General features: G+C 37.1%; 1 protein-coding gene across 5 annotated transcripts; it reads left to right on the forward strand.

The window, feature by feature from the left end:
• Nucleotides 1–30241: 30241 nt before the first annotated feature.
• Nucleotides 30242–121131, forward strand: ZFYVE16 (zinc finger FYVE-type containing 16). Of its 5 annotated transcripts, XM_058275410.2 has the most exons (20): nt 30855–30992; nt 34821–34948; nt 40955–41084; nt 68229–68337; nt 69117–71386; nt 72217–72313; nt 75040–75201; nt 88352–88494; nt 90445–90820; nt 92023–92145; nt 92845–93000; nt 93567–93791; nt 96785–96867; nt 97620–97724; nt 98086–98233; nt 99885–99965; nt 112902–113064; nt 113900–114005; nt 115438–115605; nt 119323–121131. In XM_058275410.2, exons 4-20 carry the CDS (start codon nt 68268–68270, stop codon nt 119482–119484), a joined length of 4638 nt encoding a protein of 1545 aa, XP_058131393.1. In that variant the 5' UTR covers nt 30855–30992; nt 34821–34948; nt 40955–41084; nt 68229–68267; the 3' UTR covers nt 119485–121131. The 5 variants fall into 5 exon arrangements, with proteins under 5 accessions (XP_058131399.1, XP_058131395.1, XP_058131392.1 ...); XM_058275409.2 differs by lacking the exon at nt 40955–41084 and having other exon boundaries at nt 30840–30992; XM_058275416.1 differs by lacking the exons at nt 30855–30992; nt 34821–34948; nt 40955–41084 and adding an exon at nt 30242–30721.
• The last annotated feature ends 765 nt before the right edge of the window (nt 121132–121896 follow it).

Below are 121896 nucleotides of genomic sequence, written 5' to 3' on the forward strand. Positions count from 1 at the left end.
CTCTTTGTCAAATATATGATATGAATATAGATTGTCAGGTGCAATTTTTTTGCTTGTGTTTTAATCAACAATATATTATAATTCATTTGTCATTCCTTATCACATGATAGTCAATATTAGAAGGAAGTGGCGACAGTGAATGCCAAGCAGCAAGGAGAAACCAATCTGGAATGCTAACTTTGTCACAGAAAATCCACGAAGTACAAATCTACTTGTAGATATATGAAAGTGTTATCTATGAAATTAGGCCAACTTCCTTCTGAAGACTTGCAACTACTAAAGATAAATTCTAGGGAAAAGGAAGAAGGCCAGGTAAGGCTTAATTTCTATTTCAAGTAAAATTGATTTTCTTTTTACTCATCTATGGAGAATTCCCACTTGAAATCCTGGCCTCAGCATTTCTTTGGTTCATACTTTCCTTTCTGGTTTTTTTGGACATGGTGCTTGAAAAATAATGTACAAACGTGTATGGGTGTGTGTGTGCACGTATGGGCATACATATGTTTGTGGGCAAATAAGGTGTTAGGATGCTTAGTGACAGGGTAATACTTTTGGGATTTAAAGCTTTCATCACTTGGAAACTGCTTCCATTATAGTCCCTGTTTTGTTTTGTTTTTTATTTTGTTTGTTTGTTTTTTGCTAAAGTGGCAGCATCTCTTAGGAAGCAGTTTCTTCCATTCAAAAAAGTTCAGTAATTAGGTAAAGCAATAACTGCTTTGGGTTTGTCTCTCTATTTTAGAGAATAAATGGAAGTACCTGTTCTTGATTAACTTCATTGTGGTGCTCAAGGGATACTGAAATATATGTTTAGTTTCATACGATAGAATTAATTCACTAATTAGATTTTGTTTCCTTGGCTCATGTGTACAGACAGTAGTTGGAATGATGTTTGAAGCAATACAGAATTGTTTACTTAGCCAAAACATAATCAGTTCCCTATATTTGCATTAATATTTCCTACATTCATCTATCTTTTATTTGGCCCAAAATTACTCTGTTAAGGATGTTATAAAAACCTATTTGTAAAACGGATAAAAAACCAAAAAATAAAAGCAAGAACCATAAAGCTTCTAGAAGAAATTGTAGGAAAATATTTTCAAGACCTGGTGGTAAGTAGTGGATTCTTTTTTTTTTTTTAGAGGCAAGGATCTTTTTTTTTTCTCTCCCCCACCCCACCCCACCCCACCCCACCCCACCCTACCCCAGTTATCTGTTCTCTGTGTTCATTTGCTGCATGTTCTTCTTTTTGTCCTTCTTTTTGTACACTTCTGTTGTTGTCAGCAGCACCGGGAATCTGTGTTTCTTTTTGCTGCGTCATCTTGCTGCATCAGCTCTCTGTGTGTGCGGTGCCATTCCTGGGCAGGCTGAGCTTTCTTTCATACTGGGTGGCTCTCCTTATGGGGTGCACTCCTTGCACGTGGGGCTCCCCTACACGGGGGACACCCCTGCGTGGCATGGCACTCCTTGCACACATCAGCACCGCGCATGGGCCAGCTTCACACGGGTCAAGGAGGCCCGAGGTTTGAACCCTGGACCTCCCATGTGGTAGGCGGACGCCCTATCCACTGGGCCAAGTCCACTTCCCAAGTAGTGTATTCTTAAAGGAGATAAGAGGAGGACTGAGAAGGACTACTGATGTTTAATGTACGTAGAAGTTTTAATTAGCTTTACTGTAAAAGTATAGAAATGTATAGAGTGGATGGTAACACAAAGTTAGTAACAGGTAGTTTATAAATGGGGATGTGGCTGAAAATGGTAGTCTAGTATGTAAATGCCAATTGACAGAATGTTAAAGAATAATCTAGGAACTGAATAGCACAGCAAATCAAGAGGTGGATGATAACTGTGGTTGGTGGTACAGATACAAGAGTGTTCTTTGTGAGCCAGAGCAAATGTACATCACTACTGCAAGGCGGTGGAAATGTGGAGAAGTATGGGAAAAATACAACTGGAGTGACGTAAGAACTGTGGGTAGCAGTAATAGTATAATATTCTTCTATCTATGCCAAAGATGTACTGTGTTGATAATTTGGCAGTATGGAAAATGTGTGCCAAATGTACACTATAGATGTAACAAATGTTCCACCACAGTGTGGTGTGCTGATAGAGGGGTGTTCTTTGGGAATTCTTCACATGTACATGGTTGTTTTATAAGTTTACAATTTATTTCATAAAAATATATTTAAAAATAATAGTAGGGTGGGTTGGGGGGAAAATACCCCAAATATAAGATAAGGACCATAGTTAGTAGTAAGATTTTTTTTTATCCCCACCTTCCCTGTGGTTTTTTGTTTGCTGTCTGCTCTCTGTGTCCATTTATTTGCTGGGCATTCTTCTGTGTCTGTATTTATTTTTATTTCCACCCCCACTTGTGACTTGCTTGCTGTCTGCTCTCTGTGTCCATTCACTGTGCACTCTTCTGTGTTTTTGCTTGTCTCCCTTTTTGTTGTGTCACCTTGCTGAGTCAGCTCTCCATGGCACTTGCAGGCCGGTGGCACTCCACGACACCTGGGCTGGTGGCTCTCCGCAGCGTGCGGGCGAGCCTGCCTTCACAAGGAGGCCCTGGCATGCGAACCCAGGGCCTCCCATATGGTAGATGGGAGCCCAACTGATTGACCCACAGCCGCTTCCCCCGTGGTAAGATTTTGCAATATTCTTTCATAATTTTTAACAAATGTCTTACGACAATGCAAGGTGCTGGTGGAGGGTTGATGTATGGGATCCCTGTATGACGTTATGCATGTTTCCTTTGTAAGTTCACAACTTTTATTATATACTTATTGTTTATGGATGTTCATATATAAATGATATAAAGATAATAATAATAGGGTGGGTTGGGGGAAAATACTTTGGTTAGTAGTAACATATTTTTTATTGTATTTTTCTGAAGATACGTAGATCACAAAAAATGTTACATTAAAAAATATAATAGGTTCCCATATACTCCCCCACATCCGCCCCACTCTTCCCACATCAACAACCTGTTTCATCATTGTGGCACATTCATTGCATTTGGTGAATACATTTTGAAACACTGCTGTACCACATGGATAACAGCTTACATTGCAGTTTACACTCCCCCCAGTACATTCAGTGTGTTATGGCAGAATATATAATATTCAGCATCTGTCCCTGCAATATCACTTAGGACCAAGTCCCGAAAATGCCCCCACATCACATCTCTTCTTCTCTCTCCCTGCCCTCAGCAACTACCGTGGCCACTTTCTCCACATTAATCCTTCAGTTTCTTCCATTACTAGTCTCAATATTTCTATAGTAGAATACCAATAAGTCCACTCTCATCCATATTTTATTCCTCCATCCTGAGGACCCTGGGATGGTGATATCCACTCCATCTCTGTATCCAGAGGGGGCTTAGACCTCACATGGTCGATGGATGTGATTCTCCTGCTTGGAGTTGTAGGTAATCTTGGTTCCTTGGTGTGGTGGTTGACCATCTTCATCTCCCTGTTAACTGACCTGGGTAAGTCCAACAAACCGGAAAGTAGGAGTTGCAACTCTGCTGAGGCTCAGGACCCAGCTGGCACATGGCTAGTCCAGAGATTCAAGTCTCCTGAGTATACACCAACCCCAGCATCAACTACAGGTTCAGTAAAAGTGACAGAAGAGGCATATGTAGAAACGTCACATCTGAGTCCAACTCCATCACACTCAGGAATACAAATTCCAAAGTTGGGCCCACTGACAAGGCAGGTTAGTAGTAATATTTTGACAATGCTCTTTAATCATTAGCTAAAAATGTTTAACAACAATGCAAGATATTGGTGGTAGGGTGAGTTATGAGAGTCTTGTAGGATGTCATATATGTTTGTTTTGTAAGTTCACAACTATTACTATACACTTATTGTTAATGTATGTTTGTGTTTGAGTGATATACGTCAATAAATTTTTTAAAATCTAAAAAAAAAAAGAAAAACCAAAAAACCTATTTGGGCTTCTTAAAATCACAAGGATGAGTAAACAGCAGTTAACATGGAGGTAAACATGGAGTGTATTAGAAAAGCAGAGTTGGGTGATGGAAAGAACTTGTAGAAGCAAGTGTGAAGTCAAGCCCCACCACCAGCTAGCTACATAATCTTGGGTAAGTGACTTCTCAGTGCCTCAGTGTCCTCCTCCAATATATAGGAAGTAAGTAATAACTACCTTGTGGGTTATTATGAGGATTAGAGAAAATATTTGTGCTGTGTCTTGCTTAGTATCCAGCACTTGACAGGGATCCACTAAAATGGAAACTGCTAGAGACATCAATCAGAAGTCAATGAGGCCTCCCAGCATTTACCAATGGCAAGAAACTGTTCTTGTTCCCACAGCCAGAGGGACAAAAGGAGAAGGTGATGTAAACAGAGCCAGGACCTAGGGAGCTTGTATGGAGATGGGAGCTTGGTGAAGCTTCAAGTCCTGCCTGAGAGACCACAGAACACAGAGAGGAGGGAGGAGAAATACAACGATGTGCCCTCCCTTCCTAACTTCCAATCTCTGGTCATTGCCTCCCCACTGGTCAATCCTCTTTAGAAACTGGTTGTCAAAGAGCCTGGGAAATGATTTATGCAAGGGTCAGCACCCTGCAGTACAGAACAGAGCAGGGGAAGGGCAGGAAATGGATCTGAGAACAAACCAACAAATGACCAGCACCGTGGCATTCACAATTATTTTCTGAGGAATTGCTTGCATGGACTGGGGCAAAATTGTAAGAAAGATAGTTTGTTCCTTTTTGTATTTTCCTTTCCTCCCCATTAGTGCCCTGCTTACCACGTGTTAATATAGGGCAGCTGAAGGGTAAGTAAGATCCAAAAACATGATTAGAGGGAAAGGAGTCTCAGACACCACCAATCAGAATAACAGCTCAGGCCCAGAGCAGAAAACTATGGCAGGGAAAAAAAGGGCAAGGAATGGCATACTCGTCTAACCAGATGAAATAGATTCTTCATTGACAAAGGATTAAAAAGCAGTATAAGTGAAACAATCTTCATTAGATTTTAAATGATGGTGGTTCATATCAGATGGTGAGAAATGTCCAGATTCTGGATATATTTTGAGCAGGGAGCCAACATGATTTATTGATTAAACAGATGTAAATATGAGGGGGAGGGAAGAGTAAAGGATGATGCCCAAGTTTATCTTGTGTGACTGAAAGGACAAAGCAGTCATTTATAGAGATGAGTCAATTGTGAGAATAGAAGGTTTGAGGAAGGTAGCAAGAGTTTTTTAAAACGTCTTGTCTTCAAAAGGTCCTTTTCAAAATTGTCTTGTTTTTTACATGATGCAGGAGGCACAGTACTGAAACCAGGGAAATTAATAAATATAAATCCACACATCTCCTTCTCTCTCTCCTTTGATATAAGAAAGCAAGCAACCAAGCTTTACCTATTACCCCTCTAAAGCTTCCACCCCCAAGACATTGGTAGATTACTCTCAGGGGAAATTGACTAACCCAGGAAAAAATTCCTTCAGATATTAACTATTAAGGATTTTCTAAATAAATACCTGGGTCTATGTTCACCCCAAAGTAATCCCTTCACATACATAAGCTCTACCCATGCACATAGTGCTTTCAGTCATATTTTTAATGCCACACACTATATATGAATGGACAGCCAAACAGCACCAGATTTAGCCTAGGCACAGTGTTAAGCCATTGGAGAGAGTGGAGGATGGAAAAGCACATTTGCTAATCATCCTCAGAATTCAAGAAAGAATGATTCTGAGTTTAACTATGACACCTGGTAAAGTTTCTTTCAAAAGCAGTGGGAACTAAAAAAGATATAAGACTTACAAAGACAAAATAGCAAAATGGCATAGGGAAGTACTGCATTATCAGCAGTTATTCTAAATGTAAATGGATTAAATTCTCCAGTCACTGGCAGAATGGATTAAAAAAAGCATGACCTAATTAAATGTTGGCTATAAGAGATTCACTTTAAGTTCAAAGACATAAGCAGGCTGAAAGTGATGAAAAAAAAATACTGTATACCACACAAGTAGTAACCAAAAGAGAGTTGGAGTAGCAACACTAATACGAAGGACAAAGAAGATCATTATATACTGATTAAGTGTCATAACAATTATAAATATATATGCACATAACGATTACAAATATATACGCACCAAACAGCAGAGACCCATTATATTTGAAGCAAATACTGGCAGATTGGGAGGGAGAAATAGACATCTATGTCTCATTTACAATTGGATCCATTTAACAACTTAGAATCTATGAACAGAATAACAAAGAGGGTACTGGAGGCCACAGATGCTAATGAGTAATGTAATAGTGAAATCACCTTCTTTTCAAATTAACAGCAGAATCACTTCTTTATACTCTACCGTCTCATGTAAACAATGCTAGGTTTTGTGGAGGAAAAGAAGTATCAAAAGCCATAGATGCTCAAAGGAGAATTCCCCAGAAAGAAATAGTATTGTTAATGTCTACGAAACCACAGATGAATTAATCTATCTAATTTACTTAGCGAGTATTGAATGTGAATGATCCTGGAGGGAATATTTAATGGTGAAAGAAAATAAAATCATGGCTTAAAATTTTAAAACTATTCCCATGAAATATAAAATAGCACTTTTTGGATAATTTTAGGCTTATAAGCTTACCAAGATTTTATGGCAATTTTATTTTCTTTTTTGCCTGCATTTCCTAAGCAAAATATTTTAAAAAGCATGGAAAATTACAATTAGAGAGCTCTTGGAACTTAAAAAAACCAGCTCTTATTCTTTGCAATTATGTTTTGCTAAATCTTCAACATAAAAAAAACAATTTTAATTTCCTTTAGTAGATATCAAGATGTGTAAATTAGTAATGACAATCGATTCACAATTTAATGTCTTCAACATGATAAAGGCGTATATCAAAAATCCACAGCTAACATCATACCCTATAGTGAAAGACTAAAAACTAAGATCAGGAACAAGACAAAGATGCTCACTGTTACCACTTCGGTGGAAGTTCAAGCCAGAGCAATTAGGCAAGAAAAAGAATAGGACTTCCAAACTGGAAAGGAAGCAGTAAAACTTTCCCTGTTTGCAGATCACATGATACTTATACAGAAAAAAATTCTGAAAATCCACAACAAAGTTCCTAGAGCTAATAAATTAATTCAGCAAAGTGGAGGGGCAGAAGATTAACTCTCAAAAATTAGTAGTGTTTCTATACACTACTAATGATCAAAAAGGAAGAAAAAATCAAGAAAAAAGTTCTGTTTACAATAGCAACTAAAAGAATCAAATATATAGGAATAAATATAAACAAAGAAGTAAAGGACTTGTACACAGAAAATCACAGGACATTGCTAAAAGAAATCAAAGAAGACCTAAATAAAGGGAAACACATTCTGTGTTCGTGGATTGGAAGACTAAATATTGTTAAGGTGTTAATTTTAATCAGAATGGTTTACAGATTTAACCATTCTCAATAAAAATTCCAAGAACCTTCTTTGCAGAAATGGAAAAGCCAATAATCAAATTTATACAGAAGGGATAAGGGATCCAAATATCCTAAAACATCTTGAAAAATGAAGAGTCAGAATCTAGAATACAGGTTACCAGGTAATACAGTGGGAGTAAAGAATAGGGAGTTACAGGATCTCTATTTGGGACAATGGAAAAATTTTGGCAATGTATGATGAGGATGGTAGCACAAGACTGTGAATGTACATAACAGCACTGAATTATGTATTTGAATGTGGTTGAAATGGGAAGTTTTATGTTGTATATATGGTACTAGAATAACAATTTTAAAAATTTATGGGACTACACAACACAGTGAACCGTAAGTTAAACTATGGTTCATACTTAATAGTACAATTATTAAAATGTCCTTTCATCAACTGTAACAAATGTATCACTCCAATGCAAGGTTTTAATAATAGAGTGATATATGGAAACCTGTGTTCAATGCATGATTTTTCTGTAAATCTACAAGTTCTCAAATTTAGAAAATCACAATTTAAAGCTGTTCTTTTATCATTGTCAAAAAAGATTAAATTAAATTTTAAAATACATCCAAATATTTGTCATGGCAGTATTCAAATTCTGAGAAGATAATTCTAAATATCCTATTAAATTTCTTAAGCCTTTAACCCTAATTCTAGTGGTTCTTACACATATATTTATTTATTTATAAGGGTATACTGTTTATTTTTAAATTATATAAAATATACATAACACAAGAGATCTCCTTAAAAGATTTTAGGTGGCCTATCCTAAAGGAGATATATATCTCTGTCCCTATCTCTATATTTCTACCATCTATCTCATATTTTTCTATTGATTATTGATTGCTATCTGTTCATATTCAATAAAATAGAAATAGATAATCAACCATAAAAGAAGGTAAAAAGGTATCATAAATACTGTGTATTTAGTATGGTTGGTCATTTGATTTGCCTCTGAGCAACCAGGACCCAAGCCAAAACATGACAAATTTCATAACTTCTATTATCAGAAAGGAAGAAACTTACCAATCCCTCAAAACATACATCATTCTTTCTGTCATTAAATTCTAATAGCAATTTCTGACAAAAGGCTCAAAGAGGCCACTGAGCAAACAAGAGGACTTCAGAAACAATTTAATAACTAAAACAACACCAATTTTATATGTTTTTTTCTTATAATGCTTTGATAAAAGCTGAGCATATGACATTAAAACTCATTTCGATATTGGTGATTTTGCAAAAGTCTAAATAATGCAGTTCAAATATGTAGCCTTCTCAGAATCTAATTTGATTCAAGGAAAAAACTTAGAATATATAGAAACACTATGGACAACTTTACTCTGAGAATATGGGTTCAACTATAGAAAATTGTAAAAATAAACTGTGAGGAGACCCTGGGAGGCTGATATTCTATGCTGTTGATATAGGTAGAGCCACAGACTTTGGAAAGCATTTGAAGTTCTCTTTGGGAGTGGGCAGGGTGAATGGAAGATTTTCCATGTCTCCATAGAAGTAGGTCATAGGGCTACATATCAGTAGGGAAAGCCAGGGATTTTCCTTAAGTGGTAGATTTATATATATTTGTACACAAATAATGTATATATTAATTTTCCTCAACAATATTTTAAGAGTCTCAATAAAAAGACATTAGCTTTAGTTTGTTTCTTAAATCCTCTATAATAGGTAGGGGATAGATCTGAGAGACAGCAGACACCTAATTATTTATATTGTTTGATAGTTCAAGGAATGAAAGACTGAACATTGTGATAATAAATAATAATTTATTTTCCTCTTAATATGGCTATTAATATGGCTCTTAATATGGCTTAATGGTTTACTGACAAGGCCATATTTCCTCATTTCTGTGCATTCCATTGGCTAAGCAAAGAGAAGTTAGTCACTTGCTTGCTCAGGCATTTAAAAAAGAGACGATAGTCTGAAACAGAATATAGCTTCAAATGCATGAGGAAATTTCTTCATTAAGAAATGGAATTTCTGAATGCTGTTTTATAGAATCCTGTTTATTCAATTTCCCCAAATTTTAATCCATGGGCTGCATTGGTATAATCCAGAATCCCTAAGTATGTCAAACTACTCAAGAACATTTAAAAATTGCCATTTTTTGCTATTAAGGGTTGGATATTTTTTTAAAAATCCAGTTTATGTCAGAATTGAGGAATGTTTATATCATGCCCTGGAGAAAAAGGCTGTGAATGATACTATGACTTGAGAAGTTGCCTGTTTTTTAGGTATTTCTAATTTTTAGGAATTAGCTTATATAATAAAACCTTATGGAAATGCATACTACAAAATACATGTTAGTATTGTGTACTGAAATATTTTACTTGCAAATTATATTTTTAAGTTATATAAAGTGTTTATTGATTAACATTCAAAAACTCTGGACATTAGTGGTATAGACAACATATAATGAAAATCAATTTAATAATTTAAATATTAAAAGAAATCTTATATTGGCTCAAGGAACAATGTGTTCCTTCAAGAAATTACAAAAACCTGCTCTTGAGTAAAAGCAATTGACTTATTTGTTTTGTTTTGTTGTTTTTTAGGAGATACTGGGGATTGAAGCCAGGACCTTGTACATGGGAAGCAGGCTCTCAATCACTAAGCTTTATGCTCCCCTGGCCAATTGATCTTTTTTTTTTTCAGGTAGACTTACTAATATTTGAAATGTATTTCTTTCATTACCCTTACCCTTTTTCTGTGTTCTAATTTGCTATGAACAATTTGGGAATAATAGTTAATTGTTTTTAACTTCAATCCCAAAATTATGATGGTGGGACTTTGCCATACCCTTCCCAAATCAAATCTATTACTCCTATAATTTTTATCATGAAAATTGGCACCACAATTCAGCTAGTTACTCAAGACAAAGGAGAACATCTGGGTTCATTCTTGTTCTTCACCTCATTCATTCTTTCATTCATTCATCAATATTTTTTGCATGCCCACTATGTTAGGCACCAAGCTATATCATAGAGTGAAATTGACACAGATCAATAAAACACAGTTTCTAAACTCAGAGTTCACATTCTAGTGGGATAATTCTTTATGAGAGACAAAAACACTCCATCTGTTCTAAAATCCAACTTCTCCTTATTTTTATTTGGCCAGTTATGCCCTTTATTTCCTAAACCTTTCCAACTTTTCTGCTTTACTGGATCTTACCCCTCAGCCTCTCAAAGTATAATTGTTTGTTTTTTTAATCTTTAAAATAAATTAAACCAAATTAAAATTAACTGAGTTCAGGTAACTAACTTAAACTAAATATCCGATCTAAGTAGATTCTGGAGATGATTATCTTTTACTCAGTGTTGTCACCTCCTATGGTAGGTGTCCTAACTTTTCCTACTGGTAGCATCTTCTAACTGGAGGCAAATCTTATAGCAGTTTCAGCTCTTAGTTCTACTGGGAGTAACCTCCAAATTTTTATAAATAATATGCTTATACACTATTTTTCATTCATCAAATGTGGACATCGTCTTTTGAATTTACAATGTGTTAGATGAGGATTTTGCTCACATACTGCTGGCACACACATGCCCACCCTACCCCATCCCTGCCAACTGGGGTATTTATTATTCTCAATTCTTCAAATGATGGGCCTCAACAACTTGAGACACACTTAAGCCTGCTTTTCTTGACATCTACTTTAAACAGTATGTTCTGCTTCCCATTTTGTGTGATGAGAACTGTGGCAGTGCAACCTTCCCTTCACCCATTTCCTTACTTATTATTAACTTTTCAACCCACCATATTCTAATCCTTTTCCTAGCATTTCTCTACCTTAGGTTACCTTTCTAGGTATCAATTCATTGGCACTTTCTAATCCTTTATAGTGTGTGGGTAAAAGCCTCAGCTCTAGTCAGACTGCTTGGCTTAGAATTCTGGATCTGTCACTAAATAACAATGTAACCATAGACAAGTTAGTTAATTGATCTGTGCCTCAGTTTTCTGATCTGTTAGGTGGGAATAATTAAATTGCTTACCTGATCGATGTGAGAAATGAGTTAATAAATGTAATACTTATAACGGATCTGGTATATAGAAAGCACCCGAGAAATGTTGGTTCTTATTATTACTGAGCTGTATTCAGAGCTTACTAGTTCCCATTAGTTATTGACTTTCCCCCTGATTATATTCCTAGTACTTGTACTTCGTTAGGTAAACTTGTCTCCACCCAAGACTTAGAAAATATGTAATAATTATTTAAGGTAAAACATAGTGGAGAAACAGGAAATTCATTCATTCATTCATTCAGCAAAGATTTACTGAGTGTTTACAATGCCAGGCCTGTTCTAGGTGCTGGGGAACCCATAGTGAACAAAACAGACCCCTAAAAATTCCTGCTGTCATGGAACTTACTTTCTAATAAAGAGATGACCACAAACAAGATAAATAGTGCTAGATAATGATAAGTGCTAAGGGAAAACAATGAATTGGAAAGAGCTATGAAGTGCCTGGGGTCAGTGATAATGTATTAAATTTTTCAGGAAAGTCTCACTGAGAAAGTGAAGAAGTTGGGGAAGAGCATTTCAGGCAGAGGGAAGAGCAAATGCAAAGGCACTGAGGTTGGAACAAGACCGATCTGTTGTAGAACAAGGAAATTGTCCTGGCTAGAGTAGATGAGCTGCAGAGAGAAGTGAGGGGTTGAGGTCAGAGAGAGGACGAGATCTAAGAAAGCAGATCCTGTGGCACCTTGTAAGTCATAGAAGGAGGGTTTGGGGATTGATTTGAGGCATATTTAGGGAAAACTTCATAGGCCTGTGGTGATAGTTTGTTGTGTGTGTGTGTGTGTGTGTGTGTTTTAGGCAGGTGGATAACAGTACGGGAAAAGGGGACATAGGGGACAACTCCCAAGTTTCTGGGTTGAGTAAATATGTATAGTTCATTAACGTAGTGAACACAGGAAGGAAAACCAGTTGGATGAGAAAGATAATGACTTAAAATTTAAATACGGTTATTTCTGTATTTCCTTTGTGGCTCCCTCAGTGCACAACATTATTAGGTTACATAAAACACACAAAAGTGTTAAGTCCATAAATGAAAGGGAATTCTTTAGTTCTATATGCCTACCTTTTAATTGAACTGGTAAGCTAATATTTACTGAATTCCTATTACATATCAGACACTGTGCTAAGTACTGTATGAGGTTCTTGTGAGAAATACAAGTAGAAATAATCAACAATCTGTCAGATTTAAGGATCTGCCATCTTGGACCATGAGGTGACCTTGGGAATGGAGACAGCAGGTATTACCACAAAAAACTAGAATGATCCAAAGTCTGTGCTGACTTCATGTAACAGAGTTCCATGGCAGCCTTAGATTGCTTGTAACTGGATGTTAATGCAAGAGAAAAAATAAACATGAGCTTTAGCCTCTGATATTTTGTAGTTTATTGATACCATTAGAGAAACCTAAACCTAACGAACATATAAAGGGCAGCAAGATGAAACCAGATTGTTATAGAAATGATGAACTATCGTTGAAATGAAAACAGATTGAGTCACTGAAGAAAATTTCATTTAGGAAAGAAAAATAAGGTTAATTTAAGACCAGGGATCCTGCCCAAGCATCTTTGGTATTGGAAAGGAACTGGGCAGGGAAGTGACTATAAATAAGGAGAAAAAGTCACAGAAGGAAACGTGGTTGCATATTATCCAGTCCTCTTGTGTATCACCAGTCAAATTGCAAAACCTCAATTTAAGAGGAAAAAGTAGGCAGATAATTCCTTTTACCTACTTAATGCATACCTTTTTACCCGTTTAGCCGTCAATAAATATAACTTAATTTGTGTTGTAAAAGTCTAAGAGTCCATATGATTTTGTTGTGTATTTTTAATTAAATGAAGAGTAAAATTATGTTAAGCAAATTATAAGGTGAACAGAAAAGATTCGCTTGGTTTATCACTATACTTTTTTGTTGAGCTGAAGCATTAAATCAGAGCTATTTTGTATAAAACATTCCCTTTTGAACTGACTACCAATTTAACACTCATCTCTCATAATATAGTACAGAATTCCCACTCTATTTAAATGGTGGGCTTTTTCGTGTTTGTGAAATTTTCTTTTTTTAAATTGAGAGATTGCCATTATAAAACCACATGTAGGGAACTGGATGTGACTCAAGAAATTGGGGTCCCGTCTACCATATAGGAGGCCCCAGGTTTGATTCCCAGGTCCTCCTGGTGAAGGCTGGCTGGCCCACCCTGTGGAGAGCTGGCAGCAGCAAGGGCAGACAGCAAGTGCAAACAAGGAGGGGGTTAAATAAAAAAACTGTAAAAACAAAACAAAACACATGTAATGGACATGACTTTTATTCCACAATGCCAGCATGCAATATATATCACAAAATTCCCTTATTTCTTAAATCAAATGTAGTCCGTTCAGAGGCTAGAGGGAAAATTCAACCAATAATTTTGGGCCTCCCTTCTCTCACTCAGGGGGTCTTGCAACAGTCTTGAGTTTCTGTAATGTCAAAATCAGGAGGTTGGGCCAGTTTGGTCTCTGTGGTTGTCATCTTTGCTCTTGTTCTGTTGACTCCAGGATGCTGCTGTAGAGCCCTGAGCCCTGCCTCTTCCCACTGACTTCCAGTACCATAGCCAAGTCCCCAAGATGATCACTGTGTGCCTGTAGAGCTTGGTGTCTGCCACCAGTGCTGAGTCCCTTGTCTTCTCCCCAGTTGAAGAAAGCTAAAATTCTCTTTCCCAATTTTTGGAAACATAATCTCTTTACCTGAGTAAAGGAAAAGGAAATGATAACCTCAGTTTATTTTTCCCTTAATTATGCACAATGTTGAACTTACGTAACTCAATAAGGATGTTACCCACTTCTTCTCACAAAATTTCATTGGTCAGGAAGCAGACTTAGCCCAGCGGTTAGGGCGTCTGTCTACCATATGGGAGGTCTGCGGTTCAAACCCCGGGCCTCCTTGACCCGTGTGGAGCTGGCCCATGCACAGTGCTGATGCACGCAAGGAGTGCCCTGCCACGCAGGGGTGTCCCCTGCATAGGGGTGTCCCCCATGTAGGGGAGCCCCCCACGCAAGGAGTGCACCCTGGAAGGAGAGCTGCCCAGTGCGAAAGAAAATGCAGCCTGCCCAGGAATGGCGTTGCCCACACGGAGAAATGACACAACAAGATGATGCAGCAAAAAGAAACACAGATTCCCATGCCACTGACAACAGAACAGAAGCGTATGAAGAAGACGCAGCAAATAGACACAGAGAACAGACAACCGGGGTGGGGGGGAAGGAGAGAGAAATAAATAAATAAATAAAATCTTAAAAAAAAAATTCATTAGTCAAGTGACTAAGAAGTAGAACAATTAATTTCACTTCTTGATTTGAATTTCAGTTCTCTTTCTGGCTTCTATTTAAGTGCTAACTGGTAGTGGAATTAGATCACCAACAGTTGGGGTTTCTCTCTCCAGATTTATTCCAAAAATGATAGTATTATTTCCATCCTAACAAATTTAGCTCTGGTGGGTTTCCTAGTATTATCTTTTAAACATAAAATTAGTGTGTCCTATCCATATGCTAATATAATGTTTGTATTTCCTAAATTTTTGTATGTGGATTCAGTTGTGACCATCTTTAGATACATAAAACCAACCAATGATTTTGAAAAAGTTTTCTTATTGAACCTGTTTTGTGGCTTAGTAGGAAAAAATTAGAAATCTAATTTCAGAATTATAACTAGATCCTAATCTGATTTAAATTTAATTATGATTCCACTATTTTAATATTTTTAGTAGCATGATTATGGAAATAGATGTGTTGTGTTTATTATAAAACTGAACATTTGGTTGAAGAATGGCAAAAATACTTAAATTTGTTAAAAACATCAAAAATATCTGAAGAACTGGCTTAATATCGTAAATATATATACACACATTTATATCTATATAAACAAATATTTAATACCGTGTGTATTACCCCTCCATTAGTCTCTTTTAGGGGATATAAGGGAACCAATGTATTATTCTAAAAACTTATTAGTAGACTCAAATATTTAACTTCCCTTTCAGGTATGAACTATACCTCAGAAAAACTAAATGGTTGTTGAGGGAAATTTTTTCTCTATAGAAGAATTCTAACCAATGAACCAAGAACAAATGATAGGATTAGAATGACACCATTTTGTAAACTTCAAATGAAAGAGGATCCAAGCAGCAAGTATCAGTGGTTGTTAACATTGCTGAAAGATAGCTAACAAGACATTATGTGTCTCCTGATGAAAGTACACCACCCTACTTCTGAAGATGGAAAATGGAAAAAAAAATGAACCTGTAATGAACAGCCTCTAGATCCAACTACAAGTTTACAGGAAACATAGGGGAGAAGCATGTTAAAAGATGCTATGAGAATGCAAAAAAATACAGATGTCAAAAATTCCATAAGCCAAAACCTAAAGGTCAAAATGAGTGAAATAAGAACTGTCTTTACAGTAATAATATTGAGTGTTAATGGATTAAACTTCCCAATTAAAAGACAAAGACAGGAGGAATGGATTTTTAAAAAATGAGCCATCTCTATGCTGTCTGCAAGAGACTCACCTTAGACCCAAGGATACCAATGATTGAAAGTGAAAGACTGGAAAAAGATATTCCACGCAGGTAGTAACAAAGCAAAACAAAATAAAACAAAACAGAAATCTGGAGTATATATACTTATATCAGATGAAAGAGACTTAAAGAGACACTAGTAATACACAATCTGAGGAGGAAATCGGCAAAAAAATTACATTTACAATAGCCACTAAAAGAATCAAATATTTAGAAATAAACTTAACCAAGTATGTAAAGCCCTTATATTCAGAAAACTACAATGCATTGTTAAAAAGAAATAAAAAAAGACCTAAATAATTGGAAGAACATTCCAGGCTCAATGATTGATAGACTAAATATCATTAAGATGTCAATTCTATCCAAATTGATACACAGATTCAATACAATCTCAATAAAAATTCCTGTAGCATTTTTTTTTTTTTAAAGATTTATTATTTATTTATTTAATTCCCCTCCCCTGGTTGTCTGTTTTCTGTGTCTTTTTGCTGAGTCTTGTTTCTTTGTCCGCTTCTGTTGTCATCAGCGGCACGGGAAGTGTGGGCGGCGCCATTCCTCAGCAGGCTGCACTTTCTTTCGCGCTGGGCGGCTCTCCCCACGGGCGCACTCCTTGCGCGTGGGGCTCCCCTTCGCAGGGGACACCCCGTGTGGCACAGCACTCCTTGCGCGCATCAGCACTGCGCATGGGCCAGCTCCACACGGGTCAAGGAGGCCCGGGGTTTGAACTGCGGGCCTCCCATGTGGTAGACGGACGCCCCAACCACTGGGCCAAAGTCAGTTTCCCTGTTTTTCTTTTTTTTAAAGATTTATTTTTTATTTATTTCTCTCCCCTTCCCTGCCATCCCCCACCCCCAGTTGTCTGCTCTCTGTGTCCATTCGCTGTGTGTTCTTCTGTATCCACTCATATTCTTGTCAGTGGCACCCAGAATCTGTGTCTCATTTTGTTGTGTCATCTTGCTGCGTCAGCTCTCTATGTGTGCAGCGCCATTCCTGGACAGGCTGCACTTTTTTTGTGCTGGGCGGCTCTCCTTACGGGGTGCACTCCTTGCAAGTAGGGCTCCCCCATGTGGGGGACACCCCTGAGTGGCATGGCATTCATTGCCCACATCAGCACTGTGTGTGGGCCAGCTCATCACACGGATCAGGAGGCCCTGGGTTTGAACCTTGGACTTCCCATGTGGTAGGCAGACACCCTATCCATTGGGCCAAATCCACTTCCCTCCTGCAGCACTTTTAAAATAAATTATCAAATTTATTTGGAAGGGTAAGGAGCCCTGAATAGCCAGAAACATCTTAAATAGGAAAAGCAAAGTTGGAGGACTCTCACTTCCAAACTATAAATCATTTTACTTAGATTCAGAGGTAAAAACAGAATGGCACTGGCATAAAGACAGACACATAGGGAAGCGGACTTGGCCCAACAGATAGGGCTTCTGCCTACCACATGGGAGGTCTTCAGTTCAAACTGTGGGCCTCCTTGACCCGTGTGGAGCTGGCCCATGTACAGTGCTGATGCATGCAAGGAGTGCCCTGCCACACAGCGGTGTCCCAAGCATAGGGGAGCCCCAAGCACAAGGAGTGCGCCCCATAAGGAGAGCCCCCCAGCGTGAAAGAAAGTGCAGCCTGCCCAAGAATGGCACCGCACACACAGAGAGCTGACACAACAAGATGATGCAACAAAAAAGAAACACAGATTCCTGGTGCCACTGATAAGGATGGAAGCGGTCACAGAAGAACATACAGCGAATGGACACAGAGAGCAGACAATGGGGGGGGCGGTTTGGGGGGGAAGGAGAGAGAAATAATAAAAAATAAATCTTAAAAAAATAAAGACACATAGACCAATGGAACCAAATTGATGGTTCAGAAACAGACCTTCACATCTATGGTAAAGTGATTTTGACAAGCCTGTCAAAAGAAAAGAAAGAAAGAGAACCCCTATCTCACACCTTATACAAAGATTAACTCAAAACAGATCAAAGACCTAAATATAAAAGCAAGAACCATAAAGCTTCTAGAAAAAAATGTAGGAAAACATCTTCAAGACCTGGTGATAGGTGGATTCTTAATGGAGATAAGAGGAGGGCTGAAATGGACTACTGATGCTTAATGTATGTAGAAGTCTTAATTTACTTTAAAAGTGCAGAAATATATAGAGTTGATGGTAACACATTATAGTGAGTAACACCTGGTTTATAAATAGGAATATGGCTGGAAAGGGTAGTCTAGGAATGTAAATGTCAATTGAAAGAAAGCTAGAGAATAATCTAGGGACTGAATAACAGGAATCCCAGAGGTGGTTGGGAATTGTGGTTAATGATACACATGCAAGAGTGTCCTTTGTGAGTTAGCGTAGATACATGTCACTATTGTAGGGTGGTGGGAATGTGGAGAAGCAGGGAAAAATACAACTGGAATGACCTATGGACTGTGATTAACAGCAATATGTAACAATCATTCATCTATGCCATATACTGTGTTGATAATGGGGGAATATGGAAAAGGTGTGCCCAATACCATCATCTAACTTTAATATAAACGTCCATCACATATGGACGTTCCTAATTTGTTTTTCCTTTACATGTGAATTACATTATGCCTACAATCATTATGATCTTCCAGATAAATATATTTTGTTGTAAATGTATACTCACCTCTACCACGTCTCAGAGTGATAGTGAACATTTTTCACTTTAAAATCTTTTGTTTTGGAAAACAAGATAGTTTATATTAAAGCTAGATGATTGTATTGGGCAAAAGGGAGTTTGTTACTTATAATTTAATTTTAAAGTGCTTATCTTTTAAAAATACATGTAGAAAAACTTAGAGATAAAATTATAAGTAAGATTTGCCTGAAAATAAATCAGATGAGTTGGTGGGGAGAGAAGTAGAGTGGGTAGGTGCATAGATAAAATAAGATCTGTGACCATGAGTTGTTGATTGTTGAAGTTGACAGATAGGCACATGGTTTATTACACTATTCACTCTACTTTCGTATGTGATGGACATTTTCCATAACAAAATATTTTAAAGTGAAAAATGTTCAATATCACTTTGAGATGTGGTAGAGGTGAGTATACATTTACAACAAAATATATTTATCTGGAAGATCATAATAATCGTAAGCATAGTGTAATTCACGTGTCAAGGAAAAACAAATTAGAAACAATGCTACTGTAGATTGTCTCATTGAGGCATTTTCTCAGTGCGTCATTCAGAATTACCACCCCCAAATCTCAGTGGCATAAAACAAAGTCTCAGTGTGTCTTCAGGATAGGCTAAGTTATGTTGCAATAAGAAATCACCCAAAAATCTCAGTGGCATACAATAAGGTTTATTTCTTTTTCTGGAGACTCTCTGTCCATTAGAATCCCTTGGGGATTCCGGCTAACGGCATGCCACAGTATCAAGTCTTGCCTATTTCTGTGCCAGAGGGAAAGATGGCTCTGGAGGGTCTCACATCAAACAGTAAAGAATCCAGCCTAGAAATTACACATCACCTCTGTTCAAATGTATTTGCCTGAATCTGTCACGTGCTCTATCCAACCACAATGCGACCAGGAAATACAACTTTATCAATGTCCAGAAGAGGAGAGAATGGAAAATATTTGGCACATGGTTCTAATGCCTTCCACACTCAGAAAGTCTGTGTAATGATATTGAAGTAGTGTCATACTCAAGTCTTGGGAATATGACTGTAACTTGTTCTAACCTGTATGACAGCAACCAAGACACAAGTACTACTCTTGGGTAACAGTTTGTTCATCCTTGTGGGTTGTCTCTTGTGACCCACAGTCATGCAATCCATTGCACAGAGAAATTGCATAATGAACGTTGGCTAGTCAGTCGACACAAATATGAATTCAGCAATACTTTTTTTTTGGGGGGTGGGGAGGTACCATGACTTCACATATGGGAAGCAGGCACTCACCCACTGAGCTACATCCGCTCTCTCAACAATACTTTTTAAAGATTATTTATTTATTTATTTATATTCCTTCCCTTTCCCTCCTCACCCCCTTGTTGTTTTTGCTGTCTGTGTTCTCTTCTCTTCTTATTTTCTATCCTCTAGGATTCACTGGGATTCAACCCTGAAGACCTCTGATGGGGAGAAAGGTTCCCTGTCAATTGCGCCACCTCAGTTCCTGGTCTCTGCTGTGCTTCACCTTGACTCTCCTTTTGTCTCTCATTCTGATGCGTCATCATCTTGCTGTATGACTCACTTGGGTGGGGCACTGGCTCATCATGTGGGCACCTGGGCAGGCACTTGTACAGGCACTGGCTCACCATGTGGGCACTTGCACAGGCACTGGCTTGTCGTGCGAGCATGCTTTCTCTTCTTTTTCACCAGGAGGGTCCAGGGATCAAACCCAGGTCTTCCTATATGGTAGGAGAAAGCTCTGTCACTTGAGCCACATCTGCTTCCCAACAATACTTTTTAAAAGAAAGTGTTCTCTTTTTCCTTCCTGGTTTATCAAAGTAATATGTTGGCTATTAAAATTTAAAAACTTGCAAGATAGACAAAAGTAGAAAGAAGGGGGAACCACTCATAATTTCACCATCCAAAGATAATCACAGTTATTATTTTAGTTGATTTCCTTCCTCACTTTTTTTCTATGCATTTTAAAAACAATTTAGTCATACCATTCAGTCATCTTTTGTTAACTTGTGAATGGTATGCATTTTGTGGTCCAACTGCTGCAAATTTTATTTGCAGGTTGACTTTCATTTGATACCTGTTTAGGTTTAGGCCTCCTACCTGGACCATTAGTCAGCATGTGCTCAAAAATACAAATAATTCAATACATGTTTGGGCAAAATAATAAGGAAAACAAACAGGCTTCTTCCCAAAATGCAAATGTTTTTTACATACAGATGAAACTGTACTTTGCATCATATTTATTTGTTTATGGGTACCTCCTCTGTACCATGCATTGTGCTAGGAGTCCTGAGGATTATAAGGACAATAATTCATGGTTTTTGCCTGGAAGAGATTCACAATCCACTATCATTCTTTTATTTACTAACCTAAATAGTTGAAAGATTGCTGGAAGTCAATAAATTTATAAGATCTTTGTGTAGATTTCTGGTCAATTAAATTTTCTGTGATTTCATGTGAAGAAATCTACACATCAAATGCACTATCAAAGAAAAAATGAAAAATAAATTGGCAAAATTTGAGTATCAGCTGACCTCTAAAGAGTCCAGTTCTTAATTAATTTGTTTCTATATTGAGGAAATCATCCCAATTTTAACATGTTTGACCAATTTACTACCTAGACTAACTAGTCATTTTTTTAAAATGAATGATTTGAGGTTCATGCCATATTGTTTAAATCAACATATAGGAAGATAAAGGGAGAAGAGGAAATAGGAGACTTGGGAAGCAAAGCTGAGTGACAGAACACATTTAGTCTGGGCAGATGTTTATATAAAAAGTGTAGTGGAACATCAGGAAAACTCCATATGGGTTCACGTGCTTGTGCCTGGAGGCACAAGATCCCTCCACAGGAGATCCAAGTGCAGGGAGTGGAGGGAGGAGGTCATTCCTGCCATTCCAGTTTTAGAAGCTCTATGTCAAAGAGGAGAGTGGCGTTTGGTGGGACGATACCCAGATGCTCAGGGGCACCAGCGGGTAGTCTGGATAGTCAATTTGCCCCTCTGACCCATGCTTATCTGGGCAACCCCTTCTTTCCAACCTCGGATCATTTCAAGCTTGCCTAGCATAAACTTAAAGAGCTTCTGTCCAGAAAGGAATCAAACTTCTTTCCGTCCTCAAGCATCCTCATGTAGGGCACCACACAGGCTTGGCTGGGCTTGGGCAGGTGCACCAGTCTCCAGGATAGATGGTCTCCACCTGCACACCCACAGCAGCTTTGATTTTCATTTCCTTAATTGCTGTGGTGGCTTGGAGCTAAGTACCCCAGAAAAACATGTTCTTAAATTTAATCTAGGGAAGCGGACTTGGGCCAGTGGTTAGGGTGTCCGTCTACCACATGGGAGGTCCATGGTTCAAGCCCCCAGCCTCCTTGACCTGTGTGGAGCTGGCCCACTAGCAGTGCTGATGCGCACAAGGAGTGCCCTGCCACGCAGGGGTGTCCTCGCGTAGGGGAGTCCCATGTGCAAGGAGTGTGCCCTGTAAGGAGAGCCGCCCAGCGCAAAAGAAAGTGCAGCCTGCCCAGGAGTGGCACCGCACACACAGAGAGCTGACACAACAAGATGATGCAACAAAAAGAAACACAGATTCTGGGAAACGGACTTTGGCCCAGTGGTTAGGGCGTCCATCTACCATATGGGAGGTCCGCGGTTCAAACCCCGGGCCTCCTTGACCCGTGTGGAGCTGGCCATGCGCAGTGCTGATGCGCGCAAGGAGTGCCGTGCCACGCAAGGGTGTCCCCCGCGTGGGGGAGCCCCACGCGCAAGGAGTGTGCCCGTGAGGAAAGCCGCCCAGCGTGAAAAGAAAGAGCAGCCTGTCCAGGAATGGCGCCGCCCACACTTCCCGAGCCGCTGACGACAACAGAAGCGGACAAAGAAACAAAGACGCAGCAAATAGACACCAAGAACAGACAACCAGGGGAGGGGGGGAAATTAAATAAATAAATAAATAAATCTTTAAAAAAAAAAAAAAAAAAAAAAAAAGAAAGAAACACAGATTCCTGTGCCGCTGACAACAACAGAAGTGGACAAAGAAGAACATGCAGCAAATAGACACAGAGAACAGACAACTGGGGTGGGGGGGTGGGGGAGTGGGGGAGGAGAAATAAAATAAAATAAAATAAATAAATCTTTTAAAAAAACAATTTAATCCATTCCTATTCACAAAGGTGTGAACCCATTGTAAATAGGATCTTCTGAAGAGGTTATTTCAGTTAAGATGTGGCCCAAGTAAATCAGGATGGGCCTTAATCCTATTACCAGACTCCTTTATTAAGAGAATGAAATTCAGGCACACACACAGAGAGCCATTGAGAGCAGCTGGAGGCCTGAAGTCAGTGGAACCCAGAGAAGCCAGGAGAGGCTGCCAAGTGCGCTGCCATGTAACAGATAAGTCAAGAACCAAGGATTGCTGGCAGTCTGCCCCAAACTCCAGTCTACATGAAGAAAGCTTCACCTTGATGACAGCTTGACTGTGGACTTCTAGCCTCAAAACCGTAAGCCTACAAATCCCCATTGTTTAAACCAATTCATTGCACAGCATTTGATTTAGCAACCAGGAAACTAAAACATGTGGTTTCCAAATATTTTCTACCATTCTATAGATTGTCTTTTTACTTTCTTGACAAAGTCCTTTGATAACAAAAGTTTTTTTTTAAGCTTTTAATTTTGATGAAATCTCATTCATCTACTTTTTCTTTTGTTGCCTGTTCTTTTGGTGTAAAGTGTGAGAAATGTTTCATAGCCTAATACAAAATTCTGAAGATGCTTCCTTATGTTTTCTTCTAGGAGTTTTATAGTACTGGTCCTTATTTATTATTACTCTTTTTTTTTTTTAATAAGAGGTACCAGGGATTGAAACCAGGATCCCATAGGTGCAAAGCAGGCACTCAATCACTGAGTGCCAACACACCCGCTCTGCCAGTTCTTATATTTAGGTATTTGATCCTTTTTTAGTTTTTTATTTAGATTTTTTTTGGTTGTTGTTTTATTTATTTTGAGTTAATTTTTGTATATTGTCTAGGTAGGGGTTCACTTTCATTCTTTTGCATATGGAGATCCAGTTTTCTTAGCATAAGTTTTTGAAGAAACTGTTCTTTCCCCATTGAGTGGCACTCTTGTCAAAAATCAATTGGGGGAGGGGATGTAACTCAAGTGTGGTTGAGCACCTTTTCCCCATGCACAAAGTCCTAGGTTCAATCCCTGGTACCTCCTAAAAAAAGAATAATTGGCCAAGAAGGTAAGTGTTTGAACTCTCAATTCTATTCTATTGGTCTCTGTATTTGTCCTTGTGCTAGTACCATGCTATTTTGATTACTGTAGACTTAAAATGAAAGTTACTTCATGGTGTCCCATAGGTCTTGTAGTTTCTCTTAGCTTTTTTCTTTTTTTCATTCTTTTTTCTTTCTGTTCCTCAGCCCATGTCAATTCAATTGACTTGTCTTCGAGTTCACTGATTCTTCAGTCAGCTCTAATCTGCTGTCAAAACCCTCTAGGACAGGCCCTTTGTACTTATGAACCTTTACTTTGGAAATTGAAACTTAGCCTAGTATTATAGGATGCCTAAGAGTTAACTCCTGAGAACCTCCTTGTTGCTCAAATGTGGACTCTCTCTAAGCTGAACTCAGCATATAAATGCATTACCTTTCCCCCAGTGTGGGACATGACTCCCAGGGATGAAACTCCCTGGCATCAAGGGATAACTACCAAGAAACGACTAGCAATACAACTGGAAAAAGACCTTGATCAAAACGTGGGAAAGATGAAGACAAATGCGTTTATATGGCTAAGAGATTTCAAAGTGAGTAGGGAGGTCATTCCAGAGGTTACACTTATACACATTTCAGCACGATCTCATTGACTGCCACAGTAAGTACTACCTCATATAGTGAGGTTCTTGAGGGCCCTGGAGGCATCCAGACCCTATAGGCAAGGCAGACAGCCCAAGAATATCCTGTCAGTAGGCCCTACTCTGGAATGTATGTTCCCCAGTGTGACCGAATTGGACTCAGTTGTGGTTTCCCTACACATGACTCTTCCGCACCTTCTATTTGAAACTATAGTTAGTACTAGAGTTGATAGGTGTATGTTCAAGAGACTTAAATCTTTGGGCTGTCCATGTGTCAGCCAGGCCCTGAATTTCAACAGAGTTGCAACACTTACTCAGTTCATTAGACTCACCCAGGACAACATAACAAGGAGATGATGATGGACAATGACCATCCCAAGAAACAGAGAATGTCTGCAACTGCAAGCAAGATAGTCCCATCCATCTGCCCTATGGGATCTAAGGCTCCTCTCAATTAGAGATGGAGTGGTGATCACCATCCCAGATTCCTCAGGATTGTGGGAATGAACGATGGACTAGAGTAGACTTACAGATATTCTTCTATAGACTTATTGTGATTCTAGCAATGGAAGAATTTTTATCATGAATGTGGAGGCAGTGGCCACTGTATGGTCTCAGGGGAAGGAGAGGGAAAAACAGGTGTAATATGGGGGCATTTCCAGGACTTGGGAATTTTCCTGAATGACATTGCAATGACAGATACAGGCCATTATATATCTTGCCATAACTCACAAAATTGTGCGGGAGAGAGTGTAAACTACAATGTAGGCTATAATCCACGCTTAGTGGCAATGCTCCAAAATAGGTTCATCAATTTTAACAAATGTACCACACTACTGAAGGATGCTGTTAATATGGGAAAATGTGGGAGGCATAGGGAGCAGGGCATATGGGAATTCCCTAAATTTTTATGTAACATTTATGTAATCTAAGTACCTTTTAAAAAAAAATTAAAAACATATATAAAAAGAATCATAACACTATAAAATACCATTTTAAAAAACCCTCTAGAAAATTTTTCACTTAAATTATTGTGTTCTTCAACTCCTTTTGTTGCTTTCGGTTCCTTTTTAACATTTCTTTTTATTGAGAGTCTCATATCATTCAATCATTGTTTCCCTGGTATTCTTCAGTTTTTTCTCTGTTTTCCTTTATTTTCTTGAATGTATTAAGGATCATGTCTTTTTTCCTGTATTTTTTAAAGATTTATTTATTTTCAATTCTCACCACCCCTCCCCCCACTGTCTTTGCTGTCTGTATCCATTTGCTGTGTGATCTTCCGTATCTATTTCTCTTTTGGTCTTCTTGTTTTTTCTCCTCTAGGATTCACTGGGATTCGATTCGGAGAACCTCTGATGTGGAGAAAGGTTCCCTGTTAGCTGTGCCACCTCAGTTTCTGGTTTCTTCTGTACTTCACCTTGACTCTCCCCTTGGTCTCTCTTTTCCTGAGTCACCACCTTGCTGCGTGACTCACTTGTGTGGGCACTGGCTTACCATGCAGGCACTGGTTCATCACGCCTTCTTTTTTTTCACTAGGAGGCCCCAGGGATTGAATCTGGGTCCTCCCATATGGTAGGCAGAAACCCTATCACTTGAGCCACATCTGCTTCCCAAGGGTCATGTTTTTAAAGTCTTTGTCTGGAATGTACAAAGTCTGATCTTATTCATTGATGGTTTCTTGATTTTCATCCTGTACCTGGATGGGCCATCATTTCCTGTTTTCTGTTTTTTTGTTTTTTGCACCCTATACATGTTAATATTTTAAAGTATTAGCTCTGCGATTTAGGTCCTGAGATGTCTGTTTCTTAAGTTCCAGCTAGTGATATGACAGAGTATCAGGCATTAACAAACACAAAGGAGCCAAAGCAAAAACATCCTTCACACCTTTGCAGGTTGGCTCTGCATTGGCTGGTGCTCTTCTTCAGAGTTTAGCCCTTCTATGAAGATCATCTTAAGGCAAAAATGAAGTGCAGAGTCCTCTCCCTCATTTTTTTTTTTAAAGATTTATTTATTTACTGCTCTCCCCTTCGCCTTCCAACCCCCCCGTTGTCTGCTCTCTGTGTCCATTTGCTGCGCGTTCTTTTTTGTCTGCTTCTGTTGTTGTCAGCGGCATGGGAATCTGTGTTTCTTTTTGTTGCGTCATCTTGTGTGTCAGCTCTCCGTGTGTGCAGCACCATTCCTGGGCAGGCTGCACTTTCTTTCGCTCTGGGCGTCTCTCCTTATGGGGTGCACTCTTTGCATGTGGGGCTCCCCTACGCCGGGACACCCCTGCGTGGCACGGCACTCCTTGCATGCACCAGCACTGCTCATGGGCCAGCTGCACACGTCTCCCTCATTTCTGAACCTGTGTCTTGTCATGGGCTTGTGTTAGTTCATGGTCATAGGAATTCCCTCATTTATAGATTCTCTTCCCTCTGGAACAGGGCCAGGGACCCACAGTAGAAGTGCAGACTGGATGCACACTATGCAAGGGATAGGGTCAAGGAGGAACCAGCAAGAACACCACGAGCTTCTCTCACTGTTTTTAAAGTTGTGTTTTTTTGACTTGGCACTTGTGCAGTTACTACAACCCTTTAACTGTTTTCTGGAGTTTTGAGGAAGATGGCTTTACCAGTTTTTGCTAGTTGTTAAAAGATTCTGTTGGGGTATGGCACTCTGCAGCATCTTATGCCACCATCTTGATCAACTAGAAATCCTGAAACTTGCTTTTGTTAACTTTAGAATTAAATTCTCATCTTGAAAAGGTAAACTTGTGCTATACATTTTATATGTGTAAACATTTCTTTCCTTAAAAAAAAATTATAGCTCTTTGTGAGGTGATGTTTTAGTTTCCTAGGCTGCTTAATTCAAATAACATGAAATGGGTCAGGTTAAACAATGGGAATTTATTTGTTCATGGTTTTGAGGACGAGAAAGTCCAAATCAAGGCATTATCAAGGCAATGCTTCCTTCCCAAAGACTGTGGCTTCTGGGCCTGGCTGCCAGCAATCCTTGGTCCTTAATTTGTCACATGGCTAGTCACATAAGGTGGTGTTTCTGGGTTCTACTGATATTCAGCTTCTGGCTGCTCCACCTGTGGCCTTCAGTCTCTCTGAATTTCAATCCCTTATAAGAGACTCCAGTAATAGGATTAAGACTCATCCTGATTGAAGCCATACATGGCTTAATTGAAGTAACTTCATCAAAAGGTCCTATGTAAAGTGGGTTTAAACCCACAGGAATGGATGAGATTTAAGAACATGTTTTCTGGGGTACATACAGCTCCATACCACCACTGGTGGCAATCATGTGGAGTGACCATAAAGTCCCAGTGCCTTGTTCTCAATTTAGTAGGCTAAGCAAGTCAATCTTTTAGTATATTTGAAGGGAATTGTGCTTCAAGGAGCTAACACACACTAGCCAAATTCATAAGGAGACTGATATATCAGCAAAAATATGATTTATTAATTTACAATAAGAATATGACCATGGGGCAGCCAAGTCTGGAGTCTCTAGGGCTGGCTTCAGTCTAGAAACTCAAATAAGAGTATATGCTGTAGTTTTTAGGCAGAATTTGTTCTTCTCTGGTAAATCTCAGTTTTTTCTCTTAAGGCCTTCAATTGATTGGATTAGGCCTACCAACATTTTTTAGGCTACAAGCATCTCTTTACTTAAAAGCCAACTTATTATAGATGTTAACCACATCTATAAGTTACCTTCACAGTAATGCCTAGATAGGTGTTTGATTTAAAAACTAGGTACCATAGGCCAAGTTGACACAAGACTAATCATCACAACCTTCAATAACAATTATACATTTATAGTCAATGCCCCTATCTAAGCACTCCACATGGATTAGCTCATGTAATCTACTAGTTCTATCACCATTTGACTATAGGACTATCTGAGCTTACCAAATATAGGCCACACTGCTAGTAAGCATTAGAGATGGAAGACAAATTCAGGAAGTTCGACTCCAAAGACTGTACTTTCAACAATAGGACAATTGGACTGTTAAACTTATTACATCTGTTACTTTGGGTAAAAAAACATTTTCTTAATTAAAAACTAATACTTGTGTATTATAGAAAATTTAGAATAGAGAACAAATGTAATATTAAAAATAGCACATACACTAGTTCGCTGGACATTACCACTGTTAAGATTTTGGTATATACTTCACTCTTCTATATATATTGTATACATGTAGCTGACCTCATACTTCATAGAAAATGTTAAGTATTTTTAAACATTTAACATGTTTTTTCATGAGGAAATATAATTTTCTTGTTATGATAAGTCCTTTGTAAATTAATTTTTTAAAAAAATTTATCCCCCTCCTACCCTCAATGGTTTTCTTGTCTATCTGCTCATTGTTTGCTTGCCTTCTCCAGGAGGCACTGCGGACAGAACCTGGGACTTCCCACATCAGAAGTAAGTGCCCAATGGCCCAAGTCACATCTGCTCCCCACAGGTTGTGGGGCCTGCTGGCTTGTGGCATCTGAGGGTGCAGTGGGTGTGGTGTCTACTCATCTTCTTTAGGAGGCACCAGGACCTGAACCTAGGACCTCCCATGCGGTAGGAAGGTGCCCAACTGGTTGAGCCACGTCTGCTTCCCTGTAAATTAATTTTAATGGTGTTATTGGTACATGTGCCCTAATCTTCAAATTTTAAAATATAAACACTGCAATAGTATTTTTTCATATAATTCTTTGCATTCTGGATTTTCTTCTTATAATTTCCAGAAACTATTGAATTAGGTGGTATGAGCATTTGAAAACTAATTTAATAGCTTTCAAAAAACTTTGTTTTATATCTTCACCAGCGTGTGAGTGTTCATTTCACTCCACCCTCATCAATGGAGGTTATCCACATTTTAAGCAAATTGGTTAATTAGAGCAGTAGGAAATAGTATCTTTTAAGATATTATTGACTGCAAACAGTATTAAAATAAGTAACAGGCATTTAAAGTTCCTATTTTGTGAATTTGCCATTAATGTATATGTTTTTCCCGTTAATCCCAATTACCTATTTAAATTCTTAATACTTCTACTTTTCTATTTAGATTTCAAACTGTACTGTGTACATGTTTCTGTCTGGAAATACACATTTGTATATATGAGTTTCTGCTACTAGACTGCTTAAGTGTAGTGATCTCATTTTTATTTACCTCTGTATACAGAGCTTAACACAGAGCTGAGAAAATGCATACCTTATTCTTTGAGAATTGTTAAGATTAAAAGAAATATGTAAACAAAGCATCCCAGGACCTGCCTATCATAAAGCAGGTGCCCATTAAATGATAAGTATTAATTTACACAATCAATAAAAGATCCACTGATGAAATAAAATCATACAACTCCATTTCAGAGTTTAGGAAAATCAAGATTAGAGAGATTAAGTATCTTCGAAATATCACAACCTAATAAATTGCAGATTTAGGATTTGAACAATGACTTTCAGGTTTCACCACAAATCATATTTGAGTGGAATACTCTTTTGGTATTACAAGTTGCAATTTTGAAAGACCAGTATGAATTCTGAGCAGGTAGAACCTTTTGGCAACTAATCCATTCTTTTGCCCTACTCTACAATGATACTGTAGTCCCACACAAATGTTTCTTCACTCATTTAAATTTATAGGAAACTTGTGGTAAAAATAGTAAAGCTCAACAAGCACAAAAATACATCACATGACATTTCTCCATCAGAGAAGGAAGCTTTTGCTTTTAGACAGGGAGGCAGCTGTTCTTGCGGCTACTGTTCGAAAAGCAGAAGTAAAGCAACGAAGAAGGGAAGAACCACTTGGAATGCTAGTCGGTCGGAGGGCTTGGGAGCTTTTCCATTGCAGCCACGGGGGGAGGGGGAGGCGCGGGGAGGGGATGCAAAACCAGTTTGAAGTTAAAAAGGTAGGTTTTCGGAGAGGGCTGCAAAGCGGAGAGCGGGCGGAACGAGCTCCCGTGAAAGAGGGTGTGTCCCGCACCGACCAGAGCGCAGCACGGCTCCGCGGACCGAGGAGTTTGGGGGCGGGGAAAGCTGCGTCTAGGGTCAGCAAAGGACAGAGGAAGCCGGACACTGACGCGACTACCCTCCAGATCCTGGCTCCGGGGCGTTAAACGAGAAGCTGAGTCCAGATTTACGACCGTATTCTCAGGAGTTCCCGTTCCCCCAGAACCTTCTCGGGCACTTCCGGTAAGAATCCAGCGGCCCCCAACTCAGACCCCACATCGCAGCGCGCAGGCGCTCAGGACTGGCGGAGGCGAGGACGCGGAGGGAGGGGGTATGTGAGTCGAAGGAAAGCGTCCTCTGCGTCTGCGCCTGCGCCGTCTTCTCACCCCAGGACCAGGGGAAAACAAACCGAGTCGACGTCGCGCATTCCCGGGCTTCCCGGTCGGGGTTGCTCTACGCTCCTCAGTGCGGCTTCGTATCGAGTCCCCTGAGAGCTCCGCAGGGGTGTGGGGAGGTAAGAGCCCCAGTGTCAGGCCGCCTTGGCCTCTCCTCACCCCTGCTGCCTTCCCGGAGGGGCGGGGTGGCCGCTGGACCCGCCGTCCTCGGCGCCCGGTATGGCCCTCCTCTTCCTCCAGGGGCCGAACCTGGTTCCCTACCCGTTTCTTTTTTCCCGAAACGGGTCGGGAACCCTGGCCCTCAAACCTCCCGCCCCCTCGTGGAGCCTGAAGTGCCGCAGCAGGCCGGCGGGGCAATCGCGGCGGCGAATTGCAGGGTCCCACCCACCTGGGTCCCCCGACTCCGCGGAGGGCTCGGAGCTGCCGCGGAGCGACTCCTGCACCGCGGCGGAGGGAGAAGACGCGCCTCCAGCGCAGCCCGTCCCGCCCGGGGAGGGGCTGCGCCCGCAGGTGGTAGGTACTCTTGCTCTGGAGGAGTGACAGCCTCTGCGCTGGAAGGACGCGGGGTCCTAGACGGAATCTGTGTCGCTGCTGGTGCTCTCTAATGCCCATTCCTGCACCGAAGCGTTTTCTCATCTTTTTAGACCAAAATTATGTGGTGGTTGCTTTTTCTTTACTTTTTCCATGGTACCTTTGGAAAATTCTAAAAGATGACAACTTTTAAAAACTGTCAATGTGTTTGTACTATTGTGATCGAATTATGTTCCAGACTTTGAGGATTGCCATGTTGATGTTTGTGTTGTGAAAACTAGTCCACAAATTTGATATTTATGTTAATCTTTCTCATTTAAAAGATAGTAACAGGAAATTTCTGGTCAAAACAGGTTCTTCCATTTATTCATTTGAGCATGCCGTTTCTTGAGGTGACACAAGTTTAATGGTTTGATGCAGTAGATATAATTTTCACCTAATTTCTTCCTTTCTTTCTCCTCTGTATATTAATCTGCATGCTTAGTGTCAACTTGCAAAATATAATAAAGAATAAGTGGAATAATCAGCCATAATTCTGTCATTTAAAGATATTCCACTTTTAATATTTTGGCTTTTTTCCCCTTGTGTATTTTCTTAAGATGATGAGCAGTATATACAGTTGGATTGCTTGCTTTCTTGATAGTAATAAGCATTTCCTCATGTCTTTAAAAGAGCTTCATAGGCATAATTGTATTAACATTTTTATTGCACAAGTAATACATGCTTAAAGTCTCTTTGGAAACATTTAAAACATTACAGGTAAAGCAAAATTCCCATTTAATCATAATGTTACATAATATATTAGTATCATAGTTTATTTAGCCCAGCATTTCTCAACTTTTTCATCTCAGGATCCCATAACACACCTAAAAGTTATTGAGGACCAAAAGAAATTTTGTTTTCTAATACAGTATACTTAAAGAAATCAGTTTAAATTTCTCAGCTTAGAGAAAATTTTTAAATTTTTAGTTATTTAAAAATAACAGTAATAAGCCTATCATTTGCTAACAACACATTTGAATTAAAACAACTGTATCTTCAAAAGTAAAATTTAGTGAGAAAATGTTTTACATTTTTGTAAATAACTTCACTGTCTGACTTTATAGAACTAGATTCTTATTTTACTTCTCTGTTCATTCTGGCGTGCTGTCTTGTTTAGATTGAAGCACATGAAGAAAATCCAGCTTTGAACAGATATGTTTCAAAAAAGGAGGTCCTCTAAAAGGGTGGTAGGTCCTCAGACCACAGTTTGAGAAAGCCTGTGTACCCATTACATTGAGGGTCTTTTAGGTTGTTTGCAATTTTACGCTATTACAAACATTGTAATATTGAAAGTCATTTGTAATTGTTCTTATCCACAAGGGCTCATGTGACTCTAGGAGTAGAATTGCTAAGTTGTAGAGCATGCTTTTCTTTTTCAATAGACATAAGCATTACTTTTGCTTCTGGCATAATTTTCTTTTGTGTCCTAATGCTGGTGTTTTGATTGTTTCAATTAATGATTTGGTGAAATGAATCTATATTTTCAGTTGTTTTGCATTTTCTTGAATTTCTAAAAAGAGATTAGATCAAATGTTAGGAATCTTTTTGCGGGTATTGATACATAGGTCACATTGTTTGCCTGAAAGATAGTATCAGTTTACTTCTTATCAGCAGTTTCTGAGAGCCTCTTCACTTCCTTACTAACACTGGGTGTTATATTGGTCAGCCAAAAGACTTGCTGATGCAAAGTACCAGAAATCCGTTTGCTTCTTTATAAAGGGTATTTATTTGGGGTAGAAGCTTACAGTCACAAGGCCCAGAAGAGTACAACTCAAGGTACTCTTAAGATGTACTTGCTCACCCAAAGTCATTTGCCACATGTTGACGCAAGATGGCAGGCATGTCTGGGAGGGTTCAGCCTTCCTTCTTCCTCTTGAAGCTCTGTGGGCCCAGCTTTTTCTCATCTCAGCTGTAGGCTGGCCTAAGGCTTACTTCTCTCCCAGGGGCTGGTTTCTTTATGGGCTCAGCTGCTCTGCTCTCTTCACAAGGTCAGCTGTAGACTCTCGGGCTCATCTCTCTTCCAGGGTCCTTGCCATGTCTAATGGAGCCCTCTCTTTCCTCAGGTATCTGTTTCTCTGTTTGAGAGTCTGTTATCAGCCCACCAAGGGGATGGAGACTCAGTCTTTCACGCCCTAATGATGTGGTTGAATCAAAGCCCTAATCTTAACATAATCAAAGACACCTCAGCTGTATCTAATACAATTAAAGGGTCTCAGTCCAAAGGAGCAGACCAGTTTACAAACATAATCAAATATGTTTTTTGGAATTCATAAATAATATCAAACTGCCACAAGTAATTTACTAATTTAAAATTTTTAAAGATTTATAAACATTGTATACCTACCAAATAGCAACTCCCCCTTCCTTTTAGCCCCTATCTCCTAATAACCTCTAATCTTTCTCTATGATTTTGCTATTTCTAGATGTTTTTTATAAGGGAAATACAGTATTTGTCCTTATGTTCCTTGCTTATTTCACTCAGCATAATATCTTCAAGGTTCACCCATGCTGTAGCATGTCTTAGAACTTCATTCCTTTTTATGGTGGAATAATATTTCATTTTGTGTGTGTATGGCATTTTGTTTACCCACTCATCTATTCTTGGACATTTGGTTTGTTTTCACATTTGGGTTATTGTGAATAATACTGCAATGAACATTGGTGTACAAATATCTGCTTAAGCCCCTGGTTTTTATTTCTTTGGTTTTGTATTTATGAGTAGACTTGCCAGGCCATTTGGTAATTGTTATTTTTTTTTTTTTAAGGAACATTGAGTAATTTTATTGTTAAAAATTATTTTCCAATTTAGTAGGAAAGAAATGTATTTTAATTTTCATTACTTTGATAGTACAGGTGGTGCATTGAGTATTTTTTCACTGTCTTACTAGTTGTCTGATCATATTATTTGTCCATTTATATTTATTTCCAGGTGTTTTTCTGACAGATTTTTATTGTCTTTTATATTGTAACGATATATGCTGTATTTTCTTTTACGAAAAGAACAAAATTATCCGTCTTTTTTCCTACTTACAAAAATAGTATATCTTTGTGGAAAAAAGTAAAATAAGTACAGACATATAATGATGAGAAAGGCTTACATAATTCTATCCCCAGATATAAAGCATTATTATTAGTTCTGTGCATATTCCTCCACTTTTTTCTTGTGTTTTTTGCTAATACTTATTGTTTTTTTACAATTATTTTGTAAAAAATGGGTTTATACTATGCATAGGTTTTGCAATTTGATTTTTTTGATTTCACAATTCTTGGGTTTATTTTACAGAAGTACATATTTAAAGAAATGAGTTTTAGGAACATTAATTGAAATCTTTAGTTATTTGATGGCAGGCTCTTCTCTTCTACATTCCTTCTAGGTGATCTCATCCACTAACAGCTGTGTGCTACCAATTCCCAAATCCTTATCTATATCGGATTTCTCTCCTGAACTTCAGATCCTTATATTCAACTGCCTATTGGATATCTTCCCTAGGATGTTTCCAAGGTACTTCCAACAATAGTCCCGAAGTGAACTCATGTTTTCCTTCAGGCGTGTTCCTCTTTGCATTGCCTGTCATGGTCAGTGGTAGGACTATCTACCACCCATGGTAGAAATGTGAAATTAATACTGGCTTTCTCTCTTGCTTTCACCCTCCCAGCAGTTTCCACTCTTTAGCTACTTTTATGTCTATCGCCTCTCCATTTCCACTGCCCTGTCTCAACTCAAGTTCTCATCATCTCACCTTAACCATTTTAGAGGACTTCTTACCATTTTCTTCTAGTTTTGCCTATTTTCTGATTAATCTCAAATATTGCTACCAAAGTGTTTTTTTTTAAATCATGAAGAGATTTAAAAAAATTTTTTTTTTTTGATAAATAAATATTGTGAAATTTGTCTATAAAGCTGAGAGTACATATATGGTCAAGTGAGTGGAAAAAAATTACCTAAACCAGGCATCATATGCACATGTAAACTTCTTTAGAACATGGAGTATATCTTTTTTATTTTTTTAAGATTTATTTTATTTATTTATTTCTCCACATTCCTTTGTTGTTTGCACTTGCTGTGCCTGTTCATTGTCCTTGGTTTTGGTTTTTGTTTTTTAATAAAGATATTATTTTATATACATTTGCAAACATACTCAAAACAAGGAAATACTGTTCATAACTATTACAATCCTCGTTTCTGTAACTGGTTGCGGTAATTTGACATTATTTTATGAATCCCTAAATGAGAAAGATTATTGTAAACTGATCAAGTCATCTGGGTGTGAGACTCCTTGATTGCATTAAATTCAGCTGAGGTGTCTTTGAATAGATTACCTGTTTTTTTTCTTTTTTTAAAAAGATAAATAGATCACACAAAATGTTACATTAAAAAACATAAGAGGTTCCCCCCATATACCCCACTCCTCCCACATCAACATTGCCTTTTATTAGTAAGGCACATCCATTGCGTTTGGTGAATATACCCTGGAGCATTGCCACTCTGCATGGACCATAGTTTACACTGTAGTTCACGCTCTCCCCCAGTCCATCCAGGGTATTATGGCAGGATATTCAATGTCCTGAATCTGCCCCTGCAGTATTCCTTTTTTCTCCAGAAATTGAACCCAGGACCTCCGATGTGGGAGGGAGGCACCTAATCGCTTGAGCCGCCTCTGTTGCGTGCTTTCTTGTGTCTCACATTATGTTCTTTCTTCTTAAGGCTCTTGTGTCATCCTGATGCATCACCTTGACGTGCCTGCCCATCGTGCCAGCTTGCTGTCTTGCTTGTTCTTTCTAGGAGGCACCAGGAACCTCCACTCCCTGGTTTGTTGTGTCTCTCATTATATTTTTTTTCTTGTGTCTCTTGTTGCATCGTCTTCTGTCAGCTTGCCTTGCCTGCCTGTTGCACCAGCTCGCCGTCTTCTTTAGGGGGCACCAGGAATCGAACCAGGACCTCCCATGTGGTAGGCAGGAGCTCAATTGCTTGAGCCACATCTGCTTCCCAGAACATGCAATATATCTTATATTTCTTTTGTGTCTTAAACAATACATGGTAGTTGCTGGCACACTAATACATTTTGGTTAATTGAAATGGGAAGTATATGGAGTATAATAAGATTTGGTGTTAAAAGGTTTCAGTATACAGTACTTGCATTGGCATAACACAAATTATTATTATTGCTATTCTATTACTTTTTTGTATATTTGTAGGCACCTCAGATAACATAATACTTAGTAGTACATTGCTATTTAGATATATCTATAAAGGTGATTTAATGAATGCTATAATTTATTAGAGAAATTCTCTGACCTTTTCCAATGAGAAACTATTTTAGACCTTTCAGTTCCTGTGCTTTATTTTTTTATACATTCCTGTCTTTTACTGATTTATTTATTTATTTATTAAGATTTATTTTCTTTATTTCTCTCTCCTTCCCCCTGCATTCTTGTCATGCGGGACTGGGAAACTGGGTCACTTTTTGTTGCATCATCTTGCTATGTCAGCTCTCTGTGTGTGCAGTGTCACTCCTGGGCGGGCTGTGTGTTTTTCGCTCTGGGCGGCTCTCCTTGCAAGGCGCGCTCCTTGCACGTGGGGCTCCCCTATGCGGTGGACACCCCTGCATGGCACGGCACTCCTTGCATGCAGCAGGACTGTGCATGGGCCAGCTCACCACTTGGGTTAGGAGGCCCTGGGTGTCGAACCCTGGACCCTCCATATGGTGGGCAGGTGCTCTATCAGTTGAGCCACGACCACTTCCCTCATATTTATTTTTAATTTAATGTTTCTGTTTCTCAATGAGATACCTGTATATAATTCAGGAGTCAAATAATGCTACAAGACATAATGAAAACTAAGTCTTCTACACCAATTCTTCTCATCTGTGAATCCTACTCTCCAGAAGTATTCAGTGCCAATCAGCGTTCCTCATGTGAACATTAGAACATGGAAAATAATTTAACCATTTTCTTAATTCTTTCAAGGATGGTCTATAACTCTTGACTTTAGATGCATAGGAGAAAAGTTAATTCTTTAAATAAAGAAGATGCCTTAGGACATTAATGCTTAATTCTCTCAAAAACCCTTATTGAGAAAGGCTGCTCCAGAGTCAATAACTCTTCCAACTTTTTTTACCTCCAGCTTTTAAAATAAAATGCTTACTTATATAACTACCCTCTCGCCACAGTTGTGTTTCTTACCAACTTCCTGTTATAGAAGATGGGAGAGGTGGGAGTTTAGGTCTCTCTCACCAACCCCCACCTCCAAACACTCCACTTCTGCTTCCCTTCCCTCCATATTCCTAGATTAGTTACACGTTCATTTTTAGTTAAACCATTATTTCGTGTTTACATCACTTTAACTATGTAAATATTTACATACAGCTGAGCCAGGTAGTGTAGTCTGATGATATTTCCTTGTGTAATTTTCTTTTTTCTAGAGTTAATGATATTTCTTTTATGTATGTATCTTTTATGTATATTTATAAATTTATTATGTTTTTATATCTTTCATATATTTTATTTATTAAGAATTCCTCAGACAAGTAAATCTCTTACTAGATTCAAACACACCAGATAATCTGTTTGTTCTGCATCATCATTCCTGCATTCATTTTTCCTGCTTTCATCAGGATTGGTTGTTCTCTAGGCCTGTTGAACAGTTACCTTCTTGATGTGTCTTTTTATGATCATCTGTGAATTTCATTTGTCTCTCTCCTATGTAGGATGGCCTGTTTCCTGGATTTCAAGTTTTTTTCTTTCTTGATGGCCCCTTCATTTAGGTAGTGCATGTCCTCATATCTTAATTATTTTTTTTAAATTAAAGTTAATAGCTCACAAGGAATGTTACATTAAAAAAAACATAAAAAAACAAAAAAGAGGTTCCCACATAACCCACTACCCACCACATCATTTTTGTAAACTTTTTGTTTTTGAAGATATATACATCACCAAAAAAGTTACATTAAAAAATATAAGAGGTTCCTGTGTACCCCCTACCCTCCACTCCTCCCACAGCAACAACCTCCCTCATCATTGTGGCACACTCATCGCAATTGGTGAACACATTTTGGGATACTGGTGCACTACACAGATAATAGTTTACCCTGTAGTTCACACTCTCCTCCAGTACATTCAGTGGGTTATCGCAGGATATATAAAGTCCAGCATCTGACCCTGCAGTACCATTAAGGAAACTCAAAATCCCAAAAATGCCCACACAGCACATCTCTTCTACCCTCTCCCTGCCCTCAGCAACTACTGTGGCCACTTTATCTACATCAGTGCTACAATTTCTTCTTTTACTTGTCACAATAGTTTTATAGTAGAATATCAGTAAGTCCACTCTAGTCCATATTTTATTCCTTCATTCTGTGGACCCTGGGTGGTGATGTCCTCTCCACCTCTAGATCAAGAGGGGGCTTAGATTCCACATGGATGATGGATGCAATTCCTCTGTTTATAGTTGTAGGCACTCTTGATTCCCTGTTGTGGTGGTTGACCATCTTCACCTCCCTGTTATCTGACCTGGGTAAGTCCAACAAACCAGAGTAGGAGTTGCAACTCTGCTGAGGCTCAGGGCCCAGCTGGCACATGGGCAGTCCAGAGGTTCAAGTCTCCTGAGTATGCACCATCCCTGGCGCCAACCACAGGTTCAGTAAAAGTGACAGAAGAGGCATGTGTAGAAAAGTCACATCTAGGGAAGCAGACTTGGCCTAGTGGTTAGGGTGTCTGTCTACCATATGGGAGGTCCGCGGTTCAAACCCAGGGCCTCCTTGACCCGTGTGGAGCTGGCCCATGCGCAGTGCTGATGCGCGCAAGGAGTGCCCTGCCACGCAGGGGTGTCCCTCGCGTAGGGGAGTCCCACGCGCAAGGAGTGCGCCCGTAAGGAGAGCCGCCCAGCGCGAAAGAAAGTGCAGCCTGCCTAGGAATGGCGCCGCCTACACTTCCGGTGCCACTGATGACAACAGAAGCGGACAAAGAAACAGGACACAGCAAATAGACACAGAGAACAGACAACGGGGGGAGGGGGGGGAATTAAATAAATACTAAAAAAAAAAAAAAGTCACATCTGAGTCCAGTTCCATCACACTCAGGAGCACAAATTCCAAAGCAGGGCTGTCTGACATGGCACAGAGCTCCAAATCCATCTGCCATGACTATATACCCTCTGGATCTCTGTAGCCTTCAGGAGAAAGAGTACCTAGGGTTGCATCTACTTTGGCTTTTTCTGGGGTTCTGCTGAGGTGTGCATAAGCGTGACCCCTCTGATGACCTCCTGACTCTTTTTGAAAGACTCTTAGCCATATCAAAGCATTTGTCTTTGCCATTTCCCCCTTTTATTCAAGGTCAAAAAGCAGTTTTTAACACTCGATCCAACATGTAGGCTAAGCTATTCTGCTGCCTCATACCTTTCTTGAGAAAAAATGAAATTGAGGCAAATTTGAGGGGATCTTACATGTCTGAAAATGTTTTTTATTCTACCCTCACGATTGATAGCTTAGCTGAGCGTAGAATTCTAGGTTGGAAATCATGTTACTTTTAGAATTTTGAAGGCATAGCTCCTTTGTCTTCTACCTTCTAGAGTTGCTATTGAGAAGTCGAATGCCAGATATGATAACCAATTCTTTGTATGTGATTTGTTATTTCCCTCTGGAAGCTTTTATATTTATTCAATAAGTATGAATTGAGTGCATTTTATAGGCCAGACCCTGGCCAGTGTGCTTTGAATATATGGATGAACAAAAGTGATGATATCCCAGCCATTATTAAGCTTAAATTCAGGGGATTGAGAGGGTTGTTCCAGATGGTAAAAAATAAATGTAATTAATAGTTAAATTATATAAAATGTTAGAAGGTCATAAATAAGTGCTTTAGAAAAGAGAAAAAAGAGAGCAGGATTGTGGAGTTGGGAGTGGGGGGTGGATAAGCCAGGATGTTGGGGAAAGAAAAGGTGAGGGGTACAGACTGCAATTCTAAATGGAAAGGGACCCATTTAAACCACCCGGGTGTTCTGAAATTTCACAAGGCTGGATAAGGATTTTTCTTTTATTGTGTTGGTCCTAAATAGGCCCTTGCCACCTGGAAAATATATCCTTTAATTCTGGAGTATTTTTTTTTATAATTTCCTCGCCCCCTTCCCCCCCCCATTCCTTCTTTCTGGACCTCTTATTACTTGAATTTTGGACCTCATTAGAGTGATTCTCAATTTTTTTTCTAAGATTTTCTCTTCCATTTCACTTCTCTTTGTCTTGGTCTATTTTCTGGGTTATTTCCCCAACTTTATATTCCAACACCTCAATTGAATTTTTAAAAATTTTTGTTTTAGTACAGTTTTACATTTACATAGTTATTGCTAAGAGAGTTCCTATATACTTCACATTCAGTTTTACTTGTTATTAACATCTTATATTAGCATAGTACATTTGTCACAATTGAACCATTATTGATAACGTTATTATTAACTGAAGTCCATACTTTACTCACATTTCCTCAGTTTTTCCTTAATATGCTTTTTCTGTTTCAGGAGGCCATCGAGGATACCACTACCACATTATATTGAGTAATCATACATCTTTATGGCCTACTTGGTTGTGACAATTTCTCAAGCTTGTCTGGTTTTGGTGCCCTTGACAGTGCTGAGGATTACTGGTCAGGTATTTCATAGAATGCCAATAGGGATTTGTCTGATGTTTTCCTCACGATTAGACTGGGGTAGATGTGTTTTTGGGGAAGAAGACAGCAGACGTCAACTGCCATTCTCATCACATCATATCAACGTACATTCTATCAGCATGACTTATCACTGCTGATACTAGCTTTGATCCCTGGCTTAAGGTAGTGTTTGTCAGGCTTCTCTACTATAAAGTTAATCTTTTCATTTTTCCTCCTTTTCCATACTGAATTCTTCAGAAGAAAGTTGTTATATGCATATGCAGCCCACAATTAAGGAGTTAGGAGTTTTGTTCCAAACTCTTGCCCCCACCCAAGGGCAAAGAATCTACAGATATTATTTGGAATTCCTTTGCATGGGAGATTGTCTTAATCCTCATTTATTTATCCAATCACTTATTATTGCCAATGTGGAACTCATGAATATTATTTTATACTTTGGTTTATAATCTCATACTACCTTATATATTTTGTTGCTGACATTGTTCCAGGTTTGGCCACTGGGAACTTTTTCAGTTGACTATATCTTTTTGATATACCCCCATTGTGTGTGTGTGTGTGTATGCGTGTGTTTGAGCACTTTCTTACTGTGACATTACAAGATGCTTTTTGACTTTGTGCTCAGTTTTATTTCCTGTCCCACCCCTAGAATCAGCCATTTCTTCAAGGAGCCCTGGTTGCTTTTATTGAAGAGTAGTATTAGAAACCAAGATCTGGACACAAAGTGTTAAGTGTGCTGGTTGCCACTGGAATATTGTTGCTTCTTAACACTTTGAGCTGACAGAGCAAGGAGATACATATATGTGTATACTAACTGTGTATATATGCATATTGATAAATATTTCTAGCTGTGTCTGTATTAAGCTAAACATGAGTTTAGGTTGATATCTCCAACTCTAGTCGATGAGCACATTTATCATTCTAGCCTTCTTTCCTTCCTTTAACCACCCCCTCCAACAGTAAGAAACCTGGCTCCCACCATCAGCCATCCATTTACTTAATTGCTCAATTCCAGTACATGTATAGTGGTTATAGAATTGTTACTCCACAGTCCCCGTGGGAAACAAATTTATCAGGTAGAGTACAGTTCTTATATATAGTTCCCTTTGCCTTTAGTCTCATAGTCTCCACTTATTCCAAAGTTACTTAGGTTACCAGCTTACTCCCCCTCTCCTCAGTGAGAATATTTCATACCCTTGGAATACATTTAAATTCTTTTGTCGCTTTCTGTATTGCATGTTGGGATCCCTCAACCTCCTAGATGAGTTTTCTTTTTTTAAAATTTGCATATATATTTATGGAACTTTGTGCTTTAAAGTTCTGTAGGCATTGACAAATGCTTATTGTCTTCTGTTCACCAATACAGTATCATATGAAATTGTTTCACCAAACTAAAAAGTCCCCTGCGTGTCACTTATTCAACCCTCCCCCACACCAGACCACTTGGCAACCATTGATCAGTTTACCATCTCTGTAGATTTGCCTTTTCCAAAATGTCATTCATTGGACTGGCTTCATTCACTTAGCAGTATTCATTTAGGATTCATCCCTGTCATTTTGTAGCTTAATAGCTCATTTCTTTTTATTGTTGAATAATGTACCATTGTATGGGTATTCCACTGTTTATCCAATCATCTATTGAAGGACATCTTGTTTATTTCCAGTTTTGGGCAATAAAATTGCTGTAAACATTCATGTGTCAGTTTCTGTGTGGACATAAGTTTTCAAATCAGTTGGGTAGATACCTAGGGCCACAGTTGCTGGATTGTATAGTTAGACTTTAGTTTTGTAAGAAACTGCCAAATCATTTCCCAGAGTGGTTGTACTATTTTGCTTTCCCGCCAGCAGTGAATGAAAGTTCTTGTTGTTCCACATTCTTGGCATCATTTCGTACTGTAAGGTCTTTGGGTTTTAGACATTGTGATAGGTATGAAGTGGTAAGTCTTTTTTTTCTATTTCATAATTTTTTTTTAATTAGGGAAGTTGTGAGTTTACAAAATAATCATGCATAAAATACAGGATTTCTGTATACCAAACCAACACCATCACCTTGCATTGGTGTGGAACATTTGTTGCTATTAACAATAGCACTTTTAAAATAACTGTACTACAATTTTTTAACAGTAGTTACTTTTGTTAAAATTAATGAAAGATTATTTAAAAAGTTCTATCATCCATTATTATATTAACTATATTTCCCCCATATACCACCTTATTATTGCCACCTTGTATTAGTATTGTATATTTGTTAAAATTCATGAAACATTCTTATACTCGTACTATTAACTGTAGCCCATCATCTGTGATAGGGTTCACTGTGCTGTACAGTCCTATGTTTTACCTTTTGATTTTTATTCTGGTAATATATATATCCTAAAGATTCCTCTTTTCATATTCACCTATATAGTTCAGTGCTATTGATAACACTCACAATAATATGCTACCATCACTGCCATCCATTTCCAAACCTTACTATCAGCCTAAACAAATTCTGTACAAGCATCAACTCCCCATTCTCTAAACCCCGTCTATCTCCTAATAACCTATATTCCAGATTCTAACTCTATGAACTTATTATAATTAGTTCACAACAGTGAAATCATACAATAGTTGTCCTCTTGTGTCTGACTTACTTCACTAAGCATAATGTCCTCAAGGTTCAGCAACATTGTCACATGCATCACAATTTCATTCCTTTTTACAGCTGAATAATACCCTATCGTATGTATATACCACATTTTGTTTATTCTTCATCAGTTCATCAACACTTGGGATGCTTCTGTCTTTTGGCAATTGTGAATAATGCTATAATACTATGAACATAGGTGTGCCAATATCTGTTTGAGTCTCTGCTTTAATTTCTTCTGTGTATATGCCCAGTAGCGGGATTGCTGGATTATATCCTAATTCTATACTTATCTTCCTGAGGAACTGCCAGACTCTTCTGCAGTGGCTGCACCAGTTTGTTTTCCCACCAGCAGTGAATTAATGAACATATTTTCCCATACCCTCTACAACACTGGCAGTTTTCTATTTAATAGTGGGCATTCTGGATGTGAAATGATATCTCATTGTGGTTTTGGTTTGCATGTCCCTAATGGTTCATGCTAGTGAGCATCTTCTCATGCTTTTTACCCATTTGTATATCCTCTTTGGAGAGATGTTTATTCAAGTCTTTTGCCTATTTTCTTAAATTGGGTGTTTGTGTTTTTACTGTCAAATTGTTGGAGTTCTTTATATATTGTGGTTATTAAACCTTTATCAGGTCTATGGTTCCCAAATATTTTCTCCCTTGGAATATGTTGTCTTTTCATTTTTGTGACAAAGTCCTTTGCACAAAGTTTTTTATTTCTAGGGTGTCCTGTTTGTCTATTTCTTCTTTCATTGTTTATGCTTTGGGTGTAAAGTCTAAGAAACCATTGTCCAACACGAGATCTTGAAGATGCTTCCCTACATTTTCTTTCAGGAGTTTTATAGTCCTAGTTCTTATATTTAAGTCTTTGATCTATTTTGAGTTAATATTTGTATATATTATGAGATAGGGTCCTCTTTCTTTTGCATATGGATATCCAGTTCTCCCAGCACCATTTGTTGAAGAGATTATTAATTCCCAGTAGAGTGGACTTGGCAGCCCCATCAAAAATCAGTTGATCAGAGAATTGTGGGAAGATGGTGTCGAACTAACAGGCAGAGCTCAATGCTCTCAGTAAAACAATGAAGAAAGAGCCAAAAGCTGTCCAGGGGACCTGCTTTGGGGTTCAGCAGACCAGGACAGTGGTACACAACCCCCAGGAGAGTGAGGGACAGAGAGATGATGAGCCGAAACAACAAACATGAGTTACCAAGCCCCTGCAGCAGCAGGGAAGGGCTCCTCTGTCACACCCCCAAGATAGTAAACTGGGATAAAATCCCTGGCTCACTGCAGCCAACTGAGAAGGGAACAGACATCTTCCTTCCTATCAGCTGTTTCAAGGGAAAAGGGAGTGGGGAGTCAGGGTGTGTATTAGCCAAGGGGGTGCTGATGCAAAATACCAGAAATTTGTTGGCCTTTATAAAGGGTATTTATTTGGGTAGAAGCTTATAGTTACCAGGCCATAAAGCTAAGTTACTTCCCTCACCAAAGTGTGTTGCCGTGTGTGTGTGTTGCCATGTGTTGGAGCAAGATGGCTGCCGGGGGCTGCCTACATTCAGCTCAGGCTCCGTGGTCCCACCTTCTTCCAGTATCAGCTGTAGGTCATCAGGCTCTCTAGGCTTTGTGTCTCTCTCCCCTTCTCCCCTCTCCCCTTTCCTCTCTCTCATGACAGCACAAATATGTTATTACACTGAATGCCATAGATTATACTCTTTGGATAGATTTATGCTTTATTAATATGTATCAATAAAAGTGATTTGTTTTAAAAAAAAACTGCAAGTGTTAGAATGTGGAGAGGTACGAACACTTATTTGCTGCTGGTGGGAATATGGAATTGTACAGCCGTTGTGGAGGTCTGTTCGGCGGTTCCTAAGGAAGTTAGGTACCGATTTACCATGTGATCCGGCATACTACTTCTAAGTATATACCTGGAAGAACTGGTAACAGTGACACTAACAGACTTCTGCAGCTGATGTTGATAATGGCATTATTCATGATTGCCAAAAGATGGAAACAACCCATATGTCCATCAACCAATGAGTGGATAAACACACATGATGGAATATTTTGCAGCAATCAGAAGAAATGAAATCGTGAAGCATATGACAAATGGATGAACCTAGAGGACATGTTGAGTGAAGGAAGCTAGGCACAAAAGGACAATTATTATATGATTTCACTATTATGAACAAAATATAATGAGCAAACTCATGGAGTTAATAGCTGGTATATAAGTCACCAAAGAACAGAATGTGGTTCAAGAATAGAAAGCTGAGTTTTAGTCTGTACAGAATTGGTAAAAAGTTGTTTGTGAATGTTTGGAAATGAAATGGTGAAAGCATATCATAGGATTTATAATTAGTAGAGCTAACATGGGTATGATAGTGGTTTTTTTTTCTTTTTTGGAGTAATGAATTGATTTTAAGTGATAAATGCCCAAATCTGTGTTTATACCAAATGCTACTAAATGTACATTTTATATAATTTGTATGGCTTATGAACAAAAATATAATAGGATGGTTTGGAGGAAAATACAGCAAATGTAAGATATGGACTATAGTTAGTAGTAATAGTTTGATGATGTTTTTTCATAATTTGCTATAAATGTTTAAAAGCAATGCAAGGTGTTGGTATTAGGATGAGGTATGAGAGCCCTGTATGACGTTATACATGTTTGTTTTGTAAGTTCATAACTTTTACTATAAACTTTCCGTTTATGTATGTTCATGTATGAATGATATGCTTTAGTAAATTTTTAAATAGAAAAAAAATCAATTGGCCATTGATGTGAGAGTGTATTTCTGAAATCTCAGTTCTATTCCATTGGTAAATATTTTTGTCCTTATGCCAGTACCATGCCTTTTTTTTTTTTTTTAACCATTGATGCTTTGTAATATGCTCTAAAGTCAGGAAGTGTGAGTCTTCCAGCTTTGTTCTTCTTTTTCAAGATGTTTGCTGCTATTTGGTGCCCCTTATGCTTCCAAATAAATTTGATAAATGGCTTTCATATTTCTGCAAAGTAGGCTCTTGGAGTTTTGATTGAGATTAGTTAAATCCTTACTTTATTTAGGTCTTCTTTGATTTCTTTTAGCAATGTCTTTAGTTTTTTGTGTGCAAGTCCTTTATATCTTTAATTATATTCCTAGATATTTAATTCTTTTAGTTGCCATTGTAAATAGAATTTTTTTCTTGATTTCATCTTCTGGTTGTTCATTACTAGCATATAGAAACACTCCTGATTTTTGAGAGTTGATCATGTACTCTGCCACTTTCCTGAATTCATTTATTAGCTTTAGGAGCTTTGTTGTGGATTTTTCAGAATTATCTGTGTATAGGATCATGTCATATGCAAATAGGGAAAGTTTTACTGCTTCTTTCCAATTTGGATGCATTTTTAAATTTTTCTTGCCTAATTGCTCTGGCTAGAACTTCCAGTACAATGTTGAATAATAATGATGACAGTGGACATCCTTGCCTTGTTTCAGATCTTAGAGGGAATGCTTTCAGACTTTCATCATTGGGTACAATATTTGCTGTGATTTCTCATAGATGCCCTTTATCGTGTTGAGGAAATTTCTTTCTATTCCTTTTGTTTGAAGTTTTTTTTTCCTAAAGTCAAGAAAGGATGATGGGTTTTGCCAAATGCTTTTTCTGCATCAATCAAGATGGTCATGTGGTTTTTTCCCCTTTGTTTTACTAATGTGTTGTTTTACATTAATTGATTTTCTTGTGTTGAACCACACTTGCAAACCTGGGATAAAACCCACTTGATTATGGTGTGTAATTCTTTAAATGTGCTATTGGGTGCAGTGCAAGTGTTGAGGATTTTTGCATCTATACTCAAAGGAGAAATTGTTCTGTAATTTTTTTTCTTATATTTATCTGGCTTTGGTGTTTAGTGATGTTGGCTTCATAGAATGAGTTAGTGTTCCCTCCTGTTCAGTTTTTTGGAAGAGTTTGAGCAAGATTGGGATTAATTCTTCTTGCAGTGATTGGTAGAATTCACCTGTGAAGCTATTTGGTATCAGGCTTTTCTTGGGAGGATTTTGATGATTGAGTCTTTTTTTTTTTTTTTAATTTCTCTCCCCTTCCCCGCCCCCCCTGCCCTGGTTGTATGTTCTCTGTGTCTATTTTCTGTGTCTTCTTTGTCCACTTCTGTTGTTGTAAGCGGCCAGGAATCCGTGTTTCTCTTTGTTGCATCATCTTGTTGTGTCAGCTCTCCGTGTGGGAGGCGCCATGCCTGGGCAGGCTACACTTTCTTTTGTGCTGGGTGGCTCTCCTTACAGGGTGCACTCCTTGCGCCTGGGACTCCCCTACGCAGGGACAGCCCTGCATGGCACAGCACTCCTTGCGCGCATCAGCACTGTGGGCCAGCTCCACACGGGTCAGGGAGGCCCAGGGTTTGAACCTTGGACCTCCCATGTGGTAGACGGATGCCCTAACCACTGGGCCAAGTCTGTTTCCTGTTGATTGATTCTTAAAATCATGTATGTCCTCCAACTTTGTTCTTCTTCAGTATTGTGTTGGCTACTCTACTAGCTCATTCACCTTTTCATAATAAACTTCAGAATCATTTTCTTGAGGTCTGTGAAAAAGCTTGCTGTGATTTTGATTGAGCTTGCATTGAATCTATAGATTAATAAGATTGGTGTAAGAATAAGATTAATATAGATTGTTTAGAAGAATTGTCCAAATATTACGGCATCCAATCCATGGACATGGAATATCTTTCCATTTACTTATCTGATTTTGCCAGTAATTCTGTGACAGATATCATGCAACTGCTTGGCTTAAACAATAGGAATTTATTGGCTCACAGTTTAGAAGGCCAGAAGTCCAAAATCAAGGTGTTGACAAGGCTGTGCTTTCTCTAAAGTCTGTAGTGATGGCAGTTCTCTCTCACATGGTGATCTCTTCTCCCTCTAGCTTTTCCTACTTCTGGCTTCTATTTCTCCTATTCAGTGACCTAACTAGATTTCTTCTCCTTAGGTCTCCAGTCATATGGATTAAGGCCCATCCTTATTCAATTTGTCCTCTTCCAAATAAAATCTTTTAAGATCCTATTTACAAAATGAGTCCACACCTTAGCTAATAATAACATCTCCAAAGGTCCTGTTTTAAAATAGTTTCACAGTCACAGGCCTGGGGTTAGGGCTTGAACATGTCTTTTGTGGGGGACATGATTCAATCTACCACAATCTTTCTTCTTCTTCTTCTTTTAAATCAGTATTTTATAGTTCTCTCCATATAGGTCCTATACATATTTTGTTAAGATTTATACCTACGTATTTCATTTTTTGAGGTGCTATAGTAAATGGCATTTTTAAAATTCTAATTATTCATTGCAGGTTTATAGGAATGCAGTGGACTTTCGTATATTAACCTGTGTCCTCCAAAATTGCTATACTTTTTAGTTCCAGAAGGATTTTTTGTGGATTCTTTGGAATTTTCTACAAAGACAATCATATCATCTGCAAACAAAGGCAATTTTATTTCCTCCTTCCCAGTATGTATACTTTTTGTTTCCATTTCTTGTCTTATATGAGCCAAAACATCCAGTACTATGTTGAAAAGAAGCAGTGAGAGAGGACATCCTTGCCTCACTCCCAAGCTTAGGGAAAAGACATCCAGTTTCTCATCATTAAGTATGATGTTAGCTGAAGGATTTTTTAAATAGTTTTTTAAACTAAATTGAGGAAGTTTATCTCATTGTTTCCCAAGAGTTTTTTTTTTTAGTCATAAATTGGTGTTGGGTTTTGTCAGATGCTTTTTCTTGTTAAATGAAATGATCATATGATCTTTCCTCTTTAGTACTGTTGATGTCATGGGTTACATTGATTAATTTTCAAATATTCAACCAGACTTGAATACCTGGAATATGCCCAACTTGGCTGTGGTGCAAATTCTTTTTATACATTGTCAGATTCAATTTGCTAATATTTTGTTGAGGATTTTAAAAAGTCTATGTTAATGAAAAATATTGGTCTATTGTTTTCCTTTGTTGTTATGCCTTTATCTGATTTTGGAATTAAGGTAGTGGCTGATCGTATAGAATGAATGAGAAAGTGTTTCCTCTGGTTTTATTTCCTGGGAGAGATTGTGAAGAATTGGTATCATTTCTTTCTTAAATGTTCGGTAAAATTCATTGATGAAACCATCTGGACCTGGTGATTTTTTGTGTGTGAGGCATTAATTATTGATTCAATTCCTTTAATAGAATTTCTTTGATATCCGTTTTTCTATATGTGAATTTTGGTAGTTTGTATTTTGCAAGGAATGGACCATTTCACCTAAGTTATCAAATTTGTAGGCAAATAATTGCCCATGTAATTGCTCATAGTATTCATTTATTATCCTTTAAGGTCCACAGAATCAATAGTGGCGACCACCGTTTTATTTCTGATACTGCCAGTTTGTGTATTCCCTTTTATTTCTTGGTTAGCCTAGTTTACAATTTTATTGATCACTTTAAAAAGCAGATTTTTTCTCCGTTGGATTTTCTCTCTTATTTTTCTGTCTTCAATCTCATTGATTTCTGTTCTAATTTTTATTATTTCTAAAACTGCTTTTTTTTCCTAGTGTTCCAATGTGGAAGCTTAGATGATTGATTTTAGAGCTTTAAAAAATACACACACAAACACACTTACTTCTTTCACTGGATTCTACAAACCTTGATTGAATTTAAATTTCTGTTATCATAGTTTTAACTTCCTTGGTCACTTTTTTGTTTTGAGGGTTCATTATTTGTAGCTTCCTGTTCCTGTTTCTTGGTTGCATTCCTTTTTTCTCTCTCCCTGAGAAATTTTTAAAGTTTCTTTTTCTGCTCTCTGCGTTGTCTCTTCCTCCAAGTTCCTTTTGTTTGTTTTGATTTCTAGATGCTTTATGCACTCTTCTATATGTATGATATAACCACAATTAGAAAATGGAAACAAAAGAAGTAACATGCTTTATTGAGTTAAGATGCCATATCATAGTGTTTGAGAATTCTGAAATTTAGCTGTAAATGGCAGAGATGTGCTTTAAGGACAAATGATTAAAGAGGAAAAATACTTTGAACACTTAACTAGGGCTTAAGTGCTGTTCTGATTTTTGTCTGGTGCTATTAATAACAGGTCCTACTTCCCTGGCTACAGGGATGAGTACGTAACCCAGAGATCTGGGATTTTGTAAAATGGAAAATTGTAACTGGGAGAAAGAAGTGCTCCTTTCCTTTCTGGTAGGTACTGCTAATGTTTATTTACATGTGAAGGGAAAAAGTCGTTAGTTGAAATGAATAAGGCTGCATGTAAAGAAGGTGAAAAAAGAGACAAAGATTGAGAGTGTTTTTGTAGCATTCTAGTTCCTAGATTTAGTTGTACCTGAGGCATGTTCCACCTTTCCTGTCATTTGATTACTAGAGCTAGTATACACAGCCCTTTTTGCCTAAGCTAGTTTAAGTTGGATCTCTGTCATTTGTAATCAGCCAAATCCCACACCGCAGTTCTCCAAACTTTTGCAGATGTGGCCTGTTATTTAAATCGCATTTTTTATGATTGGTTTTGTCTTTTCATTTAAAAACTTTTTACATACACGTGTAATGTGATTGTTAAATTGCCAATTACCCAGTAACCACTGTGAGGGAAATAAATTTCTTTGGCAACGTATATGTTGTTTAACTTGATTAAAACATTGCTTCAAGCTATTGATAATTTGATAGTAACTAAGTAGTAGCCAGAACTATTATTTTCTTATAGTTTGCAAAATGATTTCACATAACTCTGATTCAAAAACAACAACTGGATTAGTGGTTATAAAGTTTTGAGTTTTTATTTTCTTGAATATGCGTGGATTAAGTGTCCAGAAGTACACTGTGGAGAAAATGAACCTTCAGTTTGCTTTTTATTTTGTTAACTTGCCAATTCTAGATTATTTTTGTTCTAATGCATGTAAAACAATCAATTCTCATTTATTGAGCACTATTCTGTAGAATCCTATATTGTGTCATGTGGACTTATATAAGCATGACTTCATTCCACATGAAGTGTATAATAATAATTTTCAAATATGTATAATAATGTATAAACATTCCTAACTCCCTTATAGCTCAGCATTGGAATAATAACAGTGCATAAGAAACACATGAAACAAAATTGCTACTGAAAATCCAAGGGGGAAAAGCCAAGTCTGTGATTAAACACTGATAAAATATAGTGAATATTTTTAAAGGGTATTGTTATTTAAATTTAAATGATGTTAACTCTTACCCATTTTAGTTTTCAATTGCTAGAGTGTCCCTAGTGTTTTAATAACTAAGGCTGTATTTTTAAAGTAGCACTAATCTAAGATATTGAAATAGCACTTACAGAATATGTAGCAGTATACTGTTTTGTTGCATTAGATTAGAGCTGTTTTTACAGAGAGGACTTGGTTATTAAAAGAGTGGAGTAGAGATGTCTCTAGCAACTGAAAAAAAAGTTCTTTTGAGAATTATCACAAAGTGGCTATGATATTAAGAGTTGATAATTAATGACTCAAATTAGAGAACCATTTCAACTCAAATAGTTGACATTTTGTATTTGTCTAATGACTGTTTTTGAAAGAGTTAGCTGATAATATATTTTGCTGCTAAAACTATATCACTTGGGAAGCAGATGTGACTCAAGTGATTAGCTCCTGTCTACCATCTAGGAGGTCCGGGGTTCAAGTCCCAGGGCCTCCTGGTAAAGGCAAGCTGGCCTGCACGGTTAACTGGCCTGTACAAGTGAGATGGTCCGAGTGGAGATCTGGCGCACGCAGAATGCCGGTGCAGCAAGGTGATGCAACAAAAAGAGACAGAGAGACAATAAGAGATGTAGTAGACCAGAGAGCTGAGGTGGTACAAGAGATTGAGCACCTCTCTCTCACTCCAGAAGAGAAGACAAGCAGACACAGAAGAACACACAGCAAATGGACACAGAAAGCAGACAGTGCAAAACAGTGGGATGGGGGTGGGGCACAGAGTAAAGAAATCTTTTTTAAAAAACAAAACTATATCACTTAAATTTTCTATGCATGACTCAGTCAGATATAAATTGGTAGTTTCAAAATTTTCAGATGGGAAATAAATCTCTGTAGGGTAAAAGAAAAATGACTGCATTGAGTAAGGATTACTCTCCCAAAATATTACCATACAAATGCCTTTGCCCAAAGGATTTAACCAGTTACCTAGAATCTTACTAGTCACAAGTGTCATTTGAGGACCAGGAGTACTGACATTCCCTGGGAGCTTAGTCTTTGTTTTTCTCAAGTATACCTTCGTTGACTGAAAAACAAAATTTCTGAATTATCTTGAACCTTGGGATATCATAGAAAATTGAGAGCATTAACAGACGTTATAGTTGGATATAAGCATTGTTAAGATAATGTGGTAGTTCCTTTGCTAGATTGCCATCAGGGAATTTAATGATAATAGAAAGCAAGTTTAAATATTGAAGTATTTTTCCTGGGATCCTTATGGGTCTTCAGTGTTTCAGTAAATATTTGTGGGTTAAGTAATTGTAAACGTGGTAATTTACTGATTTGCACATTCACAGTTTTATTTGTGAAGTAATCGCTACCCCATGCATTTAAAAATAACTCAGTGATTTAGGAAAAGGCCAATCTGGAGACCTAGGTGCATGAACTATATTTTATTAGGAGATGAACACACTTAGGATGAGCTGAAAAGTATAGATGTTAGATGATATTTAGGCATTTTGGTGTGAGAAGCAGTTTAAAGGTGAGGGCTTGAAGAGTTTTTCTTACTCCGTTTTCTCCCCACCAGTCTTGCAAAAACTATGCCTGATGAATTTCTGTGTAATATTCATATGGTTCAGTGAACATAATTTTTATAGTGTAACAAATGGTCCATAGGCATTGTGCAAACTTTAATAAAGCTATATTTGTGAAAATTTGAATTTGAATGTAGTGTGATTACTATATATTATCGCTTCAACATAAATATATTTTAAAGGTTGCTGTAAATTCCAGCTTTTTCAGCAGTTTTGGTGTGCTCTTTTGCTCATCTTACAAAAGATCCAACCTAGGACCAGATCTTAGAGAGGTATAGCCTACCCTTTTTGCTTCTAAATTTGAGCACTGTTAGGCAATGTGAGGATACAGCTTAATCTGGACTTTCATTGTCACCTGTCAGTTTTTACTTTCCTATGTTCTTAAAAAAAAATTGATTGTCGGGAAGCAGCTGTGGCTCAATCAGTTGGGTTCCCATCTACCATATGGGAGGCCCTATGTTCACATCCCGGGGCCTCCTTGTGAAGGCAGGCTTACCTGCACACTGCGGAGAGCCACTGACTCGGGCGCCACAGAGTGCTACCTGGCCGCAAGTGCCACAGAGAGCCGACTCAGCAAGGTGACTCAACGAAAAAGGAGACAAGCAAAAACGCAGAAGAGAGTGCAGTGAACAGACGCAGAGAGCAGACAGCAAACAGGCCACAAAGTGGAGGGGGTAAATAAATATAAATAAACACAGACACAGAAGGACATACAGCAAATGGACACAGAGAGCAGACAGCATGCAAATTTAAGCCGCAAGCGGGAGAGGGGGATTAAAAAAAAAGATCACATATCCTATTTGGAACCAAAATCTGACCTAACACCTTTCAGTGTCTCCCAATTTCTTACCAGATAAAGTTTAAACACCTTCATGGCACATAAAAGATCCTGCATGATCTGATTCTTGGTTTATTTCCTTTCAGTCTCTACCTCACACTTTATTTGCTCTTTCATATATAAAAAATTTTATTCTTTGATCATAAAAACAAAACATGCTTTTTTACCAATAACAAATTATAGACAATTAAAAAGGAAATAACACTCATCCCATCCATTTACAGACAACTGGTTAACACTTTGGATTATACCCTGCTCATCTGTTTATGTCATTTTAAAAATATTTATTGAAGCATATCACTCATACATGAACATACATAAACAATAAGTGTATAGTAATAGTTGTGAACTTACAAAACAAACATATATAACATCATACAGGGCTATTAATGATTAAAGAGCATCCTCAAAATATTACTACTAACCAAAGTATTTTCCCCCAACCTACTCTATTATTGTTTTTATATCATTTATATATGAACATACATAAGAAATAAGTGTAGAGTAAAAGTTATGAATTTACAAAGCAAACATGCATAACAAACATACAGGGACCCCATATATCGGCCCTCCACCAACACCTTGCATTGTCATGAGATATTTGTTACAAATTATGAAAGAATATTGTCCAAGCCTTATTAGTAATTATAGTCCTTATGTTACATTTGGTGTATTTTTCCCTAATAGGGTTTTCCCTAACCCACCCTATTATTATTTTTTTTAAATACATTTTTATGATAGAAGTTGTGAACGTACAAAACAATCACATATATGTGAAGAATTCCCAAACAACACCCCTCTGTCAACACACCGCTCTGTGGTGGAACATTTGTTAACAGATTATGAGATAATATCCAATTCTTACCAGGTCTGTAGTGTACATTTGGCACATATTTTCCATACTTCCCCTTATCAACACAGCACATCTTTGGCATAGATGCAAGAATATTACATTATTACTGTTAACCACAGTCCATAGGTCACTCCAGTTGTATTTTTCCCATGCTTCTCCACATTTCCACCACCCTGCTATAGTGATGTACGTTTTCTCTAGCTAACAAAAGACACTCTTGGATCTGTACCATCAGCCACAATTCTCATCCACCTCTGGGTTTACTGTGCTTTTCAGTCCCTAGATGATGATTCTGTAGCATTCTGTCAATTGGCATTTATATCCCTAGACTACCATTTTCAGCCACATCCCCATTTATAAACCAGCTGTTACTCACTATAGTGTGTTACCATCAACTCTCTACATTTCCATACTTTTACAGTAAACCTAATTAAAACTCCTACATACATTGAACATCAGTAGACTACCTCAGTCCTCATCCCCTTTAAGAATCCACTGCCTACCACCAGGTCTTGAAACTGTTTTCCTACATTTTCTTCTAGAAGCTTTGTGGTTCTTGCTTTTACATTTAGGTTTTTGATCCATTTTGAGTTGATTTGTGTAAATGGTGTGAGGTAAGGTCCACCTTCATTCTTTTGCAAATGGAGATCCAATTTTCCCAGCTCCATTTGTTGAAGAGACTATTCTTTCCCAAATGAGTGTTCTTTGTCCCTTATCAAAAATCATTTGGTCATAAATGTGAAGGTTGATTTCTGAGTGCTCAGTTCAATATCATTGATCTATACGCCTGACCATGAGCCAGTATCATGTTCTTTTGATTACTGTGATTTAGTAGTACATTTTAGATAAGGAAGTGTGTCTTTCAGTTTTGTTATTTTCAGGGTACCTTTGGCTATTTGGAACCCCTTATACTTCCGTATAAATTTGATGATTGGCTTTTCCATTTCTGGAATTTTGATGGAGATTGCATTGTATCTGTAAATCGCTTTGAGTAGTCTTGACATCTTTACAATATTAGTCTTCTAATCCATGAACACAGAATGTCTTTCCTTTAAAATTTAGGTCTGCTTTGATTTCTTTTAGCAATGTTTTGTAGTTTTCTTTGCACAAATCCTTTGCATTCTTGGTTAGATTTACTCCTTGGTATTTGATTCTTTTAGTTACATTTCTTCTTCCAGTTGTTCATTACTAGTATATAGAAGCACTACTAATTTTGAGGTGTTCATCTTGTACCCCACTATTTTGCTGAATTTATTTATTAGCTATAGGAGCTTTCTTGTGGATTTCTCAGGGTTTTCTATATATAAGGTAATTTCATCTGCAAACAGGTAAAGTTTCTTTCTTTCCAATTTTGATGCATTTTATTTTTCTTGCCTAATTGCTCTGGCAAGAACTTACATTATATTGTTGAATAACAGTAGTGACAGTGGGCATCCTTGTCTTCTTGTTAAAGGGAAAACTTTTGGTCTTTCTCCATAGGGTATGCTATTAGTTGTGGGTTTTCATATATGCCCATTATGTTGAGGAAATTTCATTCTATTCCTAGAGTTCTTAGTGGTTTTTTTTTTCAGGAAGTGGTATTGGACTTTGTCAGATGCCTTTATTACATCTATTTAGATGATCGTGGGTTCTTTTTTCCTTCATTCTATTAACATGGTGTATTACCTTAATTGATTTTTCTAATATATATATATATTTATTTTTCTAATATTGAACCACCCTTGAATTCCTTGGATAAACCCCACTAGAATATGGTGTTTAATTCTCTTGATGTGCTCTTGTGTTCATTTTTTAGTATTTTGTTGAGGATTTTTGCATGTATATTTGTAAGAGATATTAGTCTGAAATTTTCTTGTGGTTTCTTTATCTAGCTTTGATATGAGGGTGATGTTGACCTCATAGAAGGAATTATGAAGTGTTCCCCCCTCTTCATTTTTTGGGAAGACTTTGAGCAGGATGAGTGTTAATTTTTGAAATGGTTAGTAAAATTCCCCTGTGAAGACCTCTTGACCTAGGCTTTATGTTGTTATTGTTGGAAGGTTTTTGATTACTGGTCCTTTCTCTTTACTAGTTATTGGGTATTTGAGATCTACTATTTCTTCTTGAGTCAATGTAGGTCGTTTTTGTATTTTTAGGAATTTGTCCATTTCATTTAAATTACCTAGTTAGTTGGTGCCTAGTTTTTCATAGTACCTCTTATAGTCCTTTTTTATTTCAGTGGAGTCTACAGTAATGTCCCTTTTCATTTCTGAGTTATTTGTGTCCTCTCTTTCTTTGTCAGTCTAACTAAACATTTGTCAATTGTGTTGATCTTTTCAAAGAACCAATTTTTGGTTTTGTTGATTCTATTGTTTTTTTAATTGTATATGCTCTAATATTTGTTATTTCCTTCCTTTTGCTCACCTTGGGTTTATTTTATTTTTTTCTAGATCACCTAGTTTTCTTTTGTTTTCTTTAAAGATTTATATATTTATTTTATTTCTTTCCCCTTCCCCCACCCCCAGTTGTCTGTTCTCTGTGTCTATTTGCTGTGGGTTCTTCTTTGTCTGCTTCTATTGTCAGCGGCATGGGATTCTGAGTTTTTTTTTTATTGCATCATCTTGTTTTGTCACCTCTCCACGTGTGCAGCGCCATTCCTGGGCAGGCTGCACTTTTTTCGCACTGGGCGGCTCTCCTTACAAGGCGCACAGCTTGCGCATGGGGCTCCCCTACACGGGGACACCCCTGCGTGGCACGGCACCCCTTGCCTGCGTCACCACTGCGCGTGGGCCAGCTCCACATGGATCAGGGGAGGCCCAGGGTTTGAACCGTGGACCTCCCATGTAGTAGACGAGACACCCTAACCACTGGACCAAGTCCGCTTCCCTAGATCACCTAGTTTTAAAGTAAGAGCTTTGATTTTTTATCTTCCGTTTTAACGTAAGACTTTAGAGCTTTAAATTTCCCTCTCAGCATTGCCTTTGTTGCATTCCATAAGTTGTGTATATTGTATTTTTATTTTCATTTGCCTCAAGATAATACCTAATTCCCCTTGTGATTTCCTCTTTAACCCATTGGTTATTTAAGAGTATGTTGTTTCAATTTACACATATTTGTGAATTTTCCATGTCTGCTTCAATTACTGATTTCTGTCTTCATTCTACTGTGATCAGAGAATATACATTTTACGATTTCAGTATATATGAATTTGTTGAGACTTGTTTTATACCCAGCATATAGTTTATACTGGAGAATGATCCCTGTGCACTCAAGAAAGATGTGTATTCTGTTTTTGTTGGGTGAAGTTTTTATATATGTCTGTGTTAGGTCTAGTTGGTTTAGATTATCTTTCAAGTCTAACGTGTCCTTATTGATCTTCTGTCTAGATATTCTTAATCCATTATTGAAAGTGACATATTAATAGAAGCGGACTTGTCCAAGGGATAGGACGTCTGTCTACCACATGGGAGGACCACGGTTCAAACCCCGGGCCTCCTTGACCCATGTGGAGCTGGTCCACGCGCAGTGCTGGTGCGCGCAAGTAGTGCCGTGCCACGCAGGGGTGCCCATGCATAGGGGAGCCCTACGTGCAAGGAGTGCGCCCCGTTAGGAGAGCTGCCCAGCACGAAAGAAAGTTCAGCCTGCCCAGAAATGGCACTGCACATACAGAGAACTGACGCAGCAAGATGACGCAACAAAAAAAAAGAGACACAAGATTTCCATGCCATTGACAACAACAGAAGTGGACAAAAGAAGAACACACAGCAAATGGACACAGAGAACAGACAACTGGGGCGGGCAGGGGGAGGGGTGCGGAAGGGGAGAGAAATAAAAAAAAAAGTGATATAGTAAAGTCTTTTACTGTTGATGTAGAACTATTCAGTTATCCCTTCAAATCTATCAGTATTTGCTTCATATATTGTAGGACTCTGCTTTTAGGTGCATATGTATTTATAACAGTTACATGTTCTTGTTGATTTGACACCATATATCATATATCTGTATTAGTTTCCCTACCCTATCTCTCTTTTGGTTACTACTTGCATTGTATATATTTTTTCCATCCTTTCACTTTCAACCTATTTAGGTCTTTGGATTTAAGGTGAATCTTTTCTAAACACCATATAGTTGGGTCATGCCTTTTTTAATCCATTCTGATAATCTCTGACTTTTGATAGTTTGATTCATTCATATTTAAAATAACCACTGATAATGCGGACTTTCCTCTGTTTTGTTATTTAGCATTTTTAAGTGCTATACCTTTTTGTCCCTCAATTCTTCCGTTAATTCCTACTTTCATGTTTATTTGAATTTTGTGTGTTGTACCATTCTCATTTATTTCTGGATGTATTTTTCATATATTTTCCTTGTGATTATGATGGGGTTAAAATTTAGCAACCTAAATTTAGAGCAATCATATATTATTTGATACCAACTTGACTGCAATAGCCTAGAGATATACTATTCCTATACCTTTCCATCCCCCCACCTTTTTTTTTTTAAGATTTATTTTTATTTATTTCTCCTCCCTTGTTCCCCCCATTGTCTGCTCTGTGTCCATTTGCTGTGTGTTCTTCTGTGTCTGCTTATATTCTTATTAGGTGGCTCCAGAAACCGATCCTGGGATCTTCCAGAGTGGGAAAGAGGCAATTACTCTCTTGTGCCACCTCAACTCCCTCTTCTACGTCTTCTTATCTTCTATCCTCTGTGTCTCTTGTTGCTTCATCTTGCTGCACCAGCTCTCTGTGTCAGCTGGCACTCCTGCGTGGAACGGCTTTCCCACACAGGGGGGCACTCCTGTGTGGGGTGACATTCCAGCATGGGCTGGCACTCCACATGGTCCAGTTCGCTGCATGGGCCAGCTTGCCCTCACCAGGAGGCCCTGGGCATCAAACCCTGGACCTCCTATATGGTAGACAGAAGCCCAGGTGGCTGAACTACATACATTTCCCTACCCCTCTCACCTTTTTTTGTACTTTTTACAAATTATATCTTTGTACATTTTATGTCCAAAATCATAAATTTATCATTACTTTTTATGCATTTGCTTTTTAGCTCCTATAGGAAGTTAAGAAGCGGTATTAAACACAAACACACACACAAATTCAATACAATAGTACTGGCATTTATAATTACCCATATGGTAACCTTTACTAGAGGTCTTTTTTTTTTTTACTACTTTGAACCACTGTCTAGTGTCCTTCCCTTTTAGTCTGAAGAACTCTCTTTAACATTGCTTGTAGAGCAGGTCTAGTGGTAATGAACTCCTTCAGCTTTATCTGGGGATTTCTTAATATCTCCCGCATTTTTGAAAATCTCACTGGATATAAAATTCTTAGTTGGCAATTTTTTCTCTCAGCATTGTAAGTGTTTTAGCCTACTGTCTCCTTGCCTCCATGATTTCTGATAATAAATTGGCCCTTAGTCTAACTGGGATTCCTTTGTGTACTCTCTTCCTGCCTTCAGAATTCTCTCCTTTTCCTATGCGTTAAACAGTTTGATCATTATGCAGTAGTGATATGCTAGTAATATGGAACATTTTTTCATGTGCTTTTTGGCCCTTTGTATTTTCTCTTTGGAGAAATGTCTATTTAAATCTTAGGCCCATTTTTTAATTGGATTGCTTGTTCTTTTATTGTTGAGTTGTATGATCTCTTTATATAGAATGAAAATCAAACCCCTGTTGGATAAGTGGTTTCCAAATATTTTCTCCCATTGACTGGGCTGCCGTTTCACCTTCTTGATGAAGTCCTTTGAATCACAGAAATGTTTAAGTTCGAGGAAGTCCCATTTATCCATGTTTTCCTTTGTTGCTCATGCTTTTGGTGTAAGGTTTAAGAATCTGCCACCTACCACCAGGTCTTGAAGATGTTTTCCTACATTTTCTTCTAGGAGCTTTATTGTACTTCCTTTTACATTTAGGTCTTTGATCCATTTTGAGTTAATTTTTGTATAAGTGTGAGGTAGGGGTCTTTCTTTCTTTTGGCTATGGATATCCAGTTCTCCCAAAACCATTTGTTGCCCTAACTGAGAGGGCTTAATAGGCTTGTCAAAAAATCACTTGACCGTAGATTTGAGGGTCTGTTTCTAAACCATCAGTTTGGTTCCTTTGGTCTATGTGTCTTTCTGTATGCCAGTACCATGCTATTTTTACCACTGTAGCTAGGTATATGATTTAAAGTTTGGAAATGAGAATCCTCTGACTTCACTTTTCCTTTTTAAGATGTTTCTGGCTATTCAGGGCCTCTTACCCTTCCAGATAAATTTAATAATTACGTTTTCCATTTGCTTAAAAAATGCTGGTGGAATTTTTATTGGGATTACATTGAATCTGTATACCACTTTGGGTAGAATTGACATTTTTTTTTTTTTTAAGATTTATTTTATTTATTTCTCTCCCCTTCTCCCCCACCCCAGTTGTCTATTCTCTTTGTCTATTTGCTGTGTCTTTGTATGCTTTTGTTGTTTTCAGTAGCATGGGATTCTGTGTTTCTTTTTGTTGTGTCAGCTCTCTGTGTGGGCGGCACCATTCTTAGGCAGGCTGCACTTTCTTTCGCGCTGGGCGGCTCTCCTTACAGGGCGCACTCCTTGCACATGGGGCTCCCCTACACGGGGGACACCCCTGCATGGCACAGCACTCCTTGCGCACATCAGCACTTGCGCATGGGCCAGCTCCACATAGGTCAAGGAGGCCCGGGGTTTGAACCATGGACCTCCCACGTGGTAGATGGACGCCCTAACCACTGGGCCAAGTCCACCTCCCAGAATTGACATCTTAATGATATTTAGTCTTCCAGTCCATCAGCATGGAATGTTCCTCCAATTATTTAGGTCTTTTGTTATTTCTTTTAGCAGTGCATTATAGTTTTCTGAATACAAGTGCTTTGCATCCTTGGTTAAGTTTATTCCTAAATATTTGATTCTTTCAGTTTCTATTATAAATGGAATTTTCCCCCTGACTTCCTCCTCAGATTGTGCATTATTAGTGTATAGAAACACTACTAATTTTTGTGTATTGATCTTGTATCCTGACACTCTACTGAAATCATTTATTAGCTCTAGCAGCTTTGTTGTAGATTTCTCGGGATTTTCTAGATATACAATCATATCATCTGCAAATAGTGAAAGTTTTAATTCTTCCTTTCCAATTTGGATGCCTTTTATTTCTTTTTCTTGTCTGATTGCTCTTGCTAGAACCTCTAGCACTATATTCAACAACAGTGCTGACAGTGGGCATCCTTGTCTTGTCCCTGATCTCAATGAGAAAGCTTTTAGTTTTTCACCATTGAGTACAATGTTAGCTGTGGGTTTTTCATATATGGCCTTTATCATTTTGAGAAAATTTCCTTCAATTCCTATTTTTTGTAATGTTTTTATCAAGAAAGGATGCTGTATTTTATCAGATACCTTTTCTGCATCAATTGATAAGATCATGTGATTTTTCTTCTTTGATTTATTAATGTTGTATATTATGCTGATTGATTTTCTTGTGTTGAACCAGCCTTGTATGCTTGGTATAAAACCCACTTGGTCATGGTGGATAATTCTTTTAATGTGTTTTTGGATGTGATTAGCAAGTATTTTACTGAGGATTTTTGCATCTGTATTCATTAGAGAAATGAGTCTGTAATTTTCTTTTTTCATAGTATCTTTATCTGGTTTTGGTATTAGGGTGATATTGGCTTCATAGAATGTGTTTGGTAGCATTCCTTCTTGTTGAATTTTTTGGAAGAGCTTGAATAAGATTGATATTAAATCTTCTTTGAATGCTTGGTAGAACTCACCTGTGAAACCATCTGGTCTTGGGCTTTTCCTTTGGGGAGCTGTTTGATGACTGTTTCAGTTTTTTTATTTGTGATTGGTTTGTCGAGGTCTTATATTTCTTCTAGTGTCAGTGTAGGTTGTTTGTACATTCCTAGGAAGTTTTCCATTTCATCCACATTGTCTTGTTTTTAGCATAAAGTTATTCATAGTATCCTCTTATGATCTCCCTTATTTCTGTGGTGTCAGTAGTAAGGTTCCCCTTTTCATTTTTTATTTCATTTATTTGTATCTTCTCTTTTTTTTCTTCGTCAGTCTAGCTAAGGGTTTGTCAATTTTGTTAATCTTCTTGAAAAACCAACTTTTGGTTTTGTTAATATTCTCTATTGTTTTTTTGTTCTCAGTTTCATTTATTTCTGCTCTGATCTTTGTTATTTCATTTCTTCTACTTGCTTTAGGATTGGTTTGCTGTTCTTTTTCTAGTTCCTCCAGCTGTGTAGTTAGGTCATTGATTTTAGCTCTTCTTTTTTAATGTAAGCATTGAGGGCTACAAATTTTCCTCTCAACACTGCCTTTGCAGCATCCCATAGGTTCCGATACGTTATATTCTCATTGTCACTCGTCTTGAGATATTTATTGATTTCTCTTGAAATTTCTTCTTTGACCCACTGATTATGTAAGAGTGTGTTGTTTAATCTCCACATGCATGTGAATTTTCCCTTTATTTGCCACTTGTTGATTTCCAACTTTACTCCATTATGATCAGAGAAAGTGCTTTGTATAATTTCAGTTTTGTTGAATTTATTGAGATCTGCTTTGTGTGCCAACATATGGTCTATCCTAGAGAAAGATCCATGAGCACTTGAAAAGAATGTATATCCTGCTGTTTTGGGGTGCAGTGTTCTGTATATGTCTATTAGGTTTGGTCCATTTATCATATTATTCAAGCTCTCTGTTTCTTTATTGATCTTCTGCCCAGATGTTTTATCCATTGCTGAGAGTGGTGTATTGAAGTCTCCAACTATTATTTAAAAGATATCTATTTCTCCCTTCAGTTTTGCCAGTGTTTGCCTCATGTATCTTGGGGCAGCCTCGTTAGGTGCATATATGTTTATGATTGTTATTTCTTCTTGGTGAATCATCCCTTTTATTAATATGCAATGTCCTTTCTTAGCTCTAATAACAGTTTTTGTTTTAAAGTCTGTGTCATCTGATATAAGTATAGCTACCCCGGCTTTTTTTGTTTTGTTTTGTTTTTTTTTTGTTACTGCATGTGTGGAATATCACTTTCAATTTGCTGGTATCCTTGGGTCTAAGGTGAGTCTCTTGCAGACAACATATAAATGGCTTATATTTTCTTATCCATTCTGCCGGTCTGTGTCTTTTGATTGGGGAGTTTAATCCATTAACATTCAATGTTATTACTGTAAATGCAGTTCTTACTTCATCCATTTTGTTCTTTGTGTTTTGTCTGTCATTTTATATTTGACACTTTTAGTAGCTGTTACTGATAGAGTTGTCATTTCTAAACTCCTTCCAGGCCTCTCTCTCCTGTCTTTTCTTTTCAGCTTGTAACACTCCCTTTAGTATTTCTTGCAAAGCTCGTCTTTTTGTTATAAACTCTCTTAGTTTCTGTTTATCTGTAAATATTCTAATCTCACCCTCACTTCTAAAAGATAATCTTGCTGGGTGTAAAATCCTTGGTTGGCAGTTTTTCTCCTGCAGTATCTTAAATATGTCACACCACTGCCTTCTTGCCTTCATGGTTTCTGATGAGAAAGCGGCACTTGAACTTATTGGGTATCCCTTATACGTTATGTGTTGCTTCTCTCTTGCTGCTCTCAGAAGTCTCTGTCTCTGACATTTGACATTCTGATTAGTATGTATCTTGGAGTTGGTCTATTTGGATTTATTTGGATGGGAGTACATTGTGCTTCTTGGACATGGAATCTATGTCCTTCACTAGGGTTGGGAAATTTTCCACCATTATTTCTTCAGATATTCTTTATGCTCCTTTTCCCTTCTCTTCTCCTTCTGGGACACCTGTGACATGTATGTTTGCACGTCCCTTGCTGTCAATTTTTTCCATTTCTTCTTTTCTTTTGTTTGTTCACTTTCGGAGGCCATGTCTTGCAGCTCACTGATTCCTTCTGCTTCCTCAAATCTGCTGTTACATGCCTCCAGTGTATTTTTAAATTTCATTTATTGCACCTTTCATTCCCATAAGGTCTGCTATTTTTCTGTTTATGCTTTCAAATGTTTCTTTCTGCTCAGCCACTGTCTTCTTAATATCCTTAATCTCTTTAGCCACCTCATTGAATTTATTAAGGAGATTTGTTTGAACATCTAAAATTAGTTGTCTCAACTCCTTTATGTCATCTGCAGGCTTATCTTTTCTCCCTTGCTGGTTGTGTAGCCAAGGATGTAGTTTGGTGCTGTAAGCTTTGGAGGCTGAAGCTGCCTACGTTGCCCCAGGAATCAATGAGTAGGATGGGCACCAGCCTCTGCAGCGTGGCTTGCAGCTTCCCAGAGAGGTGGTACAGGTTCCCCTAGCTTCCTTCCTACCAGAGGTGGGACTGAGGTTTCCGCTAGACCTGCAATCCAACCTGGGTGGAAAGAAGCCAGTCCTTACAAGCATTGTGATTTTCAGTCAGCGCTGCTTCCCCTCCTGCCTGGGGCGGAATCAGAATGGCAGCCACCCACTGCCCTCTGACCTGGACAGGCTCAAAGTTTAGTTGTTCCTAGGATTCTACATCAGCCCGCCGAATTCACTAATCAGTAGCTGAAGTCAGTGCCACACTTTTTTTCCTCCCGTTTTTATTGGGGAAGATGGAACTTCCAACCCCAACCACGGAATTGCTGGATGCACATTGCTATTTTCTGTCAGTTCTGTGAATACATTATTCTTTTGTTTTCTGGCTTCCATTGTTGCTTTTCAGTCTGTTGCCGGTATAATTGTTATTTCTTTAAAGGCTACCTTTTTTCTCTGTTTGCTCTATCTTTGGGGTTCAGTAATTTCAGTATAGGATATCTAAATGTGGATTCCTTTTTATTTATATTTCTTGGTACAGTGTATTACCTGTATCTGTTTAGTTGTTTTTCATGAATTCTAGAAAAATTCCTAAGATGAACTTATACCCTATTTTCTCCTTATGGGACTCCATTTTTGTTCTATCATCCATGTCTCGTAATCTCTTTATTTCATAATTTCCTCTATCTTGTCTGTCTGGGCTGAATTTTAGGTAATTACTTCGGATGGGTTTTCCAGTTAACTAATTTCTCTCAAATGCTTGGTCTAATCTTTCTAATCCATTTTTTTTTTAAGATTTTATTTTATTTATTTTTATTTATCATCTCCTTCCCCCAGATGGTTCTCTTGTCTCGTCTGTCTGCTCATTGTTTGCTTGCCTTCCCCAGGAGGCACTGGGAACCGAATCCGTGTCCAGCAGCCTGAGCCACATCAGTTCCGCACAGGCTATGGCATTTGCTAGCTAGTGGCATATGTTTTTTGCAGCGGGAGGCAGTGTCTGTTTGTTGTGGCGGGAAGGGCGTCTACTCATCTTCTTTTAGGAGGCACTAGGCCCTCAACCTGGGACCTCCCATGTGGTAGGTGGGCACTCAACCAAGAGGTTGAGCCACATCTGCTTCCCTCTAATCTATTTTTAATGTGTTCCGTATTTTTCTTTTTTACTTAGATATCCTCAGTTCATGGCATGTTATCATAATTGTTCCTTGCAAGCACCTTGTTTTCTTTTATTACACATTTCTAACTCCCAGCCCTCACCAAGCAACCATTCAAATGTATTTAGTAACATATATCTTTTTGTTTATTGTAAAATTTGTATCATTTTATTGTATTTTACAAAAGTAATAGTTTGCAACAGTTTAGAAGTTAAAAACAAAAACAGAAACTGGTGCTTTGCCATAGTCAGTTTTAAGAAGACTGCTGTAGAGTGTTCCAGCTTTGGATTTGACTGATTGCTTTCTTTTGATGTCATTTAAATTGTTCCTCTATGCTTGGGGTTTCCTATGTAGTTAGATCTAGAAGTCTTATTAAATTCAAGTTCAGTTTTTTTAGGCACAGATACATTATAGGTGATTCTGTATACTCCATTTAAGGAACATAATGTTTGGTTTTTATTTTGTTCACAAATGTTTGGTTCACATTTATTGATATTAAAATAGATCAGTGGATTTAGATGTGTTGGACTGATCTCACCATTATAAAGTTCACCGTCAATCTTTCATCTAACTGTTTTATCATCTACTGATAGCCATTCCCTAGTCCATTTATTGTATTAGACAGACTACAAAGAGATGATTTTTCAAATTGTAATATCTTTTTGTGTTTATTAACTAGAATTCTTATCTGTAGATCTTTCCTTCAGTAATAATTTGCTATCCTAAAGTACATTTTGTAAATTAAGAGAAGGATAAATTCTTGGTTCTTGGCCTTTATTTATCAGTTTGTAGAATAATGCTTTGGTACCCTATTAACTCTCTAATAAATGATGTATTTTGTTTTTTATTTTTAGTATCATTATGCTCTCAGGGTTTTTTTTTTTAATCTGTTAGATATGTATTTGGTCCTTTGCAGTGTTCATTTAATTAATGTTCAAATTGTCCCATTTAAGCCAATAGGACTCCCTTCAGCTGTCTCCTTTGTCTTTTTTAATATTACCCCATTTGTCATTGTGGCTTCCTTCAAAATATACCGGGCCCATTTTGAGGAGTTCCGGAGCAGAAATTCATCTACTTTATTTATCTTTTCATAAAACTAGCTTTTGGTTTTCTTGCTTCTCTCTCTTATATACTTATTTCTATTTCTTTAATTTCTTCTCTTTGCAACCTTCTTTTGTAGTATAAGCATCTAAGGCTTTCAGTATCTTTTGAAGTAACACTTTTGTTGAATCCCACAAGTGTTTATATGCAGTATTTTTATTTGTAGTAGGTGTATTTAATTTTACTTTATATTTATGTAGTACTAATTATTTTTAAATTTCTGTTATGAGTTCATTGACCCATGAGTTATTTAGAAATGCGTTTAACATTTTCTAAAAGCTCATATATGCAATTGCTATATTGTTGTAGTTATTTTCATGTCATTTCTATCCATATAGAGGCAATTTCCCCAACTAAATTGTAGATTCCTCAAGGCTAGACTTATAATTTTATTTCTGTGTCTCTTCCCTGACTACATTTCTTAACATAATGTAGATGGCACAATATTTGTATATTTAAATAATTAAATGACATATAATACTTTTTATTTTCTAGGTATTTAAGAATTAAATTCCAAACAAATCTGCAAATAGGATGGACAGTTATTTTAAAGCAGCAGTCAGTGACCTGGACAAACTTCTTGATGATTTTGAACAGAACCCAGGTCTGTTGGTTTTTCATTTTTGCTATTAGTGGAATTTTCAAATGTCTGTGATACAGTTTTCTCAGGTATGGAGTGCTTATAGCAAAATTGTTTTCAATTTTTGTCACATTGTTATTGTCTGTAAAATATCACTTATTATCTGTAAAATATCACTTATGTCATCGTAGCATATTAGTTTATTCTAATACTGAATGGAAATAATAACCAGAAAAGAAGTAAGGAAACTAGATGTTTCTGTCCAGATACAGGTTTAGCTGTAAGAAAGACTTTTAAAACCAACATATGAACAAACTAAAAGCAATTTGAAAGCTCTGTATAAACTGATTTTATTACTATAAGATAATATATTTTCCTTATATTAGAATGAGGACTAGAGGAGTGGGTGTACTTAGCTCCTGCTTCACATGTACAAAGTCCCAGGTTCAATTCCCGGAACCCCCTTAAAAAAAAGAAAAAAAAAGACCAGGACCCTGGAGGGCAGAACAAAGAAATTAAATTGTTTTTCAGCTCTACCTTAGTCTTTTTTTTTTGTAGTTGCAACTAAGTTATTTTGAGTGGAATTCCTACTATATGACATCTACATTCATAAGTAAAAACCAAGAAATAGTTAAACACCAAATAAAATTAATTTTGGAGGTTATTATCAATTTGTAATCTAAAATTATCAATTTGTGATCTAAAAAAGTTTACTTAGTATAGAAGTCTTAGAAAACAAAACATCTTTATATTTTTATTTGGTTTGGCTCCCCTGAATAACAATGTATCTCTGTTTTAATTAGATAAACAAGATTATCTCCAAGATGCACAAAATGCATATGATTCTAATGACTGTTCAGTTTCTTCAGAATTGGCGTCCTCGCAGCTAACTTCATTGCTACCGAAGGATCAACAATGCGTAAATAGTTCTGCGTCATCAGAAATGTGCTATGAAACAAATCAGATTGCCCTGAATGAAAAATCACTTGAGGGACTAACTTCCATACAAAATGAAAAAAATTTAACTGGACTTGATCTACTTTCTTCTGTAGATGGTGGTACTTCAGATGAAATCCAGCCTTTATATATGGGACGATGTAGTAAACCAGTCTGTGACCTGATAAGTGACATGGGTAACTTAGTTCATGTAACTAATAGTGAAGAAGATATTAAAAAATTATTGCCAGATGATTTTAAGTCTAGTACAGATTCTTTGATTGGATTGGATTTACCTTCAGTGTCAGATACTCATGTTTCTTCAATAGACCATGGTTGTGACACTGTCAGAGAGGAACAGAGTGACATCAGCTCTGAATTACAAAATAGAGAACTCAGTGGAACAGAAGAATTGGATATAAATATAGATAAAACATTTTCAGATTCATGTAATTACAGCAGAACAGAGAATTTAAAGGATAAAAAGATCTCTAATGAGTTAGAACCAATAGTTGATTTTAACATGCCATCTGCTTTGCCTCAACAAAGTTCTAAACTGTTTGATGCCAAAGACAACCTACAGCACAAGAACCAGCCTTGTGAATTATTAAAAGATGATGGCTGTTTCACGAAAGAGGGGGTTGATGTTGTAACAGTCATAGCTGCCACAGAATGTTTAAAAGGAGGAGGCAGTATAAGTGCTCTGACTTGTAGTTTTCCAAAAAATGAAGGTATATGCTTAAATGATACAAATTCAAGAGATGAAAATGTCAAGTTACCAGATTTTTCCTTTCAAGAAGATAAGACTCCTTTATTTATAAAACAGTCTGCAAAAGGAGACTCAAGAAATTTAGATATTAAAGATAATAATGATGTGCACCAAGATACTTCTTCAACTTTACATGTTTCCAGTGAAGATGTACAGTCCTTGTTGTCCTGTCTTCCAGTACCTGGGTCTTCGTGTAGATCATTAATTGAAAGTAAAGCACATGGTGATTGTTTACCACAGAATGAACATGCAGGTAGTATACAAGATGCAGTGACTGTGCAGGAAGAAATACAGAAGAATGTTTTTCTAAATGGGGAACCATTCAAGGAGACTGATCTTTTGAAACAGGAAAATTGTAAAAATATACATTTTCAGCCATTAATTGAAAAGATGGGCGATAGAGAAGTAGAACCTGACCAGACAGTAATCAGAGCTGAATCTCTGGATAACACCAGTTTTTCTACAGCTGCAGAATCTAAAATGGAGCTTTCTGGCGCAACTGCCCTGGAATCTTCTGATTGTTGTGAAGGTCTCAGTTTTTCAGGCAGTGACATCAATGGGCAAGACTTAGATTACTTTAATATAGATGAAAGCATGAAAAGTGGCGCACTAATTAGTGATGCTGAACTTGATGCCTTTCTGACAGAACAGTATCTTCAGACCACTAGCATAAAGTCTTTTGAAGAAAATGTAAGTGGCTCAAAATCTCAAATGAATCAGATAGATATGAAAGGCCTAGATGATTGTAACGTCAATAATACATATTTCACTGCTGAAGCAGGAGCTACTGGGGAAAGTCCTGGTATTAATATGATTTGTGGAATAGCTGATAAACAGAATATAACAGAAAATGGTAATCTCTCTTTAGGGGATAAGAGCACAATTCCAATTGAGCAAGGATTATCTAGCAGTAAGTCTGAGATTACAAATGAATTATCAGACACTGATACTAACAGTCAGTCTGTTCATGTTGGGGGGGCCAGGCCTAAGCAATTGTTTGGCCTTCCTTCAAGAACAAAGAGTTCAAAGGAATTGAATAAGCCAGATGTTCCAAATATGCCTGAAAGTGAAAACAGAGTAACAAACACCATGGTCCCATCCATTTGCACTACAGATTCTACAACTGATCCTCAGGGTAGTTTCAACTCTAATTACATTGATATAGAGAGTAATTTTGAAGTTGGATCCAGTTTTGTAGCTGTAAACGAAGAATCTCTTGGTTTACCTGAAAAAACTTGCAAAGAAGGCTTAGTTTTGGGGCAGAAACAACCTCCTTGGGTTCCTGATTCAGAAGCTCCAAACTGTATGAACTGCCAAGTCAAATTTACATTTACAAAACGGCGACACCACTGCCGAGCCTGTGGGAAAGTAAGTTTTAAAAATCCTTGTCTTTTTATTCTTTTGGGACATTTTTAATGACCTAATGTGACAGAGATGCTGATTAGGAAGATGATTAAAAGATTCAGTTAGTTTAAAATCCGTGCTTTTCATCTATCATATATAAAAATATGTAGAGCACTGTCATTCTATAGATTGTTTGATGACTGAATAAATGTCACATCGTGAGTGTTTTACATGGGTATTAATGACTAATTTTTGTGAATCTGGAAGCATGTGTCCTTATTTCACTAACATTGATACATCAGATATTCTAAACTCAGATCCCTTTTTGTCCTCTACTACATACCTTTAAGACTACTCTCTGCAGCTAGTGCTGTGGTCAGTGCCAAGGAAACACTGAGGATGACCTCATTTTTGCTTCAACTAACTGAGCTAACCATCTAGAAACTCTAAGAGTTACCTATAGACATAATATTGTATATTTTATTCATCATTTTCCAGTAATATGGTGGTCTAAGATCAACCCTACTCTTTCAGAAAAATAATATTCTCCTTTTAAAATTTGAAATAAAGAACCACAGAAAACTTTTTAAATTATAAACTTATTCATTAAAGAAAGTTTTTGTTCCCCTTTCCAGTTAACATAGAATTGATTTAAAAGAACTCTCCTTGTTAGAGATACGGTTTTAAATTGCAGAAACCTCATTTGATAAAGAATGAGTGAATAAATACTTATGATTGTGATCACTGAAAAACTTTATATAATAAGAAAAGTGGTTTTTGGCTTATCTTTGTCTCCAGTGGGCATAAGAAGTATGCTTGAAATGAAAACAAATTTAGTATTTTATTTTTTATAGGTATTTTGTGGTGTCTGTTGTAATAGGAAATGTAAACTGCAATATCTAGAAAAAGAAGCGAGAGTATGTGTAGTCTGCTATGAGACTATTAATAAGGGTGAGTATTAACCTGATCTATTTCTTCCAGTAATTGAGCATATCTTAAAAACAACTGGATTATGACAAAGATAAACTTCTTTATTTTCTTGAGGCAAGAACCTAGTGTTGACCTAGTGTTGACTGGCTTAGGTGGGACCTCCCAAGGCTTTGTTTCTCTTCTTTCTGTTCCACTCTCTTAATTAATACTACCAGTCTGGAAAGGAAACATTCAGTTTCTGGAGTGGCAGTTCATTAACTTTTAATAGGTACCAAGTCCCTAAATGCTGCAATTCATCTGCCTCTTTGTCTTTGTCATCAACATTGTTGTCCTCATCATCTTAATCTAAACATTTATAGAATCTACCTTCCAATAAATAGTATTCAGTGTTGTATATTAACGGCATAAGGCAAGATCATATTTTCCACCCATTAGAAAATAGCCTAAAATCAAGTAAAAGATAAAGTAATAATATTAATGATTTTATAGATAAATTCATAGGACTGCCACACTATTTGCACATTTTGTCTCATACATTTTCTCTCCTCAAATTTAGAATTTTATGTAAGTGCTTATCCTGTTGTTTCTTTATCCCTGGCTAGCTACCACAATCAACAATAGTGTTGGTGATCTTATTTGAGTTCTCACAGTTTTGTGTGCGTGTGTGTTTGTTTTTTTAACCTCAAATACATTTTTGTTGTTTTCTGTACTTCTTGGCATTTCCAAAGCTTTGTTGATAGTTTAATTGCCAGCAAAATATTACTTGGGACTTTTTAAGACAAGACTTGTGCACTAGCTCAGGCACTGCTTCCTATTAGCCAGGAGAATAAATACCTGATAATAATTTGTTTTTCTCTTTTGAATGAAGATAAATTTTTTCAGCAATTCTTCAAAAAGCTCTGATGTGAGTCTGTTAGCCTGAGGTAAGCTGCTTTACTCCCTGCTGTTGACCTCTGCTCTGGAAGATAATAGAATATAAATCTTTTAATATTTTTATATTATCACCATTGTTCAAAAAGAGATTCGTTGAAGTGCTTATAACTGTTTTGTTTTTTTCTTATGCTGTTTCAGTAGCCTAGAAGACCTGATTGATAGTGCTGTTAGGCAAGGCAACCTGATAAAATTCAGAAATATTAGAGCAAGAGGCTCCCACTTAATTATCTTCCCCATTGAAAAATAAAATAGCCGTGAGAATTTGAAACATTATTTGAGTAGACAGTTCAGATTTTTGGTTGAGCATTAAGACTTACTCTGAAAATAAAGTTCAGGAGGGCAGAAGATACAGTCATTGAAGAGACTCAGCAGAATACTGAAATCAGGCTTTGGTTAATTGAGAAAATGTTTTGGAATGGATTTAATTATTTAATTAACTTTTTTATTCTATTTTGATACCTTACAGCATTTAGTTTCATTTATGGTACTATTATTTATATGCTACAAGAAAATATAAGTAACTTGAATAGTAACTTTAGGTTTACAAATAATTAAAATGATCATTTAAAATAATGTAGTTAAATATTAAGAGGAGAAAGAGAGTTCAAAGTTTGTGAGGTTCCTTTCACAAAGGACTGGAAGTAAGACCATTTGAATTGCAATTGTGAGGAAGTTGTCCTGAGACTCTGTGAGCTTCAAGGAAGTATGCATATGAATTAATTAGGTAGATTTGGGGCAAATTGAAATATACTTTGAAACTCACAGTATGATGCTTGGATTTCATTTGGTTAATGGAAACCATTTCATGATAGTGTTATCAGTGGGACTTCAGGACGATTATTTTATCAATGGCAGCATTTTATAGCAAATCAATCTGGAGAAATGCTGAAGGGAGAGCTGTTGTTACTGTTTCCTGTTCTTTGGGTACAAACTCAGCAGTATTCAGGCACTATTCTAGGTTCTGGGGCTCCAGCTGAGAACACAATAGAGTCTCTGTTTTCATGTAGCTTATGTAAGTGGGGAAGATGCTCAGTGAGTGAAGAGAATGTCAGGTGGTGATAATATCCTAAATGGAAATAAAATCACATAAGAGGGATAGGTAGTAACAGATTGGTGGCAAGAGATAGTATTTTTATAAGGTGGTTTAGTGTAAGCCTTTTTGATAATATGATGTGTGAGCAGATACTTGAAGGAAGTGAAAATAGTTATGTGAGTTATCTGTGGAGACATTCCAGACGGTAAGAGCAAAGACCTTGAGCTAGGAGAGTGCTTGTTTTGTTGAAAACAAGGAGGCCTGTGTGGCTGAATCATAATGAATGAGTGGAATTATACTAAGAGATGAAGTCAGACGGGTAACCATAAAGGCAATGGAATTGCGGATGCAGATTAGGGTTTTCTGAGCCATTGTAGGAATTTAAGTTTTTACACTAGTTTTGGGAAACTATTAAGGATTTTAAACAGAGGAATGATGTGAAATGATTTATGACTTCATAGAATTGCTCTAAATTATGTTAGAAGTAGACTTAGGGACACAAGAGCAAAAACAGTCATATTTAATAAAGATTATTTTCTATAGTAGATATCAAACATGCTAAATATAATATTGAAAGAAATAATTGGTAGCTTATACTGAAGTAGAAAGCTGTCAACTAAAGTAAGGAGCCTATGCTAGTTATTCAGATGACATCTTTGCCAAGTGCCACTTGTATTTCTTGCTTAGCCATTTATGTTTTTCTCCTTACCATTTGAAAAATAGAATGTTTATCTTAACTTACTTTGAAATTCAAATTAATACTATTTTTTTTCCTTTATAGCTCAGGCATTTGAAAGGATGATGAGTCCAACTGGTTCTAATCAGAAATCTAATCATACTGATGACTGTGCCACCATTCCGCCTTTTCAGGAGACACAAACATCCAGTATTCCTTCACCCACAGCTTTACCAGTCTCAGCACTTAAACAACCAAGTGTTGACGGTAACTAGAAGAAAATACTATGCCTTATACTGAGGATAAATTAGAATTAGATAAAAATTAGAAAAAGGTTTAATGTAGTAAGGGCTTAGTCAGGAAAAAGAAGCCAGAATAGATATCAGAAGGGATTTAGTACATGGAATTGATTACACATGTCTTTTGGAAGGCTGGAAGTACCGAAAGCAGGTGTTCAAGTGTTTTAATTTCACAGGGCTGCATAACAAAATACCATAAACTGGGTGGCTTAAAATAATAAAAATTTATTCTCTCACAGTTTTGGAGACTAGACCTGTGATATCAAGGTGTTGGGAGGACCATGCCTCTCCAAAGCCTCTGGGGGAGGATCCTGCCTGCCTCTTCAGTTTCTGGTAGCCTCAAGTGTTCCTGGGCTTTTGGCAGCATAATTCCAATGTCTGCCTCCTTCCTATGGATGTACTCTCTCTTTGTCTTCCTTTCTGTGTCCAAACTTCCCTCATCTTATAAGGACACCAGATATATTGGATTAGGGCCCGCCGTAAGGTCACCTTCTGAGGTGCCCAGTGGACAAGAATATGAGGAAGACACTTTTCAGCTCAGTACACCAGGTAACTCAGACTTCATTAATGGCAGGAAAGAACCCCCCCCCCCCCCACACACACACACAGGATTGGAGGAACAGTAGGGAGAGGAGTATTACTGGAGCTTGATGCAGGAGGTACTTGGTTCCTAGGCCTAGGGATGAGAGGTTGGGGCACTGCTGGAATTTGACCTCTGGGGAAACACCAAATGGGAAATTCTGATCCAGGAGCCTCAATGTCTCAGATGACTAAGGGAGTGTTCCAGGGTTGATGTTAGGAACACTGAAAATCATGAAATTCACAGCTATGTCTGCTGCTGTTGCTGCTACTTTGGCAAGAATCCTGATGGGAGCCAGAAACAAAAAGAATCACTTCTCTTTTCTTCCCATCTTCCATTCTCCCACCAGTGCCTGCCTTTGACAGAACCTGACTAGTAGCAACTAGTAAGGGAGTCTGGGAATTGTAGTTTCTAGAATCCCAGCCTGGCATCAAAGAGCATCATTTAGAAGAGTGTGCTGGGGAAGCGGACTTGGCCCAGTGGTTAGGGTGTCTGTCTACCACATGGGAGGTCTGCCGTTCAAACCCCAGGCCTCCTTGACCCGTGTGGAGCTGGTCCATGTGCAGTGCTAATGCACACAAGGAGTGCTGTGCCACTCAGGGGTGTCCCCTGCATAGGGGAGCCCCACGCGCAAGGAGTGTACTCCGTAAGGAGAGCCGACCAGCGCGAAAGAAAGTGCAGCCTGCCCAGGAATGGCGCCGCACACATGGAGAGCTGACACAACAAGATGACGCAACAAAAAGAAACAGATTCCCGTGCCACTGACAACAACAGAAGCGGACAAAGAAGAAGACACAGCAAGTAGACACAGAGAACCGACAACCAGAGTGGGGGGGAGAAGGGGAGAGAAATAAATAAATCTTTAAAAAAAAAAAAAGAAGAGTGTGCTTGGGTTTGAAGTACAATATATTTATAGCCGCTCATCTCCGTTTCCTTAAAACCCATTTTTAGACCTTGGGGCTCTCTGTTTTTTTTCTTACTATTATAGCAGTCTAGGATTTTGAGGAAAGTCCATTTACATGGACTTAAAAAATAATAATAAACTGTTGTTCTGTAACATGCTAGAAATGAACTGTCAATGTCAGTTGAAGGAATTAGATCTTTGTTAGATGTCAGAGGGAGACAATTGAGATGCAAAGACCAGCGGTTCCAGGCAAGGATTTTTTGGGAAACTGTCCCCACAGAGGGGATCTGCAGAATAAACTTCAGCCCGCCCCTGGCAGAGGCAGTCATGAATTTATACAGTACTTCTATAGGCGGGAACATGCTTAGTTAGTGGAAGAGTGAGACTTTTTTTGGGCTTGAGTGAGACTCAAGGGCCTCTAGGGATGGCTAGGGGGTGGTGAGCTAGGGACAGTGAATTCTAGGGGTGCAGGAGGTTGGTGGGGTCATGTGGCTTCTTTGTCTATTCTTGTGAGGAAATGACCTGTATCTTGACACATAGGCTCTGGATGGGGGCTGCTCTGTGTCATGGGATGTGGCTCCTTCTGAGTAAAGGGCTAGTTGGTCGCCTTTCTACAATGGGGCAGGTTAATAATAAACTTGCTGCTTCTGCAAGTCGTGGCTGTTATTCAGGTCAGGGACTAGGGATGGGCCTAGTTCTGTCATTCTCGGGTTTTGATTATAATAATAAAAAATAAAGTAGGTCTAGGAGTGGATAGCTAGGTTCACACATGAAGGAAAGGGGGCGTTGACTCATTCTGGCTGCTTTCTGCTGGTGTAGGGAGTTTCCTTCTGCGGCTTGGCTGGTGGGGTTTTACATTCTGAGGTGGTTATTGATTATTGTTCTGGTAACAAGAAGGCCCCATTTACATATTCTTGGGTGGTTGGTTGAACAACTGGTAGATGAACTGGGAGAGGAGCTACAGGAGAAAAGGGCCACACATGAGAAGGAGAAAAAAAATTAATGAGTTTATTAGGGGTATTGTTATAGCTTTTAAAGGTGAAGAAAAATATGAGAGCCGTGTAAAAGCAAAAATGTTTTGAGAGTTTTCATCTAGGGGGATTGTGAAAAAGGCATCTTTAAGGTCTATTACTATATAATGTGTGGTCTGGGGAGGAGTATATGATCAGAGTCTATCGGGGTTGGGGACTAAGGACTATAGGCTGCGTTGCCTGGTTGATAGTTCTTAGGTCTTATACAAGATGATAACTGCCATCAGGTTTTTTAACAGCTAGGATGAGTGTATTGAATGGAGAGTTGGTGGGGCGTAACAGCTCTGCAGCACAAAGTTTGTCGATGATAGGTTTAAGTCCGTGCTTGGTACTGAAGGAGAGGATATTGGGGTGTGTTGATGAAAGAAGAGCTGTCTTTTAGGGTGATTCTTACAGGGGAGAGGTGTGAGGCTATTGAAGGAGAGTCAGTATTGTACCAGACTTGCGGGTTTTCTTCCTGTTGTAAAATAGGAGGGATGTCGGTAGGAGGGGAAGTAGGAGTTAAGGCTGGGGCTGGGGACAAAAGGAGAAGGAAACTAGCTTGAGGGAAGGGTAGTGAAAAGGAGATAGAGGAGTGCAGTTTGTATAGAATATCTCCTCCTAAGAGTGGGGAGGGGCATGATGGAATTGGTGAGAAAATATGTGATTGTCTATAGTGCAAGGAAGAAGGTGTGTAATTAAGGAAGAGGAAGGAATACGTCAACCCCTACAATAGAGATTGAGGAAGATAACAAAGGTTCTGAATGTTCTGAAAGGACTGAATACTGTGGCCCCTGTGTCAATTAAAAAGGAGATCAGCTTACCTCCAACCTTGATGATAACCCTTGGTTCAGACTTACTGATGGAGATGCAGGGCCTTTCCAAACCCAGGACCCATCAGTCTTCTGCTGTTATTCCAAGTAGGTCAGGAAGGGAGGATGATTTAGGTTTTAGGCTGGTAAGGCGTGTTGGAGGGATTTTCCCAGAAACTGGGTTTTCGGAACAATTCGACTTCCAGTGGCCTTTACATTGGCACACTGGACGAGGACCCGGCAGGGGTCTTGGATTAGGGCATGTACATGCCCAGTGTCCGTCCTTCCCACATTTAAAGCAGGGTCCAGGTGGCGGCCGCAGGGAAGAAGAGGGATGGGGTTTTTCAGAATCAAGTCTGAGGGCAGCAGCGAGGAGGGAGGCTTTAGCTTGGTCTGGTTTGTGTTTTTCTAATTTGGCTTCCTCCTCTCTATTGTTAAAGACCTTCAAGGCTCCTTTAATTAAGTCTTTCTGAGGGGTTTGAGGGCCCTCCTCTAATTTCTGCATTTTTTTTCTGGTATCTGGGTATGCCTGAGTGATAAAGTAGATGTGTAAGTATAGTTGTCTGGATACAGAATCTGGGTCTAAGTTAGTATATTTGAGGAGTGATTCAGTTAATCTATTCAGAAAGGCAGCAGGGTTTTCATCTGATTTTGTCATAATTTACTGCTCTGAGAGCTGCTTTTTTCATACTTTCTATTATGCAGGTTAGAAAATATGCCATACGATCTAAATCTCTAGATCCTGTCTGATATTCCCATGGAGGGGAGGCCATAGGAACTGCATCAGTACCAGGAGCATGTCGGTGAGGGTTCTGTGTGTGTAGGGAATTGGCAAAGGAAGTGGCTGCAGCCCAAATGTGGCTTTTTTTCTTGGGGGCAGTAGAAGAAGTTATTATGACTTAGAAATCCTGATATGTGAAATCATAGGGGCGAGTGAGGTGTTGGAATTCTTTAATGTATGTAGCAGGACTTTCTGAGAAGGAGCCTAATTGTTCTTCTACCTGAGATCTGAGAGTGAGAAAGGAACATGTACTGGAATGATTCCTTCAGCTCCCGCCACTTCCCTAAGGGGAAGTAGGGGGGCTGAGGGTGATTCACCTTGTGCGTGGAGGGAGGCATTCTGCAGGAACAAGTATGAGGGAGAGAAAAGGAGGTAGAAGCAGAGGGAGGGGATGGAGGCAAAGAGCCTGAGTCGGGTGAGGTCAGAGGCTCGGAAAGGGATGCTGACAGATTATATGGAGAAGGGGGAGCGTGTTCGGATCAAAATCAGAGGAGTCTTTAGGTGAGGGTGTCTTATGAGAAGGTTTCTGATTGAGCAATAGGATTTGGTAAGAGGAACACGACTGACAGAGAGAAGGATGATTTCAAAGAAATAGGAAGGCCTGAACATAAGGGACCTCTAGCCACTTGCCATTGCTGTGGACGAAGTTTTCCAGATCTCTAAGGATCTGTATGTGAAAGGTACCATGTTCCAGCCATTGACTTCCATGTTCTAATTTGTACTGAGGTCAGATTGTAGTGGAGTAATAGGTAAGTTTCTTGGGTCTGATATCTCCTTCAGGATATAAGGTTGTTTTGTTGTTGTTGTTTTTTAAGATTTTTTTTTCAATTTCTCTCCCCTTCCCCCTCCCCCCAGTTGTCTGCTCTTCTGTGTTCAACCGCTGTGTGTTCATCTGTGACCACTTCTATCCTTATCAGCGGCACCGGGAATCTGTGTTTCTTTTTGTTGCGTTATCTTGCTGCATCAGCTCTCCGTGTGTGCGGTGCCATTCCTGGGCAGGCTGCATTTTTTACAAGCCAGGTGGCTCTCCTTATGGGGTGCACTTCTTGAGCGTGGGGCTCCCTGACGCAGGGACACCCCTGCGTGGCTCCTTGCGTCCTTGCGCACATCAGCACTGCGCATGGGCCAGCTCCACACATGTCAAGGAGGCCCGGGGCTTGAACCGCGGACCTCCCATGTGGTAGACGGAGGCCCTACTATCCATTGGGCCAAGTCCGCTTCCCCAGGATATAAGGTTTTAAGGTTCTGAAGGAGGCAGCCCAGCGGTTTAGTTTTCGGAGGAGCCGAAGGAGTGTTCCCTATTTTCAGAAGCTGGAATGAGGTCAGGGATTCTCAGAGGTTAACTGAGCAAGTCAGGTGTCCCTGAGTTAGTCAGAGAACCTTATCAGCAGGAAGTCCACAACCAGGAACAGATGTCTCTGATTCCTGAGGGGCTTCTGGGGACACAGGTTAGACACCTGCCGTGGTCCCAAAATGGAGAGGATCACTGACCTAGCTAGGACTTGTGGAGGTGTCTGAAACAATGGAAGAAAGAACAGGATCCTCCAGAGAATTCCCCTGACTCACCCAGCTGGTAATCCTAGTACGGTGTTGGATGGAGCTACAGCAGCAGCAAGGGTAGGTCTCTCACCAATCTGCCAGTCTCAACACAGTCCCAAGTGTCTCTGGGGTTCACTCTGGGGAGTTCTGGGAGAAGGTGAGAAGGACCCAGAGTTGCACTATCAAGATCGAGGAGTAAGTCCGGGTGAGCTGCTGCTGCCCGTTGCTTCCTCTTTCCAAGATCAGGCAACAAGCTCACCAACCAGGATCTGGGAGTAAGCCCAAGTAAGCTGCTGCTGCTCACTGCTTCCCAGGTTGCAAAGTATGGTGGCGGGTCCCCTTCCTGGATCCCGGTTTTCCGGCACCAAATGTCAGATGTCGGAATGAGACAGTTGGGATATGGAGACCAGCAATTGCAGATTGCAGGCAAGGGTTTATTGGGAAGCTTTCCCGACGGAGAGGGTCTGCAGAATAAACTTCAGCCCGCCCCTGGCAGAGGCAGTCATGAATTTATACAGTACTTCTATAGGCGGGAACATGCTTAGTTAGTGGAAGAGTGAGACTTTTTTTGGGCTTGAGTGAGACTCAAGGGCCTCTAGGGATGGCTAGGGGGCAGTGAGCTAGGGACAGTGAATTCTAGGGGTGCAGGAGGTTGGTGGGGTCATGTGGCTTCTTTGTCTATTCTTGTGAGGAAATGACCTGTATCTTGACACACAGGCTCTGGATGGGGGCTGCTCTGTGTCATGGGATGTGGCTCCTTCTGAGTAAAGGGCTGGTCGGTCGCCTTTCCACAATGGGGCAGGTTAATAATAAACTTGCAGCTTCTGCAAGTCGTGGCTGTTATTCAGGTCAGGGGCTAGGGATGGGCCTAGTCCTGTCAATCTTCAGATATGGTTTTGGACTTCAGTTTATCTTTTCAGTAGCTGTTTTCCATTTATCATAAGTAAGAAGATTCAGTACATACAGTTATATTATAGCTCTAAACATGAATGAATTTGCTTTTTAAGATATTTACAGATTCTCTTACATTGACGGTCTAAGTTATTACTTTATGAAATTATCACAAATTCAGGAAAAAATACCTTGTTTAATATGTCCACCCATACTTCAAAAATATGTGTACGATTCTGATCTTTTCAATGTTATATGTATTATGTTCTGGAAGGTAGACATTGAGCATTTTGATTTTTATATTGTTCTAAAACTATCTGGCAGTGATTTTCACAACCTTCTGTGGATGCTGTAAGGAAAAAAAAAGACAAACATTTTTGTTGATATTCAGTTCTTTTCTCCAAATTTGGGATAATCTGATTATTTTTAAAGCATTTGCATTTTAGCATCGTTTTGTAGTTTTCTACATATGGATCCTGTACCACTTCGGTTAAGTTAATTTCTAGATATTTGAGTCTTTTTGTTGCCATTGTAAATGGAATTTTCCCCAATTTCCTTCTCAAATTGTTCACTACTTGTGTACAAAACCATTACTGATTTTTGCATGTTGATTTTTTTTTTTTTTTTTTTTTTAAGATTTATTTAATCCCCCCCCCTCCCCTGGTTGTCTTGTTCTCTGTGTCTATTTGCTGCGTCCACTTCTGTTGTCGTCAGCGGCATGTCAGGTGTGGGTGGCACCATTCCTGGGCAGGCTGCACTTTCGCGCTGGGGGCTCTCCTTAGGGTTGCACTCCTTGCGCGTGAGGCTCCCCTACGCGGGGGACAACCCTGCGTGGTGCAGCACTCCTTGCGCGCATCAGCCAGCTCCACATGGGTCAAGGAGGCCCGGGGTTTGAACCGCGGACCTCCCATGTGGTAGACGGCCGCCCTAACCACTGGGCCAAGTCCGTTTCCCTGCATGTTGATCTTGTATGCTGCCACTTAGCTGAACTCATCATTCACTAACTCAAGTAGCTTTGTTGTTGATAATTCAGAATTTTCTAAATACAAGTTTATGTCATCCGCAAATAGAGTTTTACTTCCTCTTTTCCTATTTGGATGCCTTTAATTTTTTTGTCCTTGTCTAATTGCCTTAGCTAGAACTTGTAGTACAATATTGAATAACAGTGGTGACAGTGGGCATCCTTGTCTTGTTCCCGATTTTAGAGGCAAACCTTAAAACCTTTCCCCATTGAGTATGATGTTAGCTGTGGGTTTTTCATATATGCCTTGTACTATATTGAGGAATTTTCCTTCTGTTCCTATCTTTTAAAGTGTTTTTATAAAAAAGAGATGCTGGATTTTTTTCGAATGCCTTTTCTGTGTCAATTAATATCATCATGTACTTTTTTTCCTTCATATTGTTCATGTTTCTTATGTTGAACCAGCCCTGCATACCAGGAATAATTCCCACTTGGTCATGATGTGCTTTTTTTTTTTTTCAAAGATTTATTTTTTTTTTTATTTCTCTCTCCTTCCCCTCCCCTCCCAGTTGTCTGCTCTCTCTGTCCATTCACTGTGTGTTCTTCTGTAACCGCATCTATCCTTATCAGCGGCACTGGGAATCTTTGTTTCTTTTTATTGCATCATCTTGCTGTGTCAGCTCTCCGTGTGTGCTGCACCATTCTTGGGCAGGCTGCACTTTCTTTTGCCCCAGGCAGCTCTCCTTACAGGGCACACTCCTTGCACGTGGGGCTCCCCTGTGCGGGGGACACCCCTGCGTGGCACTGCACTCCTTGCGTGCATGAGCACTGCGCATAGGCCAGCTCCACACGGGTCAAGGAGGCACGGAGTTTGAACTGCGGACCTCCCATGTGGGAGGTGGATGCCCTATCCATTGGGCCAGGTCCACTTCCCATGATGTGCTTTTGATGTGCTGTTGGATTTGATTTGCAAGTATTTTGTTGAGAATTTTTGCATCTGTGTTCATTAGAGAGTAATCTGTAATTTTCTTTTCTTGTAGTATCTTTATCTGGCTTTGGTATTAAGGTGATGTTGGCTTCATAAAATGTGATGGGTAATATTCAATTTTTTGGAAGAGTTTAAACCGAATTAGTGTTAATTCTTTTAGAAATACAGGGTAGAATTTACCTGTGAAGCCATCTGGTCCTGGACTTTTCTTTTTGGGAGACTTGATGATGGATTCAATCTCTTTGAATATGATCAGTTGGTTAAGTTCTTGTAGCATCAGTGTAGGTTGTTTGCACATCTAGGAATTTGTCCATTTCATCTAGGTTGTCTAGTTTGTTGGCATACAGTTTCTCATAATATCCTCTTAAGATACTTTTTATTTCTATGGGGTCAGTTGTAATTTCCTCCCTTTCATTTCTGATTATATTTATTTGCATCTTTTTTTTTCTTTGTTAGTCTGGCTAGGGCTTTGTCAATTTTATTGATCTCAAAGAACCAGCTTTTGATTTTGTTGATTTTCTCTTATTTTTTTGTTCTCAATTTCATTTATTTCTGCTCTAATCTTTATTTCTTTCCTTCTGCTTCCGTTGGGATTTGTTTGCTATTGTTTTTCTAGTTTCTCTAGTTCAGTTAAATCTTTGAGTTTAGCTCTTCTTTTTTAATATAGACTTTTAGGGCTATAAATTTCCCTCTCAAGACTGCCTTCACTGTATCCCATAAGTTTTGATAAGTTGTGTTCTCATTTTCATTTGTCTCAATATATTACCGATTTCACTTGCAATTTCTTCTTTGACCCACTGATTATTTAGGAGTGTGTTGTTTAGCCTCCACACATTTGTGAATTTACTTTTTTCCTGTCTATTAATGATTTCCAATTTCATTCCATTGAATATCTGAGAAGATGCTTTGTATCATTTCAATCTTTTTATTTTTATTGAGAGCTGCATTATGCACTAACATGTAGTCTATCCTGGAGAAAGATCCATGGGCACTTGAGAAGAATGTAAATCCACTGAGTTTGGATGCAACATTCTGTATATGTCTATTAGGTCTGACTCACTTATATTGTTCAAGTTTTCAGTTTCTTTGTTGATCTTTTGTCTAGTTCTAGCTAATGATGTGAGTGGTGTGTTGAAGTCTCTAACGATTATTGTAGAGATGTCTGTTTCCCCCTTCAGTTTTGCTGGAGTTTGTCTAATGTATTTTGGGGCACCCTTGTTAGATGCATAGATATTTATGACTATTATGTCATCCTGGTGGATTGTCCCTTTTATTAATATACCTTCCGTATCTCTTATAACTTTTTTGCATTTAAAGTCTGTTTTGTCTGATATTAGTATAGCTACCCCTGCTCCATGCTTATTTGCGTAGAGTGTCTTTTTCCAACCTTTCTCTTTCAGCCAGTTTGTATCCCTGGGTCTAAGATGAGTTTCTTGTAAGCAGCATATAGATGGCTCATTTTTTTTTTTTTTTAATCCATTCTGTCTGCTTGTATATTTTGACTGGGGAATTTAATCCATTCATATTCAGTGATATTACTGTAAATCCATCATTTACTTCTACCATTTTATTCTTTGGTTTTCATATATCATATCATACTTTTGTCTGTCTTTTTACTCCTTTGATTATCCTTTCTGCTACTCTTTCTTCTGTACTCTCCTCCAGGCCTCTCTCTCCCTTGTCTTTTTCTTTCAGGTTCTAAGACTTTCTTTAGTATTTCTTGCAAAGGTGGATTCTTTTTTACAAACTTTCTTAGTTTCTGTTTGTTCGAGTATTTTATACTCATCTTCATATTTGAACGACAGTTTTGCTGGATAAAGAATTCTCAGCAGCGGACTTGGCCCAGTGGTTAGGGCGTCCGTCTACCACATGGGAGGTCTGCGGTTCAAACCCCGGGCCTCCTTGACACGTGTGCTGCTGGCCCATGCGCAGTGCTGATGCGCGCAAGGAGTGCTGTGCCACGCGGGGGTTCCCCCACGTAGGGGAGCCTCATGAGCAAGGAGTGCGCCCTGTAAGGAGAGCCGCCCAGCATAAAAGAAAGTGCAGCCTGCCCAGGAATGGTGCCATGCACACGGAGAGCTGACACAGCAAGGTGACGCAAAAAAAAGAAACACAGATTCCTGTGCCGCTGACAACAACAGAAGCGGACAAAGAAGACTGCAGCAAACAGACACAGAACAGACACCTGGGGTGGGGGGGAAGGGGAGAAAAATAAATAAGTCTTTTTTTAAAAAAGAATTTTCAGCTGGCAGTTTTTCTCTTTCAGTATCCTAATTATATCATACTGCTGTCTTCTCACCTCCATGGTTTCTGATGAGAAATCTGCGCTAAGTTTTAATAGGTGTCCCTTTTATATGATGGCTTGCTTCTCCCTTGCTTCCCTGAGAATTTTTTCTTTATCTTTGACATTTGACATTATGAGCTGTATGTGTCTTGGAGTAGGTCTATTTGGATTTATTCTGATCAGGGTACAGTGTGCTTCTTGGACATGTAAGTTCATTTCTTTTGTGAGAGTTGGGAAATTTTCAACTATTATTTCTTCAAATACTCTTTCTGCCCCTTTCCCTTCTGGAACTCCCATGACATGTATGTTGTTGTGTTTTGCATTGTCCTTCAATTCTCTGATCCCTGCTTAATTTTTCCATTCTTTTCTCTCTTCAGTTTTAGCTGTTCTGTCTTCAGTATCACATATTCTTTCTTTTGTCATTTTGAGTCTACCATTGTATGCCTCTAATGTGTTTTTTGTTTGTTTTTTTAAGGTACCAATGCCAGGGATTGAACCCAGGACCAGATCTCTTATGTGGGAAGCAGGCACTGAACCCCTTGACCTACATCTCCTCCCTCTAATGTGTTCTTTTTTTTTTTTTAAGATTTTTTTTTAAATTTATTTCTCTCCCCTTCCTTCCCTCCCCCCCAGTTGTCTGCTCTCTCTGTCCATTTGCTGTGTGTTCTTCTGTGACCGAGTCTATCCTTATCAGCAGCACCGGGAATCTGTGTTTCTTTCTGTTGGGTCATCTTGTGTCAGCTCTCCATGTGTGCGGTGCCATTCTTGGGCAGGCTGCATTTTCTTTCACGCTGGGTGTCTCTCCTTACGGGGCACACTCCTTGCACATGGGGCCCCCCTATGCAGGGGACACCCCTGTGTGGCACGGCACTCCCTGCACACATCAGCACTGCACATTGGCCAGCCCCACATGGGTCAAGGAGGCCCAGGGTTTGAACCACGGACCTCCCATGTGATAGAAGGACGCCCTATCCATTGGGCCAAGTCCACTTCCCCTCTAATGTGTTCTTGATCTCATTTATTATGTCTTTGATTCCCATGAGCTCTGGTACTTTTCTGTTCAGGATTTCAAATTCTTTGCACTCACTCAATGTTTTCTTGATATCATTTATCTCTTTAGCTGTATTGTCTTTCAACTCAGTAATTTGATTTTGGAACTTTTTGGGCATCTCACTCATCGGTTCTCTCAAAACCTATGTCTCTTCTGGGGCTTTGATCTATTCCTTTTCTTGGGCCATGTCCTCCATTTTCTTAGTATGGCTTATAATTTTTTGCTGATGTGTAGGCATCTGATTAGGATGTAGTTTACTCAGATGTTCAATTTCTTTCTCTCTCGTAGGGCAGAAGGCAGTGGATTACCGCTGCTCTTTGATTCTTGGCTCAGCCTGGATTGTTAGGATTGTCCCTGCTAGTTACTCAAAACTTGGCTCTGGATGCAGTAGTTGGTTGCAGACCCACTTGCTAGGGCCTTGGGGCTTAGGGCTAGACAGCCCTCTCCATTCAGTGCCTTGTTGGAGTGTCTTTGTTGCAACCCAGAAAGGATAAATGTGGTAGAGTTTCTTGCCTGGAGGCTGAGAACATTGTAATTCATATTTTCTCAGAGACAGTTCTTCTCCCTTCTCTGGTAGCCCCCTACCTTTTCCTAGGTAGGAATATTTTTGCTCCTCTTTGAATCCGCAACAGTCAGTCCTGATTAGGAGAGGAGGAGATTGGGAGGGTTGTTTCTCTTTAGCTCCTTGCTGGCTCCCAAGACAAATATTGGCACAGCCCCACCTGGCCTGGAAGGGCTCTTGGGACACAGCAGACCAAATCTGTGGGTCAGAAGCTGAGTCAGCCTTAGGCGGCGTCTCTGTCTTCTTTCCTGGTGAAGTGGCTCCCTAGAGCCTCCTTTGTCGGTAGCCACAGGCCCAGAGGCCTGAATGTTCTAAAGTGTCTTTGGTGTGGGGGAGTGTGCCGGCTGCAGGAGCTGCTGCTTTCAGTTTCCATTTATGCATAGCTTTCAATTTCCAGTTGTGCATAGTGATTCCCTTCCTTTGTCCCTCTCTCGGGGCGGTGTCCAGCCTTCGCCTGGTGTCCTAAATCCTAGAAGATCTTTTTCCAGGCTCTTTCAGCCTGTTCTCTAGCTATTTTTCCAGAAGAGGAGCCCATTTCTTTCTACTCTACAGTCTCCCCAGAAGTCCTGTCCATTTTTTAAAACTGAAAAATTTTAAAAAGCTTTGAGAAGCTTTATAGTAAAACTGTATCAAATATTTCACTTTTTAAAAATGAAAAATTTTAAAAAGCTTTGAAAGCATTTCCTAACCCATTTGGTTTTTAATTGTTGCAATATTGCCAAATTAAAATGTTTTACGTTTTCAACCAATTTTAGGACTATGCTCCAAAGAGCAGAAGAGAGTATGGTTTGCAGATGGCATATTGCCCAATGGTGAAGTGGCAGATACAACAAAACTATCGTCTGGAAGTAAAAGATGTTCTGAAGACATTAGTCCTCTCTTACCTGATATTCCCTTGGTAAGGAATCTGAAGACTGGCCTATTAATTTAATAACATTTTATTTTAGAGATAATTTCCTGTGTGATAATTTTTTAATGCTTTGAGCTTCTTAAAATGAGGAATGAATTGACATAATGAATATATTTTAGATTTTTTCTTGTTTTATGTCAGTTTAAGGCAATAGTTCTCAAACTTTTTGGTCTCAGAACCCTTATACTCTTAAAAGTTATTGAGAACCCCGAAGGGCTATAAGTTATGTGGGTTATATCTATTGATAGTTACTCTATTAAAATTAAGAATGAGAAGTTTTTTAAGTATTTATTAATTAAAAGTAATAAACCATATTGTTAATAGAAATATTTTTTTATTAAAATAATTCTCAAAGCAAGGAATTTAATGAGAAAAATAATATTGTTTTACATTTTTGTAAATTTCTTTAATGTCTGACTTAGTTGAAATAGATTGATTTTCATATCTACTTCTTCATTCACTCTGTTGTGAAATTGTTTTGGTTAAATTATTTGAAGACTCCCTCCCTGAAAGTTCCTGGAGATCTCTGGACCACATTGAGAACCACTGGTATAGGGAAATAGAACCAAGATTTTAACTAAATTAGACTAATATTTATTTAATGATTTTTAAATATTCAGGAAAGTAACAGATGGTACTAGTTATGTTTCCGTTTTTACAAATATGCTAGATGTAAAGCAGAAGATACATAATATAGAATCCCAGCCCACCAAGAACTCTCATTGTAAAATAGCGGGGAGTGGACATGGCTCAACTGATAGAGTGTCCGTTTACCATATGGAGGGTCCAAGGTTCAAGCCCCAGGGCCTCCTGACCCATGTGGTGAGCTGGTCCACACGCAGTGCTGCCGTGCGCAAGGAGTGCCATGCCACGCAGGGGCACCCCTATGCAGGGGTGCCCCTACATGTAAGGAGTGCACCTGGCAAGGAGAGCCGCCCCACGTGAAAAAAGCGGAGCCTGCCCAGGAGTGATGCCGCACACACGGAGAGCTGACAAAGCAAGATGATGCAACAAAAAAGAGACACAGATGCCCAGTGCTGCCTGATAAGGCAAGCAGACGCAGAAAAACATGGAGCAAATGAACACAGAGCAGACAACAGGGGGAAAGAGGAGAGAAATAAATAAATCTTTTTTTTAAAAAGTTAAAAAAAAAAGTAAAATAGCAAAATACTCATAGAAGCAGGTATTAATACATTGATTAGGTATATTTTCATTCATTTTAGAAAGTATTTATTGAGCACCAACTCTGTGCCAATCGCCTAGTTGAGCTTGAGTAGAAAACATTAGCCAAGATATATATACAACTGCTGTATTATGTGTAGAGCATACATGTAAATGTAAATGTATGCTGTTTGGCAATAAGAGTTCACAAGCTAGATATTACAAATAACCCTAATTACCAAAGGTCTGTTTCTTAGCTAGTACCTACCCTCAATCAATGTATTAACAAACTGAATGTTCTAAACAAACTAATCGTTCTCATTTAATGTTGGTTTGTGTTTGACCAGTCTAACAAAAAAGGGATTTTACTGAAGCAGACTTGATGTGTAGTTTAGTCTAGGTGGTTACTATTGTGGAATATATCTATGACTCTGCTCTCCTACCCCACCTTTTGCCCCTGCTTGCGCAAGGCTTTGGTTGAACTAAAGCTCTCTCGCTATGTGATATGGCACAGGATCCTGGAGTTCTCCTTGCCTCATATTCCTGTAAAATCCTACCCAAAGCATACTCTAAAGCTAAAACTAAAATACCTTATGCTTCTGAAGCTAGAGAAGCAAAGTGGTACTGTTTCTTTGAAGATTTGACTTCAGAAGAGTTTCTGAACCCATTTTGGGTTTTATTTACTCTTATTAAAAATATGTTTGGCTATATAGATCAACATTTCACAGTTCAACAGAGAATATGAACTGATTTTTTTTTAAATTCTGTGTTTTATAGATGGTAAACTCAATGGACCATGCCTGTTCTACAGTGGAAAAGACAAATGATGAGATAGGAGATATTACAAGAAATGAGATAATTCAAGATCCTATTTCTCAGGTTCCATCTGTGGAAAAACTGCCTATAAACACAGCAACTGGCGGGTTACCCACTTCTGGTCCTTTTATACTAGAAGATGATGTTTTCGCAGAAATTGAGGAACCATGTATTCCTGCTGATGTCTTGGTTAACAGCAGTTTATCTGTTGCTAGTATTTCAGATTGTAGATTACTGTGTGGTATTGATAAGTATGTTTGCAATAAGGTTAGTCTTCTGCCTAATGATAAGGACAGCTTGCCTCCACTTCTAGTTGCATCTGGAGAATCGGGATCAGGTAGGATAGCAGTTATTTAAATTTTAAAAAAAGAATTCCCTTTGAAAGAATGTGCTGATGAATTTCATCTGTTGTATAAAATGCATTTTAAAAAAGACATACTATTTGGTTATATAATGTATTATCGATCTTACCTTTGGTTTACAAAAGTCTTATATAAAAACAAATTCTAAAAAAATTTGAACTTTTGAGTTGAATTTAATATGATTGATTTCTCACATCTGGGCCTCTAATTTAAATTAAGCAGAAGTTCAATACAAAGGGGAAACTCATAGATTTGGCCCTGAGAAAGGTTTCTGCTGTGTTAGAAATTTTACCCCGTATCATTTTTTTAAAGCATTGTTGTACTTAAAAGTATTGGATTGATGACGAAGCTAGGAATTTTAGTTCCTTATTCTGCTGCTTAGTATATGCATAACTGGAAGCATGGTACTGAATCTCTTTGGGCCTCAATTTCCTCCTTAAAAGAAGAAAGCCTAGGGACCTGTAAGGCCTTTACTAGGCTTGAGATTCTGTGGTTAGCTCCCACTTCAGAGTGGTTCCCTAGTTAAAACCCTTGTCATCCCCAGGCTTTATACTGCATCCTGCAACATGAAATGATTTTCGTCTCTGAATGAGAATTACACGTAGGGGAATAAGGCTTTGGATCTCTCTTCTGTCTAGGAGCCATTTCCTGAACCCAACTGTAGTGGCAAAAGAACCTTAAGTTCTGTTCTTTGCATTTCATACTTCATGCATATTTTCCTACTGTTTGTCAAGATCTTTTTTGCACTACCTGTCACTGACTTATTAGGGCATTTGACAGCAAGCAGCTAACTTGGGTTTAGACTACTTCCAGAGGATAAATTGCAGAAATTCTAATTGGAGTGCCTGACAAAGTAGAATCCATTTTGCATAAATATTTGTGTCAAAACTTTGCTAGTGGTAAAATTGTATAAATACACTGTTTAATCAACATATTTAAGTGTGTACTATATATAATGTAATATGTCAGGATTTATGTGTATTACAGTACTAATATCTTTGCCTAGATGGAAAAGTAAAAGTGAATATATGACTTGTTCAGGATGTTGATTAATTTTATGAAACATGTTTTTAAATTTGATCAGACCATTGGTGGATTTATAAATCTATTTTTTATGTAAGAATAGTTAACAAGAAGTCCTGTTTATCATAGTTAATATTTTATTTTCATTATTTAGTGCCTGTAGTAGAAGACCACCCATCTCATGAGCAGATCATTTTACTTCTTGAAGGTGAAGGGTTTCGTCCTGTTACATTTATCCTAAATGCTAATCTACTCGTGAATGTCAAGTTAGTATTTTGTAAGTAATAATTCATCAGTCTTTGCCTAATTGGTAAGCAGGATTTCTGAATTAATTCCATCTTCAGGTTGGATTTTGACAGGTAGTGGTTGAAAATAAGCAACACTGGATATTGGTTTTATAGCCAGATTTGACAATGAATAAATTTTGTAAATTTATATTAAGTAGGACTTGAAAAACAGCATACAAATTTTTACCAGCATCTCTCACTCAATCCTGGGTTAAGGTCATGGGCTCAGAGCTAAGCTATATTTTGGTGCTCGTGATACAATTGACTATCGCCTATAGCTTTTAGATAAATTGAAGTTTGGTAATTGAGATAAGGATTCCTGATTTAGTAACAGTAAAACAGTTTAAGTGACATGTGATCTAATTAAAAGTAAGAAAGTAAATAATCCTCTAAAATAAATCTTAACATTTATCAACTTTTTATTCTCTGAAATTAATCTAATTAATCTAATTCTTACCTACTGTATTTTACCATCTTATTCTATCTTTATGTTAGTGTTTTAATTGACTTCTTAAAATAATTCTTTATGCATTTTTTATATTAATCTTATATAATTCAATTTAAAGTTTTTGTGAGAACTTCAGGAAAATAAGGAATTTGAAAAATTGTACTTGATGCAAAAGACAATTATTTGTAGTTTTTGATTAATAAGAGTTGATATTTATAGTTGTATGCTTTTATCACTTAAGATTCCTCAGACAAATATTGGTACTTTTCAACCAATGGATTACATGGCTTGGGACAGGCAGAAATTATTATTCTATTATTATGTTTGCCAAATGAAGATACTATTCCTAAGGACATCTTCAAACTATTTATCACCATATATAAGGATGCTCTAAAAGGTATAGCATTTTATTTTGAACTGTTCAGGCTAGAGGAGGGATAAATTAGTAAAGACATTTATGTTTTTGGCTGTGCTAACATACTAAAGATTTATTTTGTGAAAAGATTGCTAATCTTAAAAGAATTGAATCATCATTTTCAGTCTCCTTAAATCTAGATTTTTATGTGATTAGTGTCTTTACAGACTTTTTTTAACTTAAAAAATGGAAATATGTTTGCTGCTTTGATTTTATTTTATGTTTATTTTTTCTTACTGTCTGTATAAGATTGGGGACACATGGTATCATTTTTTCAGTTGACCAAGTGGTAAGGAGAAAAATTTAAAAATATCAATGGCTATGAACGTTTTCAACATTTATTCACCATCTCCAAACTCCAGGAATACCTGAACTTTGTACACAGAGGGTGTTCAATCAATGCTTATTCAAGAGTGGAAATAAGGGAGAAAAAATTCAATATTGCTTCTACTTAGGAAATTTATATGGGGACATTCAAACTCAGAAGTCCTCTTTAAAACAGTAACAAAACAACTTAAAATATTTTTATTAATGATTTTTATTTCCAGGAAAATATATAGAAAACTTGGACAATATTACCTTTACTGAGACTTTTCTCAGTAGCAAGGATCATGGAGGATTCCTGTTTATTACACCTACTTTTCAGAAATTTGATGATCTCCCAATACCATGTAATCCCTTTCTTTGTGGAATTCTTATCCAGAAGCTAGAGATTCCCTGGGCAAAGGTTTTTCCTATGCGTTTAATGTTGAGATTGGGTGCAGAATATAAAGGTAAGTTTTAGAATAATAAGTTAAACTACATAAGTTCAAAAATACTGAATATAGAATAAGAGTTTTAGGCAAATCATTAAAATCCATTTTTGAATGGATTAATAGAAATACTTTTGTTTTTGTGTACTTTAAAAATTCGAAATCAACCCCCTTCTACTACCAGATTAAGCTAGACAACTTGGTATGTCATGAGGCTTCTAGATTTTCAAGTTATTATATTAACTCACCTTAATTTTTTTTTAATTTCAGAAATAAATGTAGAAAACCTTGACATTATAACCTTTGCTAAAAGTTTTTTTTTTTTTTAAGCATGTAGGGAGTTCATTTTTTTACATTAGCTGTGTATTGTAAGGTAAATTATTGCACCTCTCAATCTGTCTACATCATAAAGCCAAATACAGAAGATTTTTGGATTATCAGTGCTATTGCTTCTCATTTTGTTACTATAATCAAGAGTTAACTATTTGTAGGGAGAGAGATATCTAAAAATAGTGGTTCTTTTCTAAGCTCGAGGCTCCTTATTCTTTTTTTTGTCTCTTCCTAATGTTTATTACCCACAAATGATATAGACTGTATAGTTTGTTTATGTATATGATTATGAGTAAGACTGTGTTTGTGTATGTGTATATTTACATATCTACCCTGGACACAACTAGAGATTCTAGAACTGTCGTGAAATAATAGTCCATTTTTATACATATGGTTATTTCCAAGTCTAAATCACTTTTAGAATTAAACCTTTTTGATTGCCTACCTTTTCTTTATCCCTGAGTTTTTTTCAAGAAATAATATGTTTATTCTACATGAAGTACACCACATCTAATGAAATTTTAGACATTTGATTCTAATGTATTTTAATAGGTATTTTTCTATAGAAAAATTAAATGTAGGAAAGTTATAAATTTGATCACCATACATTTCAGAATGGACAAATGCAGTGAAAGAGATATCCATTTAAATCCTTCTGTCAAATTTTATTAAACTGTGATTTTAGGGGGATCCTTACCATTTAGATTTAAATATATGATGCTTGTAAATTGAGTAAATAATAGCAACATTTAATTTTCATCTCAGGTTTTGTACTGTGTGAGCCAAGAAATTTAAGATATTTCACTTGGAGCCAAGTGTTTGATCCATTCAGCTTAATATTTTCTTTCTGATACTTATATTTGAATATTTTATGAAAAAATAAGGGAATGTACTAGCTAATCGTAAATCATTATGGAATATGTCACTGTAAGTTTGGCCAGTATTTTGGCCTTACTGGCCAAACTTACTGTCAGTACTTCTAGGTATTAAGTCTGTTTTTCTCAAACTGAAAATTGGAAAATCCTGGAGCAATATGAGGAATTTCTCAAAGAACCACAGGAGTTGGAATGGCAAAGCAATGCTAGCTGTTTAGTGATTGTGAAGGCAAATCATCAGTTACACGTAGACGTTATCTAGTCTCAGACATTTTCTGAATTTTTTATGCTCTGCTGGACTGACACTTTGACATTACTGATGCCCATGCCTCTTTGGACATGAACTTGGAATGTGTGTGTGTGGTCATAGTGGTTGTGTACATATGGAAAAGTTAGTAGCCAAAGTTAGAGTCCCAAGATTAAATACTAAAAATAACTGTCTCAAATTAGTAATTTTCAAATGGGGATTAGCACCTCTGTTATGTTGAGTTCTCTTGTTCGGAATATCATTAAATGTTGGAACAGATGACTTATAATTCCCCTTATAACTCTTAACAGTATGTCACTTTAAGCCATACGCGGGTGAGAATAGTATTTCAAATAAAATTACCTCTAACAAGTTGCAGAGGGTGCTGTCTCATAAGGAGAGGTGAAAAGTTGACATCTGCTTTAATCATTTTCTTTTTCATTTTAATGATTTTTAACATTTATGTCTTGTGGGGGTTTTCTTTGTTTTTTTCCTGTCCTGAAATAATTTAGTTACCCTTTTTACCTTCTATCCTGAAATAATTTAGTTACCCTTTTTAGAATTACAAATATGTATACAAGAGCAAGGATGTGAACTTCTCGGGTACAAGTCTTTAAAACAGATAATATCATGTGTAGGATTTTCTTAGAATTTTAAGCAAGTATGTATTTGTATAATAGATATCAGAGAGATTATAGCCTAAGCTGAAAACTGTTAAAAAATGTGTGTGCTTTTTATCATTTTGGAATAGCCTTGCCTTCCTTTCTTTACCTTCCTTTTTCCCCAGAGCTCCTGCTATATTGCCATAAGGTATCTTTTCCTTTTTGTTGTACAGTATTTACACAGCCCCAAAGAAAAAGAAACGGGAGTTAGGTGACAGGCGCCACATCCATTTTCTCTGCATTGACTTCTCTGATTCTACATGCTCCCTTTTATGATGCTGCACCAACAACTCTAACAGTTATTACCACCCATAAATTAGCACAACTGAATATTAATTGTAAATGCCTTTAAAGTCCTTAATTCTTTGTGTCTTTAAGTTATCAGAACTTTATAAAAATCTAATCAATTACTATAGTTTTCCAGCCACCATAATTTTGTGGAAACAATATGTGCAATGAAAAGAGTAAATGCTTTCAAATTGGGCAAGCCTAGTTTCAAATCTTGTTTTACCAGTTATTAAATTAGTCACCATAAAAAGTTGTTTAATCTTTCTTTCTCATCTATAAAATATGTATAGCCATACTTGTCTTACTGGGTTATTATAGAATTTAAATAACAGTGTGTATAATTATATGATAATATATATACTTAGTATAATATCTATAGGTGCACAGTAATGGTCAATGTCATCTCTCACTTTACACTAAGAACTGATTGAATAGTATTTATAGATAATGCCAAAGTTTTGTATGGAATTTAGAATTGATGTTTGATAATGACTTTTTTGTTTTGTTTTGTTTTGTTTTTAAATGGAAATTATGAAGATACTAGGTTCAAGACTTTTTTTTTTTTTTTTGGTTATTATTGTTGGTTAACCAGTTTTCCTTTCTTATGTATAGCATACCCTGCTCCTCTAACAAGCATCAGAGGCCGAAAACCTCTTTTTGGAGAAATAGGACACACTATTATGAACTTACTTGTTGTGAGTAATTGAAATATTTTATTGTGCGTTTATATTGTTAATTTAAAAAATTATTTAGCAAATTCATGTGTATATTTTCCTATTTTAAGTAAGCATGTTTGGTAAAATAAAAGTTCATTTGTAGGAAATCCTAATTCATTTAACCTATATGGGTTCTGTTTTTGATGAATTACTTTTCAGAATATATTATCTCCTAATTTATGAGTTCCTTATTGTAATTGCCTTTTGGTTCATTTTGTTGCAGTTCTTACATGTATAGGTAATATGAGACCTCTACACAGTTGCTGAAACTTTAGTAAAAGTGTTAATAAGCTAGTCAGTTTCATGATTTTGAGTAAATTATGGCTGTAATTTCCTCATTAGTAATAAGAGTGATTAGATTAGATTAGGTGGTGTCTAGGTTCCCCTCCACTTCTAATTTCTGTAATTTTGTGTTTACCTGTTACCATAGAAAAATATTTCAGTGTATTTGTATTTATACACATTTTCTATTTTAGAATATTTGTAACTAAAAAGAAGAGCTTACCCTCAAACACTACAGAATTCTTTCTGAAAATGATGCTCTTTATAACTTATGTGGCTATAGCTGGAAGGATTAGTTGTTTTTTAAGTTGGTTCTAGCTTTCTGGGTGATACTTGGCAGTTCTGTGTCAGAAGCCATAAAATGATACTCTTTAAAAAGGATTTAATGAATAGGTAAATGCTTATGGATAGTAGTTTAAAATTTACGGGACTGTGATTATTTTATGTAGGACCTTCGAAATTATCAGTATACCTTGCATAATATAGATCAGCTACTGATTCATATGGAGATGGGTAAAAGCTGCATAAAAATACCTCGGAAAAAATACAGTGATGTAAGTATAATTGCTTTATATGAGTTTTGAAAACAAGTTTTAAACACTAGATTCCTTAGGATCATACCAAATTAAATTTTTTATTTGTTTTGAATTCGACTAATATATATAGGCAAAAAATGTTACTTTTGAGAATTTAGAATTTGTTTCCTAATAAGAGATTTAAGTCTAGTTTTGTTTTATCCCCCATCATTTTTTCATACCATTTTATTTTAAAACATATGTTTATGTCACATTCCAGATAGTTGTCTAGATCAAAGCTTGATAATTATGAAGTATTCAGGAATGTGACTCTGATTTATTGTAACCAATAAAGGTATAAAATGTTAAAAGTAGTTCTAAATGAGTGTTTTATTTCCAGGTAATGAAAGTAATAAATTCTTCTAATGAGCATGTCATTAGCATTGGTGCTAGTTTTAGTATGGAAGCAGATTCTCATCTAGTCTGTATACAGAATGATGGAACTTATCACACACAGGCCAACAGTGCAACTGGCCAACCTAGAAAAGGTACGTATCTTTGTTCCTGATGCTAATTCAGAAAACAACTTCAATTAATAAAATCCCTTTCAAAGGGGGAAATATATGTGTTTTATTTATTTGCTGAATCAGTGGTAATAAAATGAAATGCGTTACCTATAGGAACAGCAGATTTCAAAAACTAGCTTCTAATTTATATTTTGCTCTTGGGCTGGCTACATTAGGTTTAAAGGCTTGGAAGAATATTCATGTTGTTGTCTTTAGGCTTAGCGCATCCCGTAAGGGTGGGAGTTTTACTTTGAGTAATTTCTGTCTGGAATGAGGTGTTCCTTCACCTACTTTTGTTCCTTCTTTTCTCCAACTCCTTTTATTGGGGGAGCACAGGGTTGGTAAGGGCAAGGGAAAACTTATGAAAATTTAAGTGGCTGGGATATAAAAATGAAATGGAATATGGAGTGAGCAGCTCTGGCTGAGTAGCCCCAGCGACTGCTTTGATTACCAAATCCTTGCAGTAGAAGGCCTAACAAATTGAAAAGTTAAGTTGAAGTGCTCCATAAAATTATAATTACATTATAATTATTATAATATTTAAAACACACTTAACATATTTAAAATAGTCTGACATTCTGGCTGCTCATAAAAGTTTCTTCCGATTATAAAAGTCATACATATTTGTAGTAAAATTGAAAAGTGTTGTAAAAAACTATCCCTTTTTATAAGAATGTGCCAAAATATAGCCGCTGTTGAAATTTTACCGTATTTTCTTCTTATACTAACATATATAAAATATAGATAATTTTATACTGTATATTTTTCTTAATATGCCATTGACATTTTTTGTCATTAAAGTTCCTTAACTTTTTGCTATTAATTTGTTGACTAGGTTTGTGTTTGTGTGGTATAAAAGTCAAAAACATAAACATTTACAGTGAAAAATCTTTCCTGTCTTGACTCCAAGCCACTCTTTCCTGCCCACAGGCAACCAAATCAGTTATCCCTTTCTTGTATATCCTTTCAGAGACATTTTTCCTGCTATGTATGTTGAGGCAAACGCACACACACATATTTTTATTTTTTTATTTTTTTTAAAGCAAGTTATAACATTTGTTCTATTCTGCAACTTTTTTTTGGTTACCACACCTGGGAGATTATTTTATGTTAGTATGTAAAGACTTTTTGCATTCCACATATTTTTCCATTTTATATATGTACATCATTTAGCTATCCCTTACTGATGGTCATAAATCATTAACAGTCCTTAGCTGTTTATAAAAGTGCTACAGTGAATAACTTGTACACATGTGAACCTATATGGGAATAAATTCCTAGAAGTAGAATTACTGCATCAAAGAATATGTGTGTTTGCAATTTTAGTAGATATTATCAAGTTATCCTCCATTGATGGTTTTCTATTTTACATTCTCACCAGTTGTGGATGTTTAATTTCCCGTACCCTCACTGACACAGGCACAAACACTTTAAATAGTACAGTAATTCATCATTTATTGGATAGAAGCATTCAGTTACCTTTATATAATATTTTATCTTAACTTTGTTTTCATTTTTTATTACCTTTCTATTTATTGGGCACTTAAAACATGCTGTGTTCCCACATTAAGCATTTAACAAATATAAAAGTGAACAGGTTAAAACATAAATAATTCTTGCATTTCTTTATCAGTGACAGGTGCAAGTTTTGTGGTATTTAATGGGGCTCTAAAAACATCTTCAGGATTTCTTGCTAAATCCAGCATTGTTGAAGGTATGAATTTCATCTTTAATATTGTTTAATGAAAAGTCATTTTCCTTTACATTTTTGAAATGTATTTGATTATTTACAAAAGAATATGTGTAAGTTATAAAGGACAGTACCACAAACTTACTTGAAATCATCACCCAACCCAAAAACTAGAACCCCACCCAATATTTGGTTCTACTGATGCTATCTTCCTCCTCTCCCCAAGAATTTACTATCCTGAATACTGTATATATCATTCTCTTGCTTATTTTTTCTCTGTATATACAATATATTGTTTGTTTATGCTTATTTGGGAGATTTTAAAAAGTGATATTTTTCTGGAAGTTATTTTGAAATTACTGTTTTATAAGTTGTTTGGAATGCTCTAACATTTATGCGTGTTATTGTCTGCAACTATAGCTTATTCATTTTCAGTGCTACTATTTTATTTTGTGAAATATGACATTTATCCACCTCTTATTCATGAACAGCTGAGTTTGTTGTTTTTGCTATTACAAACAGTGGTTCTAGTAACATTCTTATATGCGCATGTGGACACTGGGCACATGTTCACGAGTTTCTCTAGGGTATATAATCAGGAATGGAATTTTGGGGGCCATTGGATAAGTAAATATTCAACTTTACAAGATAATACTAAATTGTTTTCTGAAGTGGTTGTACCAATTTACATTACAGTAGAATGTATAAGAGTTCTCATTTATCTACCTTTTCTACATTAAGTAGTCTGATAATACCAAACATCATATTATCAGTACTTAATTGGTTTCAATCTGGTAGGTTTCTCTGGATATAGTCATAATTAGCATATTCCTTTTTTACTAATAAGTAAAGTATCTTATTATTTACAAGCTATATGTCTTGTCTTATCTGTGAAATGCCTGTTTTAATATTGTGCCCATTTTTCTATTAGGTCGTGTATCTTTTTCTAAGTGATTTGTAAGCTGTCTGTGGTAGATTCTTCCCCCTTGTTTTTATAGTGTCTCTTTTGAACAGAATTTCTTAAATTTAAAAAGTGTTTGTTTATTAATCCTTTATAGTTAAATGGTTTTTACTTAAATCTTTCTATCCTATGGTCAGAAAAATATTCTCCTGTATTGTTAATAAAGATTTCAAAGTTTTGCCTTTCACATTTAAGTCCTTAATCTATCTGGAATTTATTTTTCTTTTCTTTTTGGAATTTATTTTTATGTATAATATGAGGTAGGGATCCAGTGATACTTTTCTGCATTTGAATAGAAATTGACCCAGCATAAGTCATTGAGTAGCCTCTCTTTTCACAAATAATCTGTAATGCCACACTGTCACATACCAAGTTTTATTTATGCAGAATCTCTTTCTGGGCTCTCTTTTTGGCTTTTCATTGTTGTTTTGGCCAGTTTGCCTACCCCTACACTAGTACTTATTATCTTTTTAAAATATATATAGGCAGCAGACTTGGCTCAGTTGTTAGGGCGTCCGTCTACCACATGGGAGGTCTGCGATTCAAACCCCGGGCCTCCTTGACCCGTGTGGAGCTGGCCCATGCACAGTGCTGATGCGCACAAGGAGTCCTGTGCCACAAGGGGTGTCCCCCGCGTAGGGGAGCCCCATGCGCAAGAAGAGCGCCCCGTAAGGAGAGCCATCCAGTGTGAAAGAAAGTGCAGCCTGCCCAGGAATGGTGCTGCACACACGGAGAGCTGACACAACAAGATGATGCAACAAAAAGAAACACAGATTCCCGTGCTGCTGACAACAGCAGAAGCGGACAAAGAAGACTCAGCAAAATAGACACAGAGAACAGACAACCTGGGTGGAGGATAGGGAGGGGAGAGAAATAAATAAATAAATCTTTTTTTTAAAAAATGAAATATATATAGATCACACAAAATGTCACATTTTAAAAATAGGAGATTTCCTTATGCTCCACTCCCCACACCCCCCATTTTTCCCACATCAACAACTTCTTTCATTCATGTGGTAACTTTTTTTTTTAATTTAAAATGTTTGTATTTTTAACTTATTACTATGAAAAAAATCAAGCATATATAAAAATTTAAAAAATTATATAATAAACTCTTAATGGACCCACCTTCAATAATTATCAATTTATGGCCAATCTTATAGTATATATCTATGAAAGAAAAAGAATATTTTTAAACATATAACCACAATACTATTATCACACCTAAAATTTAACAATAATTCTTGTATGTCAGATATCCAATCAGTGGTCATATTTTCCCCACTGTCTCACTTGTTTTTTTAAAGCATGTTTATTCAAATCAGGATAAAAATAAGAACCAATCACTGCAAATGATCATGTCTCCTCAATTTCTTTTAATATCGACTCCTCTCTTTCTTTCTTATAATTCATTTATTGAAGAAACCAGGTCATTGTCCTATAAAATTTCTTTTAATCTAGTTTTTACTGATTACATCCTAATGGTTTTTTTAAAAAAGTTCCTTTGTATTTCTTATAAATTGGTAGTTAGATCTAGAGCCTTGATCAGATTCACTTTCAATTTTTTAGCAGTATTTTCTGGGTGGTGGTGTGTTTTTTCTCAGGAGGTATGTAATATCTGGTTGTCTCTTTGTTCCTGATATTAGTAGCCACTAATGCTCATTCTCTAGGAGTCATTAATTTTTTTTTAATCGTGATAAAAATCCACGTAACATAAACATTAATCCTTTGAAGATCTATACTTTAGTGGTTTTAGTTTATTCATAAGGTGCTCAACAATCACCACTAATTCCAGGACATTTTAATTATCTTAAAAAGAAGCCTTATAGCCATTCAAAGTCACTTCCATTCCATCCTGCCTACAGGATTATTATGGATTTGCCATTTCTGGACATTTTATAAAAACGGAATAAAAACTATGTGGCCTTTTAGTATCTAACTTCTTTCATTTAACATAATGTTTTCAAGGTTCATCCATGTTTATCATTACTTCAGTCCTTCTTTTTGGCTGATTAATAGTCCATTGTATGGATAATACCACATTTTGTTTATCCATTCATCATTTAATGGATCTTTGTGTTGTATTTATTATGAATAATACTGCTATGACTATTCATGTACAAGTTTTTAAATGGACATATGTTTTCAGTTCTCTTTGGTATATGCACTGAAGTAGAATTGCTGGATCATATGAAAATATGGGTAACCTTTTGAAAAATTGCCAGACCATTTTTAAAGTAGCTGTACCATTTTATGTTCTCATCAGATATATATGAGGATTTCAGTTCTTCCACATTCTTGATAAATCTTGCTATTGTCTTTTTTTAAAAAATTGTATTAACATATTTAACAAAAAATTTCCTTTTATAACCATTTTTAAGCACACAGTTCAACTAATTATATTCATAGTGTTGAGCTACCATCAACACTGTCCATCACCAAAACCCTTTCTTTCATCACCCAAAACAGAAACCCCTTATCCATTAAGCATTGCCCTCTATCTCCCATAGCCCCTGGTCATTTCTAACTTATTTTTATTTCTCTGAATTTGCTTATTCTAGATATGTCATATAAGTGGAATCATATAATATTTGGCCTTTTGTGCCTGGCTTATTTCATGCAACAGAATGATTTCAAGGTTCATCTATGTTGTAGCTTGTATTAGAATTTCATTATTTATATGGTTGAATAATATTCCATTGTATGGATATATACTACATTTTGTTAAATCCATTCATCTGTTAAGGGTTGTCTGTCTTGTTGATTATAGCCACAGTAGTGGATGTGAAGTGATATTGTGGTTTTCATTCTGGTTTTCATGTGTGTTCCCCTAATGGCTAATGATACAATCATGTGCTTATTTGTGTATTTTCTTTGGAAAATGTCTATTCAAATCCTTTGCCTGTTTTTAAATTGGGTTATTTTTTATTGAGTTGTAAGACTTCTTTAAATATTCTGGATTGTATACCTTTATCAGATATTTGACTTGCAACTATTTTTTCCCATTCTGTGAGTTGTCTTTTCATTATATTAGTGTCCTTTGAAGAACAAAAGTCTTTAATTTTGATGATGTCCAATTTATTTTTTCTTTTGGTGCTTTGCTTTTGTTGGCATATCTAAGAAACCATTGCCTATCCCAACCAAGGACCATGAACAGTTTTCTTCTTAGAGCTTTACAGTTTTAACTCTCAGGTGTTTAATCCATTTAGACTTAATTTTTGTATGTGGTATAAGGAAGGAGTCCAGTTCATTCTTTTGCATGTGGACATTCATTTGTCCCAGCACCATTTGTTGACAAGACTGTTCTTTTCCTACAGCTAGTAGCCTTGGGAATTTTGTTGAAAATGAATGAATGAATGAATGAATGAATGAATGAATGAATGAATGAATGTGAGGGTTTATTTTTGGACTCTTAAATTCTATTCAGTTGATCTCTATTATCTGTCCTTATGCCAGTACCATACAGTCTCAATTATTGTAGGTTTATAGTAAGTTTTCAAATCAGGAAGTATTGCCCTCCAACTTTGTTTTTCTTTTTCAAGATTGTTCCAGCTATTCTGAGTCCCTTGCATTTCTGTGTGAATTTTAAGATAAACTTACCAATTTTGCAAAAAAGCTAGCTGTGATTTTGATGGGAATTGTGTTGAATCTGTAGACCAATTTGGGAAGTACTGCCATCTTAACAGTGTTAGGTCTTCCATTCCATGATGAGAGATTTACATTTACTTAGGTCTTCTTTTAATTTCTTTCACCAATATTTTGTAATAAATCTTGCACTTCTTTTGTTACATTTATTATTTTATTCTTTTTTGAGGCAGATGGAATTATTTTCTTCTTTTTATTTTCAGATTGTTCATTGCTATTGTATAGAAATGCAGTTGATTTTTGTATATTGATCTTGTATTCTGCAACCTTGCTAGAACTTGTTTGTTAGCTCTAGTAGTATTTTTATGAATTCTTTAGGGTTTTCTGTATATAAGATCATGTCATCTATAAATTGGTAGTTTTGCTTCTTCCTTTCCTTTCCAATCTGAATGCCTTTTATTTCTTTTTATCACCTAGTTTCCCTGAATAGGTCCTCCAGGGTAATTGAATTGTGGAGGACCTCCAGTTAAATCAAAGTGGTGAGAATGGTCTTCCTTGACTTGTTCCTGATCTTAGGTGGAAAGATTTCAGTGTTTCACCATTACATATAATTTTAGCTATGGACTTTTTGTAGAAGTCCTTTATCAGATTGAAGCAATTCCTTTTTATCTTAGTTTATTGAATATATCATGAAAGGGTATTGGATTTTGACAACTTTTCTGTATCTATTGAAATGATTTTGTGATTTTTCCCCTTTGTGCTATTAATATGGTATTTTACGTTGATATTTGTATGTTGAACTAACCTTACGTTACTTAAATAAATCCCACTTGGTCATGTTGAATAATTGTTTTTATATGTTGCTGAATTGGGTTTGCTAGTATTTTGCTGAAGACTTTTTTTTCTATTTCCTAAGAGATATTGGTCTGTAGTTTTCCTTTTTTATGGTGTCTTTGTCAAGTTTTGAATTCATTGAATGAACCAGACGTATTCCCTCCACTTCTGTTTTGTTAAATCCATTCATCTTTAAATGTTTAAATGACTTTCCTTTGTGGATGCTTTTAAAAGTACTATTCAATCTCTTACCTTTTTTTTTTTTAAGATTTATTTATTTATTTATTTCTCTCCCCTCCCCCCCCAGTTGTCTGCTCTCTGTGTCCATTTGCTGTGTGTTCATCTGTGACCACTTCTGTCCTCATCAGTATACAAAACCTTTACTACTATAATGCTTTATTCCCTCCCCACCATTTTGCTTTAATAGTTGTACAAATTATATCTTTATTCATTGTGTACCTATCAACAAAGATTTATAACTTTTTCTTTATACAATTGTCTTTCACATTAGGTAGGAGAATAAAAGAGTTACAAACAAAAATATTTATACCATTTTTTTGTATTTACCTGTCTTTTAGTTACCTTACCAGTGATCTTTATTTCTTCCTATAGAATTGTGTCTAGTGTCATTTCATTTCAGTCTGAAGGACTACCTTTAGTATTTCTTGTAGGGAAGGTTTGCTAGTGACAAATTCTCTGTTGTAGTTTTTCTGGGAATGTCTTAATTTCTTTTTCAGTTTTGCAGTATAGTTTTGCTGGTTATAGAATTCTTGGTTGACAGTCTTTTATTTCAGCACTCTGAATATGTCACTCACTGTCTTCTCTCTTCCCTGTATTTTGATAAGTCAGCCCTTAATCTTATTGAGGACCCTCTCCATGGGAAGAATAGTTTTTCCTAGCTGCTTTCAAGATTCTCTCCTTGTCTTTTGGCTTTCAACAGTTTACGTATGATGTGCCTATGTGTTCATTTCTTTGAATTTATCCTGCTTGGTGTTCTTTGAGCTTGGATGTGTGGATTCATGATTTTCATAAAATTTTGAAAGAGTTCAGTCATAATTTTTTTTCAGATATTCTTTCTGTCCCTTTATCTCTCTCCTCTCATTCTGGGACTCCAGTAGTCATATATTGGTACTCTTGCTGATATCCCGTAGGTCTGTGGCTGTGGTCATTTTTCTTTATTCTTTCTTTCTGTTCATCCGACTGGATAATTTCAGTTGATCTGTCCTTTACCTGCTAAATCTGCTGTTAAGCTCCTATAGTGAATTTTACATTTCATTTATTGTACTTTAAACTCCAGAATTTCTATTTGGTCCTTTTTTTAAATGTAATTTTATAGTTTCTGTCTCTGACACCACATACAAACACAGACACATACACCTTATTCTTTGCACAAATGTCCTGGCTAGTGGGATTTGGTTTTCCATATTAATTTTTTTCTTTATTAGAGAAGTTCTGGGTTTACAGAACAATCATGCATTAAAATACAGGATTCCCATATACCTCCATTATTAACACCTTGAATTGGTGTGGAAAACATTTGTGCAATTGATGATAACACATTTCTATAATGGCACAATTAACTATAATCTATGTTTAACTAGGGGTTCACTGTTTGTGAAGTGTAGTTCCATGGATTTCTTTTTTAATTTTTATCCTGTTGCCATAGATACAATCTAACATCTCCCCTTTCAGTAACTTTCAGATATCTATGCCAGTGCAGTTAATTATGTTCACAGTGCTGTGCTACCATCACCACCATCCATTACCAAAACATTTCCATCCATCCAAATAGGAACTCTATAAATTTTAAGCCTTCTCTTCCCATTCACCACTCCTACCTCATCCTGTGGAAACCTATATTCTAGATTCTAAACCCGATGAGTTGTTATCTGGATATGTATTTCTGTTTACCTTGTGGTTATGATGAGGTTAAAATTTAACATCCTAAATATGTACCAATCATACTTGGTTTGATACCAACATAACTTCAATAGCAAACGCATATACTTTTCCTATACTCCTTTGTCCCCCCACCTTTTTTATACTTGTTACCACTTAAAACTTTGTACATTGTATGTCCAGTACCATCGATCTATCATTTTTATGCATTTGGATATTAACACATGTAGGAAGTAAGAAGTGGAGTTACATATCAAACAATACATTACAATAATACCAACATTTATAATTACCCCAGTGGTTACATTACGAAAAGTCTTTATTTATGCTACGTTGAACCACTGTCTAGTATCCTTTCCTTTCAATCTGAAGAACTCCTTTTAGCATTGCTTGTACGTCGGATCTGGTGGTGATGACCTTCCTCAGCTTTTGTGTATCTGGGGATGTCTTTATCTCTCCTTCGTTTTTGAAAGAGAGTGTCACCAGATAAAAAATTCTTGGTTGGCATTTGTTTTCTTTCAACACATTAAATATTTCACCCCACTGCCTTCTTATTTCCATGGATTCTGATGAGAAATCTGCACTCAGTCTAATTGGGACTTCCTTGTAAATAACATGTTGCTTTTCTCTTGCACGTTTTAGAATTCTTTCCTTGTCTATTGCATTCAATTCAAGAATGTGGCAGGGTGTATTTTTCTTCATGTTTATCCCATTTAGTGCGCTCTGGGCTTCTTGGGTGTGCTTATTCATGTATTTTGCTGTCATTATTTCTTTGAATATTCCTTCTTCCTTTTTGAGTTGATTCTTATATTGGGAGTGAGATATGGGTCCTCTTTCATTCTTGTGGTTATAGATATCCAGTTATCCCAGCACCATTTGTTGAAGAGAATGTTTTGTCTCATTAGCCTAAACTTGGTAGATTTGTCAAAAACCAATTGACTGCATAGGTGAGGGTTTATTTCTGGATTCTCAGTTCTCTTCCACCAATAGATGTGTCTATCTTTATGCCAGTCACATGCTATTTTGACCACTGTCGCTTTGTAATATCCAAACTCATAACTTAATCTTTAGCCAACATCACCTAATACCAAAGCTAGACAAAGATACTACCAAAAAAATTACAGACCAATTTCTCTAATGAATATAGTGCAGAAATTCTCAGCAAAATATTCGCTAACTGAATTCAAAAGCACATTAAAAGAACTATACACCACGATAAAGTGGGTTTTATCCTATGTATGTATGCATGGTTCAACACAGGAATAACAATTAGAATAATATATAATTGAAGCGTATATTAGTATATTTCAATTGATACATTGAAGGAGAAAAATAACATTATCTCAATTAATGCAGAAAAGGCATGTGACAAAATACAGCATCTTTTCTTGATGAAAACACACTGATAGGAAAGAAGGAAGCTTTCTCAGCATGGTAAAGTGCATACATGAAAAATTCACAGCTAACATTATGCTCTAAGTGAAAGACTGAAGGCTTTCCCACTGAGATTGAGAAAAAAGTAAAGGATGCCCATTTCACAACTTTTATTCAGTATTGTGCTAGAAATTTTAGGTAGGGCAGTTAGGCAAGAAAAAGAAATAGAAGACACCCAAATAGGAAAGGAAGAAGTAAAACTTTTGCTGTTCATTGATGATATGGTCTTATACCTAGGAAATCCTAAAAAAAGTCTACAACAAAACTACTAGAACTAACAGACAAGTTCAGGAAAGTGACAGGATACAAGATTATCCTTACAAAAGCAGTAGCATTTCTATATACTACTGATGAGCAGTCTGAGGAGGAAGTCAGAAAAAAATTCCATTTACCATAGCAACTACAATAATCAAATATTTAGGAATAAATTTAACCAAGGACATAAAGGGCCTGTATTGAGGGGAGCAGATTTGGCTCAATTGATAGAGCATCTGCCCACGCGCAGTGCTGATATACACAAGGAGTGCCTTGCCACGCAGGGGTGTCCCCTGTGTAGGTGAGCCCCACGCACAAGAAATGCGCCCCATGAGGAGAGCCTCCCAGTGTGAAAAAAGAGCAGCCTGCCCAGGAGTGGCACCACACACATGGAGAGCTGACACAGCAAGATGTTGCAACAAAAAGAGACACAGATTCCCTGTGCCGCTAACAAGAATACAAGCAGACACAGAAAAACACACAGTGAAGGGACACAGCAGACAACTGGGCAGGGGCAGGGAAGGGGAAAGAAATAAATAACAAATATATCTTTCCCAAAAAAAGCATATATTAGTTCAAAACATAATCTTTTATGTTTTGATGAGGTAAAAGTGCCTGAAAAAGAACTTTTTAGGAGTAATATGTCCATAACTTGTTGAGCTGCCTTTTTCTGTTCTTTTATTTTTGTGAATTTGAAATGAAGTTTTTTTTTAAAAAAAACAATCTTTTTCTTTTTGGGACTCATAAAAGAACTTCAAACTGTCACACCACCTTACAAATGGTCATTATTTTTTAAAAAAGGAAAACTACAAGTGCCAGATAGGATATGGAGAAATAGGAACATTCTCTCACTGTTAGTGGGAATGTAATTAAATAGTATAGCCTCTGTGCAGGACAGTTTGGCAGTTCCTCAGGAAGCTAAATACAGAATTGCCATATGATCCAGCAATCCCATTCCTGGGAATATATTCAGAAGAATTGAAAGCAAGGACATGAATGGACGTTTGCACACTGATGTTCATAGTGGCATTATTCACAATTTCTAAAAGTTGGAAACAACTCAAGCCTGTCAACTGATGAACGGATAAAGAAAATGTGGTATATGCATGCAATATTAATGCTATTCAGCTGTGAGAAGAAATGAAGTTGGGATGCATACAACAACATGGATGAACTTGAGGACTTGATGTTGAATGAAATAAGCCTGACACAAAAGGACAAATATTGTATAGTCTCCCTGATAGGAACTGAATACAATGAGTAAACTCATGGAGTTAAGCTATAGAGTATAGTTTACTAGGAGATAGAATGTGGTTTGAAAAGGGGAAGCTGATACTGAATATATGTTGAATGTTTGATAAGGTGGTTTATTAAATGTGTAGAAATGGATATTGTGACTGGTAATACATTATACTGAGTATAACTTACACTGCCAATTGATAAATGTGAATGTGGCTGAAAAGTGTAATCTAGGGAGGTTAACGTCAGTTCAAAAACTGCAGAATAATCTGGGGACTGTATATCATAGTGATTTCAATGGTTGATGATGATTGCACAAATACAAATATGTTCCTCCATTACAAGGTATTAAAATTATGGAAATATATGGGGGAAGTACAACTAATATAATGTATAGACTGTAATTAACAGAAATATTGAACTTTTGTACAGCTATTGCAAAGAAGGTACTATATCAATGCTAATGGGTAATAATGGGAGGTATTAAGGGCATATGGGATTTTTCCTTTTGTAATACTGAAAACGTTTTGAAATGGATTGAGCTGATGATAGCACAACTCTGTGATGAAACCGAGAGCCACTGAGTATATACTTTGGGTGGATGTACAAGGCAGGGGTCTGTATAACACGGTGAACCCCATGATGAATGATGGACTGTGGTTAACAGTACCAATAGGAAAACCATCTCTCATGAACTGTAACAAATATACAATACTAATACATGGTGTTAATAATAGGATGATTTGTGGGAAAAATACATCAAATATAAGCTTTGGACTATAGATAGGAATAATATGATGATATCTCTAGTCATTTGTAACAGATGTGTCACAACAATCTAAGGTGGTGGTGGTGGAGCAATATATGGGAATCCTGTATGGTATGCATGATTATTCTTTAAAAATTTGAAATAACAATATCTGTTTTTCAGTGTTAACTCTGGGATGTATTCCCTGAGATGTCTGTTTCTTGATTTTGTAACCACTTGATAATAAGACAGATTTTCTTGGGTTTCAGTTATCCTATCAAAAGTGTCTGCCCAAGGCGAATACAGTGTGCAGAGTTTTCCCTGTCTTTCTGGGTCTCTCTCTTGTCCTGGACTTTTGCTTATTTGTTTGTTTTCAAAACATCTTTATCTTTTGTTTTCACCAGTTTAACTGTGATGTGTTTTATGTGGTTTTCTTTGTATTTATCCTGCTTTGGCATTTATGGAACTTCTTTGCTATGTGTGTCAATATTTTTTCATTAAATTTGGGAAATTTTTTTAACCATTATTCCTTCAGATATTTTTTTCTGTCTCAATCTCTTATCTTCTGAAACTCCTAATACATATATATGTTAGACTGTTTACTATCATCCAACTCATCCTTGAGGCTGTTTACTTTTCTTCAGTCTTTTTTCTCTGTGACCTTCAGATTGGATAATTTTTATTGAACTTCATGTTCTCTTTTATAATCATCAGGCTACTATTAAGTCTACCTATTGAGGTTTTCATTTCAATTAAATTTCACTTTTCAGTTCTAGAATTTTCTTTTGGTCATTTTTCCAGTTTCAATTTCTCATTAAGATCTTTTTATCTCCTTATTCATTTAGCCCATAGTTGCTTTTCATTCTTTAAATGTATTTTCCTTTAGTTCTTTGAATGTATTAGCTGTTTTATTAAACTGTTTGTTTAATCCAGTGTCTTGGCCATCTCAGGGTTGGTTTCAGTTGCCTCAGGGTTTGTATTTTCCTGTTTCTGTCATGTAATTTTTTCTGTATATTTTTCATTGTTGATTGTTTTGAGACTTTAGATTCTATTAGCTTTTGCTGCAGAAGGTTTTGTGTTTTGTTTTTTTTTTTATCAAGTGTTTTAGTTGCTGATCCCTTTCAGCTTGTGTAGGCTTGATTTTATACTTTGTTAAAATGGATCTCTGGAAAGTCCAAGATGTTTAATAACCCCCTCTAACTTGGCAGCACTCACTCTCCAAATTCTGTGTTGCCTGAATATTTTATAAAAGCTTCATTTTGGCTTTGTTGATGAATTTGTTAATGAGGTGTTCATCTCTCTCCACTTGAGTTGGTGCAGACCACCAACATCTACTAACACTGCTTGACTTCTAGCATATTTGTTCTGCTCTCCACCTTTTTATAGCTCTTCTCTGGTAAGTCTCATCTAGTCTTACTATGTTAATGTGCCCCTAGATGTAGTCCAAAGACTGAAAGGGAATCTACCTCCACAGCTTTCTGGTGATCTCCTCTGTGAAGTTCCCGCTCTTCAGTGTCTTGTCTCCAGATTCCAGACTTTCCCAAACTCTTATCTCTCTGTTAACTCAGTAAGGCCATTGTAAGCTAATTGGGTCACTGTGAGGAAATTATTCCCAGACATGGGTGATTGTGGATGCCTGCTTCACTTTCCCATTAGAGATCACAGTATTGTACGACTTACTATCCAGTACCTAAAAACAGTTGTCTCATATGTTTTGTTCAGTTTCATGGTTAATGTCAGAAAGGAATAATTTGGTACCTGTAATTTCATCATAGCCAGAAGTGGAGTTCTTACCCTTATATATTTAACCTTTAAAAAAAATGAATTCTTAACTTTGTGAAATACTTTTCTTAGTTTCCAGTGGTAAGCAACCATTAAGGTAATCTAAAAAATGATTTAAAACCTTGTATCTTGCATAGAGTATACTTTGATAGCAAATTTTATGGCTTAGGCATGCAAATTAATATTTGGTAAAAGGAATGTGAAATGTAACTCTCCTTTTCAGATGGCTTAATGGTACAAATAACTCCAGAGACCATGGATAGTTTGCGGCTGGCTCTGCGAGAGCAAAAAGACTTTAAAATTACATGTGGGAAAGTTGATGCAGTTGACCTGAGAGAGTACGTGGATATCTGCTGGGTAGATCCTGAAGAAAAAAGAAACAAAGGGTAGGAATTTTTTTGTTACTAAAATGTAGTCGTTTTAGTGGGGCCGTAGAGGGGCAGGGGCTAAAAACATCATGTTAATAAAATTAAATCTCCTATAAGTGGACCTAGAATAATGCCATTAATTTAAAAGCTTATATGTCATTATTATACAGTATTTTTTTGAATTTGTATTTCACCAGCTTTATGTATATTTTCTTGGCCAAGATGCTGTGAATTATTCAAGGGTGATCAGTGATAAAAGGACCATTGTGTAGCAGTGTGGGCTTGATGTCAGGGCTGAGAAAGACAAGATACTTTTTTGTGTGAAGTAAAAGGATGCCCTTTAAGTGATTATTTTATATTATATTGATTCACTGTAAATAAGAAAAACTGAATGTAATAATATGCACGTTAGAGGTCTTGTAGATTATTATTCCCACTCCTTCCTCTTTTCAGTTACCCATTTTCTTTCTGTTTTGGAGACTAGCTAAGGGGTCTGGAGCAAAGAAGGAAGAAGAGGGCTAATGCTGAAGTTCCAAAATAGAATATTTGAATTCATGAGACAGCTTTTCTGTTAGGAGACTACTTAAAGTATTTTAACTGTCACATCTGAATTGGGCACATAAGAAAGTAGATATAATATATTGAACAAAAAAGATGATTACACAATGAAGAAATCTTGGTAAATGAATGTGAATTACTGATTTAATATTTTATATATAATTTAAATGTCTTGTTTCTGCTTTAAATTTATAGTTTTCATATTTTTTCTTTTTATCCTATTAAATCCAATAATTCATTTCATAGGAAGAACACTGCTACTAATAATCCTATTTTACTATGTTTTATTCTATAGTGTTATCAGTTCAGTGGATGGAATATCATTACAAGGATTTCCAAGTGAAAAAATAAAACTGGAAGCAGATTTTGAAACTGATGAGAAGATGGTAAAGTGTACTGAGGTAACTGAGAAAGAGAATTCCTTCATTTTACATACTGTGTTGAATATTGTTTTTGTTTTTTTTAACTCGGAGATTTTGTAGTACTTATTTAAGATGCATAACTACCCCCCACACTTCCTTTTTTTTTTTTGAGGTACCAGGACCAGGGATTGAACCCGGGACCTCACGTGTGGGAGGCCAGCACTCAACCACTAAGCCACATCATCTCCCTTGAGTTTGTTTCTTCATTTGTTTGCTTGTTGTTCTTGTTTTTTACTAGATGGCACTGGAAACTGAACCTGGGACCTCCCATGTGGGAGGCGAATGCTCAACTTGTTGAGCCACGTCCACTCCCACACTTCCTTTTATATACCAGATTTGGGTATCTATAAGGTTATTTCAGACAATTGTATGTTGGCACTGTCTGCCAGTTAACAATTTAGTTTTGGCATCCTTGGCATCTTATCTGTCTGTACATTTGACCGTATTCTTTTTACTTTGTTATTTTACCAAAAAATGGAACATGCAAAACTTTTTCATATGTGAATGCTGATTGTAAATTGGTATCAATAGAAATGTTTGGGTTTTTTTTAGGAGCAATGTTGAATTATGTTAAACCTTATTCTCTCCTGATTCCTCTTCAGACCAGTGACTAGGATGAGAGGCAATAGAATATTACTTGTTTGACATTAACTTCATATATATGTCCTTATAAGATGGTGATCTTTTAGGATGAACTCCTTAATATCCTTTTTTTTTTTTAAGATTTATTTATTTTTGTATTTCTCTCCCTTCCCCCCCCCCAGTTGTCTGCTCTTCTGTGTCCATTTGCTGTGTGTTCATCTGTGACTACTTCTATCCTTATCAGCGGCACCGGGAATCTGTGTTTCCTTTTGTTGTGTCATCTTGCTGCATGAGCTCTCTGTGTGTGTGGTGCCATTCCTGGGCAGGCTGCACTTTCTTTCGCACTGGGTGGCTCTCCTTATGGGGCGCACTCCTTGCGTGTGGGGTCCCCCACGCAGGATCACTCCTGCATGGCATGGCAGTCCTTGCGCACATCAGCACTGCGCGTGGGCCAGCTCCACACAGGTCAAGGAGGCCCAGGGTTTGAACCGCGGACCTCCCATGTGGTAGGAGGATGCCTTATTCATTGGGCCAAGTCCACTTCCCTCCTTAATATCCTCTAGACTGAGTTAACAAGGCTTTTATGTTACAAGGTAACTTTAGGCAAGATAGCTAAAGGATTTCCAAATTCTGTAACCTTTGGTTTTAAGTTTTATTTCTAGTATGTATTTGGCTGTAGATATAGAATATTCTTGACTCATGAATTTCATGGTACTAACAAGGTTACATTGAAAGTATCAATTATTGCATTTTTAGTTACTTTTAATTTTTTTTTTTTTTTTTCTTTTAAGCTTGATCATGACTTATTTCCTAAATAAATACATTTCAGGTGTTCTACTTCCTAAAGGACCAAGATTTGTCTATTTCTGCAACTCCTTATCAGTTTGCAAAAGAAATAGCCATGGCCTGTAGTGCTGCACTGTGTCCTTACCTGAAAACTCTAAAAGATAATGGGATGAATAAAATTGGACTCAGAGTATCCATTGACACTGATATGGTGAGGCATGTTTTTGTGGTGTCTTTTGAAATTAATGTATTATATATTATCAAAAGTTTTTTATTTAATGTTTTATTTTGTGATAAAAGAAAGGAACTAAGATTTTCCAAGTATCAAATGTATGCTACCCAACTTCACAAACATTATCTCCTTTAATCTCCTCAAGGGGTTAGCAAACATCTTCTGCAAAAGACTAGCTGGTATATATAATGTAGGCATTGTGGTCTGGATAGTTTCTGTCACAACTTCTCAACTCTACCATTGTAGTGTGAAAGCAACCACAGACAGTATGTAAATGAGTGAGCATTACTGTCATTTTACGAAACAGGTGGCAGGCCAGATTTGGTCTGTAGGCCATAGTTTGCTGTTGTTTGCCCCATACCAATCCTGCCTCATAGTTAGGTTTGTGTAATTATTCTCTAGATTCTATATCCACGTGTTTTAAAATTATAGAAGTCTACAGGTATATACATAACAGGACTGCTTCATTGAACATTTCCAGAGAAAAGCATTAACATGGAATTCTGTGTAATTGTGGCCCCTGTCAAAATTATTAATAACTCCAGACTACAATGTGCATGGTTCCCACTAGAGTTGTATAAGGCAGTAGCCCTGCAAAGATCTCCCTGTCTTTGCCCCCAACCCCTTAGCCCAGCTCAATACTGCCCATCATCCCTCCTTTCCACTTACGTAATCAATGTTACTTCTTATGTATTCTTTGTGATTTTATGCAGTCCAAGCAAATAACTGTCTTTCTTTAAAAAGAATTTCATAGTAATCAGTTGTGTAAATGTGCCATAATTTATTTTACTATTTTTAATGCATGTTTCACTATGTGTTTATTGACATTTAGGTTGTCCATAATATTTTCGCATTTTCGTAAATGTGAGTACAGCATATCTTGGAGATATTATAGGTTCAGTTCCAGGCCAATGCAATAAACAGAATATCACAGTAAAGCAATACAGATTTTTTTTTCCCAGTACATATGCAAATTATGTTTATACTCTACTGTAGTCTATTAAGTGTGCATTATGTCTAAAAAACCAATACACATACCTTAACAAAAAATACTTTATTGATAAAAAGTGCTAACCATTATCTGAGCCTTCAGCAAGTCATAATCTTTTTGCTGGTGGCGGGTCTTGCTTTGATGTTGATGGCTACAGACTGATAAGGATGGTGGTTGCTGAAGGTTGGGGTAGCTGTGGCAATTTCTTAAAATAAAACAATAATGAAGTTTGCCATTTCAATTGACCCTTCCTTTCACAAAAGATTTCTCTGTAGCATGCAGTGCTGTTTGAGAGCATTTTACCAACAACTAGAACCTCTTTCAGAATTGGAATCAATCCTGTCAGACTCTGTCACTGCTTTATCAACTAAGTTTGAATAATATTCTAAATCCTTTTGTGTCATTTCAACAGTGTTCATAGCATCTTCACCTGGAGTAAATTCCATCTCAAGGAACCACCTTTTTGCTTAACCATAAGAAGCAGTCTAATATGCCAAGAGGAACAAAACAGACAGTTCACAAACATAATCTAATATCTACTTTAGAATTCACAAACAATATCAAACTGCTACAGTAGGGTTATTAATTGGCCCATTTCCAATATTGTTTTGTCTCAGGGCATAGGGAAGTCCAAGGATAGGGAGAGAAATGAGGAAATGGCCAGTTTGTGGAGTAGTCCAAACCCACGCATTTATCAGATAAGTTTGCCACCATATATGGGTGCAGTTCATAGCATCCCAAAACAATTACAATAGAAACATCTAAAGACCACTGATTATGAATTACCATCCAGATATAATAATTTAAAAGTTTGAAATATTGTGAGAATTACCAAAATGTGAAAGAGACAGAAGTGAGCCCATGCTTTTGGAAAAATGGTGCCAATAGACTTGCTCAATGCAAGGCTGTCACAAGCCTTCTATTTGTGAAAAATGCAATACCTGCAAAGTGCAATATATACTTCTATATCTATAAGAAATTTCTTACAAGTAGAATTGCCAGGTTCAGCTGTGTACTTGCTTAACAGAATTACTAAATTGCCCTGAATAGAGGTTATGACAACTTTTGTTTTCTGCTAGCAATTTGTTAGAGATTTCTTTCCCCCACATTCTTATCAGAGCAGTATGTAATCAAAAGTTTTAGCTTTGCCAATTTGATAGGTGAAAATGATAGTATTTTAACACACTTTTATAATGGGTGGTGGTGATCATCTTACATGTAAGAGCTATTTGTTTTTCTGTGAGCTTTTGTGTCTGATCGATATATTTCTTTTGTTCATACTTTTAACATTAAATATAGTAGATTTTCAAAGCAAGTTCTTCATTAGGATGGTTAATCTAAACATGAGCAAGTTTTATATGCTAAGGTTTGCTTTTCTCCAGCCAGAATGTGTTACACCCATAGTTCCTAAGTGAAAGAGGAAGTTATGTTTTCATCTCACTGTTAATAGTCACTTTTCCCAGGAAGCACCTTAAAATTGTTATTTGAGTAAGCACTGTTAATATTTCCATTTGTAGTCAACTGTATTAAAATTTAATTTTCACCTGCCTCATCAATATTAAATCCAACAACAAATTGGAAGTGTTTTTCAACTCTTTATTTTGAAATAATTTCAAGCATACAAACGTAATACAAAGATTTGCAACATTCCCCACTCCTCCAGATAACCAGATCCACCAATTTTAACCTTTTGCCACATTTGCTGTATCAGTCTATCATCTATCTATCTATCATCTTTTGAACATTTGAAGGTAGATTGTACACACCATACTCCTTGAACACATTATATTTTCAGTGTACATTTATTTCCCATGAACATGGATATTCACTTATGTAACTGCCCCAAGTACAGTTATCAAGTTCAAGCAATGTAACACTGATATAAAACTTACATTCTATATTCCACTTTTTCTCATGCCCCAGTATCCTTTTGAACCTTTTCTCCTCCATTCTGAGAGTCCATACAATATCCTTTTACATTTGATTGTAATTTATCTCTTTAGTTTTTTTTTAGTTGTGGAAACATATATTTTAACATTAATCTTCTCACCTTCACCCTTCCCAAGCATGCCACTTAGTGTAATTAATCACATTCACAATGTTGCAGTACTTTGACCACCATCCATTATTAGAACTTTCCCTGCGTCCAAATAGAAACCTTACACTCATTTTTCATTAGCTCCCCTATGCCACTTCCCCCACTCTTGGTAACCTGTATTCAACTTTCTGTCCCTACATTTGCATATTCTTTTATTTTCTTTGTAGTTACCATAGGGCTTAAATTTAGTATCCTAAATCTGTAACAGTCTCTTTTGCTTTGATTCCAAAAGAAGTATTTTAAGCAGATTATTTTTTAACTACTGTAAGGTTTTTATTTTAAGTCATGTTAGTAATTATTCAAAGCCCTGAACCTCCAATATGTTTAAATGTTCATAGAGAGGAGAGGAAACCTAAAGTATTAAGTTTTTTATTTTTATTTTTATGCTATCTGAGGGAGGGGCAATTATAATTTACATAGTAGATGGATAAAAGAAATATAGGACAATGTATAACATTTATTTTATAAATAAAATATCAAGTTTTTTTATTAACATGCTTAAATGAATGGTATTTTTAAATATTTTAATTATTTTGTATTCATCTGTTGAGCTAACCAAGATTGCTTATCTTCTAGAGGTGCCTTACAAAGATTTTTTTTTTTCCAGGTTGAATTTCAGGCAGGATCTGAAGGCCATCTTCTTCCTCAGCATTATCTGAATGCTCTGGATAGTGCTCTGATCCCTGTGATCCATGGCGGGACCTCCAACTCTACTAGTTTACCATTAGAAATAGAATTAGTGTTTTTCATTATGGAAAACCTTTTTTAGTAAAAGGATGTATTACAGACTGGTTTGGTAGAACTAGCTATAGCACTAAAGGTCAGATGCCACAAACACTAATGTTAATACAGTTGATATTTGAAACATGTAAGCTTTGCTTTTTCAGGCAGGAATGATTTTTCTAAATCATTAGCACAATTATTTAAAACTCTAAAAATGTAAAGGATCCACATGTTTTGGACCTTTACAATTAATAAACGTACTAAAAAGACAAGGATTTCTTCTATCTTTAAGAAATTTGTAGCATTTACTGTGTTATTTAAATGCTAAGCCAAAGTATCCACACCTAGTTATACCTCTTTAATGCCAATAATGGTTTTAATGAAGGCTTTTTTCAGATGTAACCTTATGAGATTTTTGAAATATGTTTTGTGTATATGTCAATTAATTACTGGTTTCTAAAGTCCGTTAGAAATGAATTTCAGTGGCAGTTTCCAGATCTTAGACCTATATGATAATTCTTTGAATAAAGCAGAAAACTTATTTGTATAATTGGAGTGGAGACCTACCTCCATGATTAGATAAACTCACTGTTTGGATTAAAATCAAGATTTTGCCTTTTTCCTCTTTAAATTATTTTATATACACACACATACATATATACATACATATGATTTTTCCCAATTAAATGGGTATTCTTAAAATAATTGTGAGTACTTCAGGAACTTGTGCTTCTATATTTATGTATATTGTTTTTATAGAGAGAACATATGATTCGGTATGTGTTTTATAAATCTTTATTTATAAATAGGTAATATTTTTGTATTGCAGTACATTATTTCCCTCCTTTCTTTCCAAAGTATACCACTGCATTTACCATGTCTAAGAGTGGTTGACGACAGGCCAGATGACCCTTGAAGTAGTCATTATGTAGCAATAAATGAAGGTTTCTTTTACTTCTACTTTAATCCCTAGAAATTTCCTGGCAACACTGCATATTTTCTTTGACACCAATGTATTAATTATAAATATTAATGAACTAATTACTTTTGCATACTTTAAATTCTTTATATTATAGTTATTTTTGATACAGGATATTAACATAAGCTAAATTCTATGTATTTGAAGTACACATGAAACTTGTGCCTGAGTTACATAGACCTTTGAACCCTGATCAAATTTCAGAAACTGTTAAGAGTTTTCCTCTTTACTTCAAATGGCAAAAAAAAAAAAGAAAAGAAAAAAGGAAAGGGCATGTTTTAGTGGGTCCCATCATTTAAGTTATATAAAGTCCAATAATTATTTTGATGCTTTTTTTATTCTTATGTGGAATATATATCTTTTGTATCAAAAACACTCTTTGTACATCTCAAGGAAAAGAACCATACTAAATAGCCCTGTTTGGAGAAAAATATTCACAAAGCATCTCAACTTAAAAGCCAAGATAAGGTTATAATTGAGGATCTGAGGGCTCAGGCTAGAAGAGACTGAGAATTTAAATCAGTTTGGGCATATGATTCCTGCTGAATCGCATCTGTAATACTAGCCAAAGACAGTGTGGAGAATATCAGTCTTCTGGAAGTAGCTACTTCATAAGCAATGTAAAGTGTTGCAGAAATTAAATGAAATGGTAACATATGTAATAACTTGTGAAATATTTAAATGGTATAAGATTAAAAAAAATTGCACATCAAACTCAGCTTGTGTTTTCTTTATGTGGTATGTTTTTATTTTGTGGTATAAGTAATTGCACAACCTATGAATAATGAATGTACCATAAAGTAACCAAACAGTGGAGGACTCTTCCCATGATGGAATAGCTTTGCCTTAGTTTTTTCAAAGTATGTACATTCAATAATAATTAGAATTATGCTCCTGACATTTGGAGGCACATTTTAAAAGTGTTTGTTGTAGAAGAATATGTTTCTATTACTTATTTGGTCATGTTTTGCACATTGGTATTTAAATTGAAATTTTAGTTCTTTCAAAACTGAGGAAATAGAATGTTTTTTTTGTATTCAGTCTGCAGTGATATATTTCTAGTCTTACACCTTTTATTACTACTGTCTCTGAATTTTGAAATATGAAGTAAAATGTGGCCCATCTGTTTTTGCAGCATTACAACCAACTGTGTGTGTTTGTATACTTTGTATTTGCAAAAAGCACTTTATTAGGCTCCTTTGATTTAAAGGTGAATAGTTATTTCCACTCTTGCAGCTAAATATGTGAAGCAGGTAATTATCATATAGTAGAAGTAATTGTTGTAATAGAGATATAAATCTTGACTAGGTGGTTGGAAAACAACCCAGGAAGATAGCCATACTAATAATAAGAAGGCAGTCTGTATTAGTCAGCCAAAGGGATACTGATGCAAAATACCAGAAATTGTTTGGTTTTTATAAAGGGTGTTTATTTGAGGTAGGAATTTATAGATACCAGGCCATAAAGCATAAGTTACTT

Source organism: Dasypus novemcinctus, chromosome 2 (assembly GCF_030445035.2).
Source record: "Dasypus novemcinctus isolate mDasNov1 chromosome 2, mDasNov1.1.hap2, whole genome shotgun sequence".
NCBI lineage: Eukaryota > Metazoa > Chordata > Mammalia > Cingulata > Dasypodidae > Dasypus > Dasypus novemcinctus.

What these genes read in the sequence shown, in the direction of transcription:
- ZFYVE16 (XM_058275416.1), top strand. Translation starts at nt 68,268, where the DNA reads ATGGACAGTTATTTTAAAGCAGCAGTCAGTGACCTGGACAAACTTCTT. An exon ending in CTATTATGAACTTACTTGTT is followed by an intron (nt 96,868 to 97,619) that starts GTGAGTAATTGA and finishes TATTTTATGTAG; the next exon opens with GACCTTCGAAATTATCAGTA. An exon ending in CTCGGAAAAAATACAGTGAT is followed by an intron (nt 97,725 to 98,085) that starts GTAAGTATAATT and finishes TTTTATTTCCAG; the next exon opens with GTAATGAAAGTAATAAATTC.